At 32.6% G+C, this 144,179-nt stretch overlaps 6 protein-coding genes and 2 long non-coding RNA genes across 9 annotated transcripts; 3 read left to right on the forward strand and 5 right to left on the reverse strand.

Annotated features, from left to right (window-relative positions):
- The first annotated feature begins 23,276 nt into the window (after positions 1-23,276).
- LOC105804112 (serine hydroxymethyltransferase, mitochondrial) lies at positions 23,277-28,153 on the forward strand. The gene is made up of 15 exons (XM_012636607.2): positions 23,277-23,572; positions 23,659-23,709; positions 23,830-23,916; positions 24,222-24,343; positions 24,480-24,556; positions 24,709-24,833; positions 25,767-25,859; positions 25,996-26,088; positions 26,193-26,390; positions 26,473-26,643; positions 26,830-26,907; positions 27,032-27,143; positions 27,215-27,325; positions 27,594-27,760; positions 27,932-28,153. The coding sequence occupies exons 1-14, from the start codon at positions 23,483-23,485 to the stop codon at positions 27,737-27,739; spliced, it is 1,554 nt and encodes a 517-aa protein (XP_012492061.1). The 5' UTR covers positions 23,277-23,482; the 3' UTR covers positions 27,740-27,760; positions 27,932-28,153.
- A 1,426-nt stretch (positions 28,154-29,579) lies between these two features.
- On the forward strand, positions 29,580-36,959 carry LOC105804111 (probable cytosolic oligopeptidase A). The gene is made up of 17 exons (XM_012636606.2): positions 29,580-29,868; positions 30,096-30,263; positions 30,691-30,814; positions 30,989-31,065; positions 31,374-31,517; positions 31,620-31,850; positions 31,912-32,002; positions 32,434-32,555; positions 32,656-32,763; positions 32,857-33,102; positions 33,874-34,019; positions 34,543-34,660; positions 35,259-35,418; positions 35,530-35,561; positions 35,825-35,890; positions 36,316-36,387; positions 36,597-36,959. The coding sequence occupies exons 1-17, from the start codon at positions 29,737-29,739 to the stop codon at positions 36,675-36,677; spliced, it is 2,118 nt and encodes a 705-aa protein (XP_012492060.1). The 5' UTR covers positions 29,580-29,736; the 3' UTR covers positions 36,678-36,959.
- Positions 36,960-37,431: 472 nt separating this feature from the next.
- LOC128034666 (uncharacterized) lies at positions 37,432-42,597 on the reverse strand. 2 transcript variants are annotated; one of them, XR_008190801.1, is made up of 2 exons: positions 41,386-42,597; positions 37,432-38,286 (listed from the first exon to the last, which is right to left on the reverse strand). It is a non-coding gene; the product is annotated as an uncharacterized LOC128034666 (long non-coding RNA). The 2 variants fall into 2 exon arrangements; XR_008190802.1 differs by having other exon boundaries at positions 38,464-42,597.
- Positions 42,598-50,042: 7,445 nt separating this feature from the next.
- LOC105804113 (protein BRICK 1) lies at positions 50,043-50,710 on the forward strand. Its single transcript, XM_012636610.2, has 2 exons — positions 50,043-50,297; positions 50,374-50,710. The coding sequence occupies exons 1-2, from the start codon at positions 50,165-50,167 to the stop codon at positions 50,496-50,498; spliced, it is 258 nt and encodes an 85-aa protein (XP_012492064.1). The 5' UTR covers positions 50,043-50,164; the 3' UTR covers positions 50,499-50,710.
- A 725-nt stretch (positions 50,711-51,435) lies between these two features.
- On the reverse strand, positions 51,436-54,667 carry LOC105804115 (ABC transporter G family member STR2-like). Its single transcript, XM_052623418.1, has 2 exons — positions 54,019-54,667; positions 51,436-52,670 (listed from the first exon to the last, which is right to left on the reverse strand). Exons 1-2 carry the CDS (start codon positions 54,364-54,366, stop codon positions 52,539-52,541), a joined length of 480 nt encoding a protein of 159 aa, XP_052479378.1. The 5' UTR covers positions 54,367-54,667; the 3' UTR covers positions 51,436-52,538.
- Positions 54,668-83,271: 28,604 nt separating this feature from the next.
- On the reverse strand, positions 83,272-86,107 carry LOC105804108 (ABC transporter G family member STR2). The gene is made up of 3 exons (XM_012636604.2): positions 85,625-86,107; positions 84,450-85,162; positions 83,272-84,354 (listed from the first exon to the last, which is right to left on the reverse strand). Exons 1-3 carry the CDS (start codon positions 86,105-86,107, stop codon positions 83,376-83,378), a joined length of 2,175 nt encoding a protein of 724 aa, XP_012492058.1. The 3' UTR covers positions 83,272-83,375.
- Positions 86,108-92,467: 6,360 nt separating this feature from the next.
- On the reverse strand, positions 92,468-93,372 carry LOC128034944 (uncharacterized). Its single transcript, XR_008191295.1, has 3 exons — positions 93,200-93,372; positions 92,842-92,926; positions 92,468-92,728 (listed from the first exon to the last, which is right to left on the reverse strand). It is a non-coding gene; the product is annotated as an uncharacterized LOC128034944 (long non-coding RNA).
- Positions 93,373-118,529: 25,157 nt separating this feature from the next.
- On the reverse strand, positions 118,530-122,661 carry LOC105804107 (probable beta-D-xylosidase 6). Its single transcript, XM_012636603.2, has 6 exons — positions 121,736-122,661; positions 121,226-121,392; positions 121,042-121,139; positions 120,584-120,934; positions 119,885-120,301; positions 118,530-119,587 (listed from the first exon to the last, which is right to left on the reverse strand). Exons 1-6 carry the CDS (start codon positions 122,486-122,488, stop codon positions 118,998-119,000), a joined length of 2,376 nt encoding a protein of 791 aa, XP_012492057.1. The 5' UTR covers positions 122,489-122,661; the 3' UTR covers positions 118,530-118,997.
- Positions 122,662-144,179: the final 21,518 nt, after the last annotated feature.

A 144,179-nucleotide genomic window follows, 5' to 3' on the forward strand; every position in this document is an offset into this window, starting at 1 on the left:
TACTCGAGAAATCTTCCACAAAAATTCCCTAATTGTTTTGCCAACGATTCAGACATTAGACCTGGAGGCAACTCATGGACTTGTATCCAGAATTTCATGGAATTTAACTCCAACATCGTCAGATTTCCACCATACGGGATTCTCTTCAGAATAAGCAAATGGTTGTTAAAAAACCAAGGTGTTCCAACAAGCACCCTAGCAATGTCAATTTCATGAAAGAATTGGAATAAATACTGTTTTTCCCCTATATCCGTAATGCAGATCCCTCCAATAGGATTAGGGGTGAGCAAAATTCGATTCGACTCGAAAAAATCGAAAAAAAATTTGAATTTCGAGTTAAACGAATCGAGTTATTCGAGTTAATCGAGTTATTCGAATCAACTCGAATTTTTTTTTCGAATTTCGAGTTCGAATCGAGTTGAGTTTTCGAATTCGAATAACTCGAATAATTCAAATAATTCGAATATCAAACTATAATATTTTACAGTTTTACCCTAAACTCCCAAACTTTTTTATTTTTCCCTCAAAACTTTTACTCCTTCCCACTTTTCCCCCAAAACTTTTACTCCCCTCCCCTCCCAACCCCCAATCTACCCAAAATCCATTTCCCACCAAAATTTTACTCTTCCATTCATTTTTTTTCAAAATTTTACTCTAAAAACCCTCAAAACCTTTTATTTTCCCCCAAAATTTTTACTCCCTCCCACTTTTCCCCTAAAACTTTTATTCTCTTCCCATCCCACCTCCCATCTACCCCAAACCCTCCCCCCTCCAATTTTTTTTAATATTTTCCTCCAAAATTTTACTCCCCTATTTACTTTCCTCAAACTTTTATTCCCCAAAACTTTTATTTTCCCCTAAACTTTTACTTCTCACCTTTACTCTCAAATAAAAATCAAAATTATCCAAAAAAATCACTAAACATAAATAGTAATAATTTTATTTATATATACTATTTATATTATGAAATTAAATTTCACATTTTATATTATTTATATTATTGAATTGTTTAGTCATATTGAATATTTATATTAAAATTGAATTCTTAATTATGCCATAAAATATTCGTGTTAAAATTTTATATTGGTATCAATTTCAAATTTTATTTTTAAAATAAATTTTATTAAAAATAATATTTTATATTTAATATATTTTAATTCCAAAATACATAGTGACAAGAATCAAGATAATTGAAACAACTAAGCAAACAAATAAGCTAACCAAGATATATAAAAATTAATAAATAAATTATGAGGTGATGAAAGTTAATAAAAATTTGATTAAGGTAGACAAATTTTATTACGATGGGTGACAATGGTTAAAAGGACCCAAAATTATTTTTTAAAATTTAACTCGAACAAATATATTCGATTCGATTCGATTCGAATTCCATCTCACTCGACTCGATTCGAGAAAACTTCAAATAAAGTTAGGATGATAAAATGAGATTCGAAAACTCGATTAACTCGAAAATTTTTGATTCGATTCGATCGAATGCTCACCCCTAAATAGGATGCCAGAGATCAGCCATCGTATTTCGTAACGAGGGGAAGTGAACAACACTATCTGTTAAACAGCGCCCCACAAGATAAAATTGGGAGATACTTTCCACCGCTACTGCGTCTTCTTGGATTGCTTCTTCCTCATCATCCACTAACCTCAGATTTGCCAAATCGTCTTCCATGAGAAAAAAAACAGCAAATGCCAACAAAACCAATTGGACTGGGGCTATTATCGTGGTCAGAACCTGCCAAATTAAAGAGAAAAAACAAGGAAAACGTGCCAGGCGGCAGACAGAACAAACGTGCCAATCGGCAGACTTTACTCATGTTTATTTTTAAATGAGAAAATACAGTGTTTTATTATAATAATTAATTTTGTTGTAAAATTAATTTTTTATGTTTTATTTATATAATTTATAACAGTTTTTCATCTAACACCATAAAGTATGAAGTACATTCTTTACTAAACAACATTTTATCTTAAATTTTAATAAAATTAATCAAGCAAAATAAAATAATAAATTCTATTTAAAATATTATTTTAATAAAATGTTTAAATTTTATATAGAAAAATTATTAATCATGTTTAACAAAATAATTTTAATACATAAAATTACATTTGTAAATTTTATTAAAATTACCATCTAAATCTCGCTAATTAATATTATTAATATATTATGATTTTTAATTTAAAATCTTAAAATTCAAATGTGATTTAAATCTCAAATATTATTACAAATATCTCAAATATTATATAAATATATAACAACCAATTCTTTATAACATATAAAATTTTCACCGACAAATGTAATTTAATTTTACATATCCCAACTTTGTTTATAATAAAATACACTAATTATTCTGAGACGGCAAAACAGTTCGTGAATTGAATCATAAGTGAAGTGATAAAAAGAAAACTTGTATTCAAAATCCAATTCATACTTGTTTTGAAGTTTGTTTCCTGGATAACACTTATCCTCCAACGACCGATACCACCCAACTTGCAGGGCCGTACCCCACAGGCCCAGACCAGAGATTACCTTTAATTATTCTGCGACCTTCAATTGACCTGTGCATTTGGACCCTTCAAAAGCATAAAAATTAGCCACTGTTGACTCCGATCGCCAATGCCATGATATGATAACAGCTTATGAGCATTCGGTCTATTACTAGCTTGCAAAAGAGTTTTACGTCCAATACTGAGTCTCTGATAGCATTTGTGAATCGCAATGTCCCAACCACAGTTAATAAGTCTTATCATGGACCTGAATGGATTTTTTTTTCTTCAACAACCTGAATGGTTGTTTTCATGTGAAAAATTTATTCCTAGTTATAGATTTGTCCCCCCCCATAAAATGATCACATAGCTCAATTTCCTACAAGTGTGATGATACCTAGTCCTCACACTTAATCAATGTTGAGACACCTAATTAACACCTGTCCAGACCTCAGGCTCTCATCACAATCACCAAACAGGTCTAAAAATCCAGAATGAAGATAGGCCGGCCAGATGTAAGAACATTGTCAAGTGTCAACCTACTGAAATTATGCCGATTTAGCCTTGTCTATATTGTATCCCCCAACGCATAACTCCGATGACCTCTGACATCCTCACCTGATTTTACCCGACAAACCTAACAACTCACTCGGCTCATCCGCAAAATGACAAACAAGATTTTAACCATTGGCGAGTAGATCCATTATTTTTTATCATTCATCATAACTAACAAATGGAGAAAAAAAACCAATAGAACTGTAAAACTTAACTAACAGATCTTGATATATATTATAATTATATATAGTTACATCAAAGTTGATTTGAACTTGCAGGGGAAAAAAACGGGGAAATAAAATAAACACAAGACAAAAAAACATTACTCGTGTACTTCTTGAAACACTCGGCGGCGATGAGCAGATTCATCACGATGACAACCCTCATCGAAATTCTGAGAATAGCTAACAGCATCATAGTGAAAAGACAATGGCCGCTTGGATCCGTATAAGCTGGTCTTCCCATCCTTGACCAACCTTCTCAACAGATTCCGCCATCTCCTCCTCGTCCTGTTGTCGCCGCCGCTGCTGCAATGATGAATGCGTGAGTAGTCCATTTCTTCATGCACCGGGAAGCACGATGGGGACATCATATAACACCCGCAAAAATAAGAGGATCCCCGGCGGCGATTGATCAGATCTCTCTCCATTTCCGACATGGTCGGTTACGATAGTTAGACTTGGAGTTGATTTAGGATTGAAATTGACGATGATGTCAAGTTTTTCATGTGTTTCTTCAACAATCATATGAGTGAGAAGAGGATGTTGGTGTCTTTTATAAGTATGAACCCATTATCCCTTTTCTTCATTATTTCAGTGGGCCATTTATGTATACTCGACTATTATTTAACCTGGCAAAAGCTACATCTATTTTGTATAAATCAATATTTTAATAAGTAACCTTGGACTAGCTTTAATTTGATTTAAAATTGGACTTAAGATAAGATATCTATGTATTTTCACTGACCACTTATAGACTTGAAGCCAGTAAGCTTCCTTGTCAACCCAATATGATATGACCAAAATTAGTCATCGGATTCTTACTACATGCTGATACTTATATCTTTGCAAATTTATTTTATTTGAATTTAGATGTGAAAACAACTTCAACTTGCGCTAATTTGATTCCTCTTCTGATTTTGACCCTATCTGCTTCACACAATGTTTCATGTTCCAAATTTGTTCAACTCTTCAGTTTTAAGATGTTATACGAGCTAACAGTAGGTGTGAATCACGAGGCCATGGGTAGGCAGCAACCGTAAGTTCAAATTTGGTGAAATTTTAGTTTCCTTTTTTTTTTTTTTTAAGTAGTTTCATCCCGACAGAAACTCTGGAATATTATTTTAGATATTTTTTATATTTGTATTTCGAATATGTTTACTACTCCTATATTTAATTAACAGATATATAAATATAATATTGTTCAGTGCTTTATTATTATTAGTGACCAAGATATTGATTGATTTGAACAGGTTGGTTTATTATTTGTTAAGTAAGATTAATGGTGGTAGTTGTGAAAAGAGTGTGTTTGACGCCTTAATTTATAGCTTTAAAAGATTCTGTTAAGGATGCAAATGAAGTATTAGAAATCAATAAACCTTAGCTACCCCCTTTAATTAAATCCCAAACATAGACCCCCTAAATTCATCTATTAACTCCTTCCCTTGTCTTTTCTCCCAATCAATTATGTCAAGTTCTGGTTCAAAATACCCTGCCTCACGAAAAGTTTGAAAAATGGGGTCCATTATGGGAATGCCCTTATCTGTGCAACACAAATGTTTCACAATTTTGTACAAAATTAATTTCAAATCAGCATGAGATTAAATTATGTGTTGACACTTTAACAATCAAGGTTTAAGGTCTCTCTATCATTCCTTCTTTATAACATTAAACAATTAATCTTAGGTTCATTTCTACTATAAGTGTTCTTTTTTTTTTTTTTACAAAAGATGTGAATTTAATTTATATATTTTAATTTGATTAATTTTAATCTTTATATTTTTGAATTTTAGAATTTCAATTTTAACACAAATGGCAATCATTAATTCATTAATTGAATTTTTAGTGAGTAATATATGCAAATAACAAGTTGACATGACATTACACATATAATAATATGTTTGGCACATTAGATTTTAAAATAGCAAAACTTAATGAATTTAATAATTTTCATTCAGTTATGACTTAAATGTAAAATTTAAAAATTTAAGTGGTTACAATGACCAAATTAAAAATGCAATGACTAAATTTACAACTTTCAGTAAAATACAAGGACTAATAGTGGAATTAAACCTTAATTTTATGTTATTATTTTATGTGCTTGATACTCGTATTTAGTACCCATTCAACTATGAATGACTTGAAACAACTGGAGTAAATCAAGAAACTTTGATCATTCTTGAGATCCAAAGAGGAATAATCATAAGCAAAGAAGAATTAGCAAAAGGGAGGTTTAAGCATGTGATTTTGGTACAACAAAACCTGCAGCGGCTGCACCTACCTACGCCCCCACCACCTTAACTGGTGGGGACTTGGGGAGCTGTTTTTCGTATAATATGTTTGAAAATTTTAAAAAAAGATAAGAGCAAGCAGAGCTGAGCAGAGCAGTGAATACACACTACCATATGCAAACCTTTCACTCCTCTAGGATTCAGTGTCCCTTCCTCCATCCCTTTTATTATCCTTCTTTAACGTTTCCTTTAACAAAAGAAAGAGAAATCATGGGATATACGTGAACTTTTGTTTTAATCTATACATATTTTCTATGTACGCCATCATAACATATATAGGTAAAAAATGCTGTAAGGCATTGGTTCTGAAATGCTGGGTCGTAAGTGGCAACAACTTAATATTGTAATTAATAAGATGAGTATTGGGATCCATATGGGATAGTAAAATTGAAAAAAAAAATGAATACAAATATTTACATGGAAAACCTTTAAAAAGGAAAAAAACTACGGGTAAAGGAAGTATCGACTTTTCACTAAATAAGTAAACAAAAGAGAGTATAATATGAAAAAAAAAAAACCTAAATGTACTAAACATACAAATTCAAACACAAAAAATAAAGTCATAACTCAAGAACAAAATTCTCTTTATAATTATCATAAAATTTTCACCCAAACTCATACGTGACTACCTCTTGTCGTCCTCAAAGAAAAATCATTATTGATTGACGTGTTAAAATAGGGATACAATGACTCCTATGCTTAGATTAAAGTTCTAATCATACTAAAATATTCCTAGAATGATTAGAGTATAATTAAAAGAAACAATTATGCTTAGAGTCTAAAACGCGACTGCAAAACTTGAAGAAATTGTCACGATGTTCCATGCATGCTCGTCACGGCATTGCAACGTCATTTGTCTTCAAGTCGCGACGTTGCCTCCATTTTACCTCTTTTCGATAAATCGTAGAACATCTTACTAAATATTTACAAAACGTCCCATAATTAATAATAAAATTCAACATCTCCCGCGATATAATAAATTCAATTTTTTTGTTTTTGCTATTCAACACCTTGGGACTCCACCTCCATGTCAATTCAAGCAGTTGTCTTTCTACATTTAGTTCTGGGACGATAGTTTTACGTTCCTTGATGTATAAAAGGTGATTGAATTTGTTATAGAATTTAATTATGAGAGAGACAGCTTTGAGTGTTGATGAAGTATCCTTGAATGCAGATTTGAACCTTGGTTTTTTCGGTTTTTTTGTCCATTCTGGTTTTGGTCAATGCTTCCTTTTGTGAATCAACCAATAATAGTACTGCAGAAAGATAAGGTTAAGGTGAAAGCAGTCCCTGGCCCCAAAATCAAACTCAAAACCCAAAGCTTTTTCTTATAGTTTCAGCCCTGCAGTTGATGTTTGTATATGTGATAAAATTACCATCAACGAGGATGATTGCATTTTGCTTTTGTATTTATTATTTAAAATGGTTAATTAATATTTATATTAAATTAATTATTCTGTTAAAAAATATATTCATTTTTAATATTATATCATCACTTAAAAATAAAAATAAATAATTTTTTTAACAGAATTATGAATTAATTTTTTAAAGTAAAAAACAAAATACAACTCAAATGCTACATATATATATTCCTCTTTCTATTAGTTTACTGTTGTTACATGAAATTAAGGATACCGGTCTAGGATTGCGTGCAGCTTTTATGGCACAAAGATTACTTACCATCTCTGTAAATGCTTTGGACATATCTATAAAGCATAAAGGAAACATGCTTTAAATAGATACGGGGAGTGTAAGCAGAATGTAGCCTATGTTTGAACCAAATCAAAGCAAAATGCCTCAAACTTAAGGCATGTTGGCCTCAACTGATCTGTTTCGCTCTTAAACCATTAGGGTATAAGACAGCGAATCATAGATTTTGTGAAAGGGTTTCTAACACTTGAAATTAGGGAAAATTTTTCATCTGGTTCTGAGGTCAAGGGCACCATGTGAAGAAGCTGAAATATGTCTTGGACCGAAGACATGATGTTTTTTATTCACATGTTGTGAAAGGACAAAGATGGTGGGTGCACATGGACTGACTGAATCAATGGACTTGACCCTGTATGCTGTAGACTGTGTCTGTAAGCCTGTTTTCTACTTTGGTCTGGCAGGGGATGGGTGATTGAATGTTCGATTTGATTCTTTACACAATTAAGTTTTTTTCCCTCGTCCTATAATTAGTGCTCTTTTTTCTCTATAATCTAATTGCTATATTTATTTTTCTTGCGGGTCGGATCCATCCAAAAGTTCGGTTTGGTATATATTATATACACTTTCTAAGGATTTATTTTATAAACTATTGAAAATATTTATTTCATTGAAATTGAAATAAATTAATTTTTTTATAATCATGTTATTTTTTATTAATTTTTTTAAATGTTGAATAAATAACTCTTTTTAAATAATGAGATATTCAATTATCGTATTTAACTTATATTCAAAACTATCTAAAATAATATAAAATATTTATTAATAAGATTAAAATTAAAGAATAAATAATTTTCAAAAATTGAGATTTACTTTTATAGAAAAAAACAATGTAATTCTATTAGTAATTATTTTTTAATAATTTACCATGTTAGGCCCGAAAATACCAAAAGAGGGGTGAACTGATATTTTAAAAATCTTTGCAAAATTTTCTAAAGGGGAGGAAATGAAAGAAAAGCTTGGACACTTCCCAATTGCATACTTCCACTTCCTTAGTATACGTCAACCAATGATTTCCTAATTTACTATATTTGAATTGATACATATCAAGAAAAAAGTATAACATTTACAATCTCTATATTTTTTCACAAAGGTAAAATAGAACTTTTTATCTTGTTTTTATGGCTTAACTAAAACTCTCTAGTTTTTACAAAGCTCAACTATAACCCTTTACAAATGACAAGGTTTTATACCTCAAAAACCTTAAGTAGCTCTTGCAATACAAAGAAAAGATGTAAACAATAAAGACCTCTCAAAGGTGTGTGTTTACAAGTGTTAAGCTCTCTCTCTTAAAGAATTGAAATGAGAATGATAAAAAAATCTTAACAATAAGCACCTAAGAGATTTGGGTAGAAGTGGGTGCCCATAAGTATCGATAGAAGTTTATAGGTATGCTTAAAGTGCTCTCTGACTTACTTCTACCGGTAGAGTTTCCTCCAAGTATTAACTTTTCAGACTTGTATAAAATGAGTTTAAAACTCTTAAAATCTTTTTGGATTGACTCAAAAAATTTAGATAAATTAAAACACATTTAAAATATTTTTTGAGTAATTTTACAAGTTTTTGGAATGCTTTGAAAATGTTTAACAAAATTTCCAATAATTATTTTCACCAAATGACTTAGAAAATACAAATAAAAATTTATCTTAAATGTTGTTATATCAAAAGCTTTGGACATCAAAGTTAACAATCTCCTCCTTTTATATAACAAAATTTAAGAGAAAGTTGCATTGTGAAAAAAACTCCCCTAAATCATTTAGACATTTTCAAAACATAAGTCCTCCTTAATAATTTATTCCTTGAAAAATTTAAGCACAAACACTTAAACAAGAGCATTGAATTTCAACAAGAGATATAACAAATAAGCATATAAGAAATTCAATGAAGAATTCCAAAACTTTATAAATGCCATGCACTTAAGCAATGTATCAAATAAGTATACATGCATCAACATTAATTGATATGCATAAGCATATAAAAGATGTGGTGCTCTCCCTCCTATTTGTGGTGAATCTTCATCATTATTTGGATGCATTTTTGAATTATCTTCGCCTTCATTATCAATATCCTCCAAGAAAGCAATCGTAATGGCTAAATTTATGATATACTTATGCATAGCTACATAAGCAATAACAATGTTTCTTTGTATTGGAAATGTATATGACACCTTCCTTTTCAAAATAGGAAAGCAATCTTTTAGAACTCCGAAAGATTGCCCAATCATATTTCTTAATTTGGCATGTGCGTGATTGAATACCTCTTCTCGTGTATGAGGGGGAGCAACATGATGAAAATCTGGCAATCAATATCTGGCATTACGATAATGCGCCATAAATCCTTGAGTATGTGTGTATGCAACATCGCAAAGATAGTATTTATATGTAAAAAAATGATTGAGCATCATTTTATGAATTTATTACAAAATTAATTATAGAAAAATTATACAAACCTCGCTAAAGGTATGAAAATTTATTTTCAAGATTACGCAAGGCCTTTGTTAATGTTCTTGAATAATGAGCCACTCCTTCCCATTAGGTCCAAAAAAAGTAAACTTCATTTTAGAATCACATATGGCCAAAACATTTTGATAACATTCTCCTTGTATTCTTTTTTGATAAAGAACTTGCTTGTTAGTTTATAGCAACATTAATAAAAGTTTCATTGTAACACCTCTCCCCCAGCCCGATCGTTGGGCCCAAGCTACAGGATGCTACCACAATTACCGGAGCAGGTCACATTCAATTCATAGCTCAAGATTCAATGAAACACTAATTCCTACCATAAATCCATGCATAATATGATATATAAACAAAATATACTACAAATTATCCATTCCTTAATCCACAATTTCATAATATTTTAATTGGAATTTAAACATAACACTATACATGTACAATTCATACCATTCTCATCACATTAGATCAATCATTCCACACTCAAAATTGATCATTAATATGCTTTAAATTTTATTTATTATAATGCCATCATGCTCACTTATAAACATAACATGTAAACATCCAAAATCAAGCATCATTTAAGGTTCAAACTCATGAACATTCAAAATAAGTAAATACACAATACAACTCCTATATACATGCCACATAACCGAGTCCAAAACGATTAAAAGAATACTGAATCAAAAGTTGGATAGTATGAACTTCGAGGTGATCCGATCATTACATTCCGTAAAATGACCACTACAAAAATAAAAAAAATGAAACAAAGTCAACATTTTGAATGCTTAGTAAGTTCATAGGTTTTAAAATAGTAAACTCACATCAATTCACAATTAACATAATGAATTAGAAAACTATAGACTTTCCTGTTTTCACATTTCACAATAGTAAGGTGAGTTTGTCAATTACGAGTCTTATAACATTTCAAGTTGTACAAATTCAATTCAATATCATTATATCAGAATCATCAAACATATGCATCATTACATCATTCCAATTACATATAGTCGTTTCTAATCACAACACAAACTATCATTCTATTATTCTTTTTATGTTATTAACAGTTAGCTCGACGAACTATAATGAACAAATACGGATACTCAGGTAACTACACCACAATAGAGAATCGAAGTGCAAAGCCCATAAGCATCATATGTTATAAAACATTACATCCCCCACCACACCGGGGTCTCCGTAGAGACATAACTCGGTAATCTGCAACAAATGCAGGATCAGAAACTAATCCACAATTTTCCTTTTTCCTCGATTAACTACCAGTTGATTCAAATCTTGATCATGCAAGGTTAAAAGCTTGGCCAAAATTCCTTAGCTTTTCATTAATGGAGAAATGGTGGAATGAGAGAAAAAAGATGAAGATAACATTTTGTTTACGTTTTAATATTCTTAATGAATAATAATTTAACATGGTTTTTCACTAAAAATTAAGCATCCACCATCCACTAATTTCAATAAGTGGATAATTTCCACTTAAACCCTTGGAGAATTATCAAATAAGCCTTTTATCAAATAAAAATCTTTAGTGATTAATTTTTTACGATTTTTACGATGTAGTATTTGTACCTTAATTACTAACCGTTTAAAAAAAATTACCAAACTAAAAATTAATAGAACACTATAATACACTCAAAAATATTAATTAATAACATTTACGGACTCAATCATCAGATAATGAGGTTCTGAAACTACCATTTCTGGCACCATTGAAAAACAGGTTGTTATAACTATCCCTTCTTAGGAAATTTCGTCATCGAAACTTTTACCTGAGAACAAATTTGGGTATTGTGATTTCATTGATTCTTCCAATTCTCACATGGCTTCTTCAATACCGTGTTGGTGCCATAACACTTTCACTAACGATACTTATTTATTTTGCAATTTTTTCACTTCCCGATCTAAAATTTTCACTTGTTCTTCACTGTATGACAAATCGAGTTGCAACTCTATTTCATTTGTAAAAATCACGTGAGTGGGATCGAAACAATAACAACGTAACATGAACACATGAAAAATATTATGAATCTTTTCTAATTTCGGTGGCAACGCTAATCTATAAGCTATTGGGTTAAGTCTCTCGAGGATCTCATATAACCCTATATATCTCGGACTAAGCTTTCCTTTCCTACCAGAATGCAATATTTTTTTCTAGCATGAGACCTTTAGAAATAATCTGTCACCAGTCTGAAACTCGATATCTTTTATTTTTAGATCAGTATATTATTTCTGATGATTTGAAGTGACTTTCAAATAGTCTCTTATGATTCTGACTTTTTCTTCAATCTCACAGATCAGGTCAATCCTTGCCAACTTATTTTCACTCAATTCAAACCAATACAATGGAGTTCTGCACTTACGTTTGTAAAAATCCTCGTACGATGCCATTTTAATGCTTAACTGAAAGTTATTATTATAAGCAAGCTCGGGTAAGGGAAAATTTTTCTCTCAGCTACTTTCAAATTCAATAATACAACATTGTAACATATATTCCAGGATCTGTATTACCTGTTCTGGTTGACTGTCTGTCTGAGGACAGAAAGCTTTACTAAAGTTCAATTTAGTTCCAGGGCTTCGTGTAACTTACTCCAAAATTTGAAGGTGAACCTTGGATCGTGATCAGAAATAATGGATATTGGAACACCGTGCAATCTAACAATTTCGACAACATACAACTCAACTAGCTTCTCAAGTGGATAATCTGTTTTGATTGGAATAAAGTGAGCTAATTTCATCAATCTATCGATAATTACCCAGCTTGGATCTTTCTTTTTCGGTGTCAATGGTAATCCCGATACAAAATTCATTGTAATTTGCTCCCATTTCCACTTTGGAATCATAACAAGTTGTTGTAAAACCTGACGGAACCTGGTGTTCAACTTTCACTTGCTAGCATATTAAACATTTTGACACAAACTCAAAGATCTCACGTTTCATTCCCGGCCACCAGTATGCTAGTTTCAAATTATTTTACATTTTGTTGTAACTCGAATGTATAGAGCAAGTCATGTTGTGAGCTTCATGTAACATGTCTCGCTTTACCTTCGAATCCTTCGATATGCACAACAGGTTATGGAAATACAAACTGCCATCATCACTAATACTGAACTTCGTAATCTATGTATTTTCAACCAATTCTCGTTTTGCTAGCAACTTCGAATCATTATTTTGTAATTCCTGAATTTTTTGTACGAATAATAGTTTAGCCCTCAGCTTGGCTAGAATAGAAATGTTACGTCCCAGAGTCAATTGAGCATTCATTGCCCTCAATGTGAACAGACTTTCAGCTCAAAGCATCAACTACCACATTAGCTTTACTCGAGTGGTAATCAACAACCAGATCATAATCTTTTAACAGTTCAAGTCATCTACGCTGTCTCAGATTCAACTCTTTTTTGGTCATCAGGTATTTCAAACTTTTATGGTCGGTAAAGACGTGACACTTCTCACCATATAGATAATGCCGCTAGATTTTCAAAGCAAAAACAACAACTACCAATTTCAGATCATGCACCAGATAGTTCTTCTCATGTAGTTTCAATAGTTGGGAGGTATACACTATTACTTGACCGCCCTGCATCAACATGCAACCTAATACATTCAATGAAGCATCACTATATACAATAAATTCCTTCCTGAATTTAGGTTGAGTCAAAACTGCAGCTTCTGTCAACAATTCTTTCAACCAATCGAAACTTTGTTGGCACTTTTCTAACCAGATGAAATCAACATTTTTCTGCAATAGCTTTGTCAATGGTAAAGCAATCATCGAAAAGCCTTTAACGAATTGTCTGTAATACCCTGCCAAACTTAGAAAACTACGTACTTTTGAAACCTTCCTCAAAGGCTTCCAATTCAAAATTACAGAGATTTTACTCAGATCAACCTGAATACCTTCCACGGAAATTACATGTCCCAGAAATCCAACCTCTCGGAGCCAAAATTCACATTTACTAAACTTCACCTATAACTAGTTTTCTCGCAGAGCCTGTAATACGATTCTCAAGTATTGAGCATTTTCAGTTTCATTCTTCGAATATATCAAAATGTCATCAATAAACATGACAACAAATCTATCCAGATACAGTTAGAATATTCGATTCATCCAATCCATAAATGTAGCTGGGACATTGGTCTAACCAAACAGTATCACAAGGGAATCGTAGTGCTCGTAATGAGTCATGAAAGTAGTTTTTAGTACATCAAGATCTTTGGCTCGTAGTTGATAGTAACCTGATCGGAGGTCAATCTTTGAAAATATGGCGGCTCCTTTCAACTAGTAGAACAGATCGTCAATATGAGGCACCAGGTATTTATTCTTTATAGTGACTTTATTTAATTGCCTATAATCAATACATAGCCTCATAGTTTCGTCTTTCTTTTTCACAAACAGAACTGGCACAACCAAGGTGACACGCTCAGTTGTATGAATCCTTTGTCAATCAACTCTTGCAACTGTGCTTTTAAATCATTTAGCTCAGTCGAAGCCATTTTATATGGGGAAATTGAGATTGGGGTTTTTCCAAGTGTTAACTCAATAGAGAATTCAATGTCTCATTCCGGTGGTAACCCCAAGCAATTCTTCTGGAAACACATCAATGAATTCATTAACTATCTATAACTAATCAATCTTTGATTCTGACATTTGAGTATCTAAACTATAAGATAGAAACATTTCACAGCCTTTTCTGACCAATTTCTGAGTAGAAATCGTTAGACTCAATAGTAATCAACTCACCACTTTAGCATCTCAAGACAACCTGTTTCTATCTACAATTTGCCACAGTATCATGTAGAATCAACCAATCTATACTTAGAATAATGTCGTGAAAAAGCAGTAACATCAGATTAATAGGAAATTCACCGTTTCAGATTCTCAGCGAGAACTAGACCTGTCCATGGGCCGAGCCGGGCCGAGCCCACAAAAAAATTTTAGCCCGTTTACTAGGCTCGGGCCCGACCCGGCCCGAAATATGGGCCTAAGATTTTGCCTGTGCCCTACCAGAGAAAAATATGGGGCCGAGCTCTACCCTGCCCGCTTTTAATTAAAATTAAAATTATTTTTTAATAAAATTAAAACTAATTGTTATTAAAATTAATTGTTAGTAAAATTATCAAATTATTAATTGTTAATTGTATTAATTGTTGTAATAAAATCTAACATTTGATTAGTAAATTTATCAAATTATTAATTGTATTAATTATATTAATTGTTGTAATAAAATCTAACATTTGATTAGTAAATTTATCTAATTATTAATTGTATTAATTGTATTAATTGTTGTAACAAAATCTAACATTTGATTAGTAAAACAAACTTGATGTTTTATTATTATTATTTTGTAACACTAGTCAAGGAAATGAAAGTAAATAAACTTAAAATAAAAAACTATTATATTTTAAAAATAAAAAATATATATTTAATATTTTTCGGGCCGGGCTGGGCCCGGGCCAAAAAAATCTTGCTTGAGGCCCGACCCATTTTTTAAATGGGCCTAAATTTTTGCCCAAGCCCATATTTCGGGCCTATATTTTTACCCAAACCCTTCCATATTTCGGGCGGGTCTAGCGAGAACTCTCTATATATCATATTAACTACGACACACTGACCCAATGAATTTGTTACCCTAACATCAAATTTAGTCGATTCCACTGGTATTTTCTTAGCATGCATATATAAGAATGTGTTGACCTAGGGCCAATCAATGCGTGAATATTAACATCAATAAGAGAAAAGATACTCATGGTAACATCAAGGGCAGAAGCTTCCTCATGAGCTCTGATAGCATAGGCTCTGGCAAGCGACTGAGCCTTAGATCTAATAGTCAAGTCATTGGTTCCACCTTGAGTTGTTCCAGTGTTGCTACTCTGTTTCGACTGTCTACTTCTTTGAGGAGCAGACATTAGTCTAATAGTCTGATTGTTAGCAATGCCTGACTTTCTTGGGCAATCTCTCAAGAAATGTTCAATAAAGTCACATCTAAAACAAACCCCACTTTTAACTCAGCACTCACCATCATGAGTTTTTCCACAATTCTCACAAATAGGTTTATCAATGTTGCGAAAATTGCCAACACTGTCTACCGGCATAGTCTGAAATCTCGAATTACTCTGTCTCTACTTATTTTTTCTTGAAAACCCTGATAGAGTGGTGAAGCAGCTAAAAGCTTTCCTCGACTTCTCTGGTGGAGGAACTAAAAACGGTCTAAACATGCTTCGTTTACTGGAGTCCCGAAGCTTCATTTCGGTCTATTTCTTATTGTTACAAATATCCTCCATCTTTTGAGCTTGTTCACACAGAACTACGAATTCTTTCAATTCTAAAGCTCTAACTAGCATTCGAATATCCTCGTTCAATCAACATTGAAAATGGGTGCACATTTCAATCTCTGTCGGTACGATCTCGTGGACATATTTACTAAGCTGGAAAAACTCCGCTCATACTCAGCCATTGATCAGTTTCCCTACTTTAATTCTAGAAACTCCCTCTTTTTCTTTTCTAGATACAATTTACTGACGTATTTCTTTTAGAATTTAGATAAAAAAGTCTCAGTCCATTATGTCTCTCGGTACAATTGCTATCAACATAGACCATCACTGATAAGCTTCATCTTTTAACAGAGACACGGCACATCTCAAGTAATCATGAAGTGAACAAGCTGTTTTCTCAAAGACTCTCTAAGTATTCTACAGCCAGTGCTTAGCTCAGGCTGGATTAACTTCTATCTTTCCTCGAAATTTTACAGCCCCATACTTTCTGATCTTGTTAATCGGAGGCCAACGCATACTAAAGGAGTCATTTTTACCTTACTTTCAAGCATTTGCAGAACAACGATGCTATAACTCGCTCTTTGGTTGAAAGTTGGAACTTTACTATCTACTTTGTCAGATACGACATGGTTTGATTCGGCTGACATCTTTATATCTACAAGATGTCCCAGGAAGCTTGTGCATCCATCGACCCTTTCTTCTACATCAATTGGGTATTTATATCTTTATCTTATACACTCAATTGAACTAATTAGCACAACCTGAGGCCGGTTTCAACCTATTGGGTCACAACACCTACAAAATATGTTAAAATACACTTATTTTATTAACGTTTATTCCTAAGGCCTAATTACTGAAAACGTAAAATAAAATCTTAAATTGCCTACAAAACAACCTCCTTAAATGCAAAATTAACCCGAATTGACTATTACATTTAAAGGTAGGTGAGGTATCAATATTATTTTAACATTTTTTCATTTTTTAAATAATGATATTTGGTAATGTACCAATACTTTTATACATTGTATCGATATTTATTACTAGAAGGTAAAAAATATCATGTTTTGGTTCTCTTTCATGCTCAAAGTCAAAATCAAACACAAATGGTGTCTTAGGCACACTACAGCTTGCATAAAACCAACTCAAACCATACTAATATACTACAAATCAACCATTCCTTAATCCACAATTTCATAATATTTTAATTGGCATTCAAACATAACACTATACATGTACAATTCATGTCATTCTCATCACATTAGATCAATCATTCCACATTCAAAATTGGTCATTAATATGCTTCAAAATTTACTTATCATAATGTCATTATACTCACTTATAAACATAACATGTAAACATCCAAAATCAAGCATCATTCAAGGTTCAAACTCATGAGCATTCAAAATAAGCACATACACAATACAAATCCTATAAACATGTTACATAATCGAGTGCAGAATGATTAAAAGACTACTTAATCAAAATTTAGATAGTAAGAGCTCCGAGGTGATCCGACCAACGTGTTCCATAAAATGACCACTACAAAAATAGAAAACGAAACAGAGTAAGTATTTCAAATGCTTAGTAAGTTCATAGGTTTTAAAATAGTAAACTCAGTTCAGTTCATAATTAACATAACAAATTAGATAACTACAAACTTTCGTATTTTCATATTTCACAACAATAAGGTGAGTTTGTCAATTACGAGTCTTACAACAGTTCGAGGTGTACAATTTAATTCAGTTTCATTCTATCAGAATCATCAAACATATGCATCTTACATCATTCCAATCACATATAGTCGTTTTCAATCGCAACACAAACTATCATTTTGTTATTCTTTTTATTTTATTAATAGTTAACCCGATGAACTATAATGAACAGATACATATACTTGGGTAACTAAACTACACCAGATAGCTTGTCAGATCAATAATTACACCGTACCAGGGCACTGAAGTGGAAAGCCCGTAGGCATCATATGTCATAAGATATTACATCCTTCCACCATATTGGGATCTCTGTAGAGAAATAACTTGGTTATCCACAACAAATCTAGGATTCCAACATAATCAGTGAACTCCCCATACATCAATATACTCTGCATCATCTATATCACTTATCCCGTACAACATGCAGATAAATTTATCGGCATGTCAATTTTATCCTATCATTTCTTACGTTCATCCGGACACACTTAACACATCAGATCAATTCTTTACAATTCAGTCCATCTCTCACCTTTTTGTACCAATTTGTATAAAATTCAAAGTACATTCACAATATAAATTCATAATTCAAACACATACATTACATTTACATATATAACTATACCATATGAACTTACCAGACCAAAACAACAATAAGTGCAATGTCAGAAGCTAATCCTCAATTTTCTCTTTTCTTCGATTAACTTCCAGTTGATTCAAATCTTGATCATGCAAGGTTAAAAGCTTGACCAAAATTCCTTAACTTTTCATCAATGGAAAAACAGTGGAAGGAGAGAAAAAAAGATGTAGATGGCCTTTTGTTTATGTTTTAATGTTTTAATGAATAATAATTGAACATGATTTTTAACACATTTTTCACTAAAAATTAAGCATCCACTGTCCAGTACTTTCAATAAGTGGATAATTTCCACTTAAACCCTTGGAGAATTACCAAATAAGTCTTTATCAAATAAAAATCTATAGCAATTAACTTTTACAATTTTTACGATTTAGTCATTGTACCTTAATTACTAACCGTTCAACAAAATTATTGAACCGAAAATTAATATAACACTATAATAGACTCGTAAATATTATTAATTAATATTTACAAACTCAAACATTAGAAAACGGGGTTCCAAAACCACCATTTCCTACACCACTGAAAAACGGGTTGTTATATTCATCAATTGCACCAGTAGCACTCTACTTTTAATTAACGAAAGAATTTTAGTACAATGATAAAAATAATATATTATTGTAAAAGGGTTGATTTACCACCTTAAATATGTCTCTTAGTCGTTGGTGATGTTGGTCTTGTGTTACTTCGGTTGCTCATTTAAGCACAATTGTTTCTTTTGAAAATGGAAGCATTACATTCAATACATCATGAATGTAAAAATGTATTGTTTGAGTTGAACGATTAATGTTCTTGTTATGACATGAATTCTCACATTTTTGTTTAATGTCATGAGAAACATTGCTATTTTTTCTTCAACTTTCACATAACGACTATCTTTCAACCATTAGTTAGTTTTGAAGTTATCAAACATATGTATAACTACTTGTTTATTCGTTCATAAAATTCTTGGGCAATGCATTGATTACCATTAAGAAATTCGTTTATGTATGCAATACCATTCAATGACTAATTAGTATATGATCTCTTCATTATTCATTTATTTCTAAGAATTTTTATAAGAATTAATGCAACGACTTTCACTACTTTTTGTTGCTTTTCACTTAACATTGTGTAAGTAAATACAACAAAAATTATTTGTCTGATGGATTAATCATTAAAACCAAATTCTCGAAAAAGAATAAAGATAATAGAGAAACTAGTAAATTTATAAAATATTAAAACAAACCATAAAATACCAAATTAGTTGAAATTAAGTCTTAACATTACTTGAAATTAAAATAAATTCTAAACTTTCAAAACAAACCCATTTTTTAGCTATCATTTGAATCCAAACAATTCTATCTGCTTCAAGCTTTTGTGAAAGTGCAGTCCATTGTTCTCTATATGATTTACATTTACAAAGATAGTACAAGCAACAATATATAATGGGTTAATCATGTTTAGTGTTCCTATTTCATCTAACTTCTTATTACATTATTCTATACTAGCCCATTAGATTGCTCCAAGGTTTTAAGAATAGCAAATAGCTTTTCATCCACATCTCCTCAATTATTACTTTATGATGTTTCTTTTTTGGCAAAGAATTTTCATTTGGAGATGAAAGGCTTGGTGGAGATTGTGAATAAAGATCTATTTGTAACTATATCTGAAACACATAATAGATTTTTTTTCAACACTATTTTTAGGCAAACCTTGTCTAGATAGGTCCATGCTTCTTACTCTGCAACTGTTAATTCATCAATCAATGATCTCATCTCTTCGACAAATTGTAATCTGGTGAACCATAATTGTTTTGCTTCAGAAATTTTCTGTTGTGTAAACTATTTTTTATCTTTAGAAGAAACTTTACCTTGTTCATTCCTAACATACATGATTTCCATGTAATTTTATGGTTGAATTGCATTAATTTGTTGTTTTGTGTCTTAATCTTTTGATTGATTAATAGAATTCCAATATACTTCATAAATTCTACTAGAAAGCTCCATGTTCTCATATCAAAACTTATGTGAGTCTTTAAGCTTTAGATCTAGTTTGAAAATGGAGTAAAACCCAAGTCTCAAAGAAGTGGAAAATGGAGAATAATATAAAATTTCCTTTAATACCTTAAACGTAAACTCGTATTCTCATGATATAATTGATTGTTATATATAGAGGAATGATAAACACGAATGTATCATTTTCTTTATATTTTGAGTTTTAAAATTTTACAAAAAATACCAATTTTCCTTTAACAATAATCTCAAGGTTTAATCGGTTATGTATAGAGGAATGATAAACATGAATGCATCTTTTTTATATTTTTATAAAATAAAAAATAAATCAATCAAAGGATATATTAGACATTTGATATATTTTTAATAATTACTTGATGTTTTCAATATTTTAAAAGAATTAAATGGCATATTCGTGATTTCAATATTTGTATTGTGTTGTTACAAAATCTAATTTCTTAAGCCAAACACAAGAATACTTTTACCATATTCATTTTATTCCAGTCCATTCCATCCAACCAAACTATTACTGTACTCATTTTATTCTATTACAACTCTATTTCATTCTTACAAAATGACCATTTCATTACAACTATTCTAGCGAACCAAATGTGTCATAAGTTAACTTAAATTTTAAGGATAAAGATTAATAAAGAATTTAAATTCCTTAAAACTCTAGCTTGTAGATAGATTTAAAATTGATTTATTGATATAATTGAATTTGTACGGGTGATTTGAAGGGTACTCAACTATAGATAAAGTCCTCATTTGAATTCATTTGTATCCCTCGCCAATTAGTAATTAAATACACTGAGAGCATTGTTTAGAAGTGTTTTACATTTATTATTGTTTTTGCCTTATTGGCTTTTTAGCTATAGTGCCTTAGAGATTTTTTTTATTCTCAATTTGAAAGTTTAGGTTGACTTAGGCAATTTGAAAACAAATTCCTTGATTATGGTTGTATGGTTTGCTCGATTAAAATCCAAGCCTATTACAATTGGTATTAGAACTTGTGATTCAGTTAAAATGTTGAGTTTTTTGAGATGGCGTCTTTGGTAAAGGGTTAAGATGTCCTACAAAACACTAGTGGGAGGGTTAAGAAGGTTAGTGCTTTGAGGGATATGTTGTTGATAATGAAAGACAAAGTTACCAAACTCAAGATAACCATAGGAGCTATTTGAGAAAGCTTTAAGATTGTGAGGGTCACATTAAAGAATTGGACTATAGGAGAAGAACTTAATGGTGAAATTATAGTGTGCTTTCAAAGCAATGGTTGGACTTGCTTATTAATATATATATATATATGCTTTTGAAGTCATAGTTGACGCTTTGAAGAAAGGGATGAAAGAGCTTACAGGGAGATTGTTTTGTGCAAAACAACTTTGGTTAATAATGTGCTAGCATGACACCCTAGCACACAAGATTGAGATCCTTAAATCAAAAGAGTTCAAGAAATTAGGTCTACAAAGGATGTGAACAAGTTCTTTGTAGAGATGGAGCAATACTTTTGCCTTGTTGGCACAAAGATAATGTCTTAAGGTATATGTTATTTTTATATATTTTATTGATGTCGTTATTTTGTGGTAGAGTCATAAATGTACAAATGAAACACGAAGAGACACGAAGAGGCATTGCTACAAAGACTTAGTGGAGTTTCAAATCGAGTTTAAACAATATTTTTACCTAAAGTATGTTGAAGCAATAAATATAATATTTTTTTAATGTGGTCTAATATAATTTATTATGATTTATATTTTATAGTCTCAACAAAATTTATATTTTATAGATTTATGTTGCATGATTTGCATCAAATATGTATTATTTAATATCTATAAATTTATTTTAAATTTAAATTTAAATAATTATTAAATAATAATGCACTTATCAAAATTATAAAAAGAGATTGCGTAAACTACATCCAAGGTTATTAAATTATTAGTAAGTGTACGTTTTGGTCACTAAATTTCAAAAACTTACAAAATGATCATTGGATTATTAGAAAGTTTTCGTTTAAGTGGCTGAACTGTTCAAAAGTTTTTATTTAAGTCACGGAGTTATTAAGTTTTTTTTTTTTAAAATTCGACTAATAAGCTCCAAGCAACAAATTGACAATCAGTAGGTGGATTAGTACTCATCAATGAGTAGAAAAACATATCCTAGATCCAAATTGATTGACGCTTAGTGCTGAAAATCGAAGAAGAAATGTTTTTGAATTTTGATTTGGAGTATCGTGACATTTAAAATTGTTTTATGAAAAAAAAACTAAATGTAAAAGAGAAGAAGAAAGAGAGCTTTTGATTAGTACAAGAGATGTAGAAAGAGATGGTCATGTAACAACAATTTTAATAACCTAATGATTTAAATAAAAACTTTTAAATAATTTGATAATTATTTTGTAACATTTTAAAATTGAGTAACTATAAAATTTTACTGATAGTTGATTGATGATTTTGCCGAAAATTATTGTGTAAAACTAGATCTGTAATGGATGGTTAAACAAGTAGACAAAGGGGGAAAATGTAGAGTGCAGTGTAGGTGGCCATAAGCCCGCCTCGCCAGTACTCAGTTTGGGCCTAACGACATAGTTTGACATTTAACTGTACAAACCGACTAGGAGCCCAATGGTGTTCTAGATTTCTAAATTGTAAGGCTTTTTTGTCCAACTAACATTGGTATACAAAATTGTTGGCGAAAATGACAAAAGAGTTGTAGGAGAAACAGTCCAGACCTTCGGTGGCCAAATCTCTCTCTCTCAAATTTACGTTTGAGATATTTATCAGCTAATATGTATCTCTGTGGCTAAGAAAGGGAGAGTTTGGATAAGCCCTTCATGGCTTAGTTTTCTTCTCATCACCATCCCCCAATTCACCATCCTTACTCGTTAGAGACACACAGCATTATTGCATTGAGACAAGGGACAGTGTCTTAGAATCAGAGATGCAACCAAAATAAAGCCAAGTCCCGAATATTTTAACCCACAAAATTAAAATAAAAATAGAAATCGTCATTCCATTTACAACCACCAATAGCTTACCCACACCCAATGCCACAAACAAACTTTGCATATATGAATTACCTCCACTTCAACTAACTACCTTCTTCCACAACCCAAAACAAGAAGAAAAACAAAAATGGCCATGGCAATGGCGCTTCGACGACTCTCCTCTTCCATTGACAAGCCTCTCCGTCCTTTCTTCAATGCCCCTTCCCTCTATTACATGGTTTCTTCTTCTCTTTCATTTCTTCTTCTTCTGAATTTCTGCAATCATTTCCTTTTTAATCTTTTTTTTTTAATTGGTGAGTGCAGTCGTCTTTGCCAAATGAAGCTGTGTACGAGAAGGAGAAACCTGGCGTCACTGTAAACTTCTTTTTTTAAAAGAATTCTAGTTTCAGTTTATTTAGTTTTAGATTGAAAATACTCTCTTTATTTCACTTTAACTATTCAATTAAAAATTTTTAAATCTTTCTTTCTATACAGTGGCCAAAGCAACTGAATGCTCCACTTGAAACCGTTGATCCTGAAATTGCTGACATCATCGAGCTAGAAAAAGCGCGCCAATGGAAGGTACCTTCTTATCCAAGTTCCAACTTTTCAATTTCATTTCCTTCACATTTATATCATGTTAACTAATTTTTTTCAAAGAAGAATTTTAATAATGATGCATAAAAGAATACTTTAAGAGTCATATTTGAATTTCATAGCAGATAATAGCTAAATTAGGCTACTCTGTTGTAAACTGATTGATAAACTAAGATCACATGTACTGTTGATGATCAGGAAATACTTATTTAAGTGCATGAACATGCTAAAATTATAAAGTTTTTAAGATTTTTAAATTAAGTGAAATAAAACATGTTTGGTTTTCAAAGGGACTTGAACTCATTCCATCGGAGAACTTCACTTCGGTGTCAGTGATGCAAGCAGTTGGGTCTATCATGACCAACAAGTACAGTGAAGGGTATCCCGGTGCTAGATACTATGGAGGGAATGAGTAAGTTCATCTTTCTTCATACTCTTTTTGATTCTACCAATTACCAATATATTGTTTTTGGGTGTTTGATTTGACCAGAATCAGTAAATTTATGTTATACTTGGATGCTTGAGTGATTTTAAATTTCATGTTTTAGGTACATCGACATGGCAGAGACATTGTGTCAGAAGCGTGCTCTGGAAGCATTCAGGTTAGATCCTGAAAAATGGGGAGGTAAGAGATATGTCTAATTTTATTATGGCTATAAATTTAGTTACTTGTTGATGCTTCACGTTTTGGGAAGAACATTTGTTTCTGTTTTGAGCCTTATTAGCATTTGGTTGCTGACATGGTTTCTATGTTTATCGAACTTTGTTGTATGGCAGTGAATGTGCAGCCCCTTTCTGGTTCTCCTTCCAATTTTCAAGTTTACACTGCACTCTTAAAGCCTCATGACAGAATTATGGCACTTGATCTTCCCCATGGTGGTCATCTCTCTCATGGTTATCAGGTACTCCAAAATCCAATTGGTAATTTGGTTTCACTGACATGTTTTCGTTTACTTGCTGACGGTAATTAAGTACACTATGACTTTGCTAAAGCTTTTTTTTCTTTTTGAGTAACTTGTAGCATCACAATTCCTAGTGTTTGTTTTTTTTATACAATGCCTAGAATTACCCATAGTCCCTCCCCAACCCTTAAATAAGAGGATAATGCGTTTCAGCGCGCCCAAACACACGTTCTCTTGCACTGGCAACAATACCGATGCCAATTGAGCTAAGACTCAATCAGCAATTAAGTGTTAAAGCTATATTGCTAGATATTATTCTATTCAAACATCAGTTGGATCTGCCTCAGCAACTGCTGGAGTTACTTAAAAAGGATGGATGATTGTTCCCTAATGTCTTTTTCTTCTTATTTGGTTTTCTGAAAAATGGTGGACAGAGTTAAAAGATAGTAGTGATAATTAAGAAATTATGCCCCAATTTTGATTTCTTTCCATGCATTTGCATTGTTATTTCTGAGAACAGATACCTAGTACAAGTTTTAGAACACCAAGCTGGACAGTCAGCTTTACTCTCTCTCTGTCTCATTTAAACTTTTATGGTTCTCTTTCGAAGTCCCAGTCTCATGTAATATTCTCCGAGTTTTCTCCCGAAACAGATTGTCTAGTTGAGACCGTCACTCATATTTTGCCTGGTAGTTGAGATTTGAAGGTCTGCTTTTGAATCTTTCATCTCTTGTGCGGCAGTATGATAAAGCATGTAACATTCTTTCTCTTCTGGAAGTGTCACCTTATTGCCAATGTATTCACATCTCTATACTCTGATGCTTAAGTGGATTTAAATGACTGAAAGCAGTTCCTTAAGAACTCTTCTTGTTTGTATCAGTATTTTTCTGGTTGCAGCTTTAAACTTACATGGTTTCATTTGTGATTGCTTAGACGGACACCAAAAAGATATCTGCTGTGTCCATATTTTTTGAGACAATGCCATATCGGTTGAATGAAAACACTGGCTATATCGACTATGATCAGGTATGTTATCAGTTTTCAAACTGTGCTAGCTTCTTAGTTTTTCTTTCTTTCCTTCTCGTTCAAAACGGATAAAATTTCAGCATGTGATTGGATTCCGGGTAGAATATTTTCTTGACATCAAAGTTTTTAATTGCAGTTGGAGAAGAGTGCAACTCTTTTCAGGCCGAAATTAATAGTTGCTGGTGCCAGTGCTTATGCACGTCTGTATGATTATGCACGCATTCGAAAGGTAACCATCTTTTGATTTACTTAAGCCATTTGGTTGAGTTGTCAATTCATCATACGTCATGTTCTTGACCCCGTTGGATGTCGCATTTGTTACACAATAACCAGGTTTGTGACAAGCAAAAAGCAATAATGTTGGCAGACATGGCACACATCAGTGGTTTGGTTGCAGCCGGTGTTATCCCTTCACCTTTCGAGTATGCCGATGTTGTTACCACCACAACTCACAAATCACTTCGTGGGCCTCGTGGAGCCATGATTTTCTTCAGAAAGGGAGTGAAAGGGATTAACAAACAAGGGAAAGAGGTAAGCTGCTGAAAGTAAACTTTGCATCTTTCAAAGATGTTAGTGGCACAAAGATTTAGACTAGTGCTCTTTTTCCCTGCAGGTTCTGTATGATTATGAAGACAAAATCAATCAGGCTGTCTTTCCTGGACTTCAAGGTGGTCCGCACAACCACACAATTACTGGTCTAGCAGTTGCACTGAAACAGGCAACAACTCCGGAGTACAAGGCCTACCAAGAGCAAGTTCTCAGTAATTGCTCGAAGTTTGCACAGGTATCATTGACAAGATGTTGAAGAACTTGTTATGCAACCAAGCATGGAAAATGTCTTGTTAGAATGAGCCAGTATGATAGGAGGCATTCTTAGGGACATGTTAGATGGTTTTAAACAATAAACATATGGGGTTCTCTATTCTTAAATGCCCAATGTTCTAACAACCAAGATCTTCCCAATTTGCAGACTCTAGCTGCAAAAGGATACGAACTTGTTTCTGGTGGAACAGAGAATCATCTAGTTTTGGTTAATCTGAAGAACAAGGTAAGAGACAGACATTTTTGTCCTCAGGCCACTTAGAGACATTAATAAATCTTCTTTAAAAGTTCTTATGTGCAAGACAATGCTCTTCACTAGTAAGATGCTTTTTATTGAATGGTCTCTACAGGGCATTGATGGCTCCAGGGTTGAAAAGGTATTGGAAGCAGTTCATATTGCTGCAAACAAAAACACTGTACCTGGAGATGTGTCTGCTATGGTTCCTGGTGGCATCAGGATGGGTAAAGGCTTTTACCATTAATGTTGTGCTCACATGAATAACCTTATTCTGACAAATCTGGTTGCATATCAGGAACTCCGGCTCTTACGTCTAGGGGATTTGTTGAGGAGGACTTTGTCAAGGTAGCAGAATACTTTGATGCTGCTGTGAACTTGGCAGTTAAAATCAAGGCTGAAACTACAGGTTTTTGCAAGCCTCTATTCCCTCCTATTTTAGTCTCTATCTCTGTCTCTTGCCTTATGCTTGTTATTCTACCTATGTTGCTTCGATGATCTTTTTCTTTTTTGAAGCACCTGTGTTCAACACATTTGTGAACATAGTTATGGGGATACGATCCTCTGAAGGAAAATCTTAAAGAAAAATCGAACATACCCATATCTGACACTCTAGTCCAAATAGTATAGCGTGCTACTAATTTGTGGATGCATGCTGTTGATTTTGGGTAATCCAGGGACAAAGTTGAAAGACTTTGTGGCCACACTGCAGTCTGCTCACTTTCAATCTGAGGTTGCAAAACTCCGCCAAGATGTTGAGGAGTATGCAAAGCAATTCCCCACAATTGGGTTCGACAAGGAAACCATGAAGTACAAGAACTAAAATATCAGCCTTGTCTCGAAGGTATATTATTAACTTCACCTTGCTAAGTCATCTCTTAAATCTTGATAAGGCAAATTAGTTGACATCAAAAACCCAATTATGTTTTCCATATTTGCAACAAGACATGTTATTTTGGTTCTTTTCTTCGTCTTGTCATGTTTTTTGGCTGATTATTCATATGTTTGGACACAGGTATGCATGAGATTTATTAGTAGTGGAGGCGGACCAGGAATAAAACTTTACTAGCAGGCCAAATTGTGTAGAATGCGAATTAACCTTTCAAGGGTCTTAATGAGAAAACTTCGGTTTGCATCTTCACTAAATGTGTATACATACATATATGAAAGCATATTTATGATATGAAACATCAAACTTTGCTTTGAGATATAATATTACTGTCTAGAATTTGATTTCTATGGTAAATGCAAAGTTCATATGTATGAATAACAAATATGCTTGTTATAACCCCACGCCTACGGAGAAAGTATCGCTCTGATGTTTTCAAGAAGAGTCGTTACTTATATGCAATTTCATTAATGCTTTTGATTTCCCAAGCTCACCAGGCTTATATTGGAACACACTCGAGTTATATCCTAACTTGAGTTTAATTTGAATATTGTTAAAGAGGCAATCATAATATAAGAGATACATTCAAAAGTCTAAACTAATTGCCCAAGATGTGTAGTTAACTCATGGATAAGTTTGATCTTAGCTATTCCATTAGCGGCAGCTTGTTGATTGCATATAGTTATCACTCTCAGCTACAACCCTCTTATAACCTTTCAATTAACAGTCCAGCAGCGCCCTTGCTTTTGCCTTTTGCCTAATATCTTAGCATATCAACAACCCAACCAGCATTTGCATCACGCAAAACACCACCAATGGCTGAAATGTCTGAACCAATAGTTGAGTTCAATCCATCCAACTCCATTGGTACGCCAACGTGGAATTAATAGCTCCCAGTTGAGATAAGCTTCTTGTCCAAGACAAACTCCTCCCTGAAACCTCTTTGCAGCTACTATTCTCTTCTTTAAAAATAAAAGCATTGCGCCTTTTCTATAAAAAAACTCTAACAAACAATAAGAAATAATGAGCACCAATTGGTTCTCTAAATGCTCAAGTCTCCAATGTTATTTTAGTATTATTTTTTAAATTATATGAAAAGTTTTAAAATAATTTATCATGGTAATTTTATATACGAACGAATATAAATTATTTAAAATTTTCAATAATATATTATCTATACTAAAAGGAAGACACCTGTCCTTACTTTTTTTTTTTTACATTATTAACAATAATGATAAAATTTCAATGGTGGTCCCTCTATTTTTAGTTACAAAATGGTCAAATCTCAATTTCGGTCCTTTGACACCTGTCCTTTTTTTCATTACCAACAATAATGGTTAAATTTCAATTGTAGTCTAAAAGGCAAAGATTACAAAAACTTAGAATATAATCTAAAGATAATTAACGTAATGAGAAGCATGAATAGAAAGCATAACATACCAATTTTTATTTTAAGATAAGATCATCATTTAAACCTATTATTTGCATTTTCCTTAACTTAATAAATTAAAACATAAAACTATTACATTTCTATTTTACTATTATCGAATATTCATTAAATTCCTACTTTATTCCATCCTAATAATATCTTTGAGTTTTTTCTCAAATGTTTTTTTATTTTTGTAAATTTTTCCAATGCCCCTAATGGTTAGGATGCAATTTTCCTAAGAGATCAAATTGGGTCATGCCCCCTTGTTTGGGCTTTCAGTCTAACCTCTTGGCCTTTTAGCCATTTTAATAAATAAAAAAAAATCACCTTTTCTCTTCATCTTCTCCCCATTTACCCCATAGTTTGTGCTTTAATTTCCACATTTCTCCTTGCTGTTCATATTCTTTCTCCATCTGTCCCCGTCCCAAGTTTTCATCACTCTTCTCATTCTCTATCTGCCTCTTATTTGTTTTCTGCTTACTCTTTTCTCTCTCTTCCTTCAATGGCTTCTTCGGCTTCTGTTGATGACAACATCGAGTCTAATCCTCTCTTGCAAGATTTTGACGTTCCTCCTTTTGATGTTGTTGAAGCCAAGCACGTTAGGCCTGGGATTCGTGCCTTGTTGAAGAAACTCGTATGCCCTTTTGATCTTTTGGACTGTTTCCGATTCTGACTTTTGAGTTTCTTTTTTTTTAGTGATTGGTATCTGTTTTTTGTTTATTTTTTGGATCATTCACTGGCCTTGTTTGAAAATTCAAAATTTTGGTTGTTATGATCTTTTCTTTGTGGAGATCATGTTTCGGTATATGGGTTTTTTGGATTTTTGTATATGGTTTTGATATAATTATGCTTGTTGAGTAGGAGAGTGATTTGGATGAATTGGAGAAGACAGTAGAGCCTTCGTGGCCGAAGTTGGTGGAGCCATTGGAAAAGATTGTTGATCGGTTGACTGTTGTGTGGGGAATAGTTAATCATCTTAAGGCTGTTAAAGATACAGCTGAGCTCCGTGCTGCCGTTGAAGAAGTCCAGGTACATTCTTGTCGTTGTGTTCTTTTTTAACAGATAGCTCAATTATTCAATGTACAATATGTATAAGAATTTCATTAAGAAAATTGTGTAGGAATCTTTGGGTGAAATCTTCAAAATATTTAGCATCAATATTTTAGACATCTATTATCTATCACGTTCTTCTCTTAGATGAAGTCATGATTTTTATGTTTATGATTTTTTTTTTTTGGCATAACTCATGATATAGGCTCACATGATATACTAGGCGCTTAGTTTGTTTTCTAGAGACTCCAGAATAGTGGTATTCTTATTTCTTTTCAAGAAAATTGATTGGAAGTCTTGTTCAAATCAATCCTATTGTTTCTGTACCTTAGTTAAATATGCGGTACTGTGTAGTCTCTTTTAAACCAACTTTTTGGCCCTTAGTATGCTTAGTTTTTCTTTCCAGCCAGAAAAAGTGAAGTTCCAACTAAGAGTTGGACAAAGTAAACCCATCTACAATGCATTCAAGGCTATTCAAGAATCTCCTGATTGGAAATCACTAAGTGAAGCTCGCAAACGTATTGTGGAAAGTAAGAATCTTTATTTATATATCTATATGTCAAATAAGTTTGGGAATTGTTGTTCCTATTTCATTTTGGTGTAACTGACTGCTAAAGTGTAATTTATTTGTTTTTTCTCCGTTCCTTTTAATTTCTATGAGTGTTAGACCCAATAAATCTTTTTATTTCTGTAAACGTGTGCAGCCCAGATTAAGGAAGCTGTTCTTAATGGTGTTTCACTTGAAGACGATAAACGAGAACAGTTTAACAAAATTGAACAGGTTTGTTAATATTTAGTTTTGAAGTTAAACAGAAATTTACTAGGTGTCATAATACCTTACTATTTTTATCTTTTGAAGCCAATTTCTGTGCCAAGTAAAACAAGGAGCAAGTAGTTAACGATAGTTCCTTTTGAAGTTCTTGGTACCTGGTTTCTTAGCATTCTTTTTCCCATCTTGTAAGCAAATTCCTCCTGTAAAGTTTAGCAAGGATGGGAATCTGAAAATAATCATGTAAATATTTATGATCAATCATGTCATATTCATTCATTTTGGCTATTCTAATCTAGTTGCTGTGAGCTGATTCACAGGAGCTGGAGAGGCTGTCTCACAAATTTAGCGAGAATGTTTTGGATGCCACAAAGAAATTTGAAAAGCTAATTACGGATAAGAAAGAAATTGAGGGTTTGCCTGCAACTTCTCTTGGGTTAGCTGCACAAACAGCAGTGTCTAAGGTACACTTTTCCAAAATTCAGTGTATTTTCCCATTCAATGGTTTCTATTGTCAAGTCTAAAGTTTCTGTTTCCTGCCATGTATATTATTTCTTTTCACCTAGGGGCACGAAAATGCTACCGCTGAGAACGGGCCATGGATGATTACATTGGATGCTCCATGTTTGTTTGCTGTTATGCAACATGCACGTAACCGTGCTTTGCGTGAGGAAGTCTACCGTGCTAATATAACTCGAGCATCGAGTGGTGATTTGGATAATACACCAATCATCAATCAGATATTGAAGCTTAGGATGGAAAAGGCTAGGCTTCTCAATTACAATAACTATGCTGAGGTATGAATCCTTTGTATCTACAAGAATGCATCCTTTTCATAAGCTGACTCTATTTGATCAGGTAAGCATGGCAACCAAAATGGCTACTGTTGATAAAGCTGAGGAACTATTAGAAAAGCTTCGGAGTGCTTCCTGGAATGCTGCTGTCCAAGGTATTATGCAAGAAATAGTTTCGTGTAGGGTAGAAAATGAACTTTCTCCACAGAATATGCATATGTGATAAGGACTTGTTTTGTATAATAGTTTGTTCTTGATCCTTGGAAGTTCAATTCTTTTTCTTGCAAACACCATTTTTGTTATTAAGAACACATTAATGCACTAGCTTATCATGAGTAAAACTCCATTTGTAGCAATTAATTTTGTAATTACTTGCTATCTGATATGGCCTTTCAAAATTCACCTTAGATATTTCATTACAAGTTTATGGCATAATTCTTTGATGCAATTTTATGTGCTCAATCTTTCGAAGCTCACTATGTCTGCCTTTCATATTTCTCCTAAACAGTTCCTGTCCTATATTTTCTTTCTACCACAAACAAATGAAATAACATGGGTAAATTGTGATCCCTTTTTGTCCTTACAGATATTGAAGACCTAAAAAGTTACTCCAAGAGTCAAGGTGCCTTGGAAGCTGATAATTTGAGCCATTGGGACATTAACTTCTGGAGTGAGAGGCTTCGTGAGTCAAAATACAACATTAATGAGGTTGACACTCTCTTTTTATTTTGCTAATTAAACCATAGCTTCAAGACCTCGGTTTTATGTGAAGAAAACTTATGCCTTTCCTGATGCAAAAATTGTACAGGAAGAACTCCGGCCATATTTCTCACTTTCAAAAGTTATGGATGGCCTCTTCAAACTTGCTAAGACCCTTTTCGGGGTTGATATCGAGCCAGCTGATGGTCTAGCTCCTGTAAATAATTTTTTGGTTCATCTCAACTTTTTCTCACTGCCCATTACACAGAATACTGATTTTACGTCCTTCTAACTCTTACTCTTTTAAAAGGTTTGGAACAAAGATGTTAGGTTTTACTGTGTCAAAGATTCTTCAGGTAGTCCAATTGCCTATTTCTATTTTGATCCATACTCTCGTCCATCAGAGAAAAGGGAAGGTGCATGGATGGATGAGGTTGTTTCCCGAAGTCGTGTAATGTCACCGAATGGTACCACACCAAGGTTGCCTATTGCCCATATGGTGTGCAATCAAACACCACCATTTGGGGACAAGCCAAGTCTCATGACATTCCGTGAAGTAAGTTGAAGACATTGGTTTTCAGTATAATGTTAATGCTCATAAATTCTTGTGTTCTGAATGATTGGAACTGGAAGCTAGGTTGATAACAGTGAACAGTGAGGTCCAGAAGCCTAGAGTTTCTCCATGTCTACAGCCTCACCCAATTCCTTTCCACCCCTAGAAGTGCTTCTGGTCTTATCGCCAAAAAAAGCAATTTGGACCTCCTAAATACTGTGCTTTTACTATTAACGTTGTTGTTAGAACAATCTCCTGTGCTGTAACATTGTTCTTCTTACATTTAAGCTAAACGTTCCAAGGTGATATTCCTTGATCTATTGTTATCATAGCTCATACTTTTATAGTTAACAATATTCAAACAACCTTCTTTCCTGAAGGGCATGACGCATGAATTTTTCTTCTTCAGAACCTATTAGATTTAAAAGCATGGATCTAGTACATTCTTTTGAACAAATATAGATAAGAAGAACATGCATCTGTTGTTGAACTGCATGGTTCTAGGAGAACCTAAGCTCGAATAATACTATTGTTAGACTTAGGCCAGATGCTGGCTGAGAGCATGAATATTATGTATGCTCTGCTGACTTCAAATCTTTACTTCTAGAGGTTATGGCTTAATTCTTACTGTGCTTGCATATTTATAATTTTATGTTTCACTGATTACTTTTGCAATAGTGGCAGATGCAAAAGCATATGCAAGGCATCTGGATATTCAAAGTGGCTGCTGCGGTTTGGCCCTTCCTTATGCACTGATGTCATTTCTCTTTTCAGGTTGAGACTGTCTTCCATGAATTCGGTCATGCACTTCAGCATATGCTGACCAAGCAAGATGAGGGTCTGGTTGCTGGCATTCGAGGAATTGAGTGGGATGCTGTCGAGTTGCCCTCCCAATTCATGGAGAATTGGTGTTACCACAGGTTAACATCTCCAATAATCAAAATCTATATCTTTTGGATTGCTTCAGATTAATATACTTTTTGTTGCTAAAAGAGCTAAAATTGAATGTGCCATGCATGTCGAAAGCATTCATTAGAGGCCCGAGCTTAGAAAAGAAGCTTCTATACTAGCGAATTGTTATATGGCTTCTTGTTTGTGATTTATTGCTTCTTCTTCTTCTTTTTTTTCTTTTTTTGCAACTCTTTAGAGTTTTACTAATGTGTTTGTGGTTAATCATCTTGCATCCTATCATAATGCTTATGATGCCACAACAGGTTAGGAAAAGACATCTATTTGACCCTTCTGGATCATGACTGCTTGACCTAAATATTTTGTCTAAATATACAAGCATCTGAATTTCCGCATTCTCTAAATATTGTCTGAATATATTTCTTATAGCCTAATCTTTGGTTATTGCCACTATTTCATTTGCATTTTGTTTTTCAAATCAATTATTACTTTCATTTAGTAGATTTTTGTTTAAATTGTCTTTTGTTGCTTCAGGGATACATTGATGAGCATTGCAAAGCATTATGAAACAGGAGAGAGTCTCCCTGAAGAGGTATATTTGAAGCTTCTTGCTGCAAGGACTTTCCGTGCTGGTTCTCTAAGTCTTCGTCAGGTCAGTTGAACTTGTTCTGCCCTTGTGTCAGTTTTGGTGTATATATTCCTGCAGAAACAATGTGTTTCTTGAGGATTAGCCTGCTCCTTTATATGTATGCATGGTACACTGTGAGGGTTTATTAGCTCAACATTCCCCTCTGCCGTCTGTTCCTAACATGCTTAACTATCTTTTTCTCCTACCCTCTCCCACCTCAATGTGGGACTGATTTTGCTTGTGCTTCCCTTTAATATAAACCATTACGGCTACAGATATAGCATGTAGTTGCCTTTAGATAGGTAAAAGGTTCCCTTAGTAATGGGTAAAATCTTGTATGAGTATCCATTTCTTTATGCTATAAAGGTGTTTTGTGTCTACGAAATGCAGGTATACAGAAATGTTTGATATAAGATGGTTTTAATAGACACAATGACTATATCTTTTTCATCATTTGTTTTTAATACTAATTACACCATGAAATGTTTCTTGGGAACTCCATGACTCTGTATGATGTCTGCTTTTTTGGTGAAAGTACATGTAATTTTTGGTGAAGCAGATTAGTGTTTGTTCTAGTATTTGAATTACTGACAGTTCATTTCTAACTGTTTTCTGTTTCCAGCTTCGATTTGCTAGTGTGGATTTGGAACTGCATACAAAATACATCCCTGATGGGTCAGAATCTGTTTTTGATGTTGATCAGAGAGTTTCCAGAAAAACACAAGTGATCCCTCCATTGCCAGAAGATAGGTTTCTCTGTGGTTTCAATCATATATTTGCAGGTTGGCTCCACCACTTCCCGCCTCTCTCCACCCTCTTCCTATGTCATTTTTAGAAATGTGGTGCAAACTTCACCATGGGCATTTTTTAATTAGACTTTTTGTGAATATTAGGTGGATATGCTGCTGGATACTACAGTTACAAGGTATATTTTATCTTTTATCTAGGCCCTAAGGGAACTACAACGAAAACGTGGTTGAAATGTTGCATCAGCAATTGGAATGACTGTCTAAACAAAATAACTTAAGATCTTTCCCCTTTCCTTTTCATTCTACGACCAAATTGCAGCCTAGCTTGTATTTGTCTGTTGATTTTATCAAGTGTGGCCATGATTTGTAGCCTTGTTTTGCCCTTTCTTTCCTTTTCCCTTTTCTATGTGAACTGAAACTGAAATGCCTATTTCTGCAGTGGGCAGAAGTATTGTCTGCAGATGCTTTCTCAGCCTTTGAGGATGTAGGACTGTACAACACCAAGGTATGGTGCTTGAAAGGGCTGTTCAGAATTGCATTTTTACTTATTTATATATATTTTCTCGAAGAATTGTGTATATCAAATATAGTAAAATCATTTCATACATTTCAACCCACCCACCCCCTCCTTTTCTGTGTAAACCTGACTAGAATTTATGTTTGTGCCAAGAGTTGGAGAGCCATAGCTTATTGTAAAAGATTCAACACACTGTTCATCACACTACAAAGGCACAAGTCATTGAATGCATATCCTCAGCTACTGTGCTGATTCCTGATTGTGTAGCATACAGTGCTTCTCTGTGTTTCCCTTCAAAAGCTCTGCATCAGACTCAGAGCTTTCTAAAACAAAACTTATGATCCTGTTATGATGAGTATATTTTTTTCTAAAAATAAAAAACATGATCTGCTATGTTTAATTGTTTTCCACAGGCGGTTAAAGAGACTGGCCACAAGTTCCGAGAGACCATTCTTGCTCTTGGAGGTGGAAAAGCACCATCGGAGGTTAGTATATGCAAATTGTAAATTGACATTCCTGATTGTGAAAAATTTTTCATTTTATTTTCTGTTTCTTTCCCTTTTTCTCAATAAGAGACACCCCATGTTTTGTTTCTCTATCCTTATTGCTGTTAAGGCATTTTTTAGACGCTGAAACTTGTAAATCTAGGGTGCTTCCATTGAATCTTCTTAACATGAAATGATGTTGGCTCCAGGTCTTTGTTGAGTTCCGTGGACGTGAACCTTCACCTGAGGCATTGCTCAGGCACAATGGATTGTTACCAGTTGCAGCCTGAGCATGAGCTGGTTTTTTCAGTTGCCATTCAAGGTTTTACCAAGGAGACATGGTCATTTAAGTTTCTCTTATAAATCACCAGTCCTTTTATGTTAAGCTTTTTAAACTGTCTTTAGTTGGAGGGGCTAGTTATTGCCCTCGAAAGAACAAAGAAACAACCATTCCCAAGTTATGGAAGGGGATAGGTGTTAGTGATGTCTTTTGACCTTAACATGCTTAATCTTGAATTAGCTTTCTCCTGCCATCTCGTTTGGTGAAATAAGTTCTGGTTTTGGTTCCCTTATATGCTTGCATACAGTACTTGGATTTCTCTTTCTTTTCTTTTTGCTGTAAATTATCCATATTTCATTTCCTGTATTCCATTTTTTATACTTGTTTAAGATATATGATAACTCTCAAACAAAATTAGAGATCACTTCCAGAAGGGTTGGAACTACAAAAATTAAATTTGATCATAGTTACTTGCAGAACCCAGAAACACCTGTGTTTCCCACAATGTTAATGATGCAACCAGTACCAGATCCCAAGGAAGGATATATTCCAGGTGATACAGACTGCTGTTGAGGACTCTGTGAATTAGGTTCAGAAAGAAAGCTTATTGAAAGCTTTACTGCTGATGGAAAACCACACTATATGTTCAGAGATCCCAAAACAGGACATTGTCCATGGGCTCTTAACTGTACGTGTGAGTTATGGGCAGATGATCGCTTTGATGCCTGGATAGATAGCATGGATCATAACGGATCTAAATCTGGTAAAAAGAAGTCAAAAAGGAAATCCTCTCAATCCGAGTTTTACAAAAGATACATGAACGGAGACTCTTCCATTGGCCCTTTAAGAGAAGACAATGGTAAATTCCTTTACCTTGTTGATTACTCTACAAAAATTCCTCAACCAAACCTGATATTACTAACTGACTCAAACCCACTAGCTCTTTGAAAACCTTTGTCTCCTCCTGCACCCAAAAAAGTTATAACTCTAAACAAAAACCCTTTCCCTCAGCCCTGCTATAACCAAATTCGTAAATGGGTTCAAAAGAAATCCCTGTGCGTACCTCAGTATGTATGTATCATTTTACAGATACATCATATGAACAAGAATTTCCACCTTTACAAGAATTTACCCAACAGGGGTAAACCCATGCCCCTAAAATTCCTTCCAAACTTCAAGCTAATGACTTAGGCAAACCCACAAATTTGTGCTGCAGAAGCTGCCCTGAAATGGCAAAATGAAAATGCCATAGCACAGAACAGGGTTCTCAAGAAACTAGTTTCTAAAGTCTCCCATCTGGATTCAAAAGTCAACGGTTGAAGCTAAACTTGATGATAACTCCAAGATGGTAAAAGACTTAATTGCCCTTCTACAGAAACGCTTAAAAGAAGTTGCTAGAGAAACGGCTGCTCTAGGACAAGATTTTTTTTCCCATATCACACAAAGGGATAAAGAAATTTGAAGGCTGAAAGATCAGATTAAAACTTTGAAGGAAATATGATAAATTCCTCCGCTAAAAACGAGTCCTAAAGATTCTGACACAGAATTCTTGCTATTTCCTTCAATCAGACAGAACAGTTCTCCATCAGACAGAGCTTTCATTAAGTTTCCTGCAGTCCCTGAAAAGAAAACACCAAGTCTCCATGAGCTTCATATGCAGATAAAAAAGAAAATGGAGAAAGAAAAGAAAGAAGCTGAAGAAGAAGTTGAAACAAAGAAGATTCAGGAGGAAGAATCTTCCCAACATAACTCCAAACAATTGGGAAAGAGACCCATAATTGAAGATTTGCCCCTACCTTCTCCTCCCCCGAAACAAACTTCCAAATCCTTGATGATACAACATCAGAAGAATCATTTATTATCCTTTTTAAAAGATTGTCAAGACAATTTGGTACCAAGAATTTCAGCTATTCAGCTATCATAAGAAGAAAACAATTCTCAAACAGAGTCATCATCTACTGAAATATCAACAGACTCCTCAGATTCCTCCTCAGAAGATGAGTCAGGTGAAAATCTTAAAAGGATTGCCCAAGCTCAACCAAAGGTTAAGGTCATTTCTGATGATGAACCAATGGCAGATGTAACTCAATAAGGAGAATCATCATTTCAAGCTTTAAGAACCACAAAAGGACCATCCATTAGTCGAATGACCTTCACACTTGATAATATTCCACCAAAAAAATGGCCAGCAAGAATTCAAAAATTTCATTCTTGTCTTGACACCCGAAAGCTTACTGCTACAACATTCTCTTGGAATATGTTTCCAAGTTTACAAGAATGTTTAGAGATTTTTGGAATTCAATTGATCAAAATTCACAGATGCAGTTCTTGGTCCTTCAAGATCTGAGTACTTCAATCTAAATCATTCAACATTTTGTTGGCAATCCAGATGATTTACTTAATCTGAAGTGACAAGAGTTTTTTAAAAGAAAATGTTATTCCTACAGCAAAAAAGACCTGTCAAGACATTTCAAAATAATGACTCGACTTTTCTGCTCATTAGGACTCAACAGTAATCTCAAACCAGCAATCCTTGCTTCAATCCCAGATCCCCTACAAGTTGCAATAAATCAAGCTCTCTAGAGACAAAACAAAGACATTCTGAGTCTTACAGTTGGATAGAAGGAAGATTTTTAAAGATTATCTTTATGGAGATAAAAGGATTGACAAAGCTTGTGATGATTCTTACTTGAAGTTCAAATGCCCAAAAGATTATTCTTACATATGTAGAACCAAAAAGAAAAGACATTTCAAGAGATCTATCTTCCAATGCAACAAATCCTCCAGAACTTCAAGAAAATGGAAGCCACAGTGGAGATATTTGAAAAGGAAGAAATCTCTTCAAGGTACAAAATCATCTAGATGCTATATTTGCAATAAAAAGGGGCATTTTGCCAAAAAAATTGTACCAATAACAAAAAAAAGGTGCAAAAATGATCCAACAGATCCAAAACAAAGTTGGAATTCAAATAAAAAAAGATGATGATCTAGAATCTCTTTTCTCAATAGATGATGAACCAACAGAAAAGACCCTATGTGTTATTCTAACTTATTTTCCAAGCAATGAGTCTGATTTTTTGGACTCATCCATTTACATGATGATCGCCATGCAGGCCCAAGAAACACAACACCAATCATTTATTGCAAAGGATACTGTACTAGTTCCCCAAGTCCCAGTGAAGATCTATTTAGACAAATACAGTAAGCCTATTACTGTTATTGCATTTCTTGACACTGGAGCTGCTGCTACTATCATGAACCTAGATGTTCTTCCATCAGAATGGTGGATACCTCATACAACATTTTTCAACTCAGCAGCAAATTATCCTTTTACAACTTATCTGAAAAATAAGCCTATCACCATACAATTTTTCCCTAGATGTTTTGTTAAGGTAACTATTCTTGGATCCAAGCTTCCAGGAAAATATATTGTCATTGGTTTTGATATTTATTCTAAAGCCTAACGTCTGAGAATCCTTCCATATGGGTTTAGATATAAAAATCAATTTCAACCATTTGTGCAGATACCCAAATTGTTTACCTTCTAGTTACACAAGATATCCCAAATAGTCCAGAAACTCAAAAACATTACCTGTGCAAATTCCCACACCAAATTTTTCTCCAAATGCTCAAACCCTCTGTGGAAAAATTTTGATTTCTTTATCTCTTTGCCATTTAAGAAGAATGAAGACATAAATCCCACAAAAGCCAGTCATCAAGGAATGAATCCTAAACATCTCCGTCTTGCAGAAAATGAATGTGAAGAACTTCAACAACAAAGTCTAATTGAACCCTCAGAATCACAATGGGCGTATGAAGCATTTTATGTCAACAAAGGGTCTGAACAAATAAGGGGAAAACTTAGATTGGTGGTAAACTATGAACCCTTTAATCTTTTCCTTCAGGATGATAAATTCCCACTGCTAAATAAGAAGGCATTATTCTTCAGTTTAGCCAAAGCTAAAGTCTATTCCAAATTTGATCTCGCCAAATAAGAAGGCATTATTATCCAATTTAGTCAAAGCTAAGTCTATTCCAAATTTGATCTCAAAGCTATATTTTGGCAATGACGAGTCATTCCAGAAAACAGGCCAAAGACGGGGTTTTGTATTCCAAACAGACACTACCAGTGGAAAGTGATGTCTTTTAGACTAACAACAGCACCATCCAAATTTCAGAAGGCCATGACCAAGATTTTTCGTGCAATCATGAATAGTGCCTTGATTTGTATTGATGACATTCTCTTATACAGCCCAGATGAAGAAACTTATTCTGAATTACTCAACCAATTTAGTCAACTCATATTCCAATGGAATTATGATTTCTGAAAGGAAGATGCACATCAACAAATCAGAGATAGAATATCTTGGAATGAATAAAGAAGGCAAATATTCTTCAAGACCACATATTGCTAAAAAACTCCTTGAGTTTCCAGATGCAGATTTAACCAAGAAGCAAATCCAACAATTTCTGAGAGTTGTTAATTATCCATCCTAAAATCTCTAGATATATTAACCCTCTCACCAAGATGTTAAAGAAAAATCCGCCTCCATGGAGCACAACACAAACCAAAGCCATCCAAATACTGAAAGAAAAATTACAACATCTACCGGCATTACAGATCCCCTATGATGGAAAGAGAATTCTTCAAACAGATGCAAGTGATAAATATTGGGGAGCCATTTTATTTAAAGAACTTGAAGGAAAAAGACACATACGTGAATTTAAAAGTGGAAGATTTATTGATGCAGAACTTCATTACCACTCCACTTTCAAAGAAATCCTTGCAGTTAAAGAAAGGTATTTCAAAAGTTGAATTCCATCTAATTGAATACCATTTCTTAATTGAAATGGACATGTCTTCATTTCCACAAATGCTCAAGTTCAAACAGAAAACTGTTCCACATTCTCAACTCTTGAGATAGGCTAAATAGTTTTCTAAATATTCCTTTGATGTTAAACACACTAAAAGAAATACCAATGTTTTGGCAGATCTTTTAACCAGGCCAACAAAAGAGGTTATGGCACTCAGAACTTCCCAGCCCAGGCCCATAATGATGTACAGAACAGTAGCATTATCTTCTTCAAAAAACTCTGTGCAAGCCTTTCTCATTCCACCCAACCTGAATCCAGAATTTCCTTCAGAGGTTATGAGGCTTTTTGAAGAAAAAACTTTTCACCAAAAAACCCGAGACATGATGTTTGAATATCAACTCCAAGTTTTCAAAAACTTTGGAGGTCTCGTCCTCAAACCCTTTGGTGTTCACCCTGATTATCCTTTTATTCATCCTATCTGATGGACTTATTTCACTGAAGTTCCAGAAGAATTGAAATGGTTTTTATGGTATTTTACTCGTCTTTACCATGTATCCATTCAATTTTCTGTTTTAGACCTCAAATATTTCCTGTGCAATGCGGTTCATGGAAATATCCAGCCTAAATATCAAAAAAATTTCACATTCTTAAGTTGGTTCCATCCTTTTGACCAATGGTTGAACATGATTACAAATGAACAAATGAGAACTCCTAGACATAAAGCTGTAATCATTTTCTATATACCACAATATTTCGTGCAATGTGGACGAGCTACACAGCTAGGTTCCCGCTTGGATTCATAGAATCTATTCGGATGAAGTTACGCACTCTGATAATGAATACATAAACCTGCAGAAATATCTTTGCCAGTTTAATCGAGTTATCCCATTTGAAATCTGGCCTCCTCCACATATTAATGCTCCATGAGACACTGTACTAGATGGCCCTTATTATCAACAACTTCTTCAAGCACTTAAAGAATATAAAGATGATATTCCAGATCCCACTGAATGGTCCTAAGAGTATCTTATGTGCTGCAGTCAAGTTGAGATTGAAAGGATAAGACTCCATAACAGTTAAGTTCAAGATGATAAGTACAAGGATATGTGTCAATATATTGACAGCAACAGTGAAAGCTCTATGGACAGTGCACAGTTTCCTCATTCCAATGCTAACAGTTAAAGCATCTTGCCAATAGAAAAATAGAAAGAATTTTTTGCTTTATTGCTTTTCCTTTATAAGTCATGAGTATGTACTGTATTAATGCATTAGTTGTTTAATCTGTAACTGTGTTTGTCTGTTTTTATCTAGTTTGTACTGTAACTATGTTTGTCTGTTCTTATCTCCTTTGCCTATAAAAGGCGATGTATTTCATCTGGTAAGGGCATCGAGTTTCCATCTAATAAAATTTCCCGTGTGTTTTCTTATACTATGGCTTTCTAAACTCTTTCCTTTCTTTTCTGGGTTTAAGCAACGATAAGAAAATCATGAATTTCATGAATAATTCTTAGGTCTTGAAAGTATGCTCTGTGTTTGTCATTTATTGGATCCTGCACAACAGAACTCAGACTTACATCCAAGATACTAGCTTGTTTTGATTCAAGAAGATGTTTTGAATTAAGGTTTTATAACTAAAAGGCAGTGCCTGTTGAATGGCCGTGAAAGAGGCCGTGTTTTGGCGAAGCATACCTGCTATCTAACCTTGATTCTTAATTCTCTTCTTGGGTCAACCCAAATTGCTCGGAAATCCTTTATTGTCGAAGACAATCACATGTTTTAAGGCTCCAAACCATGAACTGATTATAAATATGAGTAAAAATAAAAGGAATTTGATTAAATTAAACATCCCAAATTATGTTTTGACCTAGGAGAAAAAATAAAATTATGTAATAAATATAACTATAAAATTTTAATATAAAAAACAAATGAATTTTAGTTTAAAAATAGCATTATCTAACAAATATATGTATAGAAATTTGATATAAAAAATAAATGAGATTTTAGTTGAAATAAGTAAAATTTAATATAAAAACAAATGAGATTTTAGGTGAAATGATAAAAGGAATATGTTTAAAACTTTAGTGTGTTAGTTTAAATTGTATATTTCTTTTTCCTTATTTTTTTATATAAAACATGTAAAAAGTAAAAACAAAATTATCTTTAAAATAATATAATTTATTTATAAAATAAACTAAACCACACAATTGGTCACCCAACTTTCTTAAGTGTTAATTTGGGCACTCGGAAAAAAATTTGTTATATGGGCGTTGTCATTACATACTTTCATCATTTTAATAATCCACCATTGATTTAGTATTATATACTCATTTTAATCATCCTATTTTACTAAGTTTTCATTTTGACCATTTATTTTATCTTTTAATTTTCTTTATTATTTTTAAGAATTAATTTTAGGTTTTTTTAGTATGGGAAAAATCTAATTTTACAGGAATTAATTATTTCGGTTATTATAGAAAAAATAACTTGCGCTTTTATAGGAAAACCAATTTTGTTTTTCATATCCTTTTTTTTTTCTTTTTACAATTAATTCCAGTTTTCTCGGTAAAAGGAAAATTTTAAAGTTTTACAGGAATTGAATTTTATGGGAAAAAGAATTTTATTTTGTTAATTTCCTTTAATTTTTATAATTAATTCTAGTTTTTTAGTAAAAGGAACCACTCGGGGTTTAATAAGGAATTAACTGAGTTTAAATATGAGTTTGAACATAAAATTAAGTTACAAGTGATAAATTTAGGTTTCATTTCAACGGTTGAATAAATTAATTCCAGAAAAAATGAGGTTTATTTTTTAAAATTAATTCTAAAAATTAATCACTTAAATAAAAACTTATTAAAGTTGTGTGACTAAAATAAGTGTAACGATAAATTAAAGGCAGATGACCAAAATGATAAAATTTTGCAACAATGGTGAATAAAATGATAAAAGAATATAATGGTATACGCATATTGCAAAACTTTTTTTTTTTACAATGTTCAACATGAAAACTTATGAAAATTGGATGATCTAATGAAATAATAATATTTTAATAGCTTAAATATGAAATTGGTACCTGAATTTGTCCACTTCTCCTAGATTGGTACTTAAGTTTTTTTGTTCTAGATTGGTACACGAACCTTTTTTCCATAAACTAAATCGGTACTTTTTTGTAATGTCGTTAATGTAACACCCCTCGTCTGTCCCGATCGTCGAGACTGAGTTTAAGAATGCTACAGTACAAAACAGAACAATTACAGACATTTACCTGATAACTCGAGTAAAAAATCATTAAATTCAATCATTCAAGTCATTCAATACAATTTAAAACCTTTCCCAAGCTTTGTACGAGCTTACGTAAGCTTTAAAGTTGACTCGGGATCAAACATGGACCAATTTGCAAAGTTTCAAAAGTTCAAGGTTGATATCGTGACGTTGTCAAAATAGTATGTCATGTCACGATATTGGACCACTTGATGTCGTGGCATCACAATCTATCATTCGGCATTGCGACGAGAAGAAGTTTTCGTTGGGATGAGAAACCTATTTTAGCGTAAAGTAAGCCTTTTAGTACCTAATGCACAACAACCCTTCAATTAAGTCTTTTGGTACAATTTGCATATGTTTTACCTGCATAAAAACATGCCAAACAAGTAACTATTCAACCAACTAACCAATATGTCACAATTGGCAACATTTTACATCAAAACTACTTATACATTTTCAAGTCTATCATCCATACATGTAGCCATAATATTCCATCATTTCATTTATCCAATTCATATTCAAATATGTAATGATAGATACTAATCACACATAGTACATTATACTACTAGCTTAAGTACATATACAATTTGACATTTACAACCCAAGATTAATATAAACTAACATTCCAAACTAATTAGGCATTATAAGTTAACATGACAACTCCTAAGTACATGCCAAATATAACTGAGTGTAACATAACCAAAAGACTAATGAATCAAGAGATGAATAGTATAAGCTCCGAGGTGATCAGATCAACACACTCCATAATCAACAAACTACAAAAGGAAGAAGACAATGGTAAGCATAATGAATACTTAGTAAGTTCATACAAAATTCAACTTAACTTGCCTAAAATTATATCAATTTAATCAATAAAAACACAAAGATGCTTATCATGTTATTTTTTTGACATCCTTAAGCCCTCTTGTACAAGTTCACAAAACAACCTCAAGTTTGTACGTTGGCATAATAAGATCAAAGTGCTCAAATCTCATACGTGTACCACCAAACCATTTGTTCCATACTATTCCAACATATATATATATATATATATATATATATATAAACATATTAACTAAATTTATAATCGATCTCACCAACCATTTCCTTTTCGATTTATTACCACTTTTGCCTGTAGAACTATAATAAACTAACTTCGTAAACACAAAACCATTTTGCTTACACAAGCTATACAATTCAAGTCTACTCACACAAGCTGTAGGTTAGGATTGTTGATATAAGTGTTATTTGATGCTGCTCTCACAAGTTGTAGAGAATCTACAACATTTGCTGGATTTCAACCATTGATAACTAAGTCCTGACTAGCACCAGAACTATATCATTTGGGTTTACTCGCATAAGATGTAGGTCGGGATTATTCATATAAGTGTTATTCGGTATTGCTCACACAAGCTGTAGAGTATCCACAACACATGCTGGATCTCAGCCATTGATAACTAAGTCCCTGACCAACACCCAATTCCTTTAAAATCGTAATGGTTTGTCATTCGTACCTTAGTCATTTACTAAATACGTCCGAGCCTTATTCTATACTCGTACCATTTTAATATATGTAACATCGTCATACATACAATTTCATATCATTCAATCATATGTAAATATTTCACATTTATTCGATAACCCGTACTTATTAAAAATTGTCCTATATTTCAAACATTACAATTTAGTCTATCTAATGTCAAAAGTAACTATATTTAATTCCAACTCAATATACAAACAATATTATATATATTATGTAAATAAGTGAAATCAACATAATAAGTTCCATATGAACTTACGACTAAAACAACAACAAACGAGATGTCGAGGACTAATCTATAATTTTGCTTTTTCTCAAATATCATTTGACTAGTTTAATTCTTGATCTATATAATCATTCATTTTAATTTATCAATGTCAAACATTTAAATGAAAATATATGATATGCATGAACCTATTTAATTTAATTTTACAAAACCCTAAAATTTTACACTTTATTCAATTTAGTCCCTAAAATCAAAATTATCATAACTTACACATTTGAGCTTCATTTTACAATTTGATTTCAATTACAACCTTATACTACTCTCCACTCTCTATTTTTAATAAAATCTCCGACAATTTTGTAACTTATTCAGTTTAGCCCTTATGTTAAAAAAGTAACACTTGAACTTTACAAACTAGTCTTTTTTTTCTAAGCTTAAAACTAATATTTTAACACCAAAACTTTAAGAATTCATTAATGGAAACATTTTGAAACTTTAAAAGTTTTGAAAAATAAAACACGGATTAGCTAATTGAGCTATCACGATATCAAAAATACAAAATTTACAAAAAATGACTTCAAACGACTTACCATGCGAGGATGAGAAGCTTGGCCTGAATGATGAAGCTTTCAAAAATGGTTTCTTGGGTGTGTTTGATTGAAATTTCGATGGAAGTAAACTAAGGGTGGGTTTGAATTGGCGGTGAGTTTACCTCGGTTAGTGTAAAAATAGCGATGGCGGTGATATTAGATAGTGTAGCGATATTGTAGCATGAGACAAAAAGTAAACTAAACACACTGAACTTCACCCAATCGCCCATTCAAACCCACCCTGAATGGATGATGATGCCATTTTTGTTTTTTATTAACATATAATAATAGTTTAATTAATATTTTAACACATAATTCTCTTAATAAAAAGCAGTTAACCTTCCATCGCTTTTAAAAATGCTCTAACTGCCATTTAAACTTTAGTTTAATTGCTACATAGGTTTTTTAACAAATAAAAATCTATAACAATTAACTTTTACTACTTTTACAATTTAATTCTTGTACCTTAATTAACTATTCGTTCATTAAAATTACTAAACTGAAATTTAATATAATACTATAATATACTCATAAATATTAAATAATAATATTTATAAACTCGATCATCAAAAAATAGGATTCCGAAACCACTATTTCTAGTACCACTAAAAAATAGATTGTTATAGTTAAGTTTAAGATAGGTGGCAGAATAGAATTGTGATGTGGCATTAATGATGTCATAATCTAAAAAAATATATTAAAAACCATAACTTTCATCGACACTTGAATACATATATTGGATTCCAACTCAATTAGCAACTCTTTGTCAGAATTCACCCTTCCAACTCTTCCAAACAACCATAACTCAATAAAGTTAAATTACTACATAAAGTAACTAGGTGAACTAGAACACCATGAACACCATAAGCCAAGTTTCCAAGTTCTTATCATGATGTAGATCATTCATTTACTAACTTTCAGTACCTATCTCTCGAATATACAAATCTTATAAAAAAAAACTCATATATTAAAAAACAACTAACAAACTGAAATGTAATAAACTTCATATTCAAAATCATGGATTTCAGCTATAGTTCATCACAGACACGAAATTACTGTTTACTCATATTAGGAAAAATCCCCATTTGGATTTGGAGTCTGAATCGGAATAAGAGCGGGAGCTAGACCTAAACTTTGAACAAGAACAGGAAGAGGAACCAGAGTTGGAGACAAAACGAGAACGACGACCTCTTGTCGGCTTCACCATTTGTAGAATACAAAGAGAGGAATAGCAGAGATAAGATACCATTTTTTTTTATATTTTAATCTTTTGAAAATATTTTTATTAATTTTTAATATTTTTTAGATCATGACATCATCATGATGTTTGATGGGCGTTGAAATCACCAAATATAATTTCCTATTCTCTGACTTAATTAAATAGTAGTATAAAGTAGTAGGGTCGATCCCACAAGGATTGGGACTCCTAATTTTTCAGTTTACATAACCAAATTTCTAAGTCTAGACAGCTATCATGCTCACAACTTGTGCGTTGCAGAGCTGCAAAAAAATAAAATGGGGATTTTAGTTCATAAAGAAAATAAAAAAATAAAATAAAATAATAATAATTGCAAAATAAAATTAAGGAAATTAAATTAAATTGGTGAATCAAATATATTAATGCTTAGCCTAAACTTCAGTATGCTCCGAAATCGAATTGATCCTTGAAAGTATATTTTTCTTTCCAAATGATAAGTTGGTTATAACAATCAAAGATGCTTTAACCGCCAACTTTTCCTTGTGTAGTTGGTTTCGATATAACCTACAAACCAACCCTTATTGATTATCTAATCACGTAACACGCGTCTGTAATTTAAGATCTCGATAGCCTTGCAATCTAGAAAAGCCCAACTCGAATTAAAGGTCTTAACCGTGTAGGTCATTTAAATCCAATCACTATCTCCTTTGACGGAGGTCCAACAAACCCTTACCCACCTGGACACGCCAATTTGTTCACGGGAACTCGACGACCGGCTCGTTTTCCCAACTGTATGTCAAACAACTCCAACTCAATGCGTGCTTTTTGAATTGAAATTGAATTAACTTTAAAGAATAATTGTGACTATCCCATATACCGGAAAGATAATAAATAACATGTTTGAAAGGTTTTAGTATGCGTTCATATCTCACGATTCTCGATAGAAATAGTAACTAGGTTTTTAGTTAAGTATGAAATTAATCATACTCAATCGGAGTTTAAAAGTGGATTTGTGTGTAATGGTAACATGTGAAAAGAAAAAGGGGCTTACAAAACAATTGAACCAAAAGAAAGAAAAAGAAAGAAATTGACAGTAAGCTCAAAAGCTACAGACATTGGATGAAATAAAAGAAAGCAATTGTACTTAATTTCATTAAGTGTAAATTCAAGTGTATCTTTCCAAGCCATTAATACAAGTATTTATGCACTTTTCAAGTGCAATATTCAGCATGAATCAACCGACTAAAATTAGCATGATTCCTCTAAGATTATGCCAACTAAAATTAGATTTTCCCTATTTATAGAATTTGACAATCTCAAAAATTTGATTTAATCTGTTTTTCTTGATTTTGAATTTTGGCACTCTAATTCCATCCCTGATAAGATTTAAATGAGAATTCATAAATTCAATAGTATTCTATTAAAAAATTAATCAAAAATAGATACATTAAAAACACAAAATTAACTTGTTATTAATGTAATTAATGTTATGTGTCACAATTCTATTCTGCCACTTGTCCTTAATTTAACGACGTTATAAAGAAAATACTAATTTAATTTATGGAAAAAAAATTCAGACACCAGAGAGAAGTGAACATTTAAGCCTATTTTAATGAATAGCTTGGCTCTCACACCTACACAATTTAATAGCTCTAATTTTTCTTTTTCCAAAACAAAAGCGAATAAATTCCGAGTGTGAAATGGCCAATTATAAAACCACAACTAACCCAAACCAACCCACCCACCAACCCGGACCAATTTTATTATTATTTTTCTTAAAAGAAATTTAAAGGAAAAAGCCAGAAATAGGCGAGGCGAAGAAGATCTGTAAAAATCGGCATCTCTTTAGGGGACAAAAGGGGAAGAAATGGCAAGAGCAGGAGGGATAACGAACGCCGTTAACGTAGGGATAGCAGTCCAAGCCGATTGGGAGAATCGCGAATTCATCTCTCACATTTCCCTCAATGTTCGTCGCCTCTTTGAATTTCTCCTCCAATTCGGTAATTCTTTTTCATTTTCAAGCTCAATTTTCTATTTTCTTTTTAAAATTATTAATTTTTTTTTGGTTGCTTCTAGAGGCTACAACGAAGAGCAAATTAGCATCCTTGAACGAGAAACTGGACACCCTGGAACGTCGTTTGGAGCTTCTTGAAGTTCAAGTTGGAACTGCGTCCGCTAACCCTTCTCTTTTCAGTACGTGATTCATATTTAAAAGTTGTATTTGTTTCCATATCTTTGTCGTGATTTTGTTCCTCTTCTAGTTTTCGACGTTGTAGGAAAACAAAGTTTTCTTCTTTTTCTTTTTGTCTATATAATAACCATGGCGATTAGTGAACTTTTGCTCTTCGTTTCTTTCGAATCTGTCATATTTGTAAGACATTAGCATCTTGCTGTTGAATTTTTCTTTCATTCATCCTTTCCTTGATTGTATATTTTTTGTCAATCTTGTTTCAATATTTCAGCTGCTTAGAAAAAAATAGTTGTCAATTAGCTGCATGGTTGTGTTTAAAAGTAAAATCTTCTTAATCTGAATTTGGATCTATTTTGCTCAAACTTTACTTCTTGCCTGACTTGCTAGTTAGTCTGCTTAAAGGTATTAAATGAATAACTAAAATGGCTTCTTTTGGCTCCTTTAGCCATCAGCTCATTCATCTTTAAAATGGTTATAAGTTTTAGATGTTCAAAAGGTCTCTTGTATGTTAATTGATGTCAATTTAAACATGTTATGTTGGCAATTGCTTTAATATCCCCCGCAGTTGAGTGTTCAGTCAATCAGTCTGGATTCATAGTGCAATGTCAGTTCTATATCATGGTAAGTCATCAGTTGCTGAACTGTTCCATAATCAAGATACGGTGGTTTAGCTATAGATAGATTGAATTAGTTATCAGTTTGCATATGCTTTAACACATATTGCTTGTGGCCATAAATGGTGGATTCTAAGATGACGACTTGTGAATAAAGACTTTTTACCACTTTCTCAAATTCTTGAGTTGAGGTATCCTGGATTCGTAGACTTCTGTGCTAGTTGCGGGCAACACCGCATCTGCATTTTCAAGTAGGTAAGGTAAATCAATCCACCTTGTCAGAACATTGTACACGCTAGAAAAATACTTCTAATCTTTATACAAAACTCAGAATGCAGTTAGTTGATATTAAATTCATGACAATGGATTACTCTTTGCCTTGAGAATTGTTTCCATTACGTTTTCTACTAGTCATTAGTTTTTGTCTGTAAAGGCAAACCAGAATGTTTCCAATAGCAGCAATAGCTACAGTAGATCCATACGCAGCAATATCGCTTGATTTCCAGAACACACACACTGCAAAATGTCAGTACAGGTTCTTTTAAATGCCTCCATTGTTTTCTGAAGTCATAAATTGTATTTTAGTTTCGTTCTTGATGGCTAGTCTCAAGCTCTTCAAGCAAGATGGGAGATCGTTTTCAAGTTGAGGATTGCATCCTTAGCATCTGGGGAAGAAATATCATGATAATTGAGTTACTAGCCTTTATCTTCATAATATGAAACAGATAATAGCTAGTTTGGCAGCACAATATAGAACCTTGTGTAAAAAACAACTTATAATGGAGTTAAGTCCAGGAAGTGAGATAAGAGAATCTGGTAGTGATTCCTCGACTTCATTGTTGCTTCCTTATACCCCTGGAAGTTAAAATAAATTGATCACCATATTACACATGATTCATACAACTTTCTAGGGTAGAAATAGATATGGCTCAGAATGGGGATAGGCAGTAGAACGAAGAATAATAGTTTGTCAATTCCTTATTTGAAAATAGCATTAATAGTATGTTAGTGAAAAGAACCTCCCAATAAACGGCTGTTATTTAGAGATTGGAGGATGGGATGTCCCTCAGATCATGGTTTTAGTAAAACCTTTTCTCGTCTTTGAAATCAGCAACATCCTGAATTTTCATTGAAAGGAAAATTTTTAATGTTGATTTTTACATTTTACTAGTGATGCTATAGGTCTGGTATATCTTTCTTAGTTTTTTTAGATGAACCAAGATGTTGTAATTGGTATCTTAAATTTGATCATAGGTCATCATGTTTAATTTGGTCATTCCTGCTAAGATCTTTGCAAACGTAGCCAACGACCCATTATTATTCATTCTATTTTACTTTCTTTGAATGGGTTCAAACCTCTGTATGCGTGTAGGCAAAGTGAATAAGACGTAGAATATAAAGTAATATACCTTTCGAAAGGCTATGGTTGGGCAAGACTACGGCTCTTGGGTAAACATCCCGATGGCAAGAGTTTCACTTAAACCGTTCCCCTCCTGCAGCCAAAGTGGTAATGCGTGGAAGATGGTAAGCTTTTGTATGTGGATAGGATGTATCCACACCTTTTGCATCTGTCGAGGGAAATACGTATAAAAATAATAAGATTGTGTTGGGTCCTGAAGACCAGGTCCGGGATGGCAGAAGATAAAAAATCAAAACTGAAATATTGATCATCGAACCCAGGGCAATAACAATGAAGGAATTTGAGCGCTGATGTAGCTAACAGCCACCTTCTACCCAACGAGGGGAACCGTCCACCGTTTTCTTAGTCTGTTAAGCCTCGCAGCTATACTACTTCTAAAAGACAAGTGCAATTGTAGGTATATCAGCCCTTCACAAGCCTACCAAGCTCTACGATTTAGCTTCCCACCTGGCCTTTCCATATGAGGTCTGGTCTTCTAAATATATAAAAAATTGAGTATACTCATGTTCGAACATATACTTGTTATCAATACTCATCCAAGTTCCATTGGAACTAGGCTGTACGGTTGGTACTTGGTATTCCTTGAAAATATTTTGACAAACCCTTAGGTTTGTCTCTCATACACATCTGTTAACCTAATCCCATTTTCACACTTTGATAAAGATTCCAAGTTGATTGTCAAAGTAGAAAATGTCATATGATGTCGAAATGTATTCAAGGTCGTCTCTAGTTAATCAATTTACCCAATGCAAAAAAGCTTGCTTGTGTCACTTACGAATCACGTCAAGGACGACTAGGTAAACTCGATTATCAGATTAAATTTTAGCAGAACAAATTAATTTGCAGGTTTATGAAGATTCTTTAGGGTATACATCCAATCAGACAAGGCTAAAAACTAGGATGATTGATTAGATTTTTTTTAAAACTTTAAAGAAGAATAATAATACAGAAAAAGATGGTTCCTATAATCACCATACTTGATTTGTTTTCTATTAAGATGTAAATACAATTCTTTGTTAGTCCCGCCTGTCAATTTAATTTTTTAAGTCTAGAATTAAAGAACATTGGGTTGATTATTTTGTCCTAGTGATCTAAATAATAATAAAGTTTGCGATGAAAACCAAAAATCAACATGTCTTTTTAGTTGATTGGAAGATAAAATATCATAAGTTCAAAGCTATTACTTTGTTTCTTCATTCGATGACAATACATATTCAGCAAAAATAAATTTATTTATGACCTTAATTCCATATACAATGACAACCTCTCCCCCCCCCCTCCAAAAAAAAAAAAAAAAATCCAGAATCCGTTGGATAACCGAAAGTGGAAACCAAGATTGAGCCTAGTAAACTTGTGTTCCAATTGGTCTGTTGAAATCAAAACATCTCGTAACTCTATCCCAAAGGAATACCATGAATAGCATATTTCTAAATAACAACTAGCCATGTAACAAGGCAAAAACGAGCTATGAAAGCAAAGATGTCTGCATAACTTACTTGGTAAGGAATCAACAAGAGCTTTGAGCAGACGCTTTCCTTATAGAAAGGGTCTTTTTTGGTTGATAAATAGAAATGGTCGACAGCAATCAATAGAACATTGAATGGCCATGGAAGTTTATAAGCTTTCCAAGCAATAAAAGCTTGTATAACAGTTCGTACAACAGCTCCTGGTGCAGGAAAGCCACAGTGAATGATGAAACCGAATGTATGGTAAACTGAGGTTCTGTAAGCAGGATGAGAAGTTTCGCGAACAAAAAAGTGTTGTTCTTGGATGAAAGAAGAGAGGAAGAAGAAGAAAGAGATGGTGGAGATGACGAAGAAAACGCGTTTAATGATTCTTTCCATGTTTTCTTTTGGAGTTCATTACCTAGGGATAGCCAGAGGAATATTTGAAGGTAAGTGTGTCTGAGGAGGTAATCCCAAAGTTTTTCTATGCTGACATGTTGAAGAATGATGCAAATATTTAATAAACAAAAACAAAATGACATCTTGTCGTCTTCATCCTTCTGGTTTTGGCTTGTATATTTGTTGGTTGTAGAGGATAACCGGCTCTTTTTGGCCCTTTTCCTTTCTCTGATAAATCATCCTGTCTATATCACAGCCATGTTCATAAGCTCATAAACTCTCGTCACCCAGAGGAATTTGTATCTTTGAAACAGACATGCTTAATCTATGTATATATAGTTGAAAACTGGACTTTGTTTTGTCAAATAGATCAGTCAACTCCGTGATAAAGTGTTTAAGTCGGTTAGCCTATTTCCGGCCCATTATCTTATTTCTGGTGCCGGAATCTAGAATCAAATTTCTTTTTCTGGCGCCGTTTCTTAGTATCTGCAAAGATAGTGAAAGGTAGCATTCTTTTATACATAAGAAATTGTAACGTAAATTTACTGTGTTAGTCCTTAATATTTTTTTTAAAAATAAGGGATTTTTTCAGACATTTTATTTCATTAAAAAATTATATATCTCATAATACAAAAGTCACTACTTTCTTAATAATATCATAACAATTATCAATAAAAAGGAACTACTTTCCTCATAATATCATCACAATTATCAATAATAACATTTTTGAAATAATATGTTGACTTTATTTTTTTTGAACGAAATATGTTGGCTTTATTAATAATTGTTTGTAACAAAATTTTATACTAATTTTTTGTTATGAAATGTTGTAAAAATAGTTCTTAATTATTAAAGTGTACTACTTTTTAGAAAAAATTAAAAATAGTTAAAACATAAACTAAAAAAATATTTTCTAAAAAACTTATTAAAACTGTTTTTTTAATATAAAACTTAGAACTACCTATAATTCTTCACCAACTCTTAAATAGGAAGATAAACGTGCTTCAACACACTCGAACTCACGTCATCCTACACTGAAAATTTTTAAATAAAATATATTTGTATTAAAATATATTTTAAGATTCCTTATGAAAAATGTTCAATTTTTTATTGAAAATACTCTTTAATAATAGAATAATTCAAATTAAGTGAATAATAAAGTTTTTAAATTATGGTTTAAAAATTGTTTTTCACAAACACATATTTAATAAAAATACTTTTTAAAGCCTTTATTTAATTAATTAAACAAATTTACAGTAATTTTAAGAATTTGCAAAATAATTTTAATTTAATGGCTAAGATTTGTAAATATCTTTTAAAATTTTACAATTTTTTTACAATTTTATCAAATCATAATTAATTTTTCTTATTTAATTGTTTTTACCATATTTTGAATTAATTTTTAGTAAAATATATAGAAGATATTGTTGGGAAATAATTTATTTTATTTTATTATTCGTTAAATCTACTCGAATTTTGAATATTACTTCCTATTATCATACTTTTCTAATTAGTTTTATTATAATTATCTCAAACAGATTAGATAATTTGACAATTTATATTCGTTCACTGTTGTATTAATACATTTTAATACTAATTATAAGCAGTGGCATATTTAGGGCTGTCAGGCCCACAAAATTATCTATTTAGACCTTTTAAAAATTTTAAAATTTAAAATTATTAAGGTAAAATTATATTTTGGTCCCTAAAATGATAAAATTTAATTTAATCTTTTAAAATTATAAACATATAAACTATTAAAAATTAAAATTCAATTTTGACTTCTAAAAATTTTTCTGACTTAGCCCTCAATTATAAGGTTGTGAATCATTAATTATAAATCTATATGTTATCACAATTTTATCTTTTAAAATTTCATATTTAAAGCATAAATTTTATTTATAATTTTACAATTTTTTGTAACAAAAATTTATATAAACAATGTACTAAACTAGTTTATATTATTTATTGCTAAGTGTTTAATAAAAAAATTCAGTTTATTGACATAATTCTTTCAATGACATTTGGTTGAATATATTGCTGTCATATGCCAATCTAATATCTAAAGAGTTTATTAAATCGATTCTTTTAAATTTTTTACTAAAAATTTGAAATCTTTAATGCTATTATTATTTTTTCGTAGAAAGAAAAATAGGCAAAGCCTAAAAATTAGAGAAATTAATTTCTATTTGACTCCACAAGAACATTCAAACGGATTTTCTTTTCTAAAAAAATATTAATTTCGGACGGTGGATCTTTGAGGATCACTAAATGATCAATATCGTCACTAATTGTCTTGGCTAGGCGATCCACCACTTTGTTATTAGTTCTACGAATACTCCTAAATTTTACTTTCTAATCTATGGAACACAAGTCGTTAATCATCTGAATTTCAACAACATTGTCACTCTCCAAGCAAAGCATTGTCACTCTCCAATTTGACTTGTCTAAAACCTTTATCCTAGGCTAGTCTCAGTCCTTCAAGAACTACTTTGGCTTCAATTTGAAAAATATGTTATACCTATTGCCATCTTGAAACCAAACAACTAGCCACTGCTTGGTCCTCTCGCCACACTGCAAATTGCTGCTTCTAAACTGCTCCTTGATAACGATCCATCAACATTAATTTTGATCCTTCCAAAGGTCGTATTTTGCCAACTATTCACCGTCATAGATTTGCACGCCCATCTTTCAATTGCCCCTCCTATTTGCAATGATTCAGTCAATGCAATAGCTTAGGAAATAATATCTCTGTCATTCATGTTCGCTCGATTAAAGATGGCATCATTTTTGCTTTTCCAAACCAACCAGCAAACAATCTAAAAAAAAACCTCCTATTGTCCACCACCATACGCACAATTACCTTCATTCTTTAAGTTCAACATGATCCATTTTTCAAGAGGGAATTTGAAAAAACATCTCCAATATTTCATAGGGACAACTGCTTTCCAAACTGATTGTGCAAATGAGCAGTCCCTAACAACATGCAATGTAGATTCCAAAATGGCACCACATTGCTCGCAAAATGGAAATTGAGTCATACCTCATCTACCACGCTCCTCGTTTGTAAGTAGTCAGCCACAAATAATCAAAAACAAAAACATCATCACTCGTTGAGAGGCCACAATCTTCCATATTAGCTTGTCACTCCTAAAATGTCCTGAATCGTTCGCAATAAAAAGATGTTTGTAAGACTCCGAGACAGAGAACTTCCTCGCCGATGTCCATTTCTAGGAAACAAAGTCCAAACCAGCACCACAAGTAAACGCTTTATGTGCAAGAATATGTGTTAAAATTCCTCTGGGGAAAATTGAAGATAACCACTATATATTTCAGATTCCATCCAAGAGAGCCATATCACGTACTAAAATCTTGTCATTCGGCTCCCTAGGTCCAAGATAGAATTATCGTGGAGGACTAATCTCTTGCACCCAATCATCGTTTCAAAAATTGACTAGGTGACCAGCCCAAATAATTCAGATAATACCCTTTTTGACTTCATCCCAAATGTGCATCAAAGACCTCCATAAGTAATATGGGTTACTACGTCGAATATCACCAGGTACAAAACTATGGATACTATATTTATTTCTTAAAATTATAACCCAAAATGCACCAGGATTAGCAATCAGATTGAAGCCAAGCTTTATAAGGAACAACTTACTTTGAATTTGCAAACTTCAGATTCTCATACCACTATTATCTTTAGACCGATAACTAATGTTCCAGTTGACTAGAGATGGTTTCCGAATAGAAGTGGAAGACCTTTACAAAAAAACACAAGCTAATTTTTCAATTTCATTATAAATAGTGACAGGAATTCTTTCAATTGACATGAAATAATTAGGAATCGACAGCAAAACAAACTTTACCAATGTCAAACAACCTACTAATGATAGCTTGCGCTCATTCCACCCAGAAAGTCAAGTTTTAACTTTATCCAGTATTAATTGAAATGTATTAACCTCCACTCTATCCTGAAATAAAGGCATTTTGAGGTATCTCCCCAAATCACTGACCGTTGTAATGCCAAGTTTAGAGCATACACCTCTAGCTTCCTCGTCCCTAACATTAGATGAAAAGAAAATCTAAGTATTTTGCTTGTTAACACGATGACCAATGAAATGACAAAAGGTGTCTTAGACATGCTTGAGACAATCGACTCTTGAATCATCAGCTCTATAGAACAACACTAAATCATCTGCAAAAAATAGGTGTGACACACCTGGCCCCCGACGAGAAAGCATAATTGGTTCCCATAGCTTCTGATCAATTGTTGCTTCAATTAGATGGCATAAACGTTCCATACACAAAACAAAAAGATATAGAGGATCACCTTTTCGAACGCCTCTTGTTGGAATGAAAAAATTAGAAAGAGATCCATTCCAAAGAAGCTACATTGAGGTAAACGAGACACATAACATAATCACCCGTACCAACAGCTCCGACAAGCCTACGTCAGATAAAGTATCCTGAAGGAAATCTCATCTAATCTTGTTGTAAGTTTTTTTCAAGATCAACCTTTATCGCCATCCAACCCTTCTTACTCTTGGTTTGTTTCATTGTATGGATTGCCTTCTGAGCTATAATGATATTATCCAAAATGTTCTGTGAGGCGATGAAGCGACTGATTCTTTCGAACCAGATCTTGTATAATTCTCCGAAGATGGATTACAATTGTCTTTGTAATTATTTTGTACAAAACAATGCATGAATTGATATGTCGGTACTGACTTATTAAATCAACATCACTGTATTTTGGAATGAGGACCAAGAGAGTTTTGTTTAGAGCTGGATCCAAGAGTCCCCGAGAAAAAACCTCATTTATCATCCTGTAGACACTAGAATCCACAATATCCCAATGCGTCTGGTAAAATTTAGCACGAATCTCATCCACACCAACTGCCTTAAGAGGAGCCATGCTAAAAATCGCCTATCGGACCTCCTCTTCACTAACATCAATAGATAGCTCCGCTATACTAACACTACAAATTTTTGGGAAACAACCCTTAATTGGATATTCTCCAATCGATAATAATCCAAAGTATAAAGTTTTGAGAAATGATCAATAGTAAGTCTCTCCAGTTGATCTTCATTGAAACACCACTCAAACCCATCTACTTTCAAAGCATCGATTTTGTTTTGCTTTTTTTTTTTTGCTCAAGGTATGACAATGGAAAAATTTAGTGTTCTTATCCCCATTTAAAAGCCATATGCACGGGGATTTCTGTAACCATAATATCTCTTATTGGTTTAAGATATTTTCTATCTCTAGTCGAATTTCAGTTTCCCTTTGTCTTAACCGTACTGAATTACTTAGTTCTAGAGATTTTTGGATACAATCTAAATCCCTCAATGCCTTTCCTTACGAACGAAAAAGTTACTGAACACGGTGGTATTCCATTATTTCACCAATTTAGTAAAATGCACATATTCTCAAATATATTACTGTTAACCCGACATAAATTAATCACCACATCCCTAAACTCTGAATGTTTATGCCAGCTAGCTATAAAACGAAAATATGTAACAGCCCGTTTTTAGTAGTGTCAGAAATATTGGTTTCGGGACCACAAATCCGATGAGTGAGTTCGTAAATATTATTAATTAATATTTATGAGTCAAGTATTATATTATTGAAGTTTCAATTTAATAAATTATGTTAATTAGTCGTTTAGTCAAGTTTAAGTGGTTATTTTCTAAAGTCAAGTGGTTTTAGAAAATGAGGTATCGGGACCTCGTTTTTATAAATCGAGCTTGTAAATATTTTATTAAATATTTACGAAGTATTATTAGGGTCATATTAAATGTAACATCCTAAAAACCGAGCCAAAAGAAATTGAGTTGGTGAAATAAAGAGTGGTTACATTTTGATTTTGAGCTAAGATTTTGAAAATTTTGAAAAGTAATTGATCTGGTTTAGTGACTAATTGTTATGTTTGAGTGTGCAGGGTCCTGGGTTTGAACCCTTTCTTTTGAATTTTGCTACCTTTGTCTGAATCCTATTCTTGAACATCTGATTTATATAGTATTTTCACTCAATTGATTATAATGATAGCCTAGTGGTTCAATGGTTAATCTTTTGTATACCCTCTGGTCTTATGTTCAAATCTCTGCGAAAGTAATAGGAGAATGTTCTTTTTGTTTATGCTGCATTTTGAGATAGTTTCTTATTGTTTTAAATTACTAAATTTCAATCAAAATTCCCTTCTCTTCCACATCCACTTTTCAAATTTTGTTTTCTGTCATTCCTCTCTATTTTCCTTCCTCTTTGTTTTGCCTTTTCTTCTTTAATTATTTTTTTTGCTTTCTTGCATGAAATTGATTCTGTACGGGGTTTGGTTTCTCCTTCTTTTTTCAATTTGTAGTGCCGATAAAAGTTTGTTTCACTAGTATGGTGAACTTGTTCCGTTGGGTTTTTGAGTTTGCGTTACAAGAGTTGTTTTTGCTTTGAGTGTTGGTTTAATGGGTTTGGTTAAAATATAATCTCATTAAAATATAATTAAATAAGAAAAATTTTTAATATTTATATTAATATTAAATAAAATAAAAAATATCCTCCCACCATCCCCCTCTCTTCTCCCTCATTCTTTTTGTTGGATTTGGTGTCCTAAGTGTAGTATATTCATTTGTAAACTTCTAATTTTTTTCAAACAGATTAGTTAATAAAATAAATCCATTGATTACATTAATATACTTTGTATAATTGCCCTTATATGATTTTTGCGCGCAAAGCAAAAAAAAGAAGCAAACGTTACTCATTACTTGTCTAATTTTAAACTAATACTAAGTGGTATTACGTGGTCGTATCGTAATACGAAAAGATAACTTATATTAGTAGATGAACCTAAACACATCATTAATCTAGTCGGTAATGAGCAAAACAATTTAAAGATTGATATGTTGTTTATCAAGTCCAGTTGTGGATATAATTTCTCTTGGGCATCGGAGCAAATGACTTTCAGAAGATAGAGACATAGATGTGACTGACTGGACTGACAGTATATTGGACAGGACCTAAGAAAAATAGATCTTGAATCTATTTATGATTTATTCACTTGTGATGTTCATAATGTCGCATACATAAATCCTAAGTGGATGACAGACTATGTATGCGTGACTCGTACACTTTGATGTAAGTAAAAGCCTGAGTTCGGATTGATAAGGAAACGAAAGTCAGTGCGTTTGGTGTACAACTTTTGCAGTATGTGGCGTCATTCACAATAGTGAAATTCATAACTCGAGACATGGGTAAATGATATCCTCTAATTGGCATTACATGGTTGATGAAAAGTAAACATGGCCATGGACCATTTGTCTTTGTAATGAATGACTTGATTACTATTTGATAGTAATTAACTTTTTATAAAGGAAGATGTGATGATTACCATGAGATAAAATAGTATCATATTGAGAGAACAAATGTTATCCTAAAGAGATTAAGGATATTCTATGAGAATAACACAATATGACAAGGTAATTGGATGAGCACTAATCAAATTGCTTTTCTAATGGTATGCTATTGGGGAGAGCTCAATCATGATACTATAGTAAAACGACTTTGTGACTAAATAAGTTTATAATTAATAGGTGAAAAGCTGGAACTTAATTATAAATCATTTGAGCATTAATTGAATATGTCCAATCGGTCCCTCCTCTAACTCGTTGAAACTAGAAATGAATTGCATGTTGAATCAAATGAACAAAAATGGTGAAATAGAGAAATAAGAAGCATTTGGAAATGATTAAGGTTTTCTCCAAAATGAAAATGAAAATGGAGAAATGAAATCATTTGGAAATAAATGTGATTTTCTCCAAAATGAAAATGAAAATGAAAATGAAAATAAAATGAAAAATGAATTTATATTTTTGAATTAAATGAAGTTCGAAAATGAAAATAAATCATTTGGTCATAATGAACTATTGAATGCGGAAATATTAAATATATTTTCTCATATATTCTTTTACGGTAAAGTCGTCATGATTTAACGGAATTAGAATTGGGTTGAGAAAATTATTTAATTAGAAATATATTGAAGTTTATTTTTTGGAAATAGAAAAAGAAATATTGGGTTGGATCAAATTATAAAGTATTGAGTAAAAAGTCCGGAAATACTTGTAATTGAATTCGATATGGAAAAGGCCCAAAAGCCCCTTATGTAACAAGGGGGATGACAAACCTTAGTATCATTAACTAGGGATGTCTGTAACAACCCGTTTTTTATTGGTGTCAAAAATAGTGGTTTCGGGGCCACCAAATCCGACGAGTAAGTTCGTAAATATTATTATTTAATATTTACGAGTCAAATGTGATTTTTAAAAAGGTTTTTTATTTGATAATTTATGTTATATAAGTGATTTATTAAGTTCAAGTGATTTTAGAAAATAAGGAATCGGGACCTTATTTTTATAATCGAGTCGTAAATATTTTTATAAATATTTACGGAGTGTCATTAAGGTAGTATTAAAGTTTCGTTAATAAATTTTAATGGTTTGATGGTTAATTAATTAAAATGATCAAATTTAAAAAGTGCATTCTCGGGACTCTGTTCTCAGTAAATTGAACTCGTAAATATTTTAATAAATATTTACGAAGCTATTCTATAGTTAATTAGGTTTCGATTAAGTGAATTTTCTTGAATTAAAAGTAATTAAGTATAAGGACTAAATTGCATATAGGGTGAAAGTTGAATTATAGATTAAAGAAAAGTAAAAGGACTAAAGAAGCAATTATGCCATTGCTCATAAATGAGGCGATATAAGTGTTTATTATTAAAATTTTAAATTTAAAATATATATTATAATATTATAATATTATATCTTAATGTTTAAGTATATATATTATATATATTATATTATATAATAATAAAACAAAGAAATAAAAGAAAAGAAATAGAGAAGCAAAAATGAAGCAGGAGAAAAAGAAAGAAAGGAGAAAATTAGGGTTTCAAAGTTTCAAGTTCAATTGGTTAGTCAATTTAGTCCTTTTTCTTTTAATTTTTATGTTTATGGAATCCGATATTAAATACTACCCGACCCATGTCAAAATTTTAGAAATTATTGATTTTTAAATGTTATTAATGTTGAATAATTTTAGTATTAGATATTAAATTGATAGATTTTAAGCTAGAAATGAAAAATGATTAAATTGTAAAATAAATTGTAAATTTTGAGTAATAGGGACTAAATTGTGAAAAATTAAAAATTTAGGGATTTAAGTGAAATTAGAGAGTTAAATCTAGTTTAAAGTGGAAATTGAATGAAAATATAGAATTGATTGTGAAGAAATAAAATTAGTATCGGTTTAGGGACTAAATTGGAATTTAGACAAATGTTGAGTAAAAATTGAAATATGCAATATGCAATATGAAATTGTATTGTATTGTATTGATGAATTTTAATTGTTTTAATTCCATAGCTAACTTCGTACCGGAATCCTAGACTAAAAAGGGGAAAGATAAAGTCGACGAGGAATAGCTCGGAATTTCTGGTTTGTATTTCTATAATCCGAATTTAGTTGTTAATTGTTATCATTCAATTTAATGTATATGGTAAGTGTTGAGGTGAGAATTATTGTGTTTTGCAATTGAAATGGATTGATTTAGTATGTGATGAATTTATTGAATTTATATTAATTGAATTGGTATATATATTGAATATATTGATTATTTCAATTGAAATGAATATTGGTTGTATTTGAAAAATAAATTGAAACCCTATTAACTGTATCGGACTGAGTCGGATATAGATGGCATGCCATAGGACTGGAAGAGTTTAGGGATTTCTTCGACTGCGAGTCGATGAGACACTGGGTGTCAATTTACTACTTCGGATTAATTCGATGAGGCACTGCGTGCCAATTCACTTCGGTTTAACCGATGAGACACTGGGTGTCATATTATTACTTCAAATTATCCGATGAGGCACTGGGTGCCAAACTGGTATGTTTTGGTTGGATCCGTATATCCGTCCAAGTCCGAGTCGTGTTAATATGGGTAAATAAATAATAAAGTTCTATAATTTTTATTGAAATGGTATGGTATGAGAAATGGAAGTGAAATAGTGAATTGAAAATAGAATGTGAAATATGTTGCAAATATATGGAATATATGAGTTATATACTCATGAAATGACTATGGAATGGATATTGCAATTGTATAATGGAATGTGAAATAAATTGTGAAAAGCGATTTATATAGCAAGTATGAGAATTGAGATAATTGTGAAACAAATGAAATATGATATGGTTGTTGTAATAATTAAATATTAATATGTGTTTATATTTCAATTATATATTTGTAATTTCTTATCTTTAAATATTCGGATTATAAAAATACCACTAAGTTTATACTCAGCGTATGGTTTTATTTCCTGTGCGCAGGTTAGGTACTTAACTTTTGATCCAACAACGATCCCGAACTCAAATGTGGTGATGTTTATCCTTTGCGTCGGCATGTACCTAGGGTGTTTAAATAATAGTTATTTTGTGATTTGATTGTAAATGAGGTTATAAGTTTAATTTTGGTTGGTTTTATACATATAAATATGTGTTTGTTTTTGAAGCCATATTATGGCATGATAAATTGAACTAAATCTAGATAGGTGCATGTGAATTTAATTCTATGTTTAAGTGCTCATGAACTAGGCAAATTGATTTGGATTTGGTATGTTTATAATTTGGATTAAAATGATGCTTTGATGACTTGTTTTGATGATATGAAATGTTTGAAATTTCTGTCTGTTTGATCTGTAAACTCCGGTAATGCTCTGATACGGCCATAACCCGGAGTGCACCTAGCTCGAACAAGGACCCATTGGAGCTGCCACAAGGTCCTATCACAGGAGCTCGATCCAAGGTATTCAAAGAGGCCTTATCGGTCTTAGTCAACCAAGTGTGGGGCGAGATGTTGGCTGGACACAACGAGAGAGCTTGGACCAGCTCAATGGTTGTTCCATGTAGCTTATTACAAGCTGAATTTTAGCTCTCTTTAGCTCACTTAGTTGCTGGAATAAATTATAGTTAATTTAGTTTAAGTTAATAAATAAGTGTTAATAAATATGTCTTTAATCTGAACATATTAAATTAGAGTGTTAAATGTGTCCTAGTTTAATACATATTTTAATGTGTCCTAGGTGCAGTCAAATTTAATTTGTGTTTGAGTTACTACATGTTTTTAATATGTCTAGCTACAGCTGAATTTAATTGGACACTTAGCTTAAATACATGTTATAAATTTGTCCTAGTTTAAAACTTGTTTTTAATGTGTCTTTTGAGCTGCCGAATTTATTATGTCTTAATTGAATTAATTTGCTGAATTAATTAGGTGCAGGTACATGCTTGGGACGACATAAATACAAGTGAGCTGCTGATTTATTTCTTCCAAGTGAGATGATGGTTCGATCATTGCAAAAGCCACAACTAGGGGTGAGCGAAATTCGATTCGATTTGAAAAAATTGAAAAGAATTTCGAATTTCGAATTATTCGAATCGAGTTAATCGAATCAACTTGAATTTTTTTTTGAATTTCGAGTTCAAGTCGAGTTGAATTTTTGAACTCGAATAATTCAAATAAATCGAATATAAACTATATTTTTTATTTTTAAAATATACTACATATATTTTTTATTTTTAAAATACACTACATTTAATATTTAAAACAAAAGTCACTTCAAAAATCCCTAACTAAGCCCGTGCCCTCCCTCCTCCCTTTTTTTCCCAATTCGAAAATCTTCACCTCCACCGATCCACCTCCGGTCCTCCACGGCTGACGGCTCCACCCAATTCCAGAATCAGAGGTTAGAGGCTTAGAGCGGTGCTTCTACATCTTCTACCTTTGAATTTCAAAGGTATGTTAACTTTTATTCCTTTCCTTACACTGTATTTATACGGTCAAAAGTCTTCAATGGGTTTCTGGACTTTCTTCCTTGCAATACCTTGATTTGAGCTCTGTGAATCTTTCGAAAGCAACTGATTGGGTACAGGTAACATTCAAACTTCCATATTTGTTAAAGTTGCACTTGTCAGCTTGTGGTTTTGAAGATGATCCATCTTTCAACAGTATTAATTCTTCAAAATCACTGGTTGTTCTTGATCTTTCTTTCAACCCCTTTTCTTCAGTACCTAAGTGGATATTTAGTCTTCAAAATCACTGCCATTTCCATTCATGAGAACCCCCTTTTTATAACCAGTTTTGGTTGCTCATTTTTAACTCTTAGGAGATTGTATTTGTTCCTTCTTAATTTATGGTAAAAATATTGTACAAGTCCTTGTATTATAACACGAAATGCATTTTGATTCTTGTAATTTTAAAATGAGAAAACGGGATAAAATTACCATCTTACTCAAAAAATTTGTAGTTAGATTACGAGATATATATATCGTCATATGTTAGAAAAACGAGCAAAATAATATATATTTTGTAACATTCATCATTTAAATGCAACAGTTGAAGTTTTTAAGTGATCGTAGATAAACTCAATTAACAATTTTTTACATAAATATCATAGGTTTAAATTCAATAACGTGAGCTATATTCAAATTTATTTTATATAAAATTGCATATATTTATGTATTTAGTTCGTAATTTTAATTATAATTATTCAGATATGTATTTTGAAATTATATTTTAATTTTCTTTTCGATTCCATAAGGGTTGCTGACAGTCAAATGAGCTGTAACTTTCATCTTCATGGGGTTTTTTCTAAACTTTTTTTTCTTCAATAAGGGGTTCTTTTTTTAATTTTAATTTGTTTATTGGCCACATCTGGCTTCTTCTTATTTTGTATTGTATTATTATGCTCTTAAAAAAATTTCCAATTTAGTTATTATTTTATATATTCAAAAATTTATAATTATAAAAATAAAACAATTTAACCATTTTTTATAAATGTAGTTTAACATACTTTTTTTTTGTTTAATTTGTGCTGCTGTACTATTATATCAATTAATTTTTAATTTAATCGATTTATTAAGTTTGATTTTAAACCAATTTTTGGTCATGGTTACTAATTACAACAAATTTTTATATAATTGTTTACTTGTAGATGAGTGATCCAAAGCGAGATGGTTCAACTCAAAGTTCACAAAATTCTTCCCCAAGTAGAGATGATCAAACAACAACCAAGGAAAATGTTCGAAAAAAGATTACTCCAAAGGCAGCTTGTTGGAACCATTTCACCAAATTTGTGACTGAAGAGGGGGAGAAGAGAGCAAGGTGCAATACATGTGATGTTACTTACACGATGGAATCAACTTCGAGTTCTACAACGAATTTGAATAACCATTTGAAAGCATGCCTAAAAAGACCTCGAGGTAATACTTCTAATTCGAAGCAATCAGAATTAACATTTGTGAAGGTTAGCCAAGAAACAACGGATTTATCAACTTGGGTGTTTGATAAAGATGCTGTTAGAAAAGCATTGGTTCGTATGATAATTATGGATGAACTACCTTTTAAAATTGTAGAGGGAGAGGGTTTCAAATACTTTCTTTCTATAGCATGCCCACGGTTTAGTCTTCCATCTCGTTGGTCAATTAGAAGGGATTGTCTTGATTTATATAACTCCATGAAGAGTGTGACGAAAAATTGTTTTGAAAAAGATATAAGTAGAGTTTGTTTGACGACAGACACTTGGACTTCATTGCAGATGATATCTTATATGGTTTTAACAGCACATTGGGTGGATAATGAGTGGAGGTTGCAAAAAAGGATTATAAATTTTTGCCCAATATCCGCTCATAGAGGTGAAAGCATAGGTCAAGCCATTGAAAAATGTCTTCGAGATTGGAGGATTGAGAGGGTCTTCACTATTACAGTTGATAATGCATCCGCCAATAGTATTGCCATTGAATATTTGAGAACGAAATTGAATCATCGAAATGCTTCTGTTGCAAATGGAAAATTTATTCATATGAGATGTGTTGCATACATTCTTAATCTCATTGTGCAATATAGTATTAAGGATGCTTTTGTGTTTGTGGATTGAGTTAGAGGTGCTATGAGGTATATAAGAGCATCACCATCGAGGTTGACAAAATTCAACCAACGGGTAAAAGAAGAAATGATAGATAGTAAGGCTCAATTATGTTTAGATGTGCCTACTAGATGGAACTCAACATATATGATGGTGGCCGAAAAATATGAGCGTGCATTTGAATCTTATGTACGTGATGACCATAATTTTTTTCTTGACCTTACTGTTAGAGATGGAGTTCCTACATTTGATGATTGGGAAATTGTTCGAAGAATTATAAAAGTATTAGAGCCTTTTTATCATCTGACATTGAAGGTGTCCGGATCTTTGCATGTTACCTCTTATTCACTTTTTGAAGTATTGACGGATGTGCATTGTCTTTTTGATGGGTGGCAAGATTGTGGAGATCTAGACATAATTTCTATGACTTCCAAAATGAGAGAGAAATATAATAAGTATTGGGGTGAAGGAAACAAGATCAACATGCTAGTTTACTTGGCGGTCATCTTTGATCCGCAATGTAAAATGAGTTTTTTGGACTTTGGGGTGAACTTGGTTTTTCCTAATATTGTTAATGACATTATGAAAATGATTGATAAATATTTGCATTGCTTGTTCAATGAGTATTCTTCTAATGCCGGGAGAATTGAATTGTTTGAAAGTAGATCTAATTCTTCGACAAATCTTTGCAGTTCAATGGAAATAGATCAGTCAGAAATGAAAACAGGCTTGGCCAAACAAAAATACTTTAAGAAGAAGAAACAAGTTGTATTAGAAAGCAAATTTGAGTTGGATAGATATTTGGGTGAGGATGAAGAAGTAAACAATTTAAGTTAATTTGATTTACTATTGTGGTGGAAAATGAACAGTCCTAGATTCCCTATTCTTGCACAAATGGCTCGAGATATTCTTGCTATTCCTATCTCAACAGTTGCCTCGGAAAGTGCATTTAGCACGGGTGGACGTGTTCTCAATAGTTTTAGAAGTTCTCTAACTCCTCTCATGGTCGAAGCTTTGGTTTGCACACAAGATTGGCTTCGGAAATCTAATGATGCCATCAATCTTGAAGATTATTTTTATGAACTTCAAACAATGGAAGATGGTAATATATAAATTTTAATTTATAAAATAAGCTTTTGTATTCTTTATATTAGTAAGCATTCCCATAATTTAACTAACACTTTTGTTTTTAAAATTGCTGGACTTATCCAAAATACCCGAAAATCAAGAAGGTAACATACTTAGCATTAGTTTATAAAGTTAAATGTTTATTTAATTTATTTTTGCAAAATTTTTTATTATTTAACTAACTCATTCAATACTTTTACTAGATGTTTCAAGATTATCAACGGTGTTTGAAACACAAGAAAAACTTAAATGTTTCTATAATGGTTTTTGAACCGATGTGTTATTGTTATTAGTTTGGTTTGGTTTGTTATTGTTGTTGGTTAATTGGACTTTTGTTGTGTTCTTTTGGTGTAGGTTTCTATTGTATTTTGGACTTTTGCTTATGTTTTTTTTTGTATTATAATGTTGTTGTTTATTTCGATTCATGCTATTTACTTGGACTTTTACTTATGTTTTTATTATTTGTTTATTTGGAATCATGTTGTTTATTTGGGTTGATGTTGTGTTGCTTTTATTTATTCACTTATTTACTTCAATTTTTGTTGTATGATCATGTTTAAAAACTTTAAAGAATTATTTTTGAAAAATTACATAAAATAAACAACACTAATTTTATTTTATTTTTAAATTTAACTCGAACAAATATATTCGATTCGATTCGATTCGAACTCTATCTCACTCGATTCGATTCGATAAAACTTCAAATAAAGTTTGGATGATAAAATGAGATTCGAAAACTCGATTAACTCAAAAATTTTCGATTCGATTCGATTCGATCAAATGCTCACCCCTAGCCACAACCAACTGTTGATTCCTTTTCCCTAAGCTAGCCATTATGTTCTTCGACAGCCTTAAGTGTTTTCACACTTGCTAGAGGTTCCTTTCACACTCAAGGGCTGCTCAAATTCGTCTGTTCAGACCCAAAGACTATTGAAGTGCCCAAGCTGATATTTAAGAGTTCAAGCCTATTCAAATACTCAAGGCAGCACATTAAAGCCTTTTCACACCTCTTGGCTGAGTCTAGCCTAGTCCATTCAGCTCCATTCAACTCATTATTCATTTCAATTAATCAAGCTGGCCTAGGAAGCATCAAGGGACGTTTTGGAAGGTTCAAGGAAGTTTCCAGCTCTATTAAGCTAATACATGCTTCCATTTGGCTACCCAAAGTGCCTATTCGGCTACCTTAGGAATTCTATTATAAATACTTAGCTAATTTCTAGTTGTATGGACTTTTGAAACTTTGAATGAAATTTTGTTATTTTTTGTGAGATTTCTTTCTCTTAAATTTTGTCCAAAGACTTAGTTGGCTAATCTGCTAGTCAGTGGCGTCAACCCTTGTCTTTTATCGAACTCATCACTCTCATAGTGTGGCGTTCACCAAACTATACCTTCGGTTCTTACCTCTCTAGGTAACGGGTCAATGTCCTAATTCCATAACCTGAATCACCTTAAGATCATATAAGTTTTCTGTCAGCACTTCATTATAGTGTTGGTTCACTCTTGAATCTTAAGCCTATCTTCCATCCCATTCTCACTATCCATTTGAATCCTTCTGTTCCTTACTTAGCCGATTCCATCCCTATCTTTCCTAGCCATTTTTGAACCTATTTCCATCTCGTATCTACATACTTAATCAATTACTCTCTTAGCTAGCAAATTGGAACGATACTTCTACGTTCGACGATCGGGCACAACTACGACTCAACTCACCATACCGAGGAGAGATCGTATCATGCTCCATAAGCCGGTTCCAGTGAGGGATACGGGTTGGGGGTGTTACATTGTCGCCCCCTACATCCTAGTTTAACTAGTTAACTAGGATTTCATTTTTTTAGTTGAAATAAACTTCTACAATTCAACAATGGTTCTACCTTCTCTCCCTATAAATATATGACAGTAGTAGAGCTATTGACACAGAACTTTCGGATATCGTTATTTTGCTCGAAAATAGAAAGACTTTTATTTACTAAGAATTAAATATATATTCTGAAATAACGATTATGTCAGTTTCTATTTGAGAAGAGAGTTTTTGTTTTCACCCCAAAAGAAAAGATAACTATTTGTAGTTTTGTGTTTGATTTGAATCGTTCGAGTCTACACTAGAAGTAATTCGTGGTACGAGAATAGCGGAGAAGATTGTTTGGTTGAAAGTCGTGAATGGCAAGGATCTGTTTATCTGAAAACACATATATGATTTCGATCTAGAGTTTATTGCTATAAATATCACAAACTGGGTCGATTTTAAAAATTTTTATTTTTCGGTGTGCAAAAAACTCGTTTTTGAACTAGATTTTTCCAACCCCTCCCCCATCCCTCTCCCTCTCCTCCCTTACCCCCACCATCTCTCTCCCCCATTTTATATAATCTATTGGTTTTTTATGGAGTTTCATGATATTTCCTTCTCAACTCACATATTCTCAACACATGTTGTTTTGCTTAGTGGTTTGTCCTTCTTTTATGTCATGGCTCAACCAAGTAGCTACTTTTTCCGGACATTAGAGGGATGTATGGTAACTAAAAGTACAAATATTCAGGGCATCTCTATGCTCATGAGTAGCCCTCGTTTTAATACCCTGTAATGCGGTATGCAGTTTATTTGTTGGTGCTAGTGAGAATTTGGCGTTGTAGGTACTTAGGTTCTGTCTAAAAAAAAGAGCTTAACTTTAGCTTGATCATGGTCAAATTGAGGAACAAGTTAAATTTGAGTATCCTATATTTGAGTAGTTTGCAATCTTAATTGAATTTTTTTTCCTCGTTTTAGGGAGAGGGACGATAAGGGTAAGGGGGAGGGGAGAGGGAGGGAGAGGGAGGGAGAGGGATGGGTTGGGGCCGAGGGGGGTGGCGGTGGAAGGACAATGGACAGGGTGGGGGAGGGGAGAGGTAAATTTTTTATTATTTAATATTAATATAAAATTTAAAATAATTTTTTTAATTATATTTTAATAAGATAATGATGTGGCAAAATTTAATTGGTTAACACATCTTTTAACGACACTGACAACATGTATTAATTACAGTAATGAAATCAAAGTTTAAGTACCGAATTGACTAAAATATAATTTAAATATCTAATTCAAACAAACCTAATAATTTAAGTACTTCTTGTTGAATTAAACCTAATAATAATAACAATGTTAGATTCAGTTTGGATCAATTACTAAAAAGAAAGCTGATAGACATCATACGCAAAAATACAAATGTTTTAATCATATAACTAAGGTTTTCTTTTCATGTAATTTAATAGATGTATTCAAAATGTCTTAAAAAGTGTAAAAGGGTGTTGGGTTGCGTAAGGGAAGTCCACGAAAATTAGATTTAAAGTTCCAATAATCAATTCACAACCATCATATTTATATCTAATTTTTACACATAACAGAATAAAACTAAGCATTTGGTCCACCTTAACAACCATTAAATTGCACATTGACTGTCATTCAATTATTATCCTTCATAACCACAGCTTAGCTAAAACATTCAATTTTTAACTAAAACACTCCCTTTCTGCTGGTGGAGTTGCAAATTCGTTCCACCATCATTCAATTTTAAAAAAAAATAAAAAAATATATATAAAAGTTCGAGAAATTTTAAAAATATACATTCTTTTTAGAAATATATAAAATACAAAAGAAACACAAAAAATAGCATAAACAAATATCAATTTTTGAAAAAATAAAAAATATATATAGAAAATTTCTAGAAAGTTAAAAAAATATATTTTCTTTTTTAAATATATAAGCTTTCCTTTTTAAATATATAATATGACCACTTCCGCCACCGGTGTGCATGTACCGGGACAAAGAATCAACACTAAACAATCAAATATAGTGCGGTATGCTACAAGTGTACATGTCAATTGTAATATTTGTAATGTTCAATGAAACACCCAAGTATTCTAAGGATCGAACTCACAGGAGTCAGGGATTAAGTGATCCCTAAACAATTGGCATGCAATTAAGGAGTCTACCTAAGTACTCACTAAGTGTCATATTAAGGCAAACCATAATTGAGGTTAATTATGTTAATTAATTACTTAAAACAGAAAATGATTAAATTGTAAAACAAGTAAAATTACGAAATCAACAAATCAATAACAGACATAAGTTGATTCACTTACATGCTATTAATTAACCTTTGGGTTAGGGATCTAAATCGCTTGCACTTCTAAATTGGCTTAATTTTATCTCTTCGTCTCAATTTTACCAGGTTAGACAAATTAGTCCAGTTTATCTCTTGACCTTACCAAACTAATTCAGGACTATCAAATTGGTGTCCAATGAGATCTCCCCTCGATCTCACTCATCTAAATTTCCCCTTAGGGACGTCAATCCTAAGTTATGAAATCTATTCAATTTAGTCCAGATTTTGCAATTTAGTCTTTGAACCAAAAATTAACTAAACAAAAATTTCATCAACCAACCACAAGGATTTAGCTACTCATATTCATTCCTAAACAAGCAACTATCCAACATTCAAGCAAAAGGAACATCAAAGTAAACTTAAAAGAAAGTTGATAAAAATACAAGCTTTATTGCAAAAACTTGAAGAAAACAACAATGACAACAATTGTGATAAATAAAAGCACAAAAGATAAGATTTTTATCAGATAAAAATACAAAAAAGTTGAGCTATATTAGAACTAAGGATTAAAGTGCAAATACAAATAAAGTTTAAGGTACTAAATAGCAATTAACACCAAGCTATAGTAAACTTGACTAACTAACTAACTACTTAACCAAAAATCAGAAAAGCTAAAGTCTAAACCTTAAAAAGATGAAGAAAATAACTAAACCCTAAGCTAAAAAGATAATGGAACAAAAATAAAGTAGCTCCCTTTAGTTCATAGCCAAAAGTAGCTTTTAACATCTGATTACAACCTAAAATTTTGGATCAAAGTGCCCCTAGAAGTTGTATTTTGATTGGTGTTGGTATTGGACAAAAACTACCTCATTAAGACATTTTTCTCCTTGTCAGGCATCGGTATTGCGATACCCAGGCTCTGGTATTGCAACACCCACGTTAGTCATACATTGGGGGGTCCTCGATGTTTCAATATCGCGAGATAACTGGAAATAACTTCAATTTTCTACTCTTCAGCACTATCAGGGGTATCACGGCTTCCATGACTCAGTATCGCGATACCCCCTTCTGAGAGGTGATATCTTTGATTTCGGGCCATCCTCGATTTTCTACACCACTCAATCATATCGTTAGTTCCCCATGGTGCGTTTGACTAATTTGGGTCTAAAAATTGGTTTAAAACTAACAAAAATAATTTATTAACGTTAAGAACTAAAAATCGTCAAAAGTAAAGAATATATATTACTCAAGAATAAACTCGTTAATTATAATAGAGAGCCTAATTTGACGTATCAAATTATGACAAATTATAATACAAAAAGAGCAAAAATTTTAAAAAAATTGTAAAAATTAATAAAACAAAAAATTTAAACAAAATAAAAAATTGTAAAAATGTACTTTTAATATATGTATATATATATGATATATATACGCATATAATATGTTATATATATTTAAGTAAAATGTTCTTTGCATGACCATAAACTATTTTCTGTCTTTGTTTTGGCTATTTTAATTATTTTATTCCTAAAAATGCGATTTTTCTTGAAAAGAAGACATTCAAGGTTATTAAAAAAATACATAAATCTACATTCAATTTTATGTTCAATAGATATGTTTAAATTTTTTAGATTTTTCTAAAAAGTTACTATTTTAAAAATGTTGCTTTTTATTATATATTTAAAAGGGATGTGTATATTAAAAAAGGAAAATATATTTTTATTTTTTTGGAAAGCTTTTTACAAAAAAATTGAGATTTTTGTGTTTCTTTCATATTTTAAATATATTAAAAAGAAGGTATATTTTTAATAACTTTTTTATTTTTCCAAGTGGGTAATGTGGCGCTAGACCTATTCATGAGTCGGGTAGTCTGCCCAATCCAAGAATTTTTGCATCCTGGTCCGCTCGATCCGAATTCAATTTAAATAATAAAAATATTTTTTAAAAAATTAATTGTAAAACTATATAAAATATCAACTAAAATATATTTTTATTATTTTATTAATTTTTTCACAATGAAACGAACTTTTTGGGCGGGTTAGGCTAGGCTAAAAACGAGCCTGAACTTGAATTTTTATTGAAATCGTGCCTTAGCCCAAACCTCGGACTCTTCTACATGGCACATCATTTTTTTTAACAATGTTAACGACTCGAGTAAAGCAATACAAGATTGGAAACTTCAGATACCAAACTGATAAAAATAATTCTTTTAAGTACCTAAATGATAACTTAGTGCAATTTAGGAGGCAAATATTACATTAACCCTTCTAAAATTAATTTTTAGGCTACTGATAAGATCAACATAGAGTCATGGTTGAAACTGGAAAAGGTACTTATTGTCAATCCAAGCTGATCAATCAACTTCTCGACGCGTTGCCTCTTCTCGACTCTTGAGATGGGTCCGAGTCAAAAATAAGCAGCAAACATCAGGATCTCATAAACCTAAGCGTCGGAAACAACCTATCATGTTGCATTATATAAGCTGAAGTCCTTTTAATCAAACTTGGGCTCATTGGCTTTCCATCCAAAAACACCATACCCTTAAGGCTTCCACTAGCAATACGCCCAGCCAAACCATCCAAGAAAGTGGATTTGCTTGCACCAGTAGGCCCCATGATTGTAGTGATGCACCCTTTTGGTGCAGACCCAGTAATCCTATTCAACAAGTCCACCTTTTGGTTCATCCATTTCCCTTCTACCTTCTTTGTCACAGTGTATGTAAGGTCAACGTATTGAAGCCCTTTAGTGAAATTCAGTGGCCCCTCTCTTATATCAATCACTGTAGCAGGAGGATAACCATATCTATGATCCATTTTTTAACACTGTTGTGATTAAGCAACAAGTAAAAAATAGCGAAAGAAATTGAGAAATTGAAGACACAAATTTAACGTGGAAAAACCCCTCCAAAGAGGTTAAAAACCCACGGGCAAAGATAATTTTACTATAATGACAGAGTACAAAAGATGGAGATAAAAACTAAACCCCGAAAACAAATAACCCTGAAAACATAAATACAAAATTCTCTAAAAGTGTTATGAGTTCTAATCTCTAATGAGTATATTTTCTAAGGTTGTAAAAAAGCCTATTTAAATGCTAAATTCATAGGTCAAATAATAAAAAAATAATCTAGACTAATTAGAGTTTGATTGAAATAAATAAACAGAGTTTAACTAGAAGATTATTTCTTAAATTTAACTGACATAGGAGCCATACTTAATAAATCTCCACATTGACTCATATTTCCACAACCCCATCTTTGCCAAAGCCCGCCACGGGCTATCTTGAACTATGTAGGGAATTAACTGAGTCGAATCTGTACTTAGAAACTGGAAGACTTCTAGCCTTCGACTTGTACACAGCCAAATCAAAACTAACTCGGGTCTAATTTTCACAACATAGTGCCCTAACTTTTCAAAACCTGCATCCAAAAGATAATCTCTCTTCAACAAAATGATTATACATTTTTCCCTCCTATGACCAAGTTGCCTTCGCTCCAAACGAGTTGACTTCGACTCTGTAACGGATGAGGGACGTCCGATTTCACCGGTCATTGTAGAACTTTCCAGAATATAAAGATTGCCAGTTCTTTTACCTTTTAACAAGACGAGAGCTCCACGAGATACTTTAATGCTGCTCAACTCTATGTTTGTTCTACATCATTTCAACTCTAAAATACTCAAGGAGATGAAAAAACTCGATGTTGATTCTGCATCATTTCAACTCTAAAATACTCAATGAGATAAGATTCGTTCATAAATTAGGTACATACCTGACATCTGAGAGTGTCCTAATCGTCCCATTGTGTATCCTAATTTTAACAATACCAATACCAATTACCTTACAGGATGAATCGTTTCCCATACGCACAACTCTACCTTCAACCGAATTGTATGTGGAAAACCATTCTCTATTGGGACATATGTGAAAAGAACATCTCGAATCTAGGATCCACTCGGACGTAAGCTTGGAGTTATCGCTTGTTGACACTAACAAGAAATTATCACCGCTTTCATCGACCAAATTAGCACTAGCTATATCTTTCTCATTACTCTTAGTAGCTATTTTATTTTGTAGTTTATAACAATCTACTTTGATGTGACCTAATTTTTTACAATAACAACACCTTTTCTCTCGCTTCTTTGATGCTACCAAAATAGAAGCTTGCCTATATGCCTTGCTAACTAAACAAAACTCATTGTCTAGTTTGTCTCTACTCAACAAATGACCCTTCATATCTTTGAACGAGAGTTTGTCTCTGCCATAAATCAAGGTCTCCCTGAAAGACTTGTATGAATGGGGTAAAGAGCACAATAATAGCATAACTTGATCTTCATCATCAATTTGAACCTCAACATTCTTTAAATCATTTAAAAGAGTATTGAATTGACTAATGTGATCTATAAGAAGCTCACATTTGTTCATGAGAAACGTAAATAGACGTTGTTTCAACACTAAAAGGTTAGCCAGAGACTTAGTCACATAAAGAGTTTCTAACATTTTCCACAAGGTGGATGAGGTCTTCTCTATCAATACTTTCTGCAATACCGTATTCGCGAGGCACAACTAAATTGTAGACAAGGTCTTTTCATCAAGCTTTTCCCATTCTGTTTGATTTAGATTCTCATGCTTTTTCTCGGTAACAACATTTTTTAGGCCGGTTTGAAATAGAATTGACATCATCTAAATTTGCCACAAATTGAAATTCGTGACACCATTGAACTTCTCAATTTCAAACATTGTTGCTACCATCTCTGAACAGGCTGATATACAAAAAATTAAACTAGCTCTGATACCATTTGTTGGAGATCGACCCGATTAAGCAACAAGTAAAAAATAGCAGAAAAAATTGAGAAATTGAACACGCAAATTTAATGTGGAAAAACCCCTCCAAAGAGGATAAAAAACCACGGGTAAAGATAATTTTACTATAATGGAAAAAGAACGAAGGGTATAAAAGATGGAGATAAAACTAAACCCCGAAAACTCGAAAACAAAGAACCCTTAAAACGTAAACACAAAATTCTCTAAAAGTGTTATGAGTTTTAATCTTTAATGGGTATATTTTCTAAGGCTATAAAAAAGCCTATTTATAGGCTAAATTCATAGGTCAAATAATAATAAAAATAATCTAGACTAATCAGAGTTTGATTGAAACAAATAAATAGAGTTTAACTAGAAGATTATTTCTCAAATTTGACTGAAATAACATACTTAACAAACAACAGTAGGGTAATAATGTGATTTTTTTCCTTAATGAACTTCTAACTATAGTTGATAAGGTGATTGGGGGAATTAAAAGGAGGGAAGATCAACAGAAAATGGGGGTTTACAGCTGGTGGGGTAGATTAAGGAGGTAGTTCCAAAGCTTATACGAGGTTGTCTTCATTGAAGAGTTCGATTCTAGTCGTTTTGATCAATAAGAAAAGGACTTTTTGTACTCTTTATCCTCTCAATTTGCCTTTATCAGTTCTTTATTGTAGCTTTGGATTTTCCTTCCTTTTAACCCCATTTGTTTGGATGCATGTCTACACTTTCATGCAACATTCAGCAAATCAACCTTACATTATTTTTGCTTGTTTTGAGTTGTTAGAAAGTTAAAAACCTTTGTTTCCATTAATAATTAAAGCATTTTCCAATTACTTTGCTTCAAAAAACTTATTATGTCAACATCAACTTTGTTCTAGAACTTAATGTTTATCACGGTTAATTAAACCCTTTTTTTCTTCATAAAATGGAGTAATTAGTGAGGCATAGTTGCATCATTGAAATACTATCAAGTATTTTGAAAAAAAATAACAAGTATTAACAAAAATGATATATATTAAAATTTGAAGCTCAAACTTAGTTCATTTATTTTATGTGGTTATTTTCAAATGAAGTTTTCACGTTCTTTGGAGAAATCCATGGCCATTACAAGCTTTTTATTTTCTAGTAGAAATGGAAAATCAATGAGGAGAAACTCGGAGAGGAAGCTATTTTATCAAAATAACTCAAAAAATAAAATATTTACAACAATAGCTCAACTGTAAAAACAGTCACCTAAATGATCTGAAATGAATAGTGTTGAGGGGTTTTGGACACCCTATGGCTGACACATATATCCTCAATCTCCAAAACAAATCACCTAATGATTGGAAAAGTGTTTTAAAAAATAAATTTTTTGGTGTAGGCCATTGCATAGCCGGCACCCATGTATTTTTTTTTCCAGTATCTAAAAGAAATTTTAGATTTTGGCTTTGTCATGGTCGGCACCACTTTGGATTTTGTTATAAGGGCTTGTAGCAGGTTTGTTGATTTACGTGAAAGGAGGCTTATTCACGGGATTTTGATCAAATATGGATTTGAATTTGATCAATTAATTGGTGGTGCACTCATTGAATTTTATTCTGATTGTGAAGCTATTGCTGATGCTAAAAAAGTTATGATGGAGTAACAAATCCGTGTTTGAATGCTTCAAACTCACTTATTAGAGGCCTTATATAATGGGCAGGATTGATGATGTTGAATTGATTTTCAATACACTTGTTGAGGCAAATTTAGTTTCTTATAATCTAAAGATTAAAGGGTATGCTGCTTGCGGCCGAGTTAAAGGTTCAAAAAGATTATTTGAAGAGATGTCTCAAAGAACAATAGTTTCTACCAACACCATGATTTATGTATATTTCAAGAATAAGGAGATTGGTAAAGCTTTAAAGTTGTTTGAAGAAACACGAGGGGAAAGAAACCCTGTGACACAGAATTCAATGATATCTGGTTATATTCAAAATGAGCAATACAAAGAGACTCTAATGCTTTACATGAATATGTGCAAATTACAAATAGAGGATACAAGATCAACATTCTCAGTTTTCTTTCATGCATGTTCATGCCTGAGATCTTCTTAACAAGGACAATTACTTCATGCACACTTGATCAAAATGCCATTCCATTCTAACGTTTATGTTAGAACATCCCTTGTAGATATGTATCAATGATGCTCACAAGTCATTTTCCAGCATCTCTTCATCTAATGTGGTAGCATGGACAACTATTATTAATGGGCATGCACACCATGGGCTTGGCTCTCAAGCTATCTTACTCTTTGAGAATATTAAAAGTGGTGTCAGTCACTATAAAGCCAAAATCTCAAAAAAAAATTTAGATACAAAAAAAAACACATGAGTGTCGGCCATGCAATGGCATGAATAAAAAAAATTGATTTTAAACAATTTTTCAATCATCAAGTGAATTTTTAGGGATTGGAGATATGAATATCAACCATGGAGTATCTAAAACCTCTCAACACTATTTGTTTTAGGCCATTTAAGTGAATGTCTTAACTCTTTTAAGTCATTGTTGTAATTTTATTTTTTTAAATTATTTTAATAAAATAGCCCGAAGATGCTCTTTCTTTTTCGAGTGGGTTTGGTTGGGGAGTATCAATCAGGGAGAACTAAGATGGCCAAAAGTGGAGGAACCGGGGACAGGACATGACTGGCCGGCCTGGATTTGGAATGTAAATGACCCACGCGATATTGGGGCTGTGGCTACACTCCTTGTTGAATGGGGCAGTCTTACGAGGTCGTTTTAAGGAGTTTGGGTTGTAATCGTTGGTATTGAGAGTGTTGTTTCCTTTGAAGTTTGCATGGAAAAGGGAATGATGGAGACAGGTCAGTATATAAGTGAATTAAAAGTAAATAATTTAAGCCCGTCAGATTGGAAAATTAGCTGAAAAGGTTGATTTTAAAAGTTAATTATGCATTTAGGCGAATTTTTCTTAAATTTAAAAAATAGATCAATTTTACAGAGAGAAAAAGAAAGGGTAGTTGAAGTGGCAAACCAACTAGTCTTTTGAAGTCAAAACATCTGGAAACTTTATCCCGAAGGAACACCATGAATAGCATATTTCTATATAATAACTAGCCATGTAAAAAGGCAAAAACGAGCTATGAAAGCAAAGATGTCTACATAACTTACTTCATAAGGAACCAACAAGAGCTTTGAGCAGGCATTTTCCTTATAAAAGGGGTCTATTTTGGTTGATAAATAGAAGTGGTCGACAGCAATAAATAGAACATTGAATGGCCATGGAAGTCCATTAGCTTTCCAAGCAATAAAAGCTTGTATAACGGTTCGTAATAACAACTTCTAGTGCAGGAAAACCATTCTGAATAATGAAACTGAATTTATGGTAAACTGAGGTCTGTAAGCAGGATGAGAAGTTTTGCGAACGAAAAGGAGTTGTTCTTCGATGAAAGAAGAGAAGAAGAAAAAGCAGATGGTGAAGATGACGAAGAAAACGCGTTTAATGATTCTTTCCATGGTTTCTTTTGGGGTTCATTACTTAGGGATAAACAGAGGAAGCAAAGAGGAATATCCAGTAGATTAGTTATATGTTTGAAGGCAAGTGCGTCTGAGGAAGTAATTCCAAAGTTTTTCTATGCTGACAGAGGCGATTATAGAGAGGGGCATGGCCGCCCCTTAAAATAGAAAATTATTATTTAGGCTTTTTAAATATTTTTAAAATTTTAAATTAATAAAAATAAAATTATATTTTATTTCCCTTAGAACTATAAAAATTTGATATAATTCTTTAAAAGTTATAAAGATATAATCTTATAAAAAATTAAAATTTCATTCCCCTTAAAAAATGGTTCTGAATTCCCCTCTATGCTGACATGTTGAAGAATGAAGCAAATATTTAATCAACAAAAAGAAAATGACATCTTGTTGTCTTCATCCTTTTGGTTTTGGCTTTTATACTTGCTAGTTCTAGAGGACAACTGGCTCTTTTTGGCCCTTTTCTTTTTCTGATAAATCATCCTGTTTTTATCATACCCATATTCATAAGCCCAACCTAGGTTCGTTAACCTAGAGATAGCTAGAGAAAGCAAAGACGAATATCCAGTAGAATAGTTATATATTTGAAGGCAGGTGCGTCTAAGGAGGTAATCCCAAAGTTTTTCTATGCTAACATGTTGTTGAAGAATGAAGCAAATATTTAATCAACAAAAAGAAATGACATGCTGTCTTCATCCTTTTGATTTTGGCTTTTATACTTGTTGGTTCTAGAGGATAACAGGCTCTTTTTGGCCCTTTTCCTTTTCTGATAAATCATCCTGTCTAATCACAACCAAATTCATAAGCTCGTAAACTCTTAGTCTTAAGAATAAGATGCCTATCAGTTAGAGGAATTTGTATCTTTAACACAGGTTTAAGACAAGCTTAATCTATGTATATATAGCTGAAAGATGGATTCTTTGTTTTGTCGAATGGATCAAATATATAAGTCAACACTGTGACAGTGTTTAAGTTGGTTAGCCTGTTTTTGGTTGGGTCTCTTCGATGCTTACAAAGATTGGGAGGTATATTCCAAGCACTAAACATTGTCCCTTGCTGATACATACATACTGCCAAAACAATTTGCACTTTCGTACATGTTTCTCTTTTTGCAGTTTGATTGGGGTATGATAAATAATTTGCAAGGTCTCTTCCATTGTTTGTTTCCATGATTTCTTGTTATATTGAAGCCTGTAGTCAGTGATTCCAACCAAGCTTGCAAAATTAAACTAGCGATTTCTTGTTGACTATTTCTTTTTCTTAACGTTGATTATAGAAAAAAAAACATAAATATACTTAATTTAGTTGATTATATTTGTTTTCTCCCTTGGTGAATGTATCTGCATTGATGCTAGCTCATGCATTCTATAAGTATTATCCAAATATCTTGACAAGAAAACAATTACATATTAGTTTACTCAAAAAAAAAAGAAAAAAAAAGAAAAAGAACAGATCACTTGGATGAAGCAAAATATTAAGCACTTTCAGCATCATCCTTTTCCTTGATTTGTCTATGTCCTCTTGTTCTTTGATCCGAAACGAAGCACTATGTAGAAACACAACCTATAAAAAGCAGCCCAACCTATCATTATAATAACATTTTCCCACTTCTTGAATTCTACGGTACTAATTTCAAGTGAACTTAAGATGCCAAATCCGGTCACAGGTTTCATGTTTGGATCGTAACCAAAAGTTTGATTAGTCTGATACTGGTTCATCAAGAGCCCTTCATATGGATATGTCATGGTGGAAACCTTGTTCATCCATTTCCAGTACACCGGAATGTCATGGCTATTCATGAAGTAGCCACAAAACAAGAAAAAGAGTGCGGTAAAAGCGATGACTGCTGCGTACCCTAAGATATAGTTAGGCACCACTGAGCTCACAAACATCACAAATGAGTTGGTTGAAAGAAGGGAGGCATAGAGAACAATAAAGAAATAGTAGAATGGTCCCCTAAGCTCCAAGGCTTTCCAAACAATACAAGCATAGACACCAGCTTGTAGTGCAAGGAAAGGAAGGTATGTGATGAGGCCCGCTATGGTGTAAGTAGAGGCTCTATAGGCATTATGGGAAGTTTCGCGAACAAAAATGAAGCGCTCTTGGATGAAAGCCGGTACTGCATCGTTGGAAGAGAAGAAGAAGAGACAGACAGTGAAGATAACAAAGCTAAGGCGATTGGTGATGCCTTGCACGCTGATTTTCGGGTTCATGAACATCGTAGCCATCATAACGCCCATGACAGTTAGGACTACAAGTCTGGAGAGAAAAAGCTCAGGTGTACGCCTAATGTTCTTGAAGTTACGGCGCATGAGAATCCAAATCTCTGGGAAGATGGAATTTGCAAATTTGGGACCCAAGTGTTGAACTGTCTTCGGAGCAACATCTGGAGTTAGGTAATCATTTTCGTTCACGGTATAGTCGCTGCTGTGAGGTGTCGGCGTCCCTGGCAGGATGTCACTTGAGTATGTATAATAGCCAGGCGATGAACTGCGTAACTCATGGAAGAATTTCAGGTTATTGTCTCTAAATATAATAACTTTTCTTCTGAAGGTCCAAATTGCTTAAAAATATAACTGCTTTACCTCATTGGGTTTGGAGCTTTTTGATCAGTACGTTGCCTTGTGGGGGTGAACCTGAGTTGGTGCACAACTCCTATGTGGCTAGCACTCCATGACCTTGATGTATTATTGTATGGGCTTCTCACACTACGATCAAAACCATTATCGGAATCTTCACTTGCTTTCAATGCAAGGCGCCTGTTGTTTTTCCAATCGTGACCACGATTAGCTGGGGGTGGTGTTGGGGCAGCTGTTGAAACAGACATTTCCTCTTCTGTCAGTTGTGGTGGTTTTCGTCCGCTTCTTGCAAATTCAGCAACTACCTCGACTCCGAATTCAGATTGATCATATTCTTGTATCACATCAATAAGGAACTCTATTGCACTTTCACCCTTGGGGACCTTTCTCCCCATTCGACTAAGATGTAGAGTGACATTTTGCGGTGATCCTTGAAACATGAGCTGGCCACGAGCAAGGACAATCATATGATCAAGGAGCAGCTGGATTCTAGATGAGGGTTGATGAATCGTGAGGATTACGGTGCTACCAGATCGTGCAATGTCCCGCACCTTCTCGATTACACTGTAAGCACTAGTAGAGTCTAGACCCGAAGTTGGCTCATCTAGGAAGAGCAAGGATGGTCCATGAATTATGTCAACACCGATTGAAACTCTGCGACGCTCTCCGCCCGAGACTCCTCTAGTCCCAGCATCACCTATATAGGTGTTCCATGAGGACTGCAAGAAACCAGGTAGTTAGAGCTTGCACCTCTTGAGAAACATAGTTTTCTGGTAAATTCATGAGAACTGTAATTTATTAATCTAGAATCCGTTAATGCACTATTTATCCAAAGCTTTCGAAAGAATTTTTAAATAATAAAAATATTTTTTTTAAAATAATTGTAAAAATATATAAAATATCAACTAAAAAATATTTTTAATATTTTATTTTTTAAAACAATCATTTTGGGCGGGAGGCTAGGCTGAAAAAGGGGCTGGATTTGAATGTTTTTTAAACCGGGCCTCAACCCAGACCTTGGACACCTCAACATGGCATGTCTTTTTTTCTTTTTAAGTCGTTAATGAGCGGTTAGTACAATTTAGGGGGCAAATAGTACATTAAACCTTCAAAAATTATTTTTTCAGGCTACTGATAAGATCAACATAGAATCATGGTTGAAACTGGAAAAAGTTACTTACTGTCAATCCAAGTTGATCAATCAATTTCTCGACGCGTTGCCTCTTCTCGACTCTTGAGATGGGTCCGAGTCGAAAATCAGCAGCAAACATCAGGGTCTCATAAACCGTAAGCATCGGAAACAACCTATCATCTTGCATTATATAAGCCGAAGTCCTTTTAATTAAACTTGGACTCATTGGCTTCCCATCCAAAAACACCCTACCTTTAAGGCTTCCAGTAGCAATACGCCCTGCCAAACCATCCAAGAAAGTGGATTTGCCTGCACCACTAGGCCCCATGACTGCAGTGATGCACCCTTTTGGTGCAGACCCAGTAATCCTATTCAACAAGTCCACCTCTTGTTTCAACCATTTCCCTTCTACCTCCTTCTGCTTTGTCACAGTGTATGTAAGGTCAACGTATTGAAGCCCTCCAGTGAAATTCAGTGTCTCCTCCCCTATATCAATCACTGTAGCGGGAGGATAACCATATCTATGACCCATTCTTTAACACCAGTAGGGAAACAATGTGATTTTTTTTCCTTAATGAACTCCTAACTGTAGTTGATAAGGTGATTGGGGGAATTAAAAGGAGGGAAGATCAAGAGAAAATGGGGGTTTACAGCTGGTGGGGCAGACTAAGGAGGTAGTTCCAAAGCTTATATGAGGCTGTCTTCATTGAAGAGTCCGATTCTAGTCGTTTTGATCGATAAGAAAAGGACTTTTTGTATTCTTCATCCTCTCAATTTGGCTTTATCAGTTCTTCATTGTACCTTTGGATTTTCCTTCCTTTTAACCCCAATTTGTTTGGATGCATGTCTACACTTTCATGCAACATTCAGCAAATCAACCTTACATTACTTTTGCTGGTTCTGAGCTGTTAGAAAGTTAAGAACCTTTGTTTCTATTAAGAATTAAAGCATTTGCCAATTACTTAAACTTCAAAAAACTAAATATGCCAATATCAACTTTGTTCTAGGACTTAGTGTTCATCACGGTCAATTAAACCCTTTTTGTCAATATCCTCAGCTACTATGCTGATTCCTGATTGAGTAGCATACAGTTCTTCTTCTCTGTGTTTCCCTTCAAAAGCTCTGCATCAGACTCAGAGCTTTCTAAAACAAAACTTATGATCCTGTTATGATGAGTATATTTTTTTCTAAAAATAAAAAACATGATCTGCTATGTTTAATTGTTTTCCACAGGCGGTTAACGAGACTGGCCACAAGTTCCGAGAGACCATTCTTGCTCTTGGAGGTGGAAAAGCACCATCGGAGGTTAGTTTAAGTTATTTTTTTATATAAAAATAAAATTATCTATAGAGGAATTCTTTTCTAAAAAATAATTTAGGCTTTTAGAAAAAAGAATTTATTTTACATTGACCTATAAATCATTTTCCGTTGACTAAACTATTTTCTATAAAACAAATATAAAAAATATTTTTCATAAAACTTTACATGATAAAAAAATTTACCCTAAGTGTGTCATTCACAAAATGGTAGCCACACCTTTGGGATTTTCTCCCCATTTTATTTATAACATGCATTTAAGCACTGAGCCCTTTGAGACTTGAGCTAAAATAAACAAGGAATTGGATGCCCACTGTGACAACTGTTTTGAGTTTTTTTATGTGGCTATAATAAAGCCTTTCCTTCTCAAACAATGCCTGAATGGCCACATGGAGACCTTTCCTCAAGGTACTAGCTGTTTATTGATAAGTTAATAATTTGTACTAGTTCTCATGTTACGTGTGTTTTATACATGATTTTATGCATTTATTTTTAAAAAATTAATCTAATTTATAATAAAAAATTATTAATTAAAAAAATAATTTAGAGAATAAATAACATTTTAAAAGTAATGAAAATAAAAAATAGAAAACAACCCATAGTAAAATATTAAATAATCAGATAAAAGAATTTATTATTTGAATATGAGTCAAAATCAAGATAGTCAGTACCATATTAACGGATGTACTATTTTCCTACTAATATTGGTATGTACTAATATTAGTCTGTTCGTGTACCGTTTGAATGTATCGCTATTTTTAAAAATATTTATAAATATCAAATAATGAGATTAAATAAATCTCAGATATAAAATACTTATTAAAATTAAGCTTTGGTTCTAGTGATAAAAAATATTTTAGAGATATTAGTATCATTGGTTTAAATATTATAATATGTAAATTTTACAATACCAAAAATATAAAATACTCATCAATTATGTATAATATTATTTAATAAGATTCAAAAAAAACAATCCATCATTAAACAACCTCAAAATAAACAAATAAAAAACTATTTCATAACTTAAACAATAACGCCGTCCCATAAAAAAAATTCCATAACCTAAACAATAATTTGATCCCATACTATGCATATGAATTCCATAATTCAACAAACCCAAAATAAATAATTTAAATTTAAATTTAAATTTAAAATATATTTTAAGTTTTTTTTTAAACCGATTGGTACACCATATTCCGACTGATTCAAGTGAAACCAATTAGTACGATAGGTATCAATCGAAATTTGCACCAGAAAAGAACCTAAAATTTGTTGTTCTAGTTACTATTGAAATGAAGCATTCCGGCCGTTATCGGAACATAATTGACTTTCATGGTCAAAATTTTACTTTAATACTTCATTGCCTTTGACATTATATTTCACAACATAATAATAAACAAGATTCACAATTATATGTAATTATTATTAAAATTAAATAATAGTAAAACTATCAAATCTCAAATAATAATAAAAATTATACATTTTTTGGTGATGGAAAAACAATAAAGTTAATCAATTAAAGGGTACTAAATTTGAGATTTGGCAACTCTCATCCGTTCAAAAGTTTGTCCAAACTCATGCTTTCATATATACTAGCTTCCAATGTCACATGTGTATGTGATTTTACGCGTTTAATATTTAATCAATTTTTTAATATTATATTTCTAATTGTATTAATTAATGTAAAATAATATTTCTTGTTTCAATTATTGAATATAATTAAAATATATTAACTTATCAATTTAAATATTATAATATAAAATTTTCTAATCATAATTAAAACAATTTTAACGTATTCAACATATAATATAGTTTTAATCTATGTAATTAATGTAAGATAACATTATTCAAAATAATAACTAATTAACATAATTAACTCTAATATGAATTAAGTGATAATTAATATGCTTAGAATTCTATTCAATAACAACTCTATTTCACATTAATAAAATTAGTGTTCTTCTTTTCTTCATCAATTTTTTAAATAATAATTATATTTATATTTAATTTCTTTCCTTTATCTTATTCTTAGAGTTCGATTCAAGTAATAACTCTATTTTAAAATTAACACAATATCTCTTAACTAATAATTGTAAATTATATTATAACTATTTTTAAATGTGTAATTCTCATGACTTCAACATCTACTAAAATATAATTACTTTTAAATTTATAATTATCATAACTTCTATTTAAAATAAATGGTATTATCGTGAGTTAAATATTTTTTCTAAACTCGTGCTCTTATATATACTAATTTCTATTGCACATGCGTTGCATGTGATTTCAAACATTTAATTCTTAATTAATTTTTAAATAACATATTTTTAATTATTGTTACCTTTCATTGATAGTGACAGTTTGTTTTAGTTTTTAAATAATATACAAATTGAAACTATATAAAAAAGTAAACTATAATATTAATTTGAAAAAAATAGGTAAAGCAACATACAACAATTTTATAATAATTTATGATAAATACGAAAATATTCACAATTAAAAAAGAAACAGTTTTAAAATGATTATTTCAAACCATATAAATAACTTACAGAAAAGAAATTTTAAATTACAAATGAAATTATACATAAAAATATATGCAAATTTATAAATTAAAAATATACATGATTATGTACATAAAAGTATCCATAAAATATACATAAAAATACATATGACAATATATAAACAATGTTATAAAACAATAATACATAAGAATATACACAGGGTTATGCATAAATGTATATAAAAATACATAAATAAAATAACATTAACCTCAAGACATTCATAAAAATATACATAAAATTATCATGCTTATTATCCTAAAGAAAGAATTTACCATCATAAACCATTGCCGTGTATATATATATTATGCATTATATAAATAAGAGTTATATATCGTATATAAATTCAACACAACAAGTTTATTTTGTCAATCAACAATTATAAATAAACCATACTTATGGTATAAATATTAATCATACCAATCATACATCCATAAAAAAGCGGTATACATCATATATATATATATATATATATATGACAAAATAAAAAATTGAAAATAAAATTGATTTTATCGAGATACATAAATATGAAATCTTAACATTAACAAAAATAATGGGGACAAAGTGATATGATGGACACTTTTGCAATTTCAAAATTTTAAGAGTTTAAAAAAATTTTGGAAGATTAAAAATAAAATATTTAATTTCCATGTCATTAAGAATTTCAAAAAAAAAAAAAAACCTTCACACCTACCATCTTAACCACCACACTCAACCACCACTCAATTCGCCATCACTAGTGGAACAACCATTGGCCTCCACCATCACCACAATTTCTAATTATATCCACCATCTTCCCCATCACCACCACAACTTACTGCACCATCACATCATTACCACCTCTCCTACAACCCAAATCCCAACAGCCACCACCATAAAAGACCCAAAACCCTATCAACACCATTATGTCACGAGACATAAATCAAAGCCTGTGATCATTGCTCATAGAACGTCTCATGGAAGTAAACTAATTAAATGAGGCTTATTTGACCCACTTGAATTGACCTCACTCATGGAACATATGGAGAAGCATATCTACTTGAAGCATTGGTGGTCCAATGAAGCACTCCAGTAAAACTAGAATTACTAGGGTAATTAATGTAAATCCTAAGGGATAAATATGTAAAGAGTTTAAATCCCTTAAGACTCTTAATTGTAGAAATGTTCTGATCTTGACTGTCGATGTAACTCAATTTGTACAGTTGGTTTTAGAGAGCTCAACTATAAATAGGGGTCTCCTCCTTTATTTGTAATAATCCCATTGATAATTAAAGAATATATTTGAAAGTATTTACTCAAATATTTGGTGTGCATTGCTTTATTGTGGCCTTTTTCTATTCTCTCGTTGCTCTTTCATTTCGAGTTCACTTCCGCTATATTTTTTTGGTGCCTTAGAGGATTTTCGAGAGAATTCTTACTTTTTGCGTTTTAGGTTGACTTAGGCAGATTTGAAGCAAAAAAAAATTGTCTAAAGTCGTGTGGTTTGCCAAACTTAAGTTCTAGCCCCGTGACAATTGCTTATCCTTCAACAACTATACCTAAAGCCCTTGCAACCAAAATCTTTATCACTTAATAAAAATGAAAAAAAAAACCCAAATTAGAACGTGAAAAAAAATTAGAATAAGTCAGAAAAGAAAAAAGAAACAAGAAAAAAAATCAGAGGAGAAAATTCAAAAAGAAAAAAGAAAACATAAAAAGGAGATTCATCTAATAGAATCAAAGCCTTCAGTGCTCTCCTTCCAAATCCGGATGATGGGTTTAGCATCAAGACCGAGAAGAATGACATACCTCGGAGTTGAGGCAATTAGATGACCGGAGAAGGAGATTGAAAGATATTAAGCTCTTGGTTTTAAGATGAAAGTTGAAGAGTTTGTATCCAATCAATGCAAAACTAACCAGAGATTTGAGATGAGGGGTAAGAGCGGAGAGTTTTGATGTGTCTGGTCGCTAAAGAAGACCATTGGAGCATGTGGCGGCGACAACAATAGCAAGTTGAAAGAGGCAAAGATTTGATTTTTGTTTGAGAGGAAGAAGAATTTTTTGTGGAAAGCTAAAATTTTCATGTAATTTTAAAAAAGAAAATATAATATTACGTGGAAATTTTATAAATGGTTTATTAATTATAAAAATGCTAACTCAAATTTTGTTAGTCAAAATACCTTAGAGTGGCTAAATGAAAACAAATGGTAATGGGAGTGCTTAAAATGAAAACTTAAATATATATATATATATATATATATATATATATATTATGAAAATATTTGAAGTCCTGCTAATGAAATTTTAAACTTTACAAGTAGGGTTAATGATTGGGAAGTGTACTATAGGGACATAATAAAATATTAAAAAATATATTTTATAAAAGGAGACACATGAAAATTTTTAAGTATGTGGAATAAAAAAGTATATTGTCAATATATCAAATACTAACTCTATATATATTTGAACATTGATCTATTTACATGACTATAAAATTTAATTAATTTTATATTTTTCTATATTTTTATACAATTAATATTAACATATTTCATGTTTCAATTATGCACAATTAAATTTTACATAAATTAAAATTTTCTAAATATTTATTTTATTAAAATTTTCTAACAGTTCATTATAAGCTGCTATGATTTTTTTTATTATAAAACTTTTGATGCTAATTTTTTTAACATTAATTTCATTATTAATTTTTATCATCTGTTGTCATTGATACAATGTTTAAAATTATTTATAATCCCTCCTTAACTCTTAAATAAAAAGATAATGTGTTTCAGCACACTCAAATCTACGACTTCTTACACTGACAACAATACCGATATCAATCGAACTAAGACTCAATCGACATGTTAAAATTATATTATCACTCTGATTAATATTAAATAATTTATTTTTTAAAACTGATTTGACCAAATAATTAATCATTATTATAAGTTAAGCTGTTTTAATTTCTTTTTCCCTTAATATATTTGTTCAGCACCCGTGGTTGATATGCATGACTTCTTTAAATACTGAAAAAGGAATTTTTAGAAAACACTCATATTTAAATGAAGAAAAAATTGTCAAAGACTAAATAGAGAATTACAGGGATAAAGACACATCAACATCTTCAAGAACATACCAGAAGCCCAAACCACAAAATAAAATAAACACCACTGATATTTATAAATTATTAAAATATTTTCTCCATGGGGGTGCATTAGAGAGATGATCAGCTCACAAAGATGATGGAAGGATCACAGCAGCACTCATCAATTAGACAGCAGCAACACAAAGCCGCAAGACTGCAAACAAATTCAAAACCAAAGATTGAATTAAATTAAAACATATCATAAATTCATATTCTTTTTAAATTGAAGTATTGAATTATGAGCAATAGAAATATATACACACATACCAGCCCTCAAGGAAACCAGGTTCTCTCCTTGGAGGTGGAGCAGCATACTGTGGTGGTGCCATCACTGGGGGACGTTGATAATAACCTAAAAGTTTCATACATCAATCAACAAATAAAACCCCCAAAATATTCACATTAATTAAAAACAAGAAACCAAAAGAAAAACCCATGATCATGAAACATAGCAAGGGAGAAGAAAGAAAAAAAAAAGAAAATGTTAAAAGCTTAAAATGTGAAAAAGATGAAGCAGGTTTCTTTTAAAAATAAAATAAAATTCTTTAGCAGTAATGTAGAAAGTGAAAAGTTTACAACTTTGTACAGTGTAAAATCTAAGGGAAAAAGCAGAAGAGTACACTACCTTGAGCAGGGTAAGGATAAGCGTAATTGGGATCACTCATATTTGGAAACTATAAAACTCAAAGATACAAAACACACAGAGACAAGGTTGTAGGTAGGAGGAATATAGATTAATAGAAGTGGCAGTATCAGAAATTGAGTGGGAAGAAGGGTTCTATATGTCAAAAGGGTAAATCCCCCATTTCTGCTTTTTATGTATGGTTATATTTGTGTTATTAAACATATATAACTTAAATTTAAAAAAATATATATTTCTTATCATGTAAATATTAAATAGGATAGCATAAACATAAGAGATTTGATAGGAATTTATTTCTACGGTTTTTATTTTGATTTTATTCTCTTTATTTCCTTATTTCAATTTGTAATTTGTAGTATTCTTATATTTTAATATTGGTAGTCTTGATTTATCATATAATAATTATTTTTTTTGGTGAAAAGTAAAACAAAATTATATCAAATCAATTGTTCAAAAGTATCATAAGTTTGGGGCCCCGTCACCTCATAAGGAGGCATATCGAAAATTTGTAAGCTTGACTTCCATGTAAGGCAAACTTTAGCAATCTGTCCGCAATAAGTTTGTTTTTCTAAACACAACTCTGATCCCCACTTTCCTTCAAAATGCATAATCCTTTGAACCCTTCTAAGAACTGTGATGCCTTAATCTTCTAACCCCTTACCGGTCAATACCTTAGCTACGTCTGAATTGTCTACCTGAATTATGACCCGTTTGCATCCTTTATTTAATAGAATGAGGAGCCCATCTAGAATACCCCAGAGTTCCGCCTCAAAAGGAGTACAATTGCCCAAGTATCGATTATATCCCAAGATCTAATTACCGGCCTGATCGCATATCAATCCTCTAACAGAAGCATCCCTAGTGACTCGCTCCACTGCACCCTCGGAGAATAGATAGACCCACGTTCCTTCAATGTGCTTTTCATATCCCAATTTTAGGAGATTGGGCTTATAAATGTTCTGACATGATTCGAATTATTGTGCCCAACTAAGAGAAGCTTTGACAATTTCAAAAGCTGACTAAGTAACATTATGAAAAATGAATAAACTTCTATTCTTCTAAATTCGCCAAGTGATAATACCAAAAAGACACGACCAGAGAACTCCATGTTCCTGCAATCTCATGTGGCAACAAAGATTAGAAGATAACCAAATCTAAAAAGAATCAGAAAAAAAAACTTGTTTTGTTGATCAATTGGAACCACATGCTTCCACACTTCCTTTGCAGTCGAACAATCCCGAAGTACATGAAGAGTGTCTTCTATTTTGTGGCCACATATAAAGCAAGGGCTATTGTGACCCAGTCCCCTCCTGGTACGTTTCGAATTAGTTAGTAATCTTTGCTTCTGAACCAACCAAAGGAAAAATCGAACTCGCTGTGGCCCTTGATACTTCTAGGTATTCTTCCAAAAGGCATCTCTGTTATTCCTGGAATTTTGTTTTAAGGATTAAAATGTGCTACAAACATAAAAATAACTTGAACTTGAGGAAGCCCAAATCACCCTATCCAAGCCCGATAAAGGATGTGGAGGAGGAATACTTATAATTCGTTGGATCACCTCTTCAGACAGCCACATACGAAATAGATCAAGATTCCAAGTTTCGTTGGAAGTAACCAAATAACTAAGGATGCAATCCAAATCTAAATTCGCATGCGCAGGAATATGCGAAAGTAAAGGGCCAACTCCCAGAATCCACGAATCTTTCCAGCATCGAATACTTGTACTATTCCCCACTGACCAAGCTAAGATCTCACATAAAAAGGGTCATACCTTAGAGTGGGACCGCCATAAGTGCGAACATGGGCTTTTGGCAATGGAGTTCGGAAGATGTTCTTTCAGCCTATTTATCGTGCGAAGAACTCGTACCCATAAGGAATTATCCTCAGTGACTAAGTTAAAAAAAACCCAATCTTTATAATAAATAAGTTATTCTGGTCATGTAAATGCTGAAATCCTAGCCCACCTCGAGATCTTGGCTGACAAATGGAATCCCACCCAACTAATGCAAGTTTCAGATAACCACTAGAACAACCCTGAATAAACTGCCTTACAATTTTCTCAATCTCTTCATAAACTCCCTTTAATATCGTCATGGTTTGTATAAAGTAGTTCGAAATGGCAAGGAGAATAGATTGGGCTAGGGTGACTCGATAATTTCCTTGCTTCCCAACTTTGCAGTTTACACCTCATCTTTTCCCACAACAAAACTCAGGGTACTTTTAGTAACCTTATCATGAAGAAGAGGTACACCTAGATAAACGCTAAGGTTTTAAACAACCTGAAAGCCAAATAATTGACTGATCCGAGAGCAAGTATCACCTTTAGCTCCTTTAGAGAAATAAATGTTACTTTTTCGAGTACCGACCTTGTGCCTAGAGAAAGCATAAAAGTGTTTCAAGATATCTACTAATAATTGAGCTTATTCCAACTCCTCTTTACAAAAAATGACCAAATCATTTGCAAAAAATAGATGAGATAAAGTAGGACCCGATCTTGAAAGACGAATTGGACACCACTTACCTTTATCAATTTTTGCGTGAATAATATGCCCTAACCATTCCATATATAACACAAAAAGGTAAGGTGGTAATGGACAACACCACTTACCTTTATCAATTTTTGTGTGAATAATGTGCCCTAACCATTCCACACATAGCACAAAAAGGTAAGGTGATAATGGACAACCTTGTCTGATCCCTCTAGATGTCTTGAATTTTTGAGTCAGGACTCCATCCCAAAGAATTTGCATAGTCGAAGAAGAGATGGTTGCCATGATTACTGAACTAAGAAAATCCGAGACCCATGCGGTCTGTAACGAAGCACTGATAAATTTTCAACTCACTCTATCATAAGCCTTTTATAAATCCAACATGATCACCATCCATTTTTTACCATCTCATTTTTTTCGCATAGAATGTATTAACTTCCTGTACTATAATAACATTATCCGAGATATTATGTCTAGCAATGAAATCGGCTTGTTCCTGCGAGATAAAGTTAGGAAAAACCAATTTAAATCTATTAGCAATTACTTTCATCACCAATTTATACATTGTCGAGCACAAACTAATAGAGCAAAATTGGCTAAAGTCCTCTGGGTTGTCTTTCTTCAGAATAAGCATTGTCAGTGAGTTATTCAACTTCGAGTCAATACAGTTACCAACGAAGACTCCTTGACCCTATTCACAAAATACAATCCCTACAATATCCACTAACTTTGGAAAAAATGCACATGAAATCCATCGTTTCCTGAAACTTTCAGGGGGTCAATGTCGAATAAGGCTTTCTTGATTTCTTTATCGGATACCGAATTTTCTAAAAATCAACGTCCTCAGGCTTGAGGCGAAGGAAAATTTTGGAAGAGAGATCCCTCATGGGCTCTGACATTTTTCTATAAAGTTCCTCAAAAAAACCAACTGTCTCAATTTTAAGGATGTTTTGATCAGAATACCACTGATCGACTGTTAACGTCACAGTAAAAATGTACAAGCGTACACTGTCGATGCAAGTATAGTAGACAAATGCAAGTCTGTCGGATATCGATCCCACAGGGATGGTTGTCTTTTGTCTATTAATGACGGTGCAATAACTAGATAGAAAATAGATAAATTGTGATGATAGTTGTCGAAGCAATAACTCGAAAACAATAAGATAAAGTATGCTATGGTTAAAATGGGATCCCCAATGTGAATCTTTAACATAATACTAAGTACTCACAAGGTATAAAAGATGATTGATTATCAATGCAACAAAATTTAATGCATGTCTTACCAAACATCACTCATCTATTTAATCTGGGACGTAACCATGCACATTAACCTCACCTTCCGATGATGGCACTATGGCACTATTAAGAATAAGTGAACTAAATTCCTTTAGCCCTTACTCAACTTTCGTTGTAATGCTTATTAGCTCAAATTGTCACTGCACCTTCTAGTGTTAGTGATTGCAATAACACTTCCGTGTTTAAAACATTCAAACCCCCAACATTAAACAATAAAAACAGATTTAATAAGATAACATTTAACCAATAATTCATTGCACTTTCATACAATAAAAATATAGATTAATCACAAGCGTTTTCAAAGAAATAGGAAAGAATCGAATGGAGAAGACTATTTCTAATTAACTCGACTGAATCTCTCAAATTTCTCTTGTTTCGCACTTAGAACTCCTCGTCAGGAATGGATCTGCATCAATCTTCACGTTGGCTCACCCAAGGACGGTTTAAGCTGCCATAGTAGAAAGCTTTAAAAATAGGGTAAGGAAAAATAGTGGTCAAAAGGATTTGTCTTTCTATTCTTCTCACGTTAACCTTTTATGTTTCCCTCAATAGTATAGGTCTCCTTCCCTCAGGATTCTTCTGTCTTTGTTTGTACAGGGTAGTTACACCAGACTGGACAACTCACGTATTTTTGGTTTTTCTTCATCTAGACAACTGTCAATTGTGACAACAATTTTGGATGCCATTTGGAATTAACTAATGCAACAACATTAGTGTAGAAAGATGGCAAAATTAAGGATAAAATAGACTAGGATTTACTCGGTTATAAAATGTAATTTACTAAACTGAAAATGCTAAAATATATAGTAAAGATAACTAAATGGGAACAAATTAACCAATAATTAGGGAGAAAACATATGTTCTTTCTAGTATAATCACACTCCCAAACTTGAGTTTTTACTTGTCCTCAAGTAAAACAGAAACTAGTAAGGCTACAAAAATTTTACTAAGGCAAATGGTCATTTTAGCAACTTGAACCCTTTAAATTCCCAATAAATGAATCACATTTAGATGAAAGAATATTGCATCGATAATACATGAGCATGAATGAGTAAGATTTCACTTTCATCAAAGCCAGCATCATGCTTCAAATCCTAAATTTTATCTAGCAATACAACATTTATTGTATAATACTAAGTATTTATATATATTTTTTGTTTTTTAATAGAATAAGGGATATCGTTGCATTACTATACCCTTGTTCCTGAGAAGTAACGATGGAGTGGAACAAACCCTCAAGGAGTACGTAATTGCATCGATACACATTCATGCAACGATGACCTTTGGCCAGATTCATTTTTCTAACGCTTGTATTGGAGTGTTCCCTTTTTAAAACTCCACAATACACCTACTTTGGAGTGTCTCTTATTTATAACTATATATATATAAGCAACTATATAAGGCAGTTTCATTCAAGATTCAAGGAATGCTAATAGTTATTTATTACTAATGCAACCTAAATCATTCATCAAAATATTGAAGATACAACATTCAGTCAAATTTATCCAACTCATTCATTGATAATTCACATGATCCAAGAATTAAGTATCGAATATAACAAAAAATTTTGAACAATTGTGCATAAACCTTACATGCTTCAAACACAATTTTAAAATGTGGGTGTATTTCTAAATCCCATATATATTCCCTCAAACTTAAAGATTGCATTGTCCCCAATACACTGACATGAATATGTAATAATAATAAAAATGCAGTGATAATGTGCACTAAACAAAATGTGACTTACAAATATGCAATACATGAAAACTATAACTACACTTTAAAATAAAACAAACTCAGTTATCCGCAACTATTTTTGTGGCTGCTTGATGTTTCTTTCTTCTCTTTTTCTTCTCCTCATTCTTTCGTTTATTGTCCTTGAAGCGTTTCTTTTTTTAAGCTTTCCATGATTTCTGGATTGCTCCTCAAGTTTCGGCTCAGCCCCGGCATCATCGGTTGCTACTTGTATGGGAGAGGGCATCGGAAGTGGTCCAGTATATACCATAATTGCCAATGAGTTATCCTGCTCCTCACTAATGACTTCAGTAACTTCTGTCGGTCTCGCCCCATCTAACTCTAGATTATCAATATTTGTACCACAAACTCGGGTGCAGTGACAATTTTTACATCAGAGTCTTCCTTTTCTCTTTCTTTCTCTTCTTCAACAACTTCTTCTTCAGCAATGATTTTCTCTTCTATAGTAGCAGCTTCCTTCTCAACAAAAGTGTCATCTTGATCAGCAAAAATACCATCCTCGAACAAGCTATCAATCTTACGTAGACATTCCTCAATGTCCCCATATTATTCATCTTTGTCATTATCAAAGACTTGCACTATGGGAGGAGATGCCACCAATCGATCTCGGTTTTTGAAGTCGCCATTCGTAGATGAATGCTTATAGTTTCAAATGATTGGTGGAAATACTGGAAAGTTCGATATTGGAGATTGGTTTAATTGGCTTAATGTGGTTACAATGGAACTGTTCCAAGCTTTAGTATAAGCATAAAACAAATTTTGAGAGTTCTCAATATCCTCAATTGTAGCAAAAAGTTTGATTTGCCTATTACTGATGGAAGTAACCATTTTCTCAACATCATTTAGCTTGTGCCATAATGATGTCTCTATATGCATGTTTGTCCCTTTACCGTCGACTTTGGCTTTAACCTTCTTTATCTTATTGGTTCTTACCTCCTTCAGTATTAGCGTTTCTGTGCCACAAGTCATCCTTTCGATAGAGGCTTTATTAATTGGATCCTTATTATCCATGATTTTTTTATCTCCCCGAGGTATAATTCCTTTCTGTTGACATAGTGACATGACCAATGATGGGAAAACCAAAATGTCAGTTTGCTTGGTGGCGCATTCAGCAATTTTTCGATGGAGTATTACGCTGACATCAATTCTTCTACCCTTGATAATGGAATGTAGCACACATTCTGTCAAAGTTAACAGTGGTGCTGTGGGTAGATGGCAGTAACCTGCCAATTAACAAAGTGAAACCAAATTTTACTGTGCAGTGTTAGAAAACGAAGGTGCATCGTAAAATTCTTTGAATGTGACCCTATCCACACTGTTCCTTCAATATACAAGTCCTATACCAGCAGATTCCTTTTTTCATCCGTCACTTCCGCAAAGAAATCGGAATGTTTGTCGACACCAACTGGAATACTATACAGTTCATTAATTGTTTTGGCATCCCATAGAATGAGACCTTCACGAACAAAAATAAACTCTAATTTTTTGCCATAAAGGTTGGCATAGAACTCTCATACTAGGTAAGAGGAGTAGCTTCTAAGGTGTACACAGAAATTTCCCTATTTCAGTTTAGAAATGGTTCGGTGAATTTGTTTCCCAACTTATATTGTTGCGAAAAGGAAATGCCTTGTTCAGGGTGAAATTGTTGCAATATGTTGTCTTGAAATCGTTCTCTTGCCGCCTTATTCAAAAAGATTACTAGTTCCTTTTTCTGCACTGGCCTGGGGGATTCCAACTCACGAACTGTGATAGCGGAGGATGTATGTTCTTCAATAGATTTGTTGGTTTTCTTGGTCAAACCTCTTGTTCTTGCAATCTTTTGTGGAGGGAAGATGATTTTAAGTGAAAAAGGTAGGATCTTTAGTAAGGAAAAAGAATAAAAATGGTTGCTTAGATGCTTTACAGTCTGCACAGTGGTATAGACTTTATAGGGAGTGGAAGAGGAAGATGTAGAGTCGTGATGTTTTGTGGAGAGACACAAAGCTAGCGAGAAGAGTTGCGTCCAATAAGAATTGTGCCTGCTCAATCACATCAAACGACTGAGTGGGTTTTGATCCAACAGTGAAAATTAAATTTCCTTTAATTCTGGTTAATGGTAACACAACATTACAGAATACGTTGACAACCAAATCTTGTTGTGTCAACATTGGTACCTTATTATTCTGCAAAAAGGAAAGAAAACAAGCTTTACAAAACAAGAATAAAATAAGATGAAATCTCGGAGTAATAAATTAAAATTTTAAAATGTTTGGACCAAATTAATGGTCTCTGTCTGCTCTTGATTTTTATTTCCAAAATAGTGTTTCAGTCTCTGTCCATTGACTTTGAACTGGTGTCCATCACTTAAATCTCGAACTGTGACCGCACAATGAGGAAATACGTCAACAACTTTGAACGGCCAAACCAACGTGAACACAATTTACCTGGGTACAATTTAAGTCGAGAATTGAATAATAAAACTTGCTGCCCTGCGATAAATTGTCACTGCAAAATAATCTTATCATGCCACCATTTGGTCTTTTGCTTATAAATCGCAGCATTTTCATAAGCATTTCTTTAAATCTCTTCTAGCAGCTCCATAGTTCATGTTCACTTACTTAATTTCCCATATCACTTTGTGTTCCAATTCAACTGGCAAGTGACATGCTTTCCTAAAAACCAATTGATATGGTGACATCCCCAACGGAGTCTTGTATGCTGCCCGAAAAGCCCATAGAGCGTCATCCAATCAAGAGGACCAATCTTTCCTCGAAGGGTTCACAACCTTTTCGAGAATGTTCTTAATTTGTTGATTTGATACTTCGGCTTGTCCATTGGTTTGTGGATGATAGGTAGTGGCCATTTTGTGATTAACTGCATACTGTTATGCGACTGCCACTTGGTTGCAATGGAAATGTGTATCCTGGTCACTAATCAATGCCCTTAGTGTACCGAAATGGGTGACTATATGCTTATGAAAAAAATTAAGCATTGTCCTTACATCATCCTTTAGGACAACAACAACCTCTACCCACTTCGAGACATAGTCAACAACAACTAATATATAAATATTTCCAAATAAATTAGGAAATGGTCCCATAAAATCCATTCCCTAAACATTGAACAATTCAACTTCCATAATTGGTTGTTACAACATTTCATTGCATCGAGAAATAGAACCAATGCGCTGACATTTATCGCATTAATTCACAAAGTTATGAACATCATTGAATAATGATGACCAGTAAAGTCCTAATTGGAGAACCTTAGCAGCAGTTCTCATACCACCGAAATGACCTCCATAAGGAGTATCATGATAGTGCTTTAGAATTGAGAGCATCTCTCCTTCTGGAGCACAACACCGAATAATGTTATCATTCTAATGGTACTTCACCACATCATGAATCAATCTTTCCTTTTTTATGGCCCTTAATACTCAATGGGACCTTTCTACACACGAAGTAATTAACCAAATCTGCGTACCAAGGAGTTGCATCGACAGCGAATAACATGTCATCTAGGAATGTGTCGACAATTTGAAGTATTTTCCAACCTTTTCTGCCAATTTCCAATCTAGAAAAATGATCGATAACTTGATTCTCTGACCCCTTTCGACCTTTTATCTCATTTTCAAATTCTTGCAATAATAAAATCCATAGTATCTGTCTTGATTTGGCATCTTTTTTCGTAAAGAGGCATCTCAACGCCGAGTAATCAGTGAATACCGTAACTTTTGTGCCGATAAGATAAGAACGAAACTTGTCGAAAGCAAAGACTACAACCATCAATTCTTTCTCTGTGGTGGTATAATTAAATTGAGTTTTTGTAAGAGTTTTACTGGCATAATAAATGGCATGAAAATTTTTTCCTTTGCGTTGTCCTAGCATTGCACCCATGGCGAAGTCACTTGTGTAGCACATAACTTCGAAAGGCTGAGACCAATAAGGTGCAACGACAATGAGGGCATTGGCTAGCTGTTTCTTTAACTGAATAAAGGCATCCAGACATGCCTCATCAAAGAGGAATTTTTGATTTTATTCCAGCAATGAGCACAATGGTTTTGTAATTTTTGAAAAATCCCTAATAAACTGCCTGTAAAATCCCGCATGTCCAAGAAAGCTACAAATACCTTTCACATTTTTCGATGGGGGTAATTTCTTGATGATTTCCACCTTAGCTTTATCTACTTAAATGCCCTGATTAGAGATGCGATGGCCTAACATAATGCCTTCAATTGCCATAAAATGACATTTTTCCCAATTCAAAACAAGATGAATGTCCTCACATCGCTTCAGTACTTTATCCAAATTGTTAGTGCAATGATCAAAATGATTTCTATAAATTGAAAAGTCATCCATAAAAACCTCTAAAAAGTCTTCGATCATATATGAAAATATTGTCATCATACACCTTTGAATGTGGCTAGTGCATTACAAAGACCGAAAGACATAGGACAAAAAGCAAAAGTACCAAAGGGGCAAGTGAAAGTAGTTTTCTCCTGATCCTCCGGTGCAATAGCAATTTGGTTATACCAGAATAGCCGTCTAGAAAACATTAATAGGCTTTTCCAGTATGTCGATCTAACATTTGGTCAATGAAGAGAAGTGGAAATAATCCTTCCTAATGGCTGCATTCAATTTATGATAGTCCATACAAACTCACTAGAAACACGAAAATATACACACTTTTTCATGCCATTTTTAACTCAAATTCATGCAGTTTCGGTAAAATTCTTGTCGAAAAATATATAATTATTATAAAATAATTATTATGTACTTAAACTATTAAAATTTTGAATTTTAATTAATTTTACAATTAATTTTGATTAATTTTGATTATTTTCGACAGATTTGCACGAAGGGTGAAAAATGGCTCAACAAACACTGCTAGAAGTGCAAAACTGAGAAGCAATTTTGAAGCATCAGGGCGAATTAATTTTTTAGCCTAAGACGATCCAAATTATGTGTATTAATTCATAATATAATTAATTTTAATTTTAATCCAATTGAATTTGGGTTAAATAAATTATTATTAATTAACTATGAAAAGTGGCCCAGTTGAGTTGAACCGAGAAAACCGATCCAACCGAGCACTAGACAGCCCAAAATCATCCCACTTGCTGGCCCAATCAACTTGCTTGGTTGATTATTTGACTTGAAAAATGTCCCTTGAAGACTTCTTCAAATTGCATTCAAACCTCTCCACTATTTGTGCCTTTCTAAAATTTCCCCTACCTTAAAATAAAAAGTTTGAAACCTTCAAACTTGCCGCACGTGTGGCCGGCCATGGGGGGACTCTATGGATGCTAATTTTTGCTAATTTTAGCAGCCATCTAAACATATAAATACCTCCTTTTGCTGTTCACTTCAAACACATCTCAACCTTTCTTATCTCTTCATTTCTCTCTCATTTTTCTCTCTTCATTCCCTTCCATTGTTCTTCATTTTCTTTTCCTGTTTCCTTGCCGATTTCACCTCTTGGAAAAGTGTCAATAAAACACCATTTGGAGCAGCATTCAAGTGTTCATAGAAGCCTCGATTCGACAAGAACAAGCAGAGAAGGAGGAGTGGAGCAAACTAGTCAAGCCACGGAGAAACACCGGATTTGATTCTTGTTCCCTATCCTTTTAATTTTGTTGTTGTTATGATGAACATGTCTATGAATATTTGTGATGTTGATATGTTTAATTTAATTAATATGGCTTAAATTTAATTCATGTTAGGTTGATTGCATTTCGTCTACTTAATTTATTAAAATTGTGTTTGTGTTGTTATAGGCCTTGGTAAGATGTTTGATTAAGTAAAACCATGACTAAGTTATTCTTGCATTACAATTGTAAGGTAACTAATGAATTAATTATTTAAACGGATTGAAATTGTAATTAATTGACACGATACTTAATCAATGCATGTTTAATCATCTAAGGTAGCTTAGGGTTAAATTAGCAACGGTATCTAACGATACATTAGCCTTGCATAACTTGCAAGATTATTGTGATTAAACTGCTTCAAGGTAGAAATACATTGTTACCTCACGTAATCTTTTATGTGCTTATGAGATTGAAATAATTGTTTGAATTGGCATAGAGATATGTACAAGAGATTATTTTAATTTCATATGTATGTATGTGCATTAACACATTTGCTTATTAAAATTTGTTTAACTGATTGAATTGACATAGAGATACAATCAAGAGATAAATGAATTTTTGGTAAGTAAGTATGTTCATAAGTTAGCAAATTACCGAGTTGCCGTGAATTTATTCGTAACAATATAAACATGAGTTTAATAATTCTAAGTTAAGAAATGTAATTAATCTAACATAATTATGTCATCTTGATTAAAATCATCTTTTGGAATCGTGCATTGAAACTTTTATTTTATTTTTATTGATTTTACTTTGTTAAATCCTAGTTTTTAATCACTTCTTCAAATCAAAATATTTTTCTTCACCAAAGTGTTTTTAAAATTGCATTCATAAATAATTCTTTTCACAGACCTTGTGGGTACGAAAACTCGACATTTACTTGTCACTTTATTACTTGTTGCGATTGTGTACACTTGCACATTTCTGTCGTTCCACTCGTCATCCCATGGGGATGCGTGTTGGTAGTAATTTATCCTTATCATTGTGAACCACTGTGATGCCACTCTTTTTCGGGACGCACTGCACTGGACTAACCCACTTGCTATCAGAAATCGGGTAAATAACTCCTACTTCAAGCCATTTTATGATTTCTTTCTTAACCACTTCCTTCATATTCTCGTTTAACCTTCTTTGCAGTTTAATTGATTGCTGGCCTTTATCTTCTAACTTGAGTTTTTGCATACAAAAAGGAATTATACCTTGAATATCTGTAATACTCCAGGTAATAGCTCGTTTGTGCTGTTTGAGAATGTGAGCCAATTTCTCTTCTTGATTTGCATCCAGTGTTGTGGAGACAATAATTGAAAGAGTATTTTGATCACCCAAAAATATGTATTTAAGATAAGGAGGTAGTGGTTTCAATTCCAGAGTGAGAGCTTCTTCAATTGATGGTTTGAAAATTGGATTTTTCTGTTGGTTAAGTCTAAGGATTCAAGTTGCCATCTGTGCTTGATTTCAACATTACTAGCTTTAACCATGCTGCCACAATTTTTTAAGGATTCTGCCTCAGATGTCACTGTAATTTCTTCATCAAGGACTGTGCTTTGGTTGTTGAATTCTTTCTCAATTAAATCATCTAGCACATCGAAGTATGATACTCTACTGTATTCTTATGATGAAAAGACTCAAAAACATTGAAGGTAACTTGCTCATCGTTAAGCCGCATGGTTAATTCTCTTTTATAAACATCAATGACAGTTCAGCCGGTGGCTAAAAATGGTCGTCCCAATATTATGGGAACCTCTTTGTCTGCCTCGCAGTCAAGTATGATAAAATCAGCCGAAAAAATGAATTTATCCAGACGAACTAAAACATCTTTGATTTGCTCTTCAGGTTGAGCTAAAGATTGATCTGCCAGTTGTAATGTCACTGCAGTGAGTTTCATGTGACCAAGTTCCAACTTTCTAAAAGTAGATAGCGGCATAAGGTTGATGCTAGCTCCTAAATCGCATAAAGCTTTGCCCAAATACTGATTGTCAATTGAACATGGAATGGTAAAGCTTCCAGGATCTTTCAATTTAGGAGGAAACTTGTTTGTCAAAATAGCACTACAACCTTCTGTGAGCGTAATAGTTTCAATATTAGTGAGTTTTTTTCTTTTTGGATAAAAAATCCTTCATGAATTTCCTATAACTCGGAATTTGTACCAAAGCGTCTACTAGAGGAATGTTGATCGGTATTTGTTTTAGTGTGTCCAAGAACTGCTGATACTGTTTATCATTTTTATTCCTCTTGAATCTTTGTGGAGAAGGTACAGGTGGAAGTATATCTAGTTACGGCGACACTTTTGGTTGCATCCATAATTTCAAGGGTCGAATATAAGGCATGTGAGCGACAGTTGGCGATACTTCTTTGTCTGGTACATCAACAAGCTCTTCAAAATCATCCTTCCCATCAGGGCTTATGTCAGTAACGTTTGGGGATGTTACAGTAAAGTCTATAACTGGCTTACCAGTTTGTTTACCACTCCTAAGAGTGATGGCTTTATAGTGCTCTTTCCCTCTCAGATTGGGATTTTTGGTGTCACTAGGTAAGGAGCCTTGTGGTCGAGTATTCAGATTTGAAGAAAGCTATCCCAATTGTGGCTCTAATACTCGAATGGAAGATGAATTTCCTTGTATAATAGCTTCTGTAAGAGTAATATGCTCTCGCATTAACACCTCAAAAATAGTTAATGGGCCAAAAGTAGAAGCTCGTGTATACTGTTGTTGCCTCTGTCCTTGATAATTTGGATTCATCATTTATGGCTACATCTGAGTTTGATGTGATTGTATCTGACCTTATAGTGGATACAACTGAGGATGCTAATTGTAGTTCTGTTGTTGATTGTAATTCCCTTGTTGTGGATTATAATTGCCCTGAGTAGATGCATTCTCATATATGAATGTCGCAGCATTTTGTCTAGCTTTCTGAGTTCCCCAAAACTATTGGTTGCATGCAGAGTTGTTGTAAGAGTTGCCATAAGAATTGTTGCAAATATTACTGACATAACAGACATTTTTTGCATGTTACGGACAATCTTCATAATTATGATTGTCACCACAAATTTCACAGCAAAAGGTAGGAATATCCAATTGTTGAGCAACTTATATAGGTGCAACGTCACTTTTCCCTTGCATATTTTTAATAATGTTTGTGAGCGAAGAGACTTGGGCAGTTAGCGTGGATATTGCGTCCAATTCAATAACTCCTGGAGTAGTCTTTGCTTGTGCAGCTCTAGAAATGGGATATTGATAATCATTTTGAGATATTCTCTCAAGAATTCTAACAACATTATTGTAAGTACAATCCAACAGCGGTCTGTTGGTGTAAGAGCCCAATTTTTAGTGGTCGAAAATAGTGGTTCGAGGCCACCAAGTCCGACGAGTAAGCTCGTAAATTTTATTATTTAATATTTACGAATCAAATATAGTTTTTAAAAAAAATTGAATTAGTAATTTATGCCTTATAATAAATTATTAGGTTCAAATGATAAAACCCTTTTTCAAGTGGTTTTAGAAAATGAGGTATCAAGACCTTGTTTCTATAAACCGAGTTGTAAATATTTTATAAATATTTACGAGTGTCATTAAGGTAGAATTCAAGATTCATTGAAAAATTTTAACGTTTCAACAGTTAATTAATTAAAATGACTAAATTGAAAAAGGTGCAAAACTTGCTAATTATAATAATAAAGTGACTAAATGGCTTGATTAATAAATAAGAAGGGACTTAAGTGATAAATATGCCTAAATTAATGGATGATGTGGCATATGAATAAAAATAATAATAAAATAAAAAGAAACAATGGCAAAATTATAATTATATTGAAATTAAATAGGACAAATTGAAATCTAAAAGTATTCTAGGCTTTTTCTTCTCCAATTTTCGGTTTAAAACAGACAAGGAAGAGAGCTCAAGTTGGTTTTTAATATTTTTTCCACATATCAAGACCGGGTGGAAAAATCGAGAGAAATAGAAAATTACAAAAATACCCCTAAATCTTTGTATTTTTACAATTTATCCAGATTATCTGAAGCTCAATTGAGTTGGAAGCTTTTCAGAGTTATATCACACTATCCATCAGTTCTATCGGTACTTTTGGATGTTTTAATTTTGGTTATAATGACATGTATAAGTATTTTGTTTAATGTTGGCCTATATGTAATTTATTGAAATTAGCCAGTTATTCTGGCTTGTTTTGGTTGCCTAATTATGGCTTGTAGATATTGCATAATGTTGAATATAGGTTGACACAAAATTAGGTGAGAAATATAGCTTGTAAAATGACTTATTTTCATCCACACGAGCAGAGACACGGGCGTGTGTCCCCTGTATCTTTTAAAGAGTGCAAGTCAGTATATTCACATAGCCGTGTGACCCCCGTAGTGTTGAAAATTTTAAATGTTTTTGAAATTTTTTTTGAGTTTTCGATTTAGTCTCGATTTGTGTCTAATGCGTAATTTGGGCCTCGAGGGCTCGTTTAAGGGACAATATGTATGATTTTGATTGGTTTTTGACATGAATGTTATGTGATATGAAATTTTTTCATTTTCTGTCTATTTGATTTGTAAACTCAAATAATGCTCCGTAACCCTATTCTAGTGATGGATTCGAGTTAAGGGTGTTACATTTATTAGTATCAGAGCTGCAGTTTAGTCGGTTCTCGGGCTGGACGTAGCATATGTGAAGTCTAGAAATACATGTCATTATATAACCAATGATCGTGTGATATCTCCCGACTCTAATGAGATTTGTTTTACTTATAGACAGAGATGCTTTCCAACCGAGCTAATTCCAATAATGTTGAATGCTATACTCTAGTATTGGAGTAAAAACAATATTTCTTATGATGAGACGGAACTCATAAAGGTATGAATAAATGTTTATAATGATTATGTTGATGATAAATGTTATGTTATATGTGTGTATATATGAGAGTCAAATTTTGAGGCTTTACGACCTTCACCCCCTCACCTGTACGTCTTATACAACGAAATTTACAAGATTTATATTGATTAAGTTCATAAGTGTGAAACCAAAGAGTTCAGTGGCTGAATGATTAATAATGCGATCAGATCTGAGAATGGGTTAACAAGAAAAGACAATTCTAGAAGAGATATTAGATTATTCTGAAGATTATTCGGGATACGCAATGTCGCTATTAAAGAAGAAGTTATTCACGAGTAATTGACTTATTCAGGTATGGTATTTAAAGAACAGGTTAATCAAAATTTCTTCTGAATTGATTTCTTTAGTGATTGTGATAATATGGGATCATTGATGACTGTAGTAGTCAGCGGGATAGTGTTGAAATTGCAAAGATATCTGAATGCAGCTGTCATAGTTGAGTATTTTACAGTAATCTCCTCTGGGTATTCTATATGTTCTGTTATTCTCAGAGATATATGTAACTGTTCATTTTCAAATGTGATACTTATCATACAGAAAGGCTGGTTAATCATAATATTAAGCGAAATTATTGTAAGTTTGGTTGATTCATGATCGACATTGCTCTATCTTTCTTTGGTTTTCTAATCCATTATGTTTGATAGAAAACTTGATGATAAAATTCATATGATGTTATTTTCTACTTCTACTGGTTGATGCTCTGAATTACATATATATGCAATTTACATTGTCTCTATCATAACTGTTTCTAGTGCGTATGAGCGATATTATTCTTCTAGATTTTCTCTGGGATATCATCGATCTCTTTATTGTTCAATGTGGTTTGTATTCTCAGAAATTCAGTATAGCTTCACATCTGGGATTTCATTATCTCGATTTTCTTATCATTCTTATGGTCTAATCTTCTCTATCAAACATAGCTCATCTGTAAAGGGTATTCATGGGCTGGAGGTAGTTACATTTATTATAATTTTTGGTTCAATCATGGAAGCATGGTGATGCAGATCTTAGAGTACAAAGATTGTATTACTATACTGATTATTATTGTGACTACTTTCGATTTTCCTCTTCTGTTATGGAGTGCATTATTGATATTAAGGTATTGTTCTATCTATACAGTTGAAACGTTGGTACTATTATAACATTGGTTTGTAATCTATCTAATGGTTGTGGTTTTGGTATAGTTAAAAGCTTCGATGTTAATAATTGAAATAGCCTTATAATATATAATCCCTCTCTAGTTCTCGTGACAAGGGTTGACATCGACAAAAGTGTAGATGGTAGAAGATTGAGCTCAAACTTCTACATTGATTTTCATTCATCAGGTAATCTTGATTAGCGTTAACAAGTTAAAGCAGGATGTTATGTTTCGTTTAAGTTAAAGCAGTTTTTAAGGATCTTTGATTAGTATTCTGAGGGAATTGTGATAGATTATATGTCTGGGTTGTCTCGACAACAAAAAGAAAGGATTATTCTGAAATCTTATTATCTGATAGATAAAATCAACTCAGTTGTTTTAATCAGAGTGGGTTATTCATTTGAAAGGTTAATTGAGTTACACACATTTCAGTCTATCCTCAGGTTTGGAAATATTTTTTTGCGGATTCATTTGTAAATAGACGAACAGTAAGAATGAGGGATTCATATTCTAGAAGGCATGATACATAATTATATCTATTAGATCAGTTATAATTGAGAAATGTCATTATGAGTTTAAATTGTTTAGATAAATGAAGTTGTTACGCCTGTGATGAAAGATGTTACTTGACGTTTTCCATGAAAAAGGAACAAATAGCAGTTAAAAGTTGCATACGTAAACATGTCAGAAGCATAAGTTAAAGTTTGAAAATCTGGGTTTCTCGGTTATGTTTTGACAGAAGATTACTGGGAATTTCTCGATAATTGTGTTACTGATGATAAAGATATGACGAGAGAAGATCATAGTTGTTCAGTTAAGTTCAGACATGATATCAATTTTAATATGAATTCTGATGTGAGAAATTTTGACAAAATTTCCTAAGGGGGAGTGTTGTAACAGCTCGATTTTCAGTGGTGTTAGAAATAGTGGTTCGAGGCCACCAAATTCGGGCAGTAAGCTCGTAAATTTTATTATTTAATATTTACGAGTCAAATATGGTTTTTAAAAAAAAAATTTGAATTAGTAATTTATGTCTTATAATGAATTATTAGGTTCGAATGATAAAACCATAGTTCAAATGGTTTTAGAAAATGAGGTATCGAGATCTCGTTTCTCTAAACTAAGCCGTAAATATTTTTATAAATATTTACAGAGTGTCATTCGGTAGTATTAAAGTTACGTTGAAAATTTTAACGTTTCGACAGTTAATTAATTAAAAAGGACTAAATTGAAAAAGGTGTAAAACTTGCTTATTATAATAATAAAGTGACTAAATGGCTTGACTAAAAAATAAGGAGGGACTTAAGTGATAAATATGCCTAAATTAATTGATGATGCAGCATATGAATAAAAAAACAATGGAAAAATTGTAATTATATTGAAATTAAATAAGACAAATTGAAATTTCAAAGCATTCTAGGCTTTTCTTCTCCAATTTTCGGTTTAAAACAAACAAGGAAGAGAGCTCAAGCTGGTTTTTAATATTTTTGCCTCATATCAAGATCGGGTGGAAAAATCGAGGAAAATAGAAAATTACCAAAATGCCCCTGAATCTTGGTATTTTTGCAATTTATCCAAATTATCGGAAGCTCGATTAGGTTGGAAGCTTGTCGGAGTTATATCACACTATCCATCAGTTTTATTGGTACTTTCGGATGTTTTAATTTTGGTTATAATGGCATGTAGAAGTATTTTGTTTAATGTTGGCCTATATGTAATTTGTTGAGATTAGCCACTTATTTTTGGTTTGTTTTGGTTGCCTAATTATGGCTTATTGATATGCATAATGTTGATTGTTGGTTGACACAAAATTGGGTGAGAAATATGGCTTGTAAAATGACCTATTTTCGTCCACACGGGTAGAGACATGGGCGTGTGTCTCAACCGTGTGTGACAGACGGCCGTGTGTCTCCTGTATCTTTTAAAGAGTTCAAATCAGTATATTCACACGGCCGTGTGACCCCTGCAGTGTTGAAAATTTTAAATGTTTTCGAATTTTTTTTGAATTTTTGATTTAGTCTCGATTTGTTTCTAAAGCGTAATTTGGGCCTCGAGGGCTCGTTTAAGGGACAATATGTATGATTTTAATTGGTTTTTAACATGAATGCTATGTGATATGAAATGTTTGCATTTTCTATCTGTTTGATTTGTAAACTTCGGTAATGCTACGTAACCCTATTCTGGCGAACAGGTTAGGGGTGTTACAATTGGCTGATACGTCGACAAGATTCCTTGAATGAGAATTCAGACCATTATAAAAAATCTTGATTTGTGCTTCTATTTGAATGTCATGTATGGGACAATGTCGAAGCAAAGATTTAGAATGTTCCCATGTGATGTGAAGATTTTCATCATCCAACTTATGATAGGCAGTAATATCGTTTCGAAGAGGAGCATTTATTGTCAGCGGGTTAAATCACAAAACAAATTGCATGCTTGAGTTCAAAGTTCCCAGCTTGAATTGTTGGTCTAACAACTTCTGGTTGTAAATCATCCAGAACAGGTACTACACAATCTCATATGGTTCTATTGTGGATGTGAGCATTTTATGGCAACAGTGGATTATTAATATTTTGCTGGTGCATCGGGGATATTGCTGCATTGTCCCCTGGTAAATCTATATTTCTTTGTTCTCGAAGTCTTCTCCGAATAGTTCTTTTGATTTTTGGATCAAAATCAGCAAGAAAATTCGAATTGCTTTGGTTCATAAAACACCTAAAATGAAATCGGAAAATAACAATAAAGAGAAAACAAATTAGTGAATATTAAATATTATATAAGGAAAATAAAGTGCAAAAACACACAAGAACAAAAATAAACATCAAACAAACGCCATCTTCGACAACGACACCAAAAACTTAATCGGCTGTTAACGTCATAGCAAAAATGTGCAAGCATACATTGTTGATGCAAGTATAGTAGACATATATGAGTCTATCAGATATTGATCCCACAGGGATGGTTCTCTTTTGTCTGTTAATGTCGGTGCAATAACTAGATAGAAACAAGATAAATTGTGATGATAGTTGTCGAAGCAATAACTCGAAAACAATAAGATAAAATATGCTATGGTTAAATTGGGATCCCCAATGTGAATATTTAGCAGAATACTAAGTACTCACAATGTATAAATGATGAGTGATTGTCGACGCAATAAAATTCAATGTATCTCTTACCAAACACCACTCTTCTATTTAATCTGGGACTTAACCATGCACATCAACCTCACCTTCCGATGATGGCACTATGGCACTATTAAGAATAAGTGGAATAAATTCCTTTAGCCCTTACTCAACTTCCGTTGTAATACTTATTAGCTCAAACTGTCACTGCACCTTCCAGTATCAGTGACTGTAAAACACTTCCGTGTTTAAAACATTCAAACCCCCAAGATTAAACAATAAAAACATATTTAATAAGATAGCATTTAACCAAAAATTCATTGTACTTTCATACAATAGAAAATATAGATAAATCACCAGCGTTTCCAAAGAAATAGGAAAGAATCGAGTGGAGAAAACTATTCCTAGTTAACTCGACTAAATCTCTCGATTTTCTCTTATCTCGCACTTAGAACTTCTTGTCAAGAATGGATCTGCATTAATCTTCACGTTGGCTCACCCAAGGAAGGTTTAAGTTGCCATAGCCGCTAGCTTCAAAAATAGGGTAAGGAAAAATGGTGGTTAAAATGATTCGTCTTTCTATTCTTCCCACGTTAACCTTTTATGTTTTCCTCAACAATACAGGTCTCCTTCCCTCAGGATTCTTCTATCCTTGTTCATACAGGGTAGTTACACTGGACTGGACAACTCACTTATTTTTGGTTTTTTTTTATCGAGATAGCTGTCAATTGCGTCCACAGTTCTGGACGCAATCTGGAATTAACTAATGCGGCGACATTAGTGCAGAAAGATAGTGAAATTAAGGATAAAATAGGGTAGGATTTACTGGGTTATAAAATGCAATTTACTGAACTGAAAATGCTAAAATATATGCTACAGATATCTAAATGGGAACAAATTAACCAATAAGTAGAGAGAAAACATATGTTCTTTCTAGTACAATCAACCACTCACCATTATCAATGCGTAGGGTTGTGATACAGTTGAATTTTCTTCTTTAGACCGTTCGACTATGAAAGAATTTGGTGTTACAGTCCCCAAGCTAGAGCTAGTCATATCTAGCTTTTTGCCTTCAAAGTAGCTAATCGTGAGAGACTTACCAGATTCCTCCATAGCCCGACCTGGCAAAGACAGTAGTTTGTTCTCTACCGACCCACTTTTTGACTTGATTCCTTGGCTCGATATGCTATCTTTTAGCATATTGATTCCCTTTAGGCCTTTGAAAGCCCTAGTATGAATTTGTCTTGGGTCACATACCAGATTCCTAGGCAAATTGGGCCCTTAACCCACCAGCTATGTTAAAGAACCTTGAAAGGCTTGGCAAATTTTAAAATCCAATGCATTAGTTGGGCTTCTATTTTGACTTTAACTACTAAAGTGGCCCACATTATGTAGAATAGACCCAACACCTTGATTGCCCTCAGGTACTACTTCTTTCCTCTTTCTACGCCGTATACCCAGAACTTCCTCATTCTTTCCAAATTCAATGTCAACGTTAACTTCTATTTCTGTGAAAAATTTAGATCTGAAAGTGGCTCGATGGAAGATTTAATCCTTAAAAAATTTCAGTTTAGGGATAAAGATGAAAGTGTGAACAAAGAACTATTGGTGGATTTAACTATTGAACCAATTACTTCATGGAAGGACAAACTTATTGGACAATCATCCAATATTGAGGGTAAGGGTTTAGAAGAGAAGGAGGAATTCGAGTTGTTGGAAAGAGATATTCTGAAGTCAGTAATTAATGGTACTCCTTCAGTCGAATTCTCTAATAGGATTCACCAAATTCTTATTCGGGATATGGAAAACACTGTGGTTCTGAAGCTTTTGGGACATAACATTGGTTACTCGGTGTTACAGAATAAAATCTACAATTTATGGAAGCCATCGTTGCTGTTCCAGTTGATGGATATTAAGAATGTCTATTTCTTGGCCAAAATTCAAACAAATTTGACTGCGAAAAGGTCCTTGCGGAAGGACCTTGGGTCCTTTTTGGACAATATCTGATAGTACAACCTTGGTCGGTGTCTTTTAATCCACCATAGACATTCCTAAGCGTCATGATGCCGTGGATAAGACTTTCAAGCTTACCAGGATAGTTTTACAAGTGGAAAATTCTTACAGAAATAGGGGGTTAATTGGCAAGGTTGTAAAACTGGATATGAACACAAACAATAGGGTCAGAGGTCGATTCGCTTGTATGGCTGTGTATGTCAACTTGGATAAACCGTTGGTGTCCCAAGTCTTAATCAATGGAAAAATACAGAGGGTTGAGTACGAATTATTACCAACGGTCTGTTTCCACTATGGACGGTATGTTCATGTAAAAGAAGTTTGTCCTTTTAGGGTCTGTGAACCCAACTCTTGGAAAATTGCACCTTCGTTGGGAACTTTGCTAGAGGTTGTGAGTATGGTCGTTGATGGAACAGGGAAGAAAACCAAAACTTACGACCCGTAGATGTTGGTGGAGAAGAAATCTCATAGGAAATCAAGGGATTCAGCACACTTAGGGCCTGGAATTACAAAAAAGAAAAATGAAGGATATAATAATTTTTAAAATAAATTTCACATATTTATTCTTAAATTATTTTATGAAATTTTTTTAAAAAACTTATTAAACATTCACAAAATCTTAAAATACTCGAAAACTCTTTAATAAAATGATTTGATATGTTTCAAATGTTTTATTAGTCAATCTAAAATATTTTAAAGATGTTCTTAAGCATTTTTGAGCAGGCTAAGTATCAATATCTTATCTAAAGTATTGATACCTTGGAAGTCAGTAACCACAAACATTTATAGAGGTAAAGTATTAATACTTGTTCTTCAGGTACTGATTAATAAATTATAAGTATTGATACTTGTTGTTAAGATATAATACTTAACCCAGAACTATAGATACTTTATTGATAAATAAAAGATATCAATGCCTAACTTAAAAGTATAGATACCTTACCGATGATTGACTGTCCAAGTTTAAAAAATAATAAGACTTTTCACCTTTCAACGATTATATTTCATCCCACAACTTCAAATGGCTAGAAATCAAATCCTTGGTACAAATATATCTTGTGACCACTTTAATAAACAAGAAATTAGTATCCAATCATCAATTTCTTCGGTCTTTCTCTTGCACATATTTTTAGTGATAGAACTATTGCTAAATCTTTGTACAATTTTTATCATATATGGCTTTTACTTTGTGAACACTCTCTTTACAGAGATTTCTTTGTTTACACCATTTCCACCGATTTGTAATTGGAGGGTAACCACCTACCTTAGACTTTTTTTTTTTTTTATTTACATCCTTCTTGAAAAAAGAAAAAGGAAAGAGGTTTCTACTGTAGCTAAGTATAAACAATTTAGTGAATTAAGAAAATCGCAGGATTAAGATAGTAGAGATAGGTAATTAATATCAACTATAAGTCATCATATTTGATTTTTCTATCTTTTTTTCCTTTAGCATTTTTTGTAAATTTTCAATTCACCTCTTTAGGTAAAGCCTAATCCATTGAGGCTTTTCAAGTACAATTATAGGTACAAACACAAAGAATAAATACTATATGTTTAATCAATTAAAGCTATAATCAACTTAATATAAAGCATAAAAACTAAAACCAAATATTCAAACTAAGGTGGAGTTAAACTCATAATAATGTGAAAGAGAACTTACATATGGCATTGTGCATGATAAAATTCAACTTTGAATATTTAAATATGAGGACCTCAACTTTTTGCCAACTAGGCCAAGGACTCATTGGCATAACATAAAGAGTTAATATTGAATTATTAACACAATTGTATGTATTAATTAAAATTCACTTAATTATTTTTATAAATCTATTTAATTTTATAATGTTTCACTAATCATGCTAATGTATTAACATGTAATAGGTGACAAGTATCTTAAAATTGGTTTAGAACTAATTGTTACTAAAATTATTCCAAAGTTCTATGTTATTATATTATATTATATCTTATATACAATAACCCCTTTATTTCTTATCCACTGAATTCGATAAAAATAAATATTATATTTATATTTGATTCTTAAATAAATTTAATTAAATTATTATATAATATTATTAATAATCAGGCATATAATATGATAATTAAATTAATTTAAAATATTATATAATGTAATTAAATTAAGTTAATAATAGGTCCACAATTATAGGTTAGTCATTAAGGAAATATTTTAAAACACTCAAAAATCATCTCAAAACTCAATTTTCCATATATACTCTTGTACCTTCTTTTATATAATATTATATACATGTACTAATTATGAAAATTTGAAAACTGAACATATATATTTTTCAATTTTAAGGATTAATTAATTATAACATATTTTTAGCATTTAATTGTATAAATATTATGTGAAAATAAATCTTCAAGGATTTGTTTAATAACTCATATAATTAATTACTTATGTAAATGGTAAATTTATATAATTAATTTTTTGAATCAATTAAGTAATATTTATTGATAAATACATTAGATTTAGCCATGAATAACTGAATTAATTATTTTATTTATATATGAAATGAATAATACATTAGTTCATTAATTAATTTATACCAACTTATATAGAAAATAAATATTTTAGTATTGACTTTTAATTTTTATCAATACAGAATATTAGAATTTGGTAGGCTAATGTTTTGAGGGTTTACGTGGCCAATGTGAATTTTCAATTCTTAATATTTGAGAATTTAAATTGTAATTAAACCGTGGTTATAATGTTATTGATATTTTAATTGAGTAATGAATAATGCATAAAAAAATACATCTCGTCAGCATTTTGTAGTGTTGAGAAATGTTAATTGGTGAATGCAAAGCTTCTTTTTGTCTAATTCCAATTCTCCTGTGAGATCACTTTCTTGTACATGTGTGAAATTTGGCTGTAAACAAATTATGAAAAAGCTTTTATCAAAATATCTAACTAAGGAAGAAGATACTAATATAGCAAAATAAAATGAAATGAGCGGAAGCATAAGATAATAAACTGCGTGCACAATCTATTGTTTTATTGCATGAGCAGATGAAAAGAATGTTCAAACGTGAGAACCAGCTACCCAAAATGCTTCTAAAACTTTACATGGGATGATGATGAAGTGAATCACACAGCATTAGCAAAACAAGCATCTATTACTTTTTATAATGTCACCTACCATGCATTTCAGTCATGCTTGTCACGCCAATCGCCCTGCTTTTCTTTTTTTAATCAACTCGACGAAGTGGATTGATTTACCTTACCTACTTCTTGATCTTCGTATTGTTCAGCATCATGCACCTCCATCTGCCAAAACTTTAGTCGAACTCTGTCTCTGTAATTTATTCCTGTAAAGCCCAAGAAATTGTGATATAATTGCAATTCAAAACATCATCTTGTCTTAACCAATTTGCAGATTGTTATTAAAAAAAAAAAAAAATCATCATGCTCGGTTTCTTGACAGCTTTACTAAGTTACAATTGACACTGAGTGCTCCAAATCTCCCAGTGTTAGAAGATGTTCACCAAGGGGCAATATCCTTTTTCCATGTTTGTCCACAATGCTAAGGTGGTCACAAGGAATTACTATAATGCTTGTTTCTGTTGATCCGTATGAACTAGTATGTACACGATCAAATGCGATTAATTGCTTCTCTGGAGTTCCCTCGAAAATTTTTGGTGCTCTAGAGAACAACATGACAACATGGCTTCCGTCCCTATCTCCGACATTTGCTACAGAAATATGCACATAGAAGCTCAATGAATCACATGATGTCAGCTCATCGACATGTATATAATCAAGTTCTCCCTGGTGCAGTATCTTCTCAGTCAAAGTGCCTGTAAAAGACCCCGATAAACTTAATGTTCTTGGAGCAGACAAGAGTTTGTAGGTGAATTTGGTATAGCTTAAGCCTTGTCCAAAGCCATACACTCTATTTCCGGTATAAAACCGGTAAGTTCTCCCAGGATAACCTCGAAAAGGGTTGGCACGCATGTTCATATCATTCATTGCAATCTTTGTAAATGATTCAGGATACCAAGTCATTGGAAGTCTTCCACCTGTATTCAAATGTCCAAACATCATGTTCAATCATAGAAACTAAGCAAGCATAGAGATCAAGTGTTGAATGCTACAGAGAAAAAAAAAGCCAGTTGGTGTCACAATTAGATTAATTAACCTTTTTGTAGCATTTGAAATGGCTTTGGTTATTAGTTCTTTCATGAAGACATAGCTCACTTGGCAACTAGTATATCTAGATGCTCGATTTGCGCTACCAAAAGCCATAAGTAATGAACTTCAAATTTCATGCAGTGTTTAGATGCCTGCTAATACATGATAGTTTTGTGGCTACCAACCTGGATTAAAATCACCAAAGATGACCTCTGCAAGTGCCTTTCCACCAGCTTCCCCAGGGTATCCAACCCAGAGAATACTTGCAATATTCTGGTCTCCTTCAGCGAACGATACATCAAGGGGTCCTCCACCAGTAAGAACAAGAATTATCGGTCTTTTACTTGCTGCAGCAACAGAAGACACTAAGGTCATCTGTTTACCAGGCAAGAGGAGACTAGCTCGGTCATGATCTTCAGTTTCTTGGGACAAATCCAGCCCAGCAACTACAACCACAAAATCAGCTTTCTTTGCAGTAAGAATTGCATCATTAAACACAGCATCAGAATCACAAGGCACATCTGAGCAACCAGATGCATAAGATGCCTTCTCTACGTAGCCTAGCAGTCCCTCATAAAAGCTCTTTGGGTCACATGGAAAACCTGTCATATGAAGAATAGCAAACAAGCATATTATACAAATTCAATATCAGGCAATTTCTACAAAATGAAGAAACCCAGTGACAGATTGAGGTTAGCAAAACTTCAGTCAGCATCTGGGTGGTTCACATTCAATATGACTCAATACAGATATTACAAGACAAACATGGTAAGGCCCAAAGCTGTCTTGGGTAACTTGCCATATTAGGATGCTTCGTGTAGAAGAAGACTATGCAAGCTGATATAATTTATAAACCCCCAACCACATTATTGCAAGAACCATACCAGTGTAGTCACCACCCATATTACTTATGTTGTTAGCCATTGGACCAATGATAGCTATGGAAGAAACAACATTTCTATTCAGAGGCAGGAACTTCTCCTCATTCTTCAGAAGAACAATTCCCTGCCTTGCTGCTTCAAGTGCCAGCATCTTGTGCTCTATGGTACAAATGTTTTGAGGTCCCAACTCTCCAAACTGCCCCTTTCTGGGGTCTCCATCAAACAGCCCAAGACGGAGTTGGACCGAGAAAAGGTTCAGAAGAGCTCTATCGATGTCTTTGTCTTGCAACTTCCCTTCCTCAATTGTAGTCCGAGTATGTCGAACGAGATATGATCCACAGTTAATATCCATTCCTACAGACAACCATCTTAATCTTAATCTTTAAAAATGAACATTTGAATGGCAGATCTAGTGAGAAGTCCTTAATCAATTTAGATGTAAAAGATATGATTAAAAAAACCTGCTTTAAGAACTAGAGCAACAGCATCATCGGCTTTTCTTGTGTAATTCTGGTATTCTTGAACTGTTGCCACAGCATCACAATCTGAGGTGATGTATCTGATTTATGCCACAGAAAAACCAATCAAAGTTGAATTTCAAAATTTGCATCCATCAATGTATAAGCAACTCCTAAGTTTTTTTACCCTTTGAAACCCCATTCATTTCGAGCTTTTTGTAAAAGATCTCCTTGCGCACAAGCTGGCACCCCATTAACTGCATTGTAGGAACACATCAAGCAACTTGCCTTTCCTTGTTGGATACAACTACGAAATGGTGGTTCATATGTATCCTCCATATCTTGCTTTGTGACCTTCAATACAGATAAAGCATGTATTTGTTAGCAGACTGCCTAATTGACTTCAAAAGGAGGCTTACCACAAGTCACACCAAACTATTGGTTTAGAACCATAAATAAATATATAAATTAATTTAAAAAATGCCAAATTTGATTTAAATTGACAAACAGTCGGACTGCAAAATTTCTTATCAGCACTAAATATGCATGAATAAGAAACTTATTTACACAGATAAAAAAATGAACTGAAATGGCCTAATACAGAGTTACACACTGAAGAAAAAGACGATTCAAATGTGAAATGTGGTCAGAAACATGAAAACACCACAAGGACAATATGTAAAAAGGAAGACTTTACCACGGCATTGAAGGAGTATCGGCTGAAATTCTTCCACTTCTCCAAGTCATAAGCAATGAAATGCTTGCAACAAGCAGAATTCATAAGTCTATCACCACTCTCATCATCATTATATCCTCCAAGTGCCCTCTTTCTCTCAAACCTATCTATGAGTTCTCCACTACCCCTCCAGGACCCACCCTGGAAGCCCTTTACAAATTGGATAGCATAAGCTGAAACAACCATGGGATCCTCGCCAGGAGTCTCCTGCCCTCTTCCCCATCTGGGATCCCTAAAAATATTAATATTTGGTGCCCAAAAAGTCAAACCAGCTTGTCCAACATTATACATGGCTTTAGCCTCAATACCTATGGCCAACCCAATCTTGAACCAAAGGGTTCTATTGAAAGAAGCAGCAGTGACAAGAACCTGGGGGAAACTGGTTGCTGCTTTAACATAACCATTAAAGTTAACTCCAGGGCCATTACTGGCAACCCCATGAAGTGACTCTGACCACCATTCGTAAGGAGGAATTCCAAGTCTTGGGATCCCTGAAGCATTGTTGGAGAGTTGATGGATCTTTTCTTCAAGGGTGAGCAGAGAAATGAGAGATTGAGCTCTGTCTGTGATAGACAGGGAAGTGTTGCAGAAGGGGTAAGAGTTAAAGTGGGGAGGCTGGCATGGGAATTGTGGGTTTGGGTCTGATGATGAGATTGAAATCAGTAAAGCTAAAAGTTGTAAGATGAAGAACAGGGATTTTAGTTGCAGAGACATGATGAGATGATGGAGGGTGCCGCTTTGGTAGTCACCTTATTACTGATCGGTAGGTTTAAGCAGACCATGATTAGGAATTGAAGCCATTATCAGATAGATTTGGAGAAAGATTGAATAGGAAATGATGAAATTATTAGATTATGCATTTATTTAAGAGAATCCAACTTGCAATTGTTTAGATTTATTTCCAATATAAGAAGCATTCCCAAGTTAAACCCCGGATTAATCCTTTGGTGAAGATGAACTTCTGTTAACCTATGAACCCAAAATCATATTAAGCAAATTGAGCCTTGAAAGCCCACTATTTCATAGCACCAATCAAGTTTATAAACCTCCTTCAAACATGGGTTTTGAAATCTACATACAAATTTCAGCCAGCCCAAATAGAAAAGTTAAATTTAGAAGTACTACTTTTCCTAATTTAAAATTTTCGTCTAATCATTAATACCATTAATACGTTTTGCCAAATTTTACCGACTTAAGATACTGATTAGACTGCTTTCCTATAATGTGTATATACTGTGATAAATATTAATTATACTAAATTGATAAATTTTAACAAAAGAAAATATAAATGTGAATACTTATTGAATTAAAATTTTAAATTTAAAAAAAAAAGTAAGAATGTTTAACTTCTAACTTTTAAAATACTGAATTTTCAAAAGTACAAAAAGTTACTGCAGCATATTCTGATTTTTCTAATTCAGTTTGAAAAGTATGTTAACTGAACTTGGAAGAGTTTCAAATTCATTTAAGGTGTGTTTGGTTGGGTCAAAAAAATGAAAAAATGAGATAGAGGTGTTCGTGACTGGGTTGCGTCTAAATATGATATTAATATATTTTATATTTGTTCAAGCTTGGTCCGACTCGAAATTTGAGCTTAAAATTTTGTCTAAATCCGTTCATATTTACAAAAGATTAACTCAAGCCTATTTTAGGCTCGCCCATATAATTTTTTTAATTTTTTTAAAAATATATTGTTTTATTTTAATATTTAATAATTTTATATTTAATATTTAATAATTTTATACATTTTTTATTTATTGAAAATTTTTATATAGTCATCTTACCATTTTTTTTAATGTTTACATTAGAGTAGTATTATATATTTAGTATATGTTTTAAATTACATAATATATAAAAATAACATAATATAAAGTATTATAAACTTAAAACAGGTAAGGCTCAGGCTTTGAATGTTCAAGCCCAATCCTGACCCATATTTTAAACGGGCTAATTTTTTTTACCCAAACCTATTTTTTAGGCTTGATATTTTTGCCCGAATTTCAAGTGAACCTCCAGATCGAGACAGGTAGCTCAACCCATGAACAGGTCTAAAATGAGAGGATTGAATGAAAAAAGTGGAAAAAAATAAATTTTAAATGTGTTTAGTAGGAAAAAATTAAGAGGAAAGAAAATAGGATGGATAATCACTTGCATAAAAATCAATTATGGAGAGAAAATAAAAGAAAAATGTATGGTAGTTCAAAATTATTCATTTTCGAATATATTATTATTCTTTATTCTTTTCATTTTTCAATTCTTCCTCTTCAATTTATCACTCTATCAAGAAATTAATTTTATAAGACGAAAGTGGAATCGTTGGTAATATTATAAGTTAAGGTTGTTATCAATAACGGTTACTTAGAGGGCCTTCCGCTTTGATAGAATCGTTTATACATTATTTAACTGTTTCAGGAATCGAATGGATGAGGTTTTCTTTATTTAGTTTACATCAATTGGATCTGGGAAATCTCTTCTTCTTCTTCTTCTTTTAATCTTTTTCAAGTTTTATGTGTATCCAGCGTTGAATTCTTTTAGCACTAAAAGAACAAAACAGTTAAATAAAATTAATATCCTAATAACAATTGGAAAATAAAGAAGCCATATCGCAGGTGTCTCCAACGTCTTATTTTTGGAAAACAACCTTTATAATTAATTTAACTTACTATTCAACCAGATCCAGACTTAAAAATAAACTTATAGGATCAGATGTGCCAAAATGAGTTTTTCCATTTTAGTCCTCCTATAAATTACTATATAGTGAAATTGTAATTTGACCCTCAAAATGAAAACGTTTTAATTCAATCCTTTTATAAATAAAAAAATTATAAATTAATATACACTAAAATTTCACTTTAGTTCTAAAATTAATTATAGATTAATACATAATAAATTTATATTTTAATCTATATAAAGTTATAATCCAATTGGTTTGTGGATTTAAACTCTCTAAAATATATAAGTGCAACAATTAAAGAGCTTATCTTTTGATTCCCTCAGTTATTTCAAAAGGAATCAATTCATTAGCCAGCCCATAATATATCATTTTCATTCTAGTACTTACCTTAAGTATAATAGCAATAAGGAAAGCACATATTATATAGCAACAAGTATCCATTCATAAAAGCATTTTCCAGTTAACAAAGCAGGTAAACAATCCTTATATCATATTTGTATACCTGTTGTTTATAGTATCTAAATTAAATTAGCTTTTTTTATTAAATACATTAATTTAGTTCATTGTTATACTCCCACTCACGTTAGGACATGTGGCAAGTTAAAAAGGTACTTGACCAGTAAGCTTGCCACCAGCGAGCTGAGAGGTCGCTTGTAAGCTTACCCTTTCGAGATGACCACCCAGGTAACGGATGGTCGAATCTTCATTGATAACATGAAGTTGTTAGTCACCAAACATCACGTGGGCTCACCTGTTTTATCCCATCAAGTCAGAATGAATGATAGGATCTGTCTTGTCGCAGACATCCTCATCCCATCAAAGACATCCCCCCACACGCTCCGTAATGATGGCTAAATGGCTAGTCCAACACATTAACATAATCTTGCATGGTACCTTCACTTATAAATACTTCTAGGAACAATGAAGAAATTATCTACTTTGGAAGAAGACCAAGCCTATATTCTGTCAACATACCTTCTAAGTCCCAACCTTAGCACTCTCTTCACCTTCATTCTCCATAATCTTCAGCTCTCTGTCTTGACTGGGTAAATCGGCCTCCATAGCAATCACCAATACCTCCTTTGTACTCCCTCCATGTTGGACATTGTAGCAAAACCCATATATTATTTTTTTAAAAAAAATTAAATTGTAATAGAGTTAACATTTATTGTTTAAAAAATTACATGAATTTTTTTAATAGTATTAAGATTAATTTGATTCGATTTCTATAATAGAAAGACTTGCCATGTAGTTTCACTTGTTTATATCTATATAAATATTTATATAAATTTGGTACATTAGTAGTGAACTATTTGAACTTCACTGGTTATGTTGCTACATGTTCCATTTTTTTTTGGCGTTTACTATGTTTATTTTACGGTCCATGTCAGGGATTCATAGTTACCCCTATCAACAATATTGTCTCTAAGATTTGAAATTGCATTCTCTTATTGAGAGTACAATGTGCCTTACCATTATACCAAACACTTTTAATTACATAATTTATTTTTTAAATATTTTTTATTCTTTTATTACCTCCTAAAATGATATATATCACTTTTTAAATCTAGAGATTTATTGGTCTAAATTCTTTTTAACATAACTTTTAAATTTAAAAATTAAAAATTATTATAAAAAGTTGTAAAACATTGTAAAATTATATAAAACACAATAAATGGTGGTTGTTTTTTTTCTTGGAATTGTGTGGTTACAAACTAGAATGAGCTAGATTTTTCATACAAGCTAATAAAATCTATAACACTGATCAAGGGATTCAAACCCACAACCAGATCAAATAAACTTTGATGTTTAAAGGTTTAGATTCATTTTGGACTTGAATTTTTAATATTTTAAATGTTTCTTTAGATTTTTATTGTTTTGTTTATGTGACAATGCCATAGCAACCATTGCTGACGTAGATTAGCATTTCAACATCACAATAACTGACTTAGCAATTGGTAATGGACATGTCAACATGTAACAGTCAATGATGAAACCCATTAGTCAAAAAGCTTAGTTGATGTATTTTTAACGTTTGAGAATTTAATTACGTGAATTGTTTAAGAAGGGGTTTGATTGATTTTTTTTGAACCATTAAGCACTAATATAAATATAAATACTTATATTTATTTATTAATAATGTTTTCACTATTAATGTTTCAATTATTATCAATTAATTACACTTTGGAACAATATTAAATTACACCTGTTATTTTAAATTAATTACACTTAACTAATGTTACAAATTACATTTATATATTGATTAGAATTAAGATTTAACACTATAAATAAATGCACTAGCAAAACATTTTCATTCAAGTATTATTTGATAAGGTTTGTTCTCATTAAAAAAAGTTTGATTTTAATTTTTTTTATACTCTTTATGTCTGCTTTACGGTCCATATTCGAAGTTCGTGGCTGCTCCTTCCAACAATGTCGCATTCAAAGTTTAATTTTCATTATTATTATTATTTGATACTTTTATTATTTGATATTTAAAAATACTTGTACAATTGTTGATGTTTTTTTTTTTTTATCATAGCGTTTTGAAAGAAGAGATGAAAGATCATTTTAATTAGTGATTAGGTACTGTTAAAAATATTTACATTTTAAATTTAATTTTTATCTGAATTATTTTTAATAATTTAGTTTTAAATTTCAGAGAACTAGAAAAGTGGAATTGGAGAGCCGGTTAAAAAATTGTTATTTCATCATGTTTTGTTTGATTTTAATCCTTATATTTTTTTCCAACTATAAATTACTAATTCTAAATATATATTATTTTACTTATGTTTTGATTTTTATGATTTTTCTTAATTATTATTAATTACCAAAAGCCTAATTAGTTTCAACTTCAATTTGATTTTTATTTATTTTAAACTCAAAATAACATAATTGTAATAAAATAAATAAAAGAGAGTAAAGAACAAAAAATGGGAGAGTAAAAGAGACAACATATTTTATTGATTAATCGGGATATTTACAAAACTTCTCCAAAGTCTCTATTTATAGGCATAAGAAGTATAAATGAAGTAGAGATCTGCTTCTAATCATTATTAGAATTTAGAGAACATCAAAACTTATCTTGATCTTGATGAACATCCACTTAATAAGATATTCATAATACTCCCCCTTGGATATCCATTGGTAGATAATGTGCCACGTTAAAACCTTACTAAGATAAAAATCATGTAGAAAAAAAATTATAGTGAAGGAAAATGAGTACACATATCTATAATACACATTATACGCTGGCTCATTAAAAACCTTACCAGGAAAACCCAATGGGACAAAACCTCGGTTAAGGGAAAAAGAGTACAACACGTATTTACTCCTCATCATGAAAAACATCACATACTTTCTCGTATTTTACGTATTCAATCTTGAATACTAGTTTTTCAAATGACTATTTGAATGTATTTGCTAAACATTTATATCACCATTCTTTTGAAAGTTGTGAGTGAGACGAAATTTGGGGGAAATATATTTTGATCTCTTCAGGAGTTTCAACAATAATCATAGCAAACTTTAATCATGATTCTTTTATAAAAACACAAATAGGTATTTTGGATCATTTTATAATCCTCCTTCAACTACTATTCACAAAGTCAAATTTACCACATATGTTCAAATTATTTCAATTCATATAGATGAACAACTTCTCGATAATTTTAATATGCTTCTGGCATTCTAAATCCTTCAAGGATTTTAATATAAACTTTACACTATATAGTGATTCATAAAAGGTTGTAGCAACAACCATTACACGCAAGTTAAATCTTTTATGAACTGCCAATTTAATAATATATCTAAAGGTTATTGTATCCACCAAAAAATAACATTATATCTTTTCATAATCAATGCCAGGGCTTAGCGAAAAACTTCATATTTTTATTCCACTTTTGCAAAACTACTTCATTTGTACACTTACTGGCTTTATACCTTTAGATATTTGGACTACTGGTCCAAAAACTCGACAAATTTAATTGTATTTGAGTTGCGTCTTTCTATTTTGACCATTCTATTCCATATCTATATTTCTCAATAGATTTATTCAAGATCCTCCTTTTATTTCATTATTTCAATAATAATATTGCATACAAAACTATAATCGACCATTTTTATTATCGGTTCGAGATTTTCTCGAATTGACATAACTTATCGAGATATCTTATTTTCACTATTTTAATCTTCAGTTTCAGGTACCTGAATCTCTTTTGGAGTTTTACTTATTAGTTATGTCTTGGGTCTCTTCTGGAGCACCCGCATCCATTATATGACCATCTAGAATAATTTTCATCTTTGGAACTGATCAATCTATTATTTTTTCTAACTAATTGTCCTACTGGGACTTTGATTCAAATTAAAATATTAGATGGTATATAAAACTTGGTTATTCTCATTAAGTTTGTAAATACATCTGATAGTTAACTTGTAATGAGTTATCCTTGTTGAACTTTTGGTTCAAATTACTCTCCCCCTAATGTCGGGAAACCTATCGAATCAAAATGGTAATCACAATCACAATTCATGTTATAATTGAATCTCCAATACAGTTAAAACATCTAATAATACAAAAAGACTTGTAATTAATATATATTCCCAGCTTTCTTTGAGGATTCACTCATCTTTGTGCTTTGTGGTGGAGTAATTGGAATATATATGCACATACAAGAGTTCAAAGATGGGAAATATTTAGCTCTTTACCAAAAACCGATTGTAATAGGGAGTATTTATAACTTATTGGCTTGATGCATACAACACGCAAATAAAAATAATCCCATGTTGAAATAGGAAGTTTAGTTCTCATAAGTAATGATTTAAATATTAATCAAATGCGTTCAATTAATAATTTCTCTAAACCATTATGCGTATAAATAACAAACTTTTACAAAAGTTTTTCAAACTCAATCACTAAAAGACTGAGATATAAACTCATCAGTATTAGCAAGATGAATTGTCTTAATTGCATGATCTGAAATTAATTATTTAAACAAGTAATCTTGCAAACGATAGGTTGCAAGTTGATAACACATACGCGATTATTTTGTAGATGCATCTACCAAAATCATATAATATCAAAACCATCCACACGGTAGATGAATGGGCCCATATTCATTTCAGAAATGCAAGACATTAAATCTCAACTTTAACTAGTGAGTTTCTAATAATCAATTTTTATTGAGAACAAGTAATAAATGAAAATTCTTTAAATTAAAGAATCTTCTGGTTCTTTAATGAATGTCCATATGAATTCTCAATTAATTTTTGAATCATATATGATCCAAGATGGTCTAACTGGCCACACTAAGTAGTAAATGCATTTGTATCAATAAACTTCGGTTTACTTTAATATGTGTTTCAATTGTACTAAATTGTAACAAATTGATAATTTTACTATGATTTCTTTTACTTTGTATCCACATATAAGTATTATTGTGATATTTACTATTAGAAATGTCTAAATCATTTGTGAAGTCTAAATCAATATTTTCCAGGTGTACAACAGGTACATAACCAATGACTTTTCATTCATAAGTTTTCCCTCTTGCAAGTTCTCATCAGTAACATTTTTCCACATAATTTTAATTGAGAACTTATTCTGAATACTATAGAATTATACTCACAGTTTAAAAATAAAACTTGCAATTTCAGGTGCATCTAACCATAATGAGCTTTAGATAGATATACTATATTCTATTGCTCATAAGTAGATCTTTCACAATCAAATATTTCTCTTTCAACCCCTTAATGGGGATGACAAAAGAAGATCACAAAGATAGTCACGATCCATTCAATAAATAACAAGAGTAATAAATATAAATCAATAACTCAATCCTCTTTTGATTCATATGAAATATAATCTTTTCTTCATTTACAATCTCAATATGAGATCCATTATAAATATCTTTTAAAACTAATGCATTAACCATCACAAATTTTGTGCTTTTAGATATTGATATATTAGCTTTTCTAGAGCTTTCAACTAATTTTGTACTATCAAATATTGAAATAATATTTGTTTGTTTCAGTACCAAATAAAATAAATATTTTCTATCTATAATGATAGAATTTATTACTACATTATCATATCCTTCCTTAAAGAATATTAACAAAATAAAATATTTGGGCATACGCTACATATATGGCCAATAAACTTTCATATCACATTGATAACATAAGTTATCTTTACCTTTTGAAAAGTTATCTTGAGAACTCATTATTTTCTTATTTATTACTATGTTCTCACTTTTAATGGTCCATGATTATATATTTTATTTTCTTTATATTTGCATTCACTCCGACGAATGCAACAAATCTAGTAGGACAGAATTCTAAACGCCTCCATTGATGCTTTATTTCATAATCACCATCACAAAACATGTGTGGATTTCAAATCAAAATCTATCTATTCATGTTTGTCATGATTAGTCTCCAATTATAATAAATATGATATAATAAATAAATCATAGTAAAATATACCTGAAGATATTTAACACCATCGTCGTCACCTTGGCTATCATCATGAGCACTATTACAAATACTAAAATAACTATACTTTCATACTACATATAACTTATAGAATCTTATGATGTTCTAATAAATTATTTGTACTTTATAATTCAATCTAAAAGGTATAATCCAATCATTCATCAATGACAAAAAAAAAAAAAAAGAAAAATTCTCTTTAAAGGGACAAATATCACAAAACTTATATTTTGTGTCGACGATTAATATATTTAAAAATCATTTAAAATAATATATTATAAAGTTTTATTAGTAAACCTTATGAACCTATTGATATTTAATAATATAACTTAATAATTTGATCGACTTGATATTTAATAATATAACTTAATAATTTGATCAGACTTAAAACAAATAATAATAATCATACCTCGAAAAAAATTGAAGCTCCTTTACCAATTTAAATTGTGCTCTATAAATCCAAAATTCATGCTGAGATCAAATTTTATTTTCACCATCCAAAGCAACGGACTGTAGTGTCCATCTTGGTGTTAAGCCTTTTAGTGTATACTCAAACCTTCCAATCGGAGTAATACTCTTTTAACAACTTTAATAAGAAGTAAAACAAGTTAATTAAAATAATCTCAAATTAATTTAATTTAATTGAAAATTCATCTAGATATAAAACACTAAATAGATAAAAACTTCCTGCAAAGAGTTGCAAACAACAGCAGGCAAAAGGCAACAAGTAATGGAGGATCAGGGAAGTAAGCGCTCAATTTGAATAGCAACCAGCAACAATAAATGAAGAAGCAAAGGAGCCAATGAAACAGAAAAATAAGAGTAATTTTAGTGGTCGAAGGTTGAATTTTGGTATTATGGATCAGGCTTAATGGTTCACAAAGTTGCCGCTGATTTAATCCACAATTAAGATAATTAAAAGAGAATCGTGCTGATAACGCGTTATAAAATAAATAGACAGAGAGTAAAGAACAAAGAAAATGAGAGAGAGAAAAAGAGAGCGTATTTTATTGATCAAGACAACACTAATGACCTCATAAATATTAAATAATTAATATTTACAGACTAACATGTTGGAGTTGTGGTCCAGAAACCACTGTTTTTGACACCACTGAAAATGGGTTGTTACAAAAGCACTTTTGCCAAATAGGAAAAACTCAGGCCTATTAGAGACCATCCCACTGCAATGAAGCTCCCTATGTTGCTAATCATTTGCACGTCTACTATTAGGAGTTGATTCAAAACTGTTATTGTAGGGTTTCGTGTATTTCCCAAAAGTTTCTCGTGTACTTCTTTACTTTAAGGTTTAAAGTCGTTCATGTAACTCTCTTCAAGGAACGTAACATGAATTACAAAGCTTCTCCAAAGTATCTATTTATAGGCATAAGTATAAATGAAGTAGATATCTACTTCTAATCACTATTAGAATTTAAATTACATCAAAACTTATCTTAATCTTAATAGGCATCTACTTAATAATATATCCATAACAAAAATTATTTAATTAGTTCATAATATAATCAATTCATTCCTATGGATTGTAAAAATCAAAACAATCAAAACAATAAAATGTATAGATATGCAAATAGTCCACATTTCAATAATTTATACAAATAAATGTTTTAATATAATACAATTAATTTAATTATTATTTTATTTTTAATAATTTTTATTTGTAATTATCTTTAATAATTATTACTTACATTATTTACTGCAATATTTCATTATTATTAGAATAAAATATTAAAAATTTGGCCACTAAGAATAAATTATTATTATTATATAAGGTTATTATTTTAATTTTTAAAATTTTATCCAAATATTTAGTCAAAATAATATAACACATATTTATTTATTTTTAAAAATATTTTTAAAATTTAACTATATATATTTATAGGGTAAACTACACCACATGTCACCCTAAAATGTGTTATTCTTATTTTGATCACTCTAAATTTTTTTGGTCAATTTAGTTACTCTAATTAAGATGATTGCTCAAATTGGTCACTACTATTAAAAATTTCCATTTATCCAGTAAATGGATTACTGATGTGACATACTTTTGACTTTTGACTAAAGTTAGGGACCTCGTTATAGTTAGTCCAAAATATTATTTTTTTGGTTTATTTGCAACATGAAGATTTTAATGGTGGAATCATCAACATTTGAATTCTCTTTAAGAAGAAGGAATTCAACAACGACATCGAGGAACCATGACCATGATCCCACTCTTTCTAATGAACCCACTGAAGAACGTAACATCATCAGCTACCTTACCGTGATCTACTACCACTCTTTAAAAGAAAAATTGACTTATCATAGCATGTCAACTTGAAGAACATATTCTAAATCTAAGCATTTCTCACTAGACTATCATTGTAGATCAACTGAGCTCAACAAATCTCAATTCCGCATCTGCAATATCAAGTATTGCGACTCCACCAAAGGTTTTGGTATTTATTCCACCAATGGTTCCCCGGAAGATGGTTAGTAGAAAAATAACCATTTTAAAAATAAGTTAAAAATAGAATTCTTTTTGATTGTTTATAAGGTTTTCATTAATTTTATGAGGAAATAAACTAAGTAGTAGTAGTCGGTGGCAGTAGGCTGGTCGATAGTGTTGTGTTGATAGGTGGACTCATCAAAAAAGATGGGGTTATGGTCATGATTAGTTGTCGTTGGCATCGTTGGATTCTCTCTTCTTAAGGAGGCTTCAAATGTTGATGATGCCACCATTGAAATCTTCATGTTGCAGATAAAAAATTTTTTTATGGACTAATTATAAAAAGGTCCCTCACTTTAGTAAAAAGGGACCAAAATAAAAATAATGCTATATTTATATTTATATTAGGGTTGATTATTAATGCCAAACTAATTTACTCTATATTTATATTAGGGTTGATTATTAATGCCAAACTAATTTTTTTGTTTATAGAGTTGTTATGATTATTAATAAATTTTACGATAATTCTCAATTAATTATATAATTTTATAATAGTTAAAACTAACGTATTTCATTGTTAAATTTTATCACTTTCACAAACCAACAAATCTTGAGTAATATTTGTTAATAAATTTTAATTTTTTTATTCTTCTTATTGTTTTAGTTGTTTTATTTACTATCATAAATTTTTATCTTATTCTTTGAGTATATTTTGGAATACAACAAATTAAATAACTTTAAAATTTTCCTTTTGATGCTTGGATTCTCATAAACGTAATTGAATTCTTATGGTATTCATCATCATCAACTTGCTACTCGGTTACTCGATTGGAACAAACATGTAGCCTGCATAGTTTGCATCCTTACAAGGGCTCGCATAAGGTGGGTTTGCACGTGGTGAGTTTGTATCTTTACATGAGTTCACACGTGGTGTGTAACGCCTTAAACCTGACCCGAATCATCGGGTCTGGATCTCGAGTGTTACTATACGTAACTTAGCAAATATTAAAAATAGTTGACAATTACTTCTTATTTAAAATATTTTTCTTATCAATTTATTTAAAAGCTCAATATCAAGGAAAGAAATAAATAAAGGCATTTAAAAATAAAATAAAATAATACATCAGTTTGGTTACAACTTATTTAAACACCAACAACTTGCTAAGGATAGACTCTCAAGGCATAATCCTACAATATGCCTTTATCCAAAGATGTCCACTGTATGCATAATAACACGTATCGTCACTTCCTTGGCGCATTCTTGGGCGTAGTCCCTCTTGGTGAACTCATTCTTCTAATAATACTTGAAACATAAACATAACATTTATAAGTTACACGAACTTAGTGAGTTTGAAATACAAATTACCTTTAAACCTTTCATTCTAAAATCTTCATTCTGATTATTTAGATTACCCATTTCTGTCTTTGGCGGATACCTGCACATCTTCAGATAAACACATGCTTGTACATCTCATACTTTCTTAACATGTCATCTTTCATCTAACTAAATGTCTGACTTCAGATCTTACCGGATGATACTATCTTTTCTTTTCTCTTTAGACAACTACTTATTGGTCTTACCATTGGCAGATTCCCATATCGAGTTTGCTAAATTAGATCAACTAGATCATACCATGGTTCAACGCAAAATATATACACTCACTAATGATGAAAACTTTAGGTCATTCAGAAGAAATCCAAACATCTATATTTCACAGGATAAGAATGCTAGATTTACCAAAAAACTTAGATTCCAACTATCCCCAGATAAGATATGATACTGCTCAAATGTGACAAATATCATATAATTCATATTTCAGTCTTTCATAGCGTAGTCCAAATTAATACTAACAGACACTTATACCTTTCGTAATTTGAATACACTCATATTCGAACCTGACATACTATTATGGCAAATTTTCTTTAGAAGTACAAACGCGATTTCTCATTCAGAATATATCTCATACGACTTATCTAACTTTATTACCAAATTGACTAACCCAATCTATTTTCAAACTCGTCAAATACTCATCATTGAACTAATTATCGAAGAAATATTAGAAGTTACCCAAGTATTAACATAGGGGTGAATAACTTAACTGAATACGCTCATAGGATGATATAGAACTTGCCATAAAAGTCATACAGAATACGTCACAAAGGCTTAGCAGATCACACAACACAGGAAATCATACAGAATCATGTGTTTACTGTCCCGACGGGCTTTCACAGAAAGTGCCATAAGTTTCTCCCCTATGGACTTATACATATTTTCATGTCGTGATCTGCTAGTCCGATTTACATATTACCAAAGACATCACTATGAATATTTATGGAGTTATATATTGCCATGGGTCTCAGCCACATGGACTTACACATTCTTATGTCGTGATCTGCCAATCTAGCCTTCATCTTATTAGAGGTTACACCATGAGTATTTTCATATCATACATTGCTATGGGTCTCAACCACGTGGTCTTACACTTATTTTCGCATCATGATGTACCAGTCTGGTTAGCAATATAGCTGCCCTACCAGAGGCATCATAAGGACGTTTTACCCAGAATTTACTTACCTAGATTTGTTCACGCATAGTTAATCGATTCGTATATTCCTATATTAGACTTTACATGCATACTTGCCAATCAATTTCTATTCATACAATAGTTCATACATAATATCATCACACCCACATACAACATCTTTTCCATGCTTCAACCACTTACCTATTATCTGAGGTGTTATTATTATATACAAGTCTTTACATGAACAATTAACATGCAGGACTCAGAATAGAGACTCACCTAATACCCACCTAGACTATAGCTCAAACTCCTAACTCAAACATCGCTTTCGACCTAGCAACAACAACTGCTTAAAGAACACAAATCACTATTAAAACCTATTTTCATAAAAATTGCTAACATCTCAATTATAGATAACCTCCATGCAAGACCTTTTATTCATAACTCACTGTCCCTACAATTCACAACATTTTTACTCCTTCAAAAACTTAACATGCAAAGCTATAATACTTACTAGGAGGTAGAACAACCACTGAGTAAATCAATAACCATAGCTTCTAGCTTAATGAGGAAAAGATAACATTTAGATTTAAGAAAAAGAAGCAGAGACTAATATTGGAGGAAGAAAAAACTTCCTGACAATTTCTTCTCACCTATATATATAACCAACTTCCCTTATTTGAGCATAACAAGTGTTGCTCGAATCCAAAATTTGTCTTTCTTAATGGACTACTGGTTCTGAGATAAACATAAATGGAAATCATGTATAATTGATTTTTGACCAGTCAATCCAGTTGATCCTAACTAGATCACATTACAACACCTAACTAACACAACACTCAGGCAAACTGGGCGTGCTATGCATATAGCAGTAACTTACTCGACTTATACTTTATTTGACATACCCCTTTATTATATAATAGAATAAGAATAACCTAAAAACTTTATTTACCTCTACTACGATATTATATGCCACATTCTAATTCGCCAGAAGACTGTAAAGTGGCAGATTACACTACTCCAAACAGATAACTTTACAACTATACGCCTTAAACTTAAATCCGCCAAACTAAGGTTGTGACATGGTAGGATCGCATCATTATGCAAGTGAACCCTCACCTAAAGAACACGTGTTAATCTTAGGATATGATACGTGTTGGCATGCACAAGAGCTTACCTAGAACATCACATCTAGGAACTGTATCATATAAATAGTGAAATTAGCCTCATTGAGGGAAAGACATACAAAAACACTTAACAATTTGGTACGATGGGCGTGGAGAAAATTCCAACCATCAGAAAATCAGAAAACCAAGATGACTCACCTTAATGAAAATTTCTCTAGAAACAGTTGCAACAGTCTTGATCAAGATAGAAGAGGTTCTCCAATTTTCTGTATACTACGTTAGTAAAGTATTGCAAAATGGCGAACAAAGATATTCGAAGATGAAGAAGCTCATTTTTGCTTTAGTAGTGGTAGCTTACAAGTTACGTCCATATTTTCAAGCCCTCATTGTGACAGTCATGACAAACCAACCCATCAAGAACATATTTTCTAGAGTAGACACTTCGTGACGAATGACCAAGTGGGGAATCGAGCTAGCAGAATTTGGAATAGAGTATGCCCTGAAAAAACAATCAAAGCTCAAATCTTAGCTGACTTCATGGTGGAACGTTCTTTTGGTAGATTGCCAGACCCTACAGGTAACTCTTTATTTCAAAACACTACTACTCACATAGATGATATGATAGTATGTCACATTGGTTATTGAAATTTTATTTGATGAGTATTCACTTTGGCTTATGATATTTCATTTCAGATATATATTTAGTTCTAATTTTTTTGTTAGTTATACAAGATGTATTAGTTAAGTTAGCTCATTAGAGGGACAAACTAGCCCAATTGTGAAGCCAAAATGTTGGTCAGTATATGTAGATGGCTCAACAGTGAAGATGGAATCAGTAGCCGGTATTATCCTTATAGACCCTAATGAGAATGAATGACAATATAGGCTCTCCTTTGGCTTTCAAGTGTTTAACAATGTTGCAAATTACGAAGCACAAATTTTTGGATTGCGACTAGCTCGATAGCTGAGGGCAAGGGAATTGATAATATACACCGATTCTTAGTTAGTAGCGAAGAAAATGAACAGAGAGTATGAGGTAAAAGAGCCTAGTTTAAAGAAGTTCCATGCCATAGTTGCTCAACTGCTCATTCAATTTGATAAAGCAGAAGTTTGATAGTTATTCAGGACAAAGAACACCAAAGCTGACACTTTATCAAAGTTAGCTTCCTCTACAACTATTGAGCAAAGAGGGAAGATTCTGTTAGGAAATAGAGCCACTCCAAGCTATGACAGTCAAGAAGTGCTTAACCTAAATCAAGAACAAACATGGATGACCCCTTTAATACAAGCTTTATAAGGGAAAAATCAACAACTGAACAAAAAAGGGTTAGCCAAAGTGCAACATAAAGCCACAAGGTATGATGTCGTTATTTACACTTAATGTATCATTGTACCTACAAGTTACTTAACTTTCATTCAGTTAAAACAATTTGATCTATCACATTTAGATATATCATGTTAGAAGGTGTACCTTATTAAAAGGGTTACTCCTAACCACTTTTGAGATGCCTCACTCCTATTGAAGCTGAGTACGTCATGAGGGAGATATCTGAGGGAATATGTGGTGATCAGTTGGAGGGAAGAATGTTAGCACAAAAGGTTCTCAAGTAGGGGTATTATTGGTCAATCGTAAAGAAAGATGCTTACAATATGGTTCATACTTGTGATTCTTGTAAGAAACACTCTCCAGTACAACAATTACTAGCTGAACCCCTACAAATGATGTCTGACCCTTTGCTGTTTGCAATATGAGGGATCGATGTCTACGGTCCATTTCCAATTGCCACAGCTCAAAAGAAGTTCATAGTTGTTACTGTGGATTATTTTACTAAGTGGATAGAAGTTGAGGCCCTAGCTACAATAATAGAAAGGCAAATGAAATCCTTTGTTTGGAAATCCATTGTTTGCAGGCTCGACATCCCACGTTTGATCATAATAGACAATGAAACTCAATTCCAGGGAAAGTTTAAGAGCTTCTGCACAAACTTGTAGATATAACTTGCTCAAAGCTCTGTAAAAATGCCCCAAACAAGCGATGAAGTCGAGGCAATGAATACGAAAATCCTAGCAACTTTAAAGAAGAAATTTGATAATGCCAATGGTGTCTGGCTGGAAGAACTACAAGCAATTATATAGGACCTATGAACATCTCCTCACACAGTGTCACACCCCAAAATAGGGCCTAAGAGTTTTAGGGATATTTTAGTAATTTTGGCCTATATGAGCTCAGAATTTTGTAAGGTTGGTACTCGATAATGTTTGCGATAATGGTTTTAATAAAGTTAAGTTAATTTTTGGAAACGAGTTTTAAATATCCTTAATTTTGGAAAAAGGACTAAGTTGTAACAGGGTCAAAATTGAGAGTTTTTATGAAGCAATTTTCCCAAAATTTTAAAACCAACCTAAAAATCCCTATTCCCAGCTTGTTTCACGAAAAAGCTTTGCTCTCTTCTTGCTCGTGTCATATTTTCTCTCTCAAGGCCTCTTTATTGATTTTGGTTGCTAAATCTTTTCCATTTTGATTTCTGTCATTTCTCAAGCCATTCATCTTCAAAATGTTTCAAGAAAACACCCAAAAATCTCACCAATTTCATCATCTTTCTCAAGTGTGGGTTTTCTCGAATTCGTGTCAAATCTCTATTTTTCTTCCGTAGAAGGTAACCAATCATCTTCCTATTAGTTTTAAATGTTATTTAGTTCTTTAGACTGAATTTTTAGCCATTAAAATTTGTGTTTTAATTAAAAGCCAAAAATCAGGTCTTTAATAGTGAACTCTAAGTTTCTAGATAAAAAAACTTGGTTTTAAAGTGTTTTTCAATTAGTTTTAACCTAATTAGAAGCTTTCCAAAACTCTGAATTTTCGTCAAGGATTTTTTGGGTTTTAATGAATTTTCGTTAAAAGGGCCAAAACTTGTCAAAAAAATTTGAAACCTTAAAACGCGTAGTTTTTTGTAGTTTAAAAGTTAGGAATTAGTCGTAGATGAATAGGTAGATGAATGAAATTTGTTTCATACAAAAAAATTAAGTGTAGACTGAGTTATTCGAATTTTAACTTTTTTGTGTTAAAGGTTTTGGTTAGAATAAAGTGTAGTTTAAGCTTGTGTGTGGCTGTTTGAGGTGAGTTATTGACTAAATATATGTGTGGTTTGTCTTGTTGAAGTGTCGGAGTCGATAGTACCTTCAACGAGTAGAGATAAGGGCAAAGGGAAGCTTTTTTAAGCTTTTGATTTTTTGGCAAAAGTGAATATTTCGGTGAGTGTTTTGGAATAGCTGCTCGTAAGCGATTCGTTGTGTATTTGGGAATTTAGAGGTAGCCTAAACCCATTCTCTAAATTCTGAGTGTAAGTGTTCTTTTACGAATGCTAAATATGTGATGAATATGTTTGTGAATTATGATAAAGAGAATTATGATGCGATAAAATATGAACATGTTGTGATGACTGTTGCGACTGTAAATATAATGGTGTGCCGCTCATGCCATGTGACAGTGTGTATCATGTGCTAATGATATGATTATGTAGTGAATGTGTATAGATGATCGATAAGTGATATTTTATGACATTATGGATATTTTGGCCTTGTGACTTAATTAGACCATTGGATATAGTTGGCATGCCAAAGGATTATGAGTACTCACTTATATATGTTGTGATATATGGGGCGTTGAGGCCCGGGGATAGTTTTGGAGAGATAAGGGAATGTCAACTAATCTTCATTCACTGGGATATGTATGTGTGGTGTGTTGGAGAGGGTTAGCTATATGCTTCGCTTATGGGATATGTTTAACTTTACGGGTCTATGTGTGGTGTGTTGGAGATCCGTGTATCTGATGAGTGGTGATAGAGTCCATTTTATGTTTCATAATCTCAAGAGTCAAATTATCATACCATGTGATTATATGTGCTTATATGTGATTAATACTTGTCGGAATATATATGCCTAAATGTCTATATAAATAATGTGTAAAAGAATGCATGGAATATGACTATATATGTGAATTATTGGCACTTAGTTAATGACATTTTGGAAATATGTTGTATGTTGTTTGGTTGATGCATGATGACTTCTTTGCATAGTGGTTACTCTAGGAATTCACTGAGCTTGTTAAGCTCACCCACTCCATTTTATCCTTTGCAAAGTAGTTGCATTCTCAGTGTGAGTGGTGTAGCCGTTGAGGGATTGATCCAAGCTATTATTTATTCATTATAGTAGGTGTTTTGCTTATTCTAGCTCTAGGGAATAAAAGAGCAATGTGGTAGACATTTATACCAGTTTTGTTAAGACCTATTTGAGATTATTTGCATAATGTGTATGTTTGGAAGCTTGTGAACTTGGACATGGTGTTTGGTTTATTGTTTAGACATTTTGATGCTTCTATGACTAGGTGAATGAAGCATGATGTTTAGGGACTAGGTTTGAATGATTTAAATGCTCTTATATGCTGAATTTTTGTAACCTGAAGAAGAGGTCTCAATATTAAGGCTTTTAAAATGATATCTCTGTATTTTTGAAAGTGCAGGGAGTCAGAATACGAATTTGGTATCGATACATTGGCCCGAGAATCGATACTCGGGGTGTTATTATTGATACTTTGTGAAAGGTATTGATATTTTTCTGATGTTTGAAATTTGGCGAGAAACAGAATGCTAGTTTGGTATCGATTTTCCAGGTGGTATCTATACCACTTAAAGGAAATATCGATACCAAAGAGGCGATATCGATACCTACGTAACATTTTTGGGAAAATTTGATAAATGGTACTAATGCTTGATTTATGCCTAATTTATGGTTTTTTGTTGTATGTTAGTATGACTAAATGTTAATTTGACCTTGTATGACTTATTATTCGCATGTTTGTTATTGTAATTCATAAAAAAAATTGCATGTACGTCAAACGTGACAATAATAACGAAATTAATGTGAGACGGTGGTGTGGCATCTTGGTATTTAGCTTGATGTCCAGGTCGAGTATGGGGTGTTACATACAGCAACCAGGGAAACAAAATTCTCTTTTTGATGAAAATGCCAACCAATAAGCCATCAGACTCAATTTAAATCTTATTGATGAAATCGGAAAGACAACAAAAATTAGGAATGCTGCGCGAGCTCAACAAGTTGCTTGATACTACAACACTGGAGTAGAAAAACGAGCAATTTCATATGGGTGATCTAGTCTTGAGAAATACTGAAGCTAGTTTACCAACACCATAGCAAGGAAAAGTGGCTCCCAATTGGGAAGGGCCCTATAAGATTGTTGAGAAAATAGGCTATGGAACTTATAGAATGAAAAAAACGGATGGCTCCATTCTACCTCGTACATGGACTGCTTGCCATCTGAAAAAAATAATATGTATGAACTTCCACCCTAGTTTTCAATAAATATACAATTTTTCCAAATGCTGTTTAATTCGACAAGTTATTTAGGCGAAGTCATAATCCAACTACCAAAACGTTTAAACATTAAGCAAAAGATAGTTCTTTCATTTCAAAATATAATGCAATAAGTAAAATGAATACAAAGAAATTAAGAATTTGCAGATGAGCAACATTAGTCTTAATAGGAGTATCAGCAAGATAAAGACTACTTGAATTCTTCCACTTTCAACAAACTCATCCCAAACAGCTCTAAAAGGGAAGTGAATATCAAAATCCAAATGGCCACTAGCGGGATGACTTAAAGAATCGAAATTTACCCTGCGAGCATCAAAGGGACCTCCAATCACTTAGGCATGTAGAAAAATATTTGATTTCAAGTCTGAAAATTATACATTATATCCACCTTATAATTTGCCAAAGCTTCTTCATGATTCTTTTCCAAATTAGCCATAGCAAGTTTATGTTGCTCACCCATGGCTTTCATGGTCTCTTCTAAAAAAATTTTCTCAGCTCTCATGCCTCAAATCTCTTCATGTAATCTCTTATTGGTTTTTTCAAAAAGAATAAGGATATCCTCTAACCTTTTATTTTGATCCACCAGTTTCCTATTTTCTTCCTCTAAAAGTTTATGTAGCTCACGTGTCCTCTCTCGAGTGGATTGGTATGCATTTGTAGATTCCATCTTTTTTACCTCATCTTCACCAATACCTTCGGTGAGCTCCACGCTAATCATCCCAGCTTCAACCAGATCCAGTTAAAGAGATAATATAAGTTCCTTCAATGATGGCTTCTTCACACAGCTAGATGATATAGAAGGGCACATGTATTTCTTTGCCTCTTGAGGCATTGATTCCTTCCATTTTCTACCCAGCTCAGTAGGGTAGTAGGGAATTTTTTGCATACTTAGATGGTTGGGCCTAGTAAATAATGTTTGTGCTTCACCACTATTAGACATAAACTTCATCGATCCCTTAAGAGAATCATGCTTAACAATCACACCAAAGGCATCTTTGACCGATAGTCTTGAAGGAAGTGGGGACACTGGTGGAGAAGGAATTTTAGGAGAGGCTACAATAGTGGTCGCCACAACACTAGATGATGTGGTGTGATCCTTCCCCTTTTTATGACAAATTTCCCTTAAAGGACTACCCTCGTTTTCACTGCTTAATACAATGTCGGTACCTCCAATAGTAGTTTTTTGTTTCTTTCAACTACTTGCACTTCATTCCCCCGCAAAGGCATCAAAAGGAGCTTCTTCCACATGTTGCATAAATGACCATACATCTATATATTCGTCGATCTCTCTAGGCATCAAATTTTTTTTGTTTCTTCAACGACGTGAACTTTGCCTGTATCACCAATAAGCCTATTATCAGTACCAACAATAATCATAGGGGTGCTAGCACTACCTTTTGGATCCTCTGCAGATTTACAGGACCCCAAGCGAGGCTTTAATTTACAAAACGTATAAAAATAATTCTTAGGCTCCTCCTTTTTCCCTAAAAGAATAAGTCCCAACTCATCGCTAGCTTCATATGGTCACGTGAACTGTGTAGGCAAAACTGGCATAGTGTCTGCACCATTCTTGTCGTCAATTGGCCGCTACCTATTAGGCCTCATATCTACGAGGCAGTTAACACCTCCTCGAGCTTTAATGCACGACCTTGATGAAGCTTAGGAAGTTGATCTCATCTTACCTTGGATATGATTTCTTGCTTTCGCAGGCACACACTCTTGCTAGGTATGAACCAATTAGTTGGAAAATCAAAAC

This window comes from Gossypium raimondii, chromosome 11 (assembly GCF_025698545.1).
Source record: "Gossypium raimondii isolate GPD5lz chromosome 11, ASM2569854v1, whole genome shotgun sequence".
NCBI lineage: Eukaryota > Viridiplantae > Streptophyta > Magnoliopsida > Malvales > Malvaceae > Gossypium > Gossypium raimondii.

What these genes read in the sequence shown, in the direction of transcription:
- LOC105804112 (XM_012636607.2), top strand. Translation starts at nt 23,483, where the DNA reads ATGGCCATGGCAATGGCGCTTCGACGACTCTCCTCTTCCATTGACAAG. An exon ending in GCTATATCGACTATGATCAG is followed by an intron (nt 25,860 to 25,995) that starts GTATGTTATCAG and finishes TTTTAATTGCAG; the next exon opens with TTGGAGAAGAGTGCAACTCT. An exon ending in TGGTTAATCTGAAGAACAAG is followed by an intron (nt 26,908 to 27,031) that starts GTAAGAGACAGA and finishes TGGTCTCTACAG; the next exon opens with GGCATTGATGGCTCCAGGGT.
- LOC105804111 (XM_012636606.2), top strand. Translation starts at nt 29,737, where the DNA reads ATGGCTTCTTCGGCTTCTGTTGATGACAACATCGAGTCTAATCCTCTC. An exon ending in ATTACAATAACTATGCTGAG is followed by an intron (nt 31,851 to 31,911) that starts GTATGAATCCTT and finishes CTATTTGATCAG; the next exon opens with GTAAGCATGGCAACCAAAAT. An exon ending in GTGGAAAAGCACCATCGGAG is followed by an intron (nt 36,388 to 36,596) that starts GTTAGTATATGC and finishes TGTTGGCTCCAG; the next exon opens with GTCTTTGTTGAGTTCCGTGG.
- LOC105804113 (XM_012636610.2), top strand. Translation starts at nt 50,165, where the DNA reads ATGGCAAGAGCAGGAGGGATAACGAACGCCGTTAACGTAGGGATAGCA. An exon ending in TGAATTTCTCCTCCAATTCG is followed by an intron (nt 50,298 to 50,373) that starts GTAATTCTTTTT and finishes GGTTGCTTCTAG; the next exon opens with AGGCTACAACGAAGAGCAAA.
- LOC105804115 (XM_052623418.1), bottom strand. Translation starts at nt 54,366, where the DNA reads ATGGAAAGAATCATTAAACGCGTTTTCTTCGTCATCTCCACCATCTCT. An exon ending in TCTTGTTGATTCCTTACCAA is followed by an intron (nt 52,671 to 54,018) that starts GTAAGTTATGCA and finishes TTCCCTCGACAG; the next exon opens with ATGCAAAAGGTGTGGATACA.
- LOC105804108 (XM_012636604.2), bottom strand. Translation starts at nt 86,107, where the DNA reads ATGGGTCATAGATATGGTTATCCTCCCGCTACAGTGATTGATATAGGG. An exon ending in TTGATCAACTTGGATTGACA is followed by an intron (nt 85,163 to 85,624) that starts GTAAGTAACTTT and finishes GGTTTCTTGCAG; the next exon opens with TCCTCATGGAACACCTATAT. An exon ending in AAAGCTCCAAACCCAATGAG is followed by an intron (nt 84,355 to 84,449) that starts GTAAAGCAGTTA and finishes TGAGTTACGCAG; the next exon opens with TTCATCGCCTGGCTATTATA.
- LOC105804107 (XM_012636603.2), bottom strand. Translation starts at nt 122,488, where the DNA reads ATGTCTCTGCAACTAAAATCCCTGTTCTTCATCTTACAACTTTTAGCT. An exon ending in GATACTCCTTCAATGCCGTG is followed by an intron (nt 121,393 to 121,735) that starts GTAAAGTCTTCC and finishes TCTGTATTGAAG; the next exon opens with GTCACAAAGCAAGATATGGA. An exon ending in TATGGGTGGTGACTACACTG is followed by an intron (nt 120,302 to 120,583) that starts GTATGGTTCTTG and finishes TTCATATGACAG; the next exon opens with GTTTTCCATGTGACCCAAAG.